Below are 144,179 nucleotides of genomic sequence, written 5' to 3'. Positions count from 1 at the left end.
AGCTGGGAGCAGCTTACATGCCAGAGGCTGTACGTGAACATTCCAGGAGTGGGGGTTCTCACAGCAGAGCAGGGTAAGGCTGGCTCCCAGAGTCAAGGATTAGAGTGACCTAGCGCATCACCAGTCCCGATAACACCAGACGGGAACATCACACAGTCCACTAGCGGGTCACTCCACCCTTCCTCTCCAAGTGGACAGCCAGAGCTTCCTCCTAACCCCATAGAAGAGGAAGAGTATGAGCTGGAACCGTCAATTTCATCAGTACTGGTGAGACTGTTCTCGTCAATCTCCGAATTAAGCAATCACTGCAAAATCTCTACCTCCCCCTCCATCTTGACCATAAGCAGTTCCAGGAACTTTTATGAAAGGTTGCAGAGGAGCTACAGATCTCACTTATGGAAGTTCAGAATCCTTAGCACAAACTCCTGGACATGCTCCATTCACCTGGATCCGGCTGGATAGTGCTTCCTGTTAATAATGCCATTCTGGAACCAGCTAGAACAGTCTAGCGTTCTCCTGCCATTTGTGTCCCTACACCTGAAGTGAGGCGGGAAATTATATTTTGTCACAGACAAGGGGATGGAATTTCTGTTTTCTCATTCTGCTCCTTTATTTTTTGGTTGTCCAGATTGCCATTTAGAGATCTGGACAGCAACACCATAGATCTACTCCGGTTGATAAAGAAGGTAAATGGTTTCAGCTCCAGTGCTCCTCCTGTAACTAAAGCCCCGAGCCCTGACGCACCCTCCCCCGGCTGAAACTGGGAGTGAATCTGTGGGGAGCCCCAGTGCCCTCTGTGCTCCAGCGCTCTGTCCTGGTCTAAAGCCCTGAGCCCTGGTGCTCCCCCAGGGCAGAAGCCCTGAGTCGCCCTCCTGGAGCTCAGGTGCCCCAAAGGTCAGAAGCCCCAATCTCCCTCCCCTGCCCAGAGCCCTGACATCCCCCACACACACCTTGTGGCTGCAGCCCCAACTCTTCTGTGGCTGAAGTCTGTAACGTCTTGTTCAGAGTTACGAACAACCTCCATTCCTGAGGTGTCCTTAACTCTGAGATTCTCCTGTAGATCTATCACATTAATCTGCTAATGCCCTGGTGGGACCAGGATGGCCTCCTCATAGCACCAGCTTCACCTGAACCCGAGCTCGGCCCACAGGCACCCTTAGGCCATAATATTAGACTGATATCCACGGAAGAAGAAGTCCAACCTGAACAAAAACAACAATTACGACAGCTGATGGAAGCCTTCCCCTCAGTATTTTCAGTGCTGCCAAGATGCATCCACCTGGCCTACCATCACATAGATCGTGAACTGGGAAAAAAGGTCTGAGAGAGCCTACGATCCCTGCCACAAAAGATGTGGGAGACAGTCCGCCTAGAACTATAGGCCCCGTTAGATTTAGGGGTGGTTGAGGAATCCTCTAGTGAGCTGTGCAAAGCATTCTTACTAATAGTAGAAAGGATTCCACTGGAAAATGTAACTTAACAAAGTGGAAGCGTTTCTCTATTTGGGCACATCAAAAATGTATATCCTCAGAGAATGTGTGTATTCCCCTTACTCTGGATTATCTTTTTCCACTTAAAACAGTGGGTCTTTCCATTAACTCTTTATGGGTACACTGGCACCAGTCCGTGAATACCACCTTTACATAGTTACTCAGTTTTTGCTCACCCACTAATTAGCAGATTCTGAAGGAGTTTAATCAGAACCTACTCTTCAATGAGACTTAAACCTCTTTCAAGTCTCCCTTCAAACCATTAGCTACATGTTCCATGTGTCTCCTATCCATAAAGATTGCATTCCAAGTTGTAGCCATCGCCTCAGACAGGAGGATAGGTGAGCTCAGAACACTGGTGGGATTCGCTTTACCACATATTCCATAGGATGTGAATGCAATGAGATTTTGTCGAAGATCACCCCCAAAGTAGTTTGAGTTTCAGACTGAACCAGTCTATTCTCTTACTTGCGTTTTTTTCTGAAAACACACACACCTCTGAAGAAGAGGGGAGACTTCATTCCCTCAGTGTGCAATGTGCCTGCAATGGACAAAACAAATCAGAAAATCTCTCAGATTGCAGATTGGAAAGAGTTGGAGGTCAAGCTATATCCTCTCAGAGGATCTCTAAATGAATCTCTGCCTGTATCTTACTGTACTATAAGCTGTTTAATATTCCTTCTCCTTGTGGGATGAGAGCTAATTCTACAAGAGCACAAGCAATGTCAATGGCATTTCTTCAAGAAGTACCTCTACTTGACTTTTGCAAAGCAGCTACATGGAGTTCCATCCACACATTTGGGAGACAATATGGCTATGTGTTAGTATAGGACTCTTTCACTGATGCATCCTTTGAGAAGGCAGTCCTTAAAATGGCCATGCTGCCTGCATCCTCTCACCCTCCTCCTATTTGACTACTGCTTATCACCCACAGGGACCAGCATTCGAAGAAGTGAAAGTTAATTCCCTTTATAGTAACTGGAGGTTCTTTGAGATGTGTGGTCCTGATCTGTATTCCACTGCCCACCCTCTTCCCCTCTGCTTTGGATTGTTCCGGGATTTTTGTTAGAGAAGGGACTGGAGAGGCAGTCAGACCACTCTGCCCTTTATATCCTCAGTTGGAGGCACAAGGAGAGCAAGGGCGCATGTGTGGACCAACGGACGCTGGTTTCAAGAATTCTCTGGCTCTGGGTGCATGGATTGCATGTGTATCCACAGGGGAATACAGACAGGGATCACACATCTCAAAGAACTCCAGTTACTGTAAGGTAAATAACTTTTCTCACATCTGTTGTCCATGTTCTTCAGTAGCCTGTCTCAGACAATGAAACATCTGGCACTAGCCAGAGGAAAGTGCAAGAAACCCCCCTGAGAACAATTATGGAATAACTTGCTGTAACAGGCTAGCAATATTTGTCCCATACACCTACCTTGTTGTCAGCGGCTGATACTGCTGCTGAAGTGCTACATGGATTTTGCTGACTCATTGATGCAGGATTCATATTCCTACCCAGCTATGGGAGAAGTGGAAGTTAATAATCAAAGCAGAGAGTGCCAAAGGAAAGAGCTGGGACAGACGGTTCTGAGGGAAGGAACCACAGGAACAGCCAAGCCTTAGGAGAAGGCGTAGGCTAGGGTAAAGCAACCACAGGGGCAGGAAGCTTGAGGAGAAGACCTTGGCTGGGTTTTGTCTTGTCTTGTTTGGATTTACCCTAAGATAGGTGAGCTCTTTAATTTTATGGAATGTGTATATTTGTTTGGAGTGGACAGGGAGCCCCACACACTTACACCTGCCCTGAAGGAAAGTTCCTCCTTAACCCTTGTCAATCAATCGTTTGTTTATGCCCTGAAACATGAGACTTTAATCTATAAATTGTTTCCAGAAAGCCATTGCCTCGCTGCAGAATGATCTGGACTAGATCTCTCGGTTGTTGACATAGCACATGGCTGAAGTGTTGTCTGTGACCACTTGAACTACTCATCCCTGAATGCAGGAGAGGATTGGAATTGCTATCAGCTCCAGAACACTGATATGTAGTCTCATCTCCCAGATGTTCCAGTGGCCACAGACCCTGAGGCCTTGACAGTGAGCACCCAATGATGGGAGGAAAATGAAACAATGATTGCCAAGGGAACTGGAGGGGTGAATAGCTTTCCCCTGAAAATTCTGTCCAATTTTACCAGAGGAGAGAATGAAGCACTTCTCTGGGCAGTGTTAGGAATGGGGACATGTCCATGTTTGGAATATAGAATCTTGGCAACCAATGGTGGAGATGTTTCACTATCAGTCATGCAAATGGAGTCAGATAAAGCCATTAAACTCATTAGCCCTAAGAAGAATATCACTGGTTGACATGAGTGCTTCTTCAGGGTCCTGTAGCTGTGCACATCTGGTGACACCTGTCTCCTGGCAGAAATGCCTTTCCATACATTGAATCCAGGACTGCCCCAATTAAAGTAATTTGTTTGGCATGAGTAGTGTGAGGAGTTTAATGAGAGCCAGCTCCTGAATGCAAGTCTTTTGCATAGCTGCAGTGGCAGCTACCTGGGATGATTCAGTTGCAGCCAGTCATTGAGATAAGAGTAGACATGGAAAACCTCGTCTTTGAAGATCAGCAGCCACAGCTCAGAGCCACTTTGTGAAAACTCAGGGTGAGGAAGGGAGTGGTCTTTTCCAGTGGTAAACTTCAGATATTGCATTCTGGTACTACCATGACAATATGCCACACCAGTGTGATCACCAATGCTGCGCCAGCCGCCTGGCCTTTCAACAGGAATAGCCATGGTAGCAGTAGCACAAGAATGAGCATGCTACCATTGAGCAGCTACACCAAAGAGAGAGAATGAGAACCCACCTCTGTTTATTTTCCTAATGTATACCTATTGCATGGAACTGGAAGGGACCCTGAAAGGTCATTGAGTCCAGCCCCCTGCCTTCACTAGCAGGACCAAGTACTGATTTTGCCCCAGATCCCTAAGTGGTCCCCTCAAGGATTGAACTCACAACCCTGGATTTAGCAGGCTAATGCTCAAACCACTGAGCTATCCCTCCCCCCTGTGTAGATGTAAGGCCCTGTATAGATATCTGCAAATATGGTGAAAAGAAATTTTCAGTATTTTTGGACCCTAAAAGCTCCCATGTTTTTCTATTAGTGCCACAGAAACATTAAGACTGAGGGATAAACATAAACTGAACATAAAAGCTATGAAATTCAAAAAGTTTGTTTCTTAGTCTATGTAGTGCATTAATGCAAAAGTTCATGAAAAATCTGATTTACATTACTTATGTTTTTGATGCTCAAAAAAAGTGTGAGAATCTATTTTTTTTTCTACATTTTGGCCATACTTTTCTTCATAAAGAGGCATCTGTTACAATTATGCTGTTTGTGTGTTAGCGTGAGTTGATCTGTGCAAAAATAAAAAGGAACACTATATCAGTGCTGGTTTTATCAGGGCAATATCCCACATTCCCAGTCATGTTTGGTTCTGTAAGACAGTGCTGTCTATCCAACATAGATTTAGAAACTAGTGTGACACTCAGTATGTCATGGGCAGAAGGTCTAGAGACTCACTCAATATTTACTTTCTCTGTCATTTATCTTATGTATAGTTCAATTCCTATGATAGTTCAACTTCCTAAGAGTCCAACTCTTCCAAGAATAGACCAAGGAGGGGAGCAAGTTCCAAAGTCCTGCCAATAGTCTTCAATCCTTTGACTTCCTCTGTGGACTACTTGACCCGGAGGTCTCTCAGGTAACTAGTTCTCAAACCAATTAAGGCTTTGAGGGTTAAACCCAACATGTTAAATTCTACACAAATATATTGGCAACCAGGGCAGATCCCAGAGCATTGTATGATATGCTTTCTGCCTAGTTAATAGCTTAATGTTGTACCCTAATTTTTTTCCCCTTGAGACCAAGAAAGGGTTCTTGTAAAAGAATCTAAAACTACATAACAAAGCACTGCTAAGTTATTTGAGGCTACTTTGGACCCCCTGGCATAAAATGTTACTTTAAAGGAACATTAGCCCCTCCCCATTCTTAGACTACTTTACCTCTCACTGGCCTAAGCGCATATCTTAGACCTGGATTCTGCTACAACTCGCAGAAAGCAGCACAGCTTGATATCTATTTAAGGTATTTAGAGTGCCAATCAGCACAGTATCTAGGCACTAAACTAAGAGTGGCATAACAATATAAAAAGTAAGCTGACAGATGCTTCACCGCTGTATTCGTCTGTGGATTTTGTGATGAGGTGTAAAGATGTTCTGGTATGTAAGAAATTACAAGGTTCTGGCCTATCACATAACTGATCTGTGCAGGGTTATAAAAGGAAATGGGAAACTGGTGCAAAGGAATCTGCTGCAGGGAACGCATATATCCTCTCTCATCCCTACAAGCTGAAGCTGAAAGGCCTTGGACAGTTATTACCCAATAGATGTTCTGGTTTTTAGTTAATTTTTGGAAATAAAAAGTCCTGAAGAAAGGGATGCAAACAGATTAGTAATTGCGACTTTATTTCTGTCTCTCTGGCTGGTGAGTCTGCACACTGTGTTAAATCTTACCTGTAACGTGGAAGCAGCACACAAATAATAAAAGTAGCAAATTGACTTGGCCAGCAATTGTCCCCTTACCAAGTGTGATTGGTGCAGATATGCGCCTTCCAACAAACTCTGTTGCTCTAAACCATCTGTCCTCTTTCACTGCAACATTATCTAGCCTGTTCTGAAGATGGCTAGTTAGCTACTGAATCCCCAGCTCACCTCTTCCAAGGTAGCTGATTTGTTCTAGTGAATGGCTTTCTGAGATTCCTCTAAACCTCAGTTGTTTCCTCTGATGACACCAGCTGGCTGGGATCTTCCATTACCTTCCTGACTATAGCTATCTTCTAGTTTTGGCCCTCAAAAAGTCATACAGGTTCTTCTTTGAGTGATTGCACATGTCCATTTTACTGTATGTGTGTGCACACCCAGCGCACAGTTGTCAGATTTTTCCCTCAGTGGTACCCAATGTAGCAGCACATGCACCCTCTGCTGCCTCATTCTGCTGTGTAATGGTATAAAGGGTGGAGCCAACCACTGCTTCGCCAATTCCTTCTTACTGCCTGTGACAGTTGTTGGAGTATGTGTTCTTGCCATTAGACACCCTTCCCTACTTCTTGTATATAGTATCCATTTTCTATTTAGAGTAGTTTATACATTTTTAGATAGTTCTGAGATAGAGATAGTGTTAAGTTTTAGTTCTTAAGTGTTTGGACACACACTGGTTCTGGCTGGGGTAGCAGTACCGGGGCATAACTTGGTCACTTGGCTTCAAGTCCTGTCACCCCTGTAATAAGCTGATTGCTAGTGAATGACCTGCACCCTATCTGTCTTAACTGCTTTGGAGAAATGCATGTTAGTAACAGGTGACATATTTATAGGGGTTTTAAGCTTCAGTCCAAAAACGGTAGAGCAGTGTGATAGGGTGTTCAGCCTAGAAGGGGATAATGAGGGTGAAGAGAGGCCATTTAACCGATAGCTGAGGGGAATTAGTTGGCCTAAGTAACCCTTGAATAATGATGGAACCAAGCTGAGAAGGAGCAGGTGGGGCTAGTATAAACCCAGGAAGCTGGCCGCAGAATGGGGCTGCAGTGAGGGCGCCTGTCCCCACTCTCTGCACAGTAGAGAGGGAAAGAAGGGATGTAGGAAAAGGCTCAGGGAAAAGGCAACAAGATGTAAGATGGTGCAGAACTTGGCTGCTAAACTATATAAGGCAGGGAGTGACATCATCTGTTCTTCACTCCCCACACAAGAAGACTCCTGGAAACACTTGAGGAACAAAGACTGAACTGGGGGACATGCTGGACCCAGGCTAAGGGGATTTCTAGCCTGTGTATGAAAGACCTGGGGATTCCAAGCTGTAAAGCAAGTGCAGCTTGTCCCTTAAGAATCTGCAGCCTGCTTGTATCATCAGCCAGGGTGAGAATTTGCTAATTCATATAATTTCTACTATCTTAGACTTAGTTTGCATTTTTGTTTATTTACTAGGTAATCTACTTTGATCTATTTGTTATCACTTATAATCATTTAAAATCTATCCCTGTAGTTAATAAACTTGTTTTTGCTTTACTTAAACCAGTGAGTTTGGAGTGAAGTGTGTGGGAATCTTAGTTCACAGGACTGTTGCATATTCCTCTCCACATTGGGGGGGTGGGGAGGGGGATACTCCTATGACCTTATGCTGTACAGTTCCCTGTGCAGTGCAAGATGGTATAATTTTGGGTTTATGCTCTAGATGGGCGCTGTGCCTGGGGAGCTGAGAGTTACCTTGGCTGTTGGTTCATGCAGTAGCTAGTCAGAGAGCCTTCATGTAACTGCAGCTGGTTGTGTCCCTACCTGTGTGAATGCTGGTGGAAGTGTAAGACCAAGAGCGGGTCTACAGCTTGTCACAGCAGCAGAGTGTGAGAGGGAGCCCAGGATAGTGGGTCAGAGGTTTCAGTGTTACCACAGTTCCAGGTGACACCCCGGGGGGGAACCTGTCACAGGTATCAGAGTACTTCTGACCCACCTAATGATTACACAGCCCATCAAGACTTGTTGAGGAGGATAGCCACAGCTCTGGATATCCAGCCAGAAGAGGTCCAAGAAAAGTCATAGACTTGTGGACATCTTAGCCTTAGCAGGGCCCTCGTGAATAGCTCTCCCAAGTAATGATCCTAGACCTACCAAGGTACTATGGGAGACCCCATCTTTCCACCCGCCTGTGGCAAAAAGGACAGAGAGGAAGTACTATGTCCCCTTGCAGAGATTTGAGCATTTGTACACCCATTCCTGTCTACGATTCCTTGTCGGCTCCATTGCCAATGACAGAGAGAGACAGGGGCACAAGGCTTTGATGCCAGAAGAAAAAGAGGAGAAAAAGCTAGACCACTTACATAGGAAGCTTTATTCTACAGAAGGTATAAATCAAAATTGCAAACCAGCAATCACTCTTGGGTCATGATGACTTTAGCCTGTGGGACAATATTTTAAAGTTTAAGAACAGAGTATCAGACAAGGTGAGACAAGAATTCACCGCAATCGTGGACAAAGGCATATTCGTGGCCAGAATGGCTCTCAAGGCCAATTTAGCTGTGGCTGACTCTGCAACTCAGGCCATGGCTTCAGCCATTACTATGGAGCAGTGTTCATGGCTGCCACTGTCTGGTCTTTCTCCCAACAGACCATTTAAAACCTCCCATTAGACTGTCCTTCATTTTTTTCCAGAGAAAACAGATGAGAGACTGCATAGTCTCAAAGGTTCCAGGGTGACCCTTAAGCCAATGGGTATTTATACCCCGATGGCCAAAATAAAGCTGTTTCATCAGCAGAAGTTCTGCTGCAGTGAGTCATATCTGAGCCTGATGAATGCTTTCTGAGACTAAGAAGTGCTGATAAGCAACCGTGAGCCTGATTACCTGAGAACTCAATGTCAATCAACCAGAGCTTAGCCAATCCTGAGGCAAAGGTCTAACTAAGTGACCCTGAGGCCCAGGAATATAGGCTCACAATGAGAGCAGCCACTCCAGTCTGCCCAACCTTAGTGGTTCTGACAGACTGCTCCTGCTCCTGTTCCAGCCTCTGCTTGCACCATTCCAGCTCCAGCCCATTCCTGTCCCTGCTCTACCCTTGTTCTAACCCCACTCTTGATTCTTGCTCTCACCTCTGGCTCCAGTCCTCAACTACTAGGCATGACTGCTGCTGCTTCAACCACTAAGCCTGACCATCCACTTCTCATTATCTGACACCCACTGGTATCCAGTTTTTATGCCTCATATCTAGGACCTGCCCAGAAAGAAGGGCAGAAGTTACAAGAGAAGTCTGCCACTTCCCTCCACTTCTGAAGCTGCCAGTTCATCTGGACAAGCTGTGTCCTCCAAAGAAGCATTCTGGCATGTTGTTTCCCAGAGTGCCAAACTCCCCTATCACTTTATTTGCCAAACATCTATCCCATTCCTAAGTGCTTAGTCCTGCATCATCACAGATTAGTGGGTCTTAAACACAGTGGAAATGGGATACATCCTTCAGTTTGTTTCTGGTCCTCCTCCTCACCCATTTTCCCATCCCTCTTCAGGAACTACTCTCATAAGGTCATTCTACTGCAGGAGGTGCAATCTCTCCTTCACATGGGGGCCATAGAGGAAGTTCTCCTATTAGTCAGAGGAAAGGTGTTTTATTCCCACTATTTCCTAATCATGAAAGCAAAAGGGGGTCTCAGAGACCTATTTTAGATCTAAGGGAGCTCAACAAATTCCTGAAAGAAAAAAAAAATTCCAGATGGTAACTGTAGTTTCCATTATTCCTTCCCTGGACCCAGGGGATCAGTATGCTGCCCTAGACTTAAAAGACATGTGGCAATTCATCAGAGCCACAGAAAATTCCTCAGGTTTGTGGTAAACTGATCCCGCTACCAATTCACAGTGCTACCCTTTGGCGTATCAGCAGCTCCTCATGTATTCACAAAATGCATAGTTGTGGTAGCAGCATTCCTGTGAAGGTCAGGAGTTCACGTGTTCCCTTACCTAGCTGACTGGTTGGTGAGATGCTGGTCCAGATCTCAGGTGCTGTCTAGCATGGTCCTTATCCAGTCCACTTTCAATGTGCTAGGACAATTAATCAACATGGAGAAATCGGTCCTGATGCCTGAACAGAGAATAGAATACATTGGTGCAGTCCTGATCTCTATGAAGGCCAAGGTCTTCCTTCTACAGCTGAGATTCCAAAAGATGCAGGCCTTTGCTTTAGACTTAAAGGCACATCCTGTCACCACAGTATGAGACTGCCTCAAGCTTCTAGGGCACATAGCAGCATGCAGTTATGTGGTGCAACATGCCAGATTGGACTTCAGAAAGCTACAAGTACATTTAGGTTTGGTGTATTCACCAGTCTATCATCATATAAACATGTTCAGTGCCAATGCAGGGTCTTGTCCTCCTTGCACTGGTAGACAGACCCCTTGAAAGTTTGGATGGGGCCCCTTTTGCTGTTCCACAACTGGTACTCATCTTAGTTATAGAATAAACGTTATAGGTTGGATAGCTCACCTGGTCTATGCAAGATCTGAAAATACACATAAATGTCAGGGAATTGCGAGCTATTTGGTTATCTTGCTTGGCCTTCCTTCCATATATTGAGGGGAAGAGTTTTCTGGTGCTAGTGGACAACAGAGTGGCTATGTTCTGTGTGAATAGACAAGGAAAACCTGGTCAATGCGATTGTGCCAAGAGGCAATACTGCTTTGGAATTTCTGTATCTCCAACTCCATCCACCTGACAGCTGCTTACCCTCAGGGTGGTCCTTTCATCCAAATCTCGCCACATCCATTTTCTAGCTGTGGGAGACTCCTAAGTGGACCTGTTTGCAACCAGGACCAACAGAAAATGCCATCAATTTTCTTCCTGAGCAGGTCACAGCCCAGTTTCTTTGCCAGATGCCTTCCTGCTACCCTGGATAAACAGCCTGCTGTATGCCTTCCCTCCAGTTCCGCTCTTGCCCAGAGTCTTGTCGAAAATCAAAGAAGACCATTCTCACCTCATACTTAGAGCCCCAGTTTGGCCCTGACAATACTGGTTCTTGGCTTTACTAGCTCTACTGTCACTCCCACTGGATTCAGATGTGATCTCCCAGGACCACAGGTGCCTCCTCCATGCCAGCCTGCAGGTTCTCCACCTGATGGCCTGGTTGCTTCATGGAAGGGAGATGTTCTAAGGAGGTACAGGAAGTGCTTCTAAATAGTAGAAAGCCTTTGACTAGGAGTACTTACCTGGCCAAATAGAAAAGATCCATTGGGTCCCAACAGAAAGATGTTTTCCCCCATCTGGGCTCCCATCCATCATGTATTGGACTATCTCCACTTCTTGAAACAACAAGGGTTGGTGTTAATTCCATCAACATCCACCTAGCAGCTGTCTCGGCTTTGCACTCTCCTGTACCCACTAGTAGAAGACCCTATTCCCCCATGGAACTTGAACCTAGTACTAGGCAAGCTGATGGGTCTCCCTTTTGAGCTACCGGTCACCTGTTTGCTGCTACACCTTTCAATGCAAGTGGCCTTTTCAATCGCTATTACCTCTGCTGGGAGAGTAGGGGAACTGTGAGCTCTGGTACCATGTAGTGAGGCGGTGTGGCTCCCCGCCGCCCCGGAAGGGGAAGAGCCCATCCGGAGGCCGGAGTGGGCGGAGCTAGGGAGCTCTGAGCCCGCCCCTCAGAGGGTCAGGCGGCGACCCGGAAGTATAAAGGCTCGCCCTCAGAGCTCAGTCAGGCCCCAGCCCCCGGAGAGACCAGACGTCTCCAGCCTAGCTCGTGACTGGGAAGACCCCGCGGCCCAAGGTGGCCGCCAGGACTGGCCGGGGCTTCCCTGCGCCCGCTACCCAGAGGAGCTGCCGGGCCTGCCCACTACCCAGAGGAACCCATGGTACTGGACCCCCCGGAGGACAACACGCAGATCCAGGTACTACCTGAGGGGAAGTCTGGAAGTAGCCCGGGGGCAGCCGACCTTAGTCTGGCTGCAGCACTGCCAGAGCCCATGTCAGTGTGTGGCGGCCAGGATCCCCACTGACTAAGCAGCGGGTCTTCTGCCGCTGCTAGGGCCCCGGGCTGGGACGCAGTGGAGTGGGAGGGTCTGCGTCCCCCCTGCCACCCAACTCGTGGGTGGCAGTCTCCCCCTCTCCCAGGCCTTTGGAGGCTTGGAGCCTACTGTTTGTTGCCCCGCCCTGACCCTGGACTTAATACTTGCACCTATTTGTTGCTCAGCCCTGACTGAGGGCCTGAGCTCCTGACTCAGCGTTTGTTGCCCCGCCTTGACCTAGGGCCTGGGCTTACCGTGTTTCTTCCGGTTACAGCAAGAGGTGCCGAGGGAGACCCCACGGCTGGACGAATCCCCCCCCAAGCTCAACGGTGTGTAGTGAGCCAGTGTGGCTCCCTGCCGCCCTGGAGAGGGTCGAGCCCTGGCAGACTCTTGTACATACCAGAACCTCCCTATACAGTCTTTTATGGAGACAAAGTTTACCTTCACCCTCATGCAATGGTCCTGACTAAAATGTTTTCCAGTTTTCACATAAGTCAAGCAATCTATTTACCAACGTTCTTTCCAAAACATCATATGAATAAAGATGAGGAAAAGCGCCACATTCTGGACATTAGAAGAAGTTTGGCTTTTTATCTAGATCAGACAATGCCATTTAGGTCATCGTCCCAGTTGTTCATTGTGATTACAAACAAAATGAAAGGCCTCCTAGTATCCTCCCAAAGAATCTCTCCTTGGATATCTGCTTATGTTTATTTATGTTATTAGTTGGCTAATGTGATGCCCTACAAATAGAGTATTGGCCCATTCAACCAGGTCTCAGCTTCTGCAGTCTTTCTGGCTCATGTGCCCATCTTAGACATTTGTAAGGCAGAAACTTGGTCATCAGTCCATCCTTTTCCCTCTCACTATGCCATTTCTAACAATCCAGAGACAATGCCAGATTTGGACATATGGTCCTCCAATCCTTGTTCAAATAGACTCCGAGCCCACCTCCAGTTCAAACTGCTTGTGAGTCACCAAGCGCGGAATGGACATGTGCAATCACTTGAAGAAGAAGAAATGGTTATTAACCTTTTCTGTAATTGTTGTTCTTTGAGATATGTTGCACGTGTTCATTCCACGACCCACCCTCCTTCCCCTCTCTATCAGAGTTTATCAGGTAAGAAGGAACTGAGGAAGGTCAGTGGTGGCTCTGCCATTTATACCATTGTGCAGCAGCACAAGGCAACAGAGGTCACATGTACCTACGGGTACCACTGAGGGAAAAATCTCTGACAACTGTCTGTTGGCTGTGCAAAAATCTATGGTGGAATGAACATGTGCAACACATGTCAAGGAACAACTTCTTGTTGTGGAAAAGGTTAGTAACCATTTCTTTTCCTGCACTCTGGAATAACTGCTGTCTAATGTCCCAATACTACAAGGTGATCCACTTCATTTTTTTTAATTATATCCTTTAAACCATTATGCAAAGTTTTGACTGTACATAATATAAATATTTAACAATGATAATGATTCTCATATCAGCAATATAAATATATTAATGTAGCAACTACAGGACCTCATCAGGATTAGGGATCCATTGTAATATGTGCTGTACCAAAGAGAGTCATGGTCCCTGCATTAAAGAACTCTAAACTGGATGCAATTTGAGAAACCAATCAAGCCTTATTTGTCTTCCACGTTTATGCACACAGAGCACATATTCCCATTAGCAGATAAGCATGCTTTGCTCCTTTACAGCACAACTATTTAAACTGAAATAGCAGTGCCAAATACAGCCTCCAGAGAATTTCCGGCAGGGCAAAGAAGAAAAGATGAAGAATTCCCACTCTACTCATATTTTGGAACTCTCCTTTAAAAGATCTTTAAAGAAAAATGTCTTAATCCTTGATATAGAAATAAGGGGGAGAAAGTAAAAAACAAACAAACTTCTCGGTATATTTCTAGAGAGCCTTTTCTCTAACTATAAATAAAAAAAGAGCAATCTGCAGAAAGAATTAGAAATTGTACTGGTCTCTAGCAAATCACAATTGCATTCACATTTGCTTAATGTTAAGAGAGTTGGGCTTTTTGGAGCAATGATAAATGATTTGCTGACTATTTACTGTTTGGGATCTTCCAAAAGTTCTGATAAGACTTATTCAGTAATGATTTGAGGTGAATTAAAATTGACTCCTATGAAGTAATATTTATTAAAATTTGAAAGAACACAGCACACGCTTTCCCCGGCACATACAGTGCAGCTTAATTCAGTTCCTTTGAAATTTTTTGCCACATATCTTTATATTGCTGATCTCATGAGTTCTTTATTATAAATATTAAATATGTACACACACAGCCCCTGCTTACAATGAGTAAAGAAGAAAAATAAGAGAAAATGACAGAAGGAAGGAAGGAATCAGATGAGATGATATTTTGCAATTTAATCTTAACAGTTTTGTTAAAAAATAAAAAAAAATTCTGAGATAGGGATGAGGGAAGGAGCAGGTACCATAGGAGTGGAAGTCAGCTGTAGAAAGCAAGCCTCAAGAATTGGGTTTTGAGGAGGAATTTGAAGGAGGAGGGGAAGGATGCTTGACCACAGAAAAAGAGACACTGCCTTGTGACGGCTGATGCTATCTTGTGTGTGCAGCACATGTTAGCAAGCTCTTTCAGTTTCTCCCTGCTTATCTCCTGCCTACAATCAATCACAGGAAAATGTTTGCACTGTACGTTGTACTAAAAGGCATATGAACTTCAAAGTATCCCTTCTTTTGAAAAACTCTTAAGTAGTCTGCACACTTGGCAGCAATGACACAAATCTGTCAACTCAAAATGTTGCTGCTATGCAGACTCAACTGAATTTCCTTTAGTGATAGTTTAATATTATTTAATATATATTTAATATATATTTATAATATATAAATATTATATTTATTATTTTTTAATAAAAATATTTAATATTTTTAAAAGAACAAAACTATACAGAGTGAATTGACACTAAAATATGGGATAAGATTTAAATGAAAATGCTTCATGTGTAGCATTTAAAAAAAAACTAGAATAAAAAAATAGTAGGATGCCTGTTGTTGATAGTGGAAGTTACCGTATATACTTGATCATAAGCCGGTTCGTTTATAAGCCGACCCCCCCAAGATGGATAAGTAAAAATGGAAAATTTTTATAACCTGTTCATAAGCCGACCCTATAATTCAGGGGTCAGCAAACTTTGGCTCCCAGGCCATCAGGATAAGCCGCTGGTGGGCTGAGATGGTTTGTTTACCTCAAGCATCTGCAGGCACGGAGGTAAAACTAAGTAAACAAAGTGTCCTAGCGCGCCAGCTGCTTACCCTGACGGGCCGGGACAGCAACTGGTGGGGAAATTTTTTTGGGAGGAGAAGCTGGGCGTCAGGGGAGTAACCCCTGTGACCACCTCCCACATGACTCCACCCCTAGCCTGGGACACTCTCCCCATCCCATCCCTTCCCACCTTATCTGGGGAGGGCCAGGGGAGGATGTCTCTGACCTGGCTGGAGCTGCTCCGGCAGGCTGGGCGGCGCAGCTGCAGCCTGCTCCGGCAGGCCAGACCGGGCAGTGCGGCCGCAGCCTGTTCCAGCAGGCTGGGCCGGGTGGCGCAGCCCCAGCCTGCTCCGGCGAGCCAGACCGGGTGGCGCACTGCAGCATGTTCCAGCGGGTTGGGCTGGGTGGCACGGCCGCAGCGTGCTCCAGCGGCGTGGCCACAGCCTGCTCTGGGGAGCGGGGCCAAGCGGCATGGCTGCAGCCTGCCAGCCCCGGATCTGCAGCTGCGTCGGAGGCCGGCGGGAGAGCAGCGTGGCCAGAAGCAGATAGACTCTGGCCCCACCTCTTCCCTTCTGGCTGTGCTGCCTCTCCTTGCTCCCTCTGTTGGGGGAAGGGGCTGCGTCCCACCTTTCCCTCTCTATACCCGTTCATAAGCTGACCCCCTTCTCTGGTGCTTCCCTTTTTTACTAAAAAAATTCAGCTTATGAACGAGTATATACGGTACTTTCTCTTTTTATTCAGTAGGAGCAGAATTATTTTCCTCTTCCACTATTCATAATGAAATCCCTGGGGTAATAATGCTTCGTGGTAAATCCATCATGCAAATGATGCACACACAATGCTACCAGCTCTGCATGGTTTTTTTTTTCTTATAACCCAGAATGAGATTTATATTATTTTAAAATACTAATATATTAGAAACAAATAGCAATAGAAATTCAGTTTTCATTATGTCTCATACATTAATAACATTAATGTAGCTTTCAAACATACTGTAATAATATTTAAAATTTCTCAATTGTCTTAGATAGATACATAAGATTTGCAGTTGACTAACCTTAGTTTTTTCCATATTCAAGGTATTTTCTATAGTACTGTATGTAGAAAGGAATCCTAAATATACAGAGATTACTGTATCTATTTATTTTTTGACAAATAAGCATATTTTTGAATGTCACTACTGTAACTCTTTCAAGATAGAGATTTAAATTTGGCAACAAATAGAAATAATTCCATATTTGACTATGCTCCTGCACAATTCATATTTCCCGGAAGGGCAATTATGCAAGGAAATATCACATCTCCTCGTTCAGCATAAAATATTAAAGTATCAGAAATTACATCAAAATATCAATTATGACAAATCTAGATTATGCTGTCATATTTTAAAACTTTGGGAAGAAAAGGTCTAATTAGGTTAACGGATACCTTTGATAAGGAAATATTAATGTATTATAATGCAAGGGTAATGAAGCGGCAGACTACAATAGAGGCCTGCAGGTCCTTATCCTGATATTCAGTCATCAAATACTCCCATCTCCGCTGAATCTCTCCTGTGTGACTAAAGTATTGCTACTACCCTACCCTTAAAAAAAAAACAAAACCTAAACAACCGTTAAAAAAACAACCGTTACTTGTTAACCACTCTCTTGTCTCCAACTTTTCTTAATCAAGTCTGTGGAACTAGTAGTGATCTTCTCTCTGCTCGCTCCCCCAGCATAACCTTCTTGATCTCTTCTATCAATCACCAAAGTTGTCCTGAGCACTAAGGGTATGTCTATACTACAAGCGATACAGTGGCACAGTTCCATTGCTATAGTAAGTTCATCCCTTAAAAAGGAGTCAAATAGATTGACAGAAGAATCTGCATCCACAGTAGGGGATAGGTTGACCTAACAATGCTCCACAGGGCATGAAACTTTTCATAGCCCTTTGTGTCGTAGCAAGGCCAACCTAAGATTTAGGTGTAGATGAGGCCTTAGAGCAAGAAGTCAGTGTTTCCTGCTCTCTTTAGCCTTGTCTATCTCTGCCATTTTGACTTCATTGTGCACCCAGATGAACATGAAATAGGACAGTGACAGAATTTATGACATGGAGGTCAAAACAAATGTTCAGGGACAGCAAACTAAACCACTTTTTGAGCACCAAAACAAATTTAGGGAAGAAGAGAGTGTGGTGGAGTATACCCATCATGACTGAGAAATGAATTTTGAGGTTCCAGATGGAATGCTTAACAGTACATGCAGAGCTAACAGCAGACTGCAGTTTCTTCCTTGATAGCCCCCTGCATGTTTGTAAGTGGTGCCAGTGTCTTCCAAGATGTGTGACAACTGGTGGTGCTTAGTACAGCAACAACCCACCCTCCCCTCCAACTTCCCCATTAATTTAGTACTTACCCTTTCTAAATAGGAAGTGAATTTTCCTTCTCTCCCTCATCAGTTCTATCTTTCAAAGTTCATTATCTTTCCTCCCTTATCTTTGGGCCCTCAGTTCCCACCTCTTTCCCCAGTCTATTAGGTCTTATCTACACTACACAGTTTTGTCAACAAAAGTCAGCTTTCATCAGCAAAACGGGAGGTATTCACACTGAAATGCTCCTTCCAACAATGTAACTCCCCTGCTATACCGACATAATCCCTTGACACCTTTGAGGAGCAGTGGGCGCTGTCTGGGGTTCTCTGCTCGGTGTCCCCGTCAGGTTCCCTTCTTTTGACCCTTTGACCGCACTCCTGTCCCTGTTTTTACATTAGTTGTCCCCCGTAATCATTTGGGTTTTAGGCCCTGTGGGTCCTCCTCTTAGGCTGGGGGGGGGGATCCTTTAGCACCGCCCACTTCCCGGAACCCAATATGTACACCGACATAATAAAACCACCTCAACAAGCAGCAGAGCTCTTTGTGATATAGTTAGAGTGACGCAGAATCAGTGTAGACACTGCGCTTGATTATGTCGCCCTAATTGGCCTCCAGGAAGTATCCCACAATGCCCATCCTGACTGCTCTGGTCAGCAGTTTGAACTCCACTGCCCTGAAGGTACACAGGTATGCACCCCTCACCCCTTCCTGTTTGCTCAGTGTGCACAGTTCACACAGCATCTTCCTAGCCGACCACGCCAGCTTTCCACAGCAGACGCTCTCCCACGTAAAATACACCGGAGCTGTTGGATCTGCTGAGTCTATGGGGAGAGGAGGCTTTGATACTATGGGCTGATTGCTAGTGGCATGCAGGAGAAGGGGCCTGAAACACAGCACTGCCATGCTAAAATCAAGGAGCTGAGGCAGGCATGCCAGAAGGGATGCTCTGGTGTCGCACCGAAGACATGCCACTTCTACAAGGAGCTGCACGCCATCCTTGGCAGTGATCCCTGTGACGGGTTGGATCACAGAAACCCTCTTGGGAGCTGCCACCGGATGTGCCAAGACTACTTCTATCCCTGCCTGCTGAGCCAAACACTTCCGTCTGCTCCAACACAGACCCAGGGTCTGAATTACTTGCCCCAAAGCTGCAGGTTTACCTGAAAGCAGCTAACAGAAGTGTTCCTGTCTTTAACACTCAGATGCCCAACTCCCAATGGGGTCTAAACCCAAATAAATCTGTTTTACCCTGTATAAAGCTTATACCCTGTATAAAGCTTATACAGGGTAAACTCATAAATTGTTCGCCCTCTATAACACTGATAGAGAGATATGCACAGTTGTTTGCTCCCCCAGGTATTAATACATACTCTGAGTTAATTAATAAGTAAAAAGTGATTTTATTAAATACAGAACGTAGGATTTAAGAGGTTCCAAGTAGTAACAGACAGAACAAAGTAAGTCACCAAGCAAAATAAAATAAAATGCGCAAATCTATGTCTAATCAAACTGAATACAGATAATCTCACTCTCAGAGATGCTTCAGTAAGTTTTTTCCTCAGACTGGACCCCTTCCAGGCCTGGGCACAATTCTTTCCCCTGGTACAGCTCTTGTTCCAGCTCAGGTGGTAGCTAGGGGATTCTTCATGATGGCTCCTCTCTCCACTTTGTTCTCTTCTACCCCTTTATATATTTTTTGCATAAGGCGGGAATCCTTTGTCCCTCTCTGGGTTCCCACCCCCTCCTTCTCAATGGAAAGACATCAGGTTAAAGATGGATTCCAGTTCAGGTGACATGATCACATGTCACTGCAAGACTTCATTGCCCACTTGCCAGCACACACATACACAGGAAAACTTACAGGTAAAACACACCTATCTGCAGATGATTGTCCTGGTTAATGGGAGTCATCAAGATTTCAAATCACCATTAATGGTCCACACTTTCCATAATTACAATAGACCCTCAGAGTTATATTTCAAGTTTCAGATACAAAAGTGGTACATTTATACAAATAGGATGATCACACTCAGTAGATTATAAGCTTTGTAATGATACCTTACAAGAAACCTTTTGCATGAAGCATATTCCAGTTACATTCTATTTACTTATTAGCATATTTTTATAAAACCATATAGACTGCAACGTCACAATCCCACCTTCACTTACAGGAGCCCCGTGGATACTTCAGGGGGACTGAAGGCTCAACTCCAAGGATGAAGTTGTGGATGAGGAAGTGGAGCTGGAGGACGATGTGGCGCACACAACAGGGTCATCTGTGGTGCAGTGAGTCAGGACCTCTTTTCAACTCTAGAAGGGTCTAGCTCAGGGGTAGGCAACCTATGGCACGCGTGGCAAAGGCAGCACGCAAGATGATTTTCAGTGGCACTCACACTGCCCGGGTCCTGGCCACCAGTCCAGGAGGCTCTGCATTTTAATTTAATTTCAAATGAAGCTTCTTAAACATTTTAAAAACCTTATTTACATTACATACAACAATAGTTTAGTTATATATTATAGACTTATAGAAAGAGACCTTCTACAAACATTAAAATGTATTACTGGCACATGAAACCTTAAATTAGAGTGAATAAATGAAGACTCGGCACACCACTTCTGAAAGGTTGCTGACCCCTGGTCTAGCCAGTCCCAGCACTCTGGCTCTGGTGCACATGATGCAGGAACGGGGAGCTCTGGTGAGTGCTCATTTTGCTTTGATACTGCACAGTGAGAGGAGATTGAGCTCTCAAGTGCTTAGTTATATGGTAGAGGAGGAATAAGGGACAGAAATTAACAACAGAGCCTGTGCAACTGCGCAGTGGGGGCCCGGTGGAAAAGTTTGTTAATGTACACCAGGATGTCCTGGGAATCCTCCATTGAAATCTCTAAGAAACTTTCCTGTAGATATTCTGCAATCCTCTGCTGAAGGTTCCTTGGGAGAGCTGCCTTGTTTCTCCCACCGAAACTTTGCCATGCCACCCGGCAGTTATTTCTGCAGAGACCAGAACGGCACACTGGCAAGCAGCACAGGGGACCAGTCTGAAACCACACACACACACAAGAAATTCATAGATTCATAGATTCTAGGACTGGAAGGGACCTCAAGAGGTCATCGAGTCCAGTCCCCTGCCCTCATGGCAGGACCAAATACTGTCTAAACCATCCCTGATAGACATTTATCTAACCTACTCTTAAATATCTCCAGAGATGGAGATTCCACAACCTCCCTAGGCAATTTATTCCAGTGTTTAACCATCCTGACAGTTAGGAACTTTTTCCTAATGTCCAACCTAAACCTCCCTTGCTGCAGTTTAAGCCCATTGCTTCTTGTTCTATCCTTAGAGGCTAAGGTGAACAAGTTTTCTCCCTCCTCCTTATGACACTCTTTTAGATACCTGAAAACTGCTATCATGTCCCCTCTGTCTTCTCTTTTCCAAACTAAACAAACTCAATTCTTTCAGCCTTCCTTCATAGGTCATGTTCTCAAGACCTTTAATCATTCTTCTTGTTGTTCTCTGGACCCTCTCCAATTTCTCCACATCTTTCTTGAAATGCGGTGCCCAAAACTGGACACAATACTCCAGTTGAGGCCTAACCAGCGCAGAGTAGAGCAGAAGAATGACTTCTCGTGTCTTGCTCACAACACACCTGTTAATACATCCCAGAGTCATGTTTGCTTTTTTTGCAACAGCATCACACTGTTGACTCATATTTAGCTTGTGGTCCACTATAACCCCTAGATCCCTTTCTGCCGTACTCCTTCCTAGACAGTCTCTTCCCATTCTGTATGTGTGAAACTGATTTTTCCTTCCTAAGTGGAGCACTTTACATTTGTCTTTGTTAAACTTCATCCTGTTTACCTCAGACCATTTCTCCAATTTGTCCAGATCATTTTGAATTATGACCCTGTCCTCCAAAGCAGTTGCAATCCTTCCCAGTTTGGTATCATCTGCAAACTTAATAAGCGTACTTTCTATGCCAATATCTAAGTCGTTAATGAAGATATTGAACAGAGCCGGTCCCAAAACAGACCCCTGCAGAACCCCACTTGTTATGCCTTTCCAGCAGGATTGGGAACCATTAATAACAACTCTCTGAGTACGGTTATCCAGCCAGTTATGCACCCACCTTATAGTAGCTCCATCTAAATTGTATTTGCCTAGTTTATTGATAAGAATAACATGCGAGACCATATCAAATGCCTTACTAAAGTCTAGGTATACCACATCCACAGCTTCTCCCTTATCCACAAGACTCGTTATCCTATCAAAGAAAGCTATCAGATTGGTTTGACACCCTTGCACCCTGGGTTACCCTTAGGAGTGAGATATCGGTTCAATTACCCTACTCTGTGGAAAAGGGTACCAATATTCAGAATAGTCTCCCTAGCCACTAGTAGTAACCCCCTTCGCAAACTATCCTTTGTCCCTTCTTGCCCATTCCCGCTTGCTACCCCTCCTCCCCCGGCAAACTCACCGTATTTGGTTCTCATGCCTAGCTGTGTGCTAGCCAAGGGACAGTGAGAAAGAGGTATGTGTAACTTTTGTGATTCACATGTGTGAGCACACTCACCATGCTATCTCTGTTCACTGTTTTTTTGGCTTCTGCAGATGTGCCCGTGTGGACCCACTCCTCCACACCAGCAGAGTGCCTCAGTCATAGAAGACACTGAATGAGGAAGAGTAAGGACTCTGAGGATATGTTTTGAGAAGTGATGCAGTCTACAAATGCAACACATAGCGAAACAAGAGCATGGAGGGAGACAATTAATGAAAGACTCAGGCTGGATAGCCTGGAAAGGAGACAGGGACAGGAGTAGATGATAGATAGACAGGAGTGGATGATAAAGCCACTGGAGGGCCAAACAGAGATGCTGAAGTCCTTCATTATGCTGCAGTTTGAGCAAATCTGCATGATTGCCCTTGTAGCCAATACAGAACTCTCTTCCATGCCCTCTCCAAAGTCCCCCACCACATTCCTTGCATGTTCTCTGTCCCTCACAGTACCCCATGCATTCCACGCCTACGCACTGGTTTCACAACGAAAGCTGGAGATGCACACAGCTGTGAGAACCCTAACTGCAAGACTGTTCCTCATTGCCATGTCCCCCGTTTGACCAAAAAATTGTGTTTTGTCCTTTTATTAAACTTGAGTCTTTGAAATAAAATGAGTTTTTGTGTCATACATGTGTAGGGTGACCAGATGTCCTGATTTTATCAGGACTGTCCCGATATTTCCTTGTTTGTCCCACCTCCCGACCAATGTGCGGGCGGGACACTGGACAAACAAGCAATTTTGCCCTCCCGGAAGGGCTCTGCCCCCCCCCCTGACTCCACCCCCTCCTTCCCCCATTGGCTCCCTCCCCAAATCCTCACCCTGGCCCCGCCTCTTCCCCAAGCATGTGGCATTCCTCCTCCCTCCTAGGCTTGCTGCTGTAATGGCGGCGCAAGCCTGGAGGGAGGGGATGGTGGCCGGCTTCTAGTTCCTGGAGCTGGTGAGTACGGGCACCGGGCGGGCAAGGGGGACTGGCAAGGGGGCTGCTCCCCCAGGAGGGAGACGGGGGGGCTCCAGACCCCGGCAGTGGCAGGGGAGAGCGGCTCGGGGCTGCACGAGTGGCCATGTAAAGTTTATCAGCTTGGGGGGGACCCCAGCCAGCTCCTCGCTCCTGTAGGGGGGTAGCGTCTCCGCCCCACGCCAGCATGTTGCGCCGGCTGCTGCAGGCCAGGTAAGGAGCCGAGTCCCCCTCTCCCCCCTCTTCCTGGCTCCTCAGCTGAGCCCCCCCATCGCCCTCCTGGGGGAGCAGCCCCCTTGCCAGCCCCCCGTGCCTGCCCGGTGCCGGAGCTCGTACTCACCAGCTCCAGGAACTGGAAGCCAGCCACCACTCCCTCCCTCCAGGCTTGCGCCGGCATTACAGCTGCAAGCCTGGGAGGGAGGGGGAATGCCGCTCAGCTGAGGAGCCAGGATGAGGGGGGAGGGAGGGACTCGGCTCCTTATCTGGCTTGCGGCGGCCAGCGAGACATGCTGGCGCGGGGTGGGGACGCTACCCCCCTACAGGGCAGGGCGAGGAGCCGGCCGGGGTCCCTCCCCCAGCCGATAAACTGTACGTGCCCACTCGCGCGGCCCTGAGCCGCTCTCCCCCGCCGCTGCCGGGGTCCGGAGCCCCGTGCCTCTTGCTCCAGTGGCTCCTTGCCCGCAGGGCGGCGGGACGTGCCGCATGTGGCCGGGGCCTGCTAATTCCCCCAGCACCTGCAAAACGGCTTTCTTTTTTGCTCCGCCCCACCCCCTCCCCCCTGCGTCCCGCTATTTCCTGTCAGTGATCTGGTCACCCTATACACGTGTTGGTCAGTGCTAACATACAAACACAGTAGCTATAGGTAGAAATATTTGTTTAGTACAATTAAGGCTCAGGAAGCAAGCACTACAGGGGTAATTCAAAGCAGCAAGTAAACATTGCCTGGCCAAATGCTTCACATAAAGACACATTACTGGGAATCACTGTCAAAATGCTCTTTCAAAGCCTCTCTGATTTCAATAGCCTCCTGCTGTGTCCCTCTAATTGCCATGATATCTGGCTGCTCAAAATCAGCAGCCAGCCAATCAGCCTCAGTAGTCCACCCCTGGGGAAACTTTCTCCCCTTCACTTAGCAAATATTATGCAGAGTACGGCAGACCGCAATGATCATTAGAATATTTTCCTCAGTGAGGTCTAAGCAGCCAAAAAGACACCACCAGCAACCTTTTAGTCTCCCACAGGCACATTCAACAGTCATTCGGCATCTGCTGAGCCTGTTATTGAAGCATTCCTTGCTGCTGTCTAGGTTCATGGTGTAAGGTTTCATGAGCCACAGGAGCAAGGGGTAGGCGGGGTCTCCAAGGATCACTATGGGCATTTGCACATCCCCCATTGGAATCTTGTGGCTTGGAAAGAAAATCCCAGAGTGCAGCTTTCTATTCAGTCCAGTGTTCCAAAAGATGCATGCATCATGCACCTTCCCTGACCACCCCACAGTGAAATCAGTGAAATGGCCCCGGTGATCCACCAGCACCTGCAAGACCATGGAGAAGTAGCCCTTTTGGTTGATATATTCCATTGCAAGATGGTCTGGGGCCAAAATTGGGATATGCGTTCCATGTATCACCCCGCTGCAGCAGGGCCGGCTTTAGGCCGATTCAGGCGATTCCCTGAATCGGGCCCCGCGCCCTTGCCGCCACCGGTACACCGTACCGGGGCAGCCGGCTTCCCCGGGGCCAATTTAAAGGGCCTGGGGCTCCTAGCAGGGGCTGGAGCCCCAGGCCCTTTAAATTGCCACCAGAGCCCCACTTCTGGAGCCCTGGGGTAGGGCTGCGGGGCTCTGGGGGCTATTTAAAAAGTCCGGGGCTCCCCTTGCTTCTACCGCCCCGGCCCTTTAAAATAGCCACGGGAGCCCCGCCGCTTCCCCAGGGCTCCGGCAGCTATTTAAAGGGCCGGGGCTCCAGCTGCCTCTGCTGCCCCGGTCCTTTAAATAGCTGCGGGAGCCCCGCTGCTGCTTCCCCAGGGCTCCCGCAGCTATTTAAAGGGCCGCGGCAGTAGAAGCAGGGGAGCCCCGGGCCCTTTAAATAGCCCCCAGAGCCCTGGGATAGTGGAGGGCTCCGGGGGCTATTTAAAGGGCCGGGGCTCCAACTGCTACTGCCACCCTGGTCCTTTAAATAGCCGCGGGAGCCCCGCTGATTCCCCAGGGCTCCGGCAGCTATTTAAAGGGCCGGGGCGGTAGAAGCAGGGGAGCCCCTGCCCTGCCCGCAGCCAGCCCCTGCTGCATCCCCTGCCCGCAGCCAGCCCGTCTCCAGCCAGCCCCGCACCCCCTGACCGCCCCTGCTGCACCCCCTGCCTTGCCCGCAGCCAGCCCCTGTCTCCAGCCAGCCCTGCACCCCCTGCCCTGCCTGCAGCCAGCCCCACACTCCCTGCCCGCAGCCAGACCCTGCTGCACCCCCTGCCCTGCCCGCAACCAGCCCCTTTCTCCAGCCAGCCCCACACCCGGTGCCCTGCCCGCCTGCCTGCAGCCAGCCCCTGCTGCACCCCCTGCCCTGCCTCCAGCCCCGCACCCCCTGCCCTGCCCGCACCAGCCCCTATCTCCAGCCAGCCCCGCACCCCCTGCCCTGCCTCCAGCCAGACCCTACCGCCAGTCAGCCCCTGCCCCGCCTCTAGCCAGCAATGTATGTAATATATAATTTTGTTATTATTTATATAGTTATGGAAAGTAAATAATACATGGAAGAAATGAAAGGGTTTTTTTAATGTTTTATTTTTTTTAGTCATCCCTGCCGGGGCCCCGCCGAAAATGTTCGAATTGGGCCCCGCACTTCCTAAAGCCGGCCCTGCGCTGCAGTTAGGGAATCCCATTGCCTGAAAGCCATCAATTATTTCCTGCACATTACCAAGAGTCACAATCCTTTGTAGCAGGAGGCGATTAAGGGTCCTGCACACTTGCATCACCACAACCCCCATGGTGGACTTTCCAACTCCAAACTGATTTGTGACTGATTAGTACTAGTCTGGAGTTGCCAGCTTCCACATAGCGATTGCCAGTCGCTTTTTCACAGTAAGGGCAGCTCTCATTCTGGTGTCCTTGCAGAGCTGGGGTGAGCTCTGCACACAGTTTCACAAAGATGGATTTGTACATCTGAAAGTTCTGCAGTTACTGCCCATCGTCCCATACATGTATCACGATGTGATCCCACAACTCAGTGCTTGTTTCCCGAGCCCAGTACTGATGGTCCACTATGTGCAGCTGTTCCATGAATTCCAGCAGTAATCTTGAATTATTTGTTTCCATGGCAGACAGCATGGCAGGCATCACTGATTCACTCTCTGTTTCACAGCTCATGAAATACTTCAGGACTACCTGCACTGTGTTCATAATGCTCATCACTAGACTGGTCAGCAGTTCAGGATCCATCCATGCTGTCAGGCAGAGATGACGGGCGCTCAGCTTACAAGGGCTGTTGAAAAATGGTGCGAAACGAAGTCGGAAGCCCATAGAATGATGGGACAGAAAGAACTGCATTGTGGGATGGCGAGCACGCCCGCATGATGCACCATGATCTGTTTCCAGAGCTGTCAGTGTCAAAGGGTGACACAGGGTGGCGAGTTGCCTAGTGGGATGGCTATCCACAATGCAACACTCTCTCTGTCGATGCAAGAGCACCAACTCTGGATGTGCTATGCGGACACAAGGAACATTGTGTGGATTTGCACAACTGATGTAATTAAAGCAGCTTTCAACATAAGTCGACTTAACTATGTAGCGTAGATATGGCCTTTGTCTTCACAATTCCTCATTTCCCCTCAGCCTCCTCCACAATCCCTCAGCTTCTCTACACAGGTTTCTTATACCTCCTTCTCTTCCCCCAGTTCTCCTCCTAATACTTCGTTCCCAGATCTGTCTAACCTCCAGCTTCTAGTTAGGGACTCTAGCTTTCTAGCCTCACCTCTGATTACATTTTTGGGAACTGGTCAAGATGGGCAGGGCATCTTGCTGAAACTCCCTCACTGCTGCTGTCTCCTTGACTTTGACTCTTACTCCTCCTTCAATGAGAGTGCCAAAGGGAGCACTGATCAGCAGGGGAAGAGGAAGCAGGTTAAGAAGCAGCAGCAATAACAGAAGCAAAGGATGAGATCTATGAAAGGACTCAGGCATTGCAATGCTGAGCATCATGGTGCTTACTTTCAGGGACCTAGAAAATCACAGGAACAACATTCCAATCCACAAAGCCTAGGCTCCTATACACTGAATAGGGAGAGATAGATGCATTAGATTAGGATCCACAAAACCAGCACATTAAGCAGGGAGCTGCCTAAACTAGTCAATGGGTGCTGCTGACAATAAGGGTGTGTCCTAAGCCCCGCCTCTCTCTCCTGGAGATAGGTGCCTAAATCCAGGCTGCAAGAAGATGCCTATCTCTGCTTGCAATCCACAAATGGGGGGAAATATAGACACTCCTCAGCCTAACTCGCATGTGGGGCCCAATACAAAACAGCAGAGGAAGTCACAGGTTGATACAGCCTCAAGCTGGGGGACTCTAGAATTGGAAGGATATATTCATAACTGGAATCTCTAGAAACATGTTTTGATTAGGCAATGTTCATGGGATAAGGTTGTTGCCTATTTAAGGAAATTAATCTTTGGAGGATCACTGGGCAACTTGCTTACATGGGTGGAGTGGAGGCAGGTGGATTGAACAGCAAAGCTTCTGAACTGATTGTGACGTTGTGCAGTCTATATGGTTTTATAAAAACATGATAATAAGTGAATATAATGTAACTGGAATAGTTTTATAAAAACATGATAAGTGAATATAATGTAACTGAAATATGCTTCATGCAAAAGGTTTCTTGTAAGGTATCATTACAAAGCTTATAATCTATTGAGTGTGATCATCCTATTTGTATAAATGGACCACTCTTGTATCTGAAACTAGAAATATGAAATATAACTCTGAGGTCTATTGTAATTATGCAAAGTGTGGGCCATTAATGGTGGTTTGGAATCTTGATGACTCCCATTGTCTGCAGATGGCTGTTTACCTGTAAGTCTTCCTGTATATGTGTGTGCTGGCAAGTGGGCAATGAAGTCTTGCAGTGACATGTGATCATGTCACCTGACCTAGAATCCATCTTTAACCTGGTGCTTTTCCAGTGAGGGGGGGTGGAAACCCAGAGGGACAAAGGGTTCCCGCCTTATGCAAAAGATATATAAAGGGGTGGAAGAGAACAGAGGGGGAGAGGAGCCATCATGAAGAATCCCCTAGCTATCACCTGAGCTGCAACAAGAGCTGTACCAGGGGAAAGAATTGTGCCCAGGCCTGGAAGGTGTCCAGTCTGAGAAAAAGCTTACTGAAGCATCTCTGAGGGTGAGATTATCTGTATTCAGTTTGATTAGACATAGATTTGCGCATTTTATTTTATTTTGCTTGGTAACTTACTTTGTTCTTTCTGTTACTACTTGAAACCACTTAAATCCTACTTTCTGTATTTAATAAAACCACTTTCTACTTAGTAATTAACTTAGAGTATGTATTAATACCTGGGGGAGCAAACAACTGTGCATATCTCTCTATCAGTGTTATAGAGGGCGAACAATTTATAAGTTTACTCTGCATAAGGTTTATACAGGGTAAAATGAATTTATTTGGGTTTAGACCCCATTGGGAGTTGGGCATCTAAGTGCTATAGACAAGCATGCTTCTGTGAGTTGTTTTCAGGTAAACTTGCAGCTTTGGGGCAAGTAATTCAGACCCTGGGTCTGTGTTGGAGCAGACCACCATTAATGGCCCACACTTTGCATAATTACAATAGACCTCAGAGTTATATTTCATATTTCTAGTTTCAGATACAAGAGTGGTCCATTTATACAAATAGGATGATCACACTCAATAGATTATAAGCTTTGTAATGATACCTTACAAGAAACCTTTTGCATGAAGCATATTTCAGTTACATTATATTCACTTATCATGTTTTTATAAAACTATTCCAGTTACATTATATTCACTTATTATCATGTTTTTATAAAACCATATAGACTGCACAACGTCACAATCAGTTCAGAAGCTTTGCTGTTCAATCCACCTGCCTCCACTCCACCCATGTAAGCAAGTGTCTGGCTCAGCAAGACAGGGTGCTAACGTCCTAAGCTGGCAGGAAAAACAGAAGCAGAGGTAGTCTTGGTACATTAGGTGGCAGATCCCAAGGGGGTTTCTGTGATCCAACCCATCACACTGATCACCATAGGTCAGTGAGCTACAACCATCATGGCTCACACACACACATACGCACACCAAATGTATTGCAAATTTTATATTTGGTGTTTTTTTCTTAAATCCCAGTTCACGGAGTCATGTGATTATGTGGGAATCCAAGCTTTCATTTAAAAAAACCCTGAGTTTATAATTGTTATTGTTGCAGAGGAAAGCTTGTGACCTGAGTGCACCCTAAAGGATCAAAAACCAAAAGGCAGAGAAAAAGAACTAAAAATGTATTATTTTCAAAAATTTCAAGCCAATATCATTATTTTGGGTGGCCTGTTTGATTTTTGAATGCTTGAGATTGGCAATATTGTATCAAATGGGTGCATCACAGCCTTTGCTGTTCTGAGCATGAAAGATATCCTGAGCAGACTGAACCAGAGGGAGGAAACCAGATGACATTACCTTTATTGGATTGTGCTGAAACTTGAACACACTTCAAATGTGCACCTGCCTGGTATTACCCACTTCATAGTGTGCCACTTCTCACCTTTTCTTCTGTCCTCTCTTCCTCTTTTTTGCCTTCTGTCAAATACAAGTCTGTCTGAGCAAGCCACCTTTTGTAACACTTTACCTGACAAACTGTGAAAAGCAAGCTGAAAGTAATCCCTTAGTCCAACATTAATAAAAGGTTGTCAGGTTTCAGGGAGAATATTCACTAGGAAAAAGGATGTCTTCTTAACCCAAGTTAGCTAATACCCAGTAAAATCTAGTGAAGCCAAGGCAGTTTGTAGTTTTAACACGTGTTAGCAGGTTGAGTTAAAGAATAGAGGCCGGGGCACCTAGGGTTTACTTAGATGACCTGCTAACTCCCGTAAAAACTAAAAATCTACTTTGTCTTCACTAGGATTTTACTATGCATTGAGTTAAGTCCACACTTTCCCCCCCTAATGAAGGTTGAATGGCTGTTCAGGTTTGTGTGCTGCGTCTGTAATTTCCTAGCAGCTACTTTGCAAGACAAAAGCTGTGATCTTTTTGCCTTAAAGGGAACAGGATCAGCCTTTCACCACAACAGCAGCAATGAAAGCAACCACTTAAGGAAACTTCTGTTTCCCCCCCCAAAAGGACAGATCATCTCCTACAAGTCAGGGAGAGGGGAGAAGAGAATTTTTTTGTTTTACTTTGTATGTTGTAAGCGCGGCCACTGTTTTCCGACTCTGGTAGACTGGAAACCAGCCACTATTTAATGCTGCAGCAATTAACAAGGCTTTTGAACGCACCACGTTGGGTGCTGAGACACACACTCTGAACGCCGTGCAAACGCCCCCGTGTCTTACTGCCCCTGCCACGGCTCCCTTTCTTCCAATGCCCCCCTTGTACCGCAGCTCCTCCTGCCACCCCCGCCGACCCGCCATCACCTCGCCCTGGCTGGCGCCATCGTGGGGCGCCCTCGCTTTCCCCCTTTTGCCCCCTCCCCCGGCACCTGGCTCCTCCCAGCCCCGCCCCCTCCCACACGGAGGACGCTGCTACCTCAGCGTTGCAGTGACCCCAACGCGGGGCTCGCGCTGCCGCTGTGTCTGTTGGGGCTCGCGCTGCCGGTCGGGCCCCGGCCGCCGGGGCAGGATGCGGCGCTACGTGCGGGTGGCGCTGCTGTGCCTGGGCTGTGGCTTGTGCTCGCTGCTCTACGGCTCCAGCCAGCTGGCCCTGGAGCAGGAGCCTGCCTGGGGGAAGCCGCAGGCCCGAGACCCCGCCGCTCCCGTCCGGAGACAGCGCGCCGGCGGCGGGAGGGTGGCGGCGGCGGCGGCGGGAAGCACAGGCCGCGGGGAGCCCGAGCTGCCAGACAGGTACGGATTGGTCCCTTCCTCTCCGCCCGGGAGGGGCCGGGCTCAAGGGCTGGTGCTGCCGGGGCTCGTGTGGAAGAGCCCCCGGGTGTGCGGGGCTCCGTGCGGACAGGCTTGCGCCTTCCCTTACGCCGTAGCGATGTTAAAGGACCCGCGCTGGGACCGCTCCAGGGTCTCTCCAAAGCTGTGTGGCTCCAGCCCCGCATGAGCGGCGCTCTCCTGCCTGGCGGGGCCCGCTGGGAGCCCGAGCGCGGTGTTTAGGGGACGCCGCCAGCTGAGGTCGAGCCGCCTTTCAACAGGACAGTTTTGAACGCACTTTTCCGGCCCTGTCCCCCGCCAGCCGGGAGATGCAACAATCCCGCCGTGCCGCGGCTTGGCTTGTCTCCTCGTGGCAGGGCGGAAAAGCCCCCCAGAGTGAGGGGAGCGATTAGCCAAGGTCTCTGCCCCGCACGGGACTGGGACCCAGCTGGACACCCAGGAGAAACGGCGGCGTCTCTGTACAAACTGCTGTCACATCCCCAAAGGAACAGTGAAGGGGGGGGGGGGAGTATCTTCTCTCCCATCACAGTTATAGCAGCAGTTCTCAAACTGTGGGTTGGGACCCCAGGGCTGGTGTTAGTCTTGCTGGGGCCCGAGGCTGAAGCCTAATCCCCACTGCTGGAGGCCTGGATGACAGAGCTCAGGTTACAGGCTCCCCCGCCCGTGGGGCTGAAGGCCTTGGGCTTCAGCTTCCCCACCCAGGATGGTGGGGCTCACACTTTGGCTCGTGTCCCCTCAACCTGTGGTGGCAGGGCTCAGGCTTCGGTCCCTTCTCTTGGGGCCATATAGTAATTTTTATTGTCCGAAGGGGTTTGTGGCGTAATGAAGTTTGAGAACCGCCGAGTTATAGTAATTTTATAGGGTGTAGGATGGAAGAGGTAAGGTTAGTTTAGCTTGGATAGGAAAATACATGTGCTTCGTAGCTTGTGTAGGTGGTTAAACAAATTAATAAGGCCTTGAAATATAGCAGGCTCATGAGGTAAGAGGAAGGTGGCATCTAGTAAGACAAGTTTTCAGAGGATGCTAAGCTTGTTATATGGCTAATAAAACAAAAAGGAGGCTTCTGGGTAAAGGGTCTATAAATTATAGAAGACTGTTTATAAACTGATTCTAACAGACAAAGAGAAGTGTTTTTTAAATGTGATAAATGTTTAGTGTCTTCTCACAGACCTCTGTTATCTTAAAATATGGGCCTTTGTGGGAAGATAAAATGCTGGGTGCAGCTAGTTTTAAGATCCATACATTTAAGAGAGAGTCCCAGCTACCATATGTTATTTTAGCCAAGGCGAAGAAAGGGGTCATACCCAAACAGGCCAAAACCTGTTTTTGTTTTGTTTTGTGTGTTTTTTTTTTTTTTTTTTTTTTTTAAGCTAAGCTAATAATGGTCAATATGGCATCAGTTGTTTTAGCACGGTATAAAGGAGCAAGGCTTGATGGGGTATTTATCCGATCCTATCCGAACATGTTGGAGCAAGCCAGGATGAGAGAGTTATCCCCGGGACTGATCCTTTCATGAGTATTCTGATCAAATGCTTATGCATGTTTGTTACTGTATGAATGTAGTAATTCCTTATTATTTAGACATTTAGAGCAATTGTATAAATACTATTTGTCCTTTTTATTTAATAAAGGAATTCATGGTTAAATTACTCTCTGGTGGTACCCATATTAATAAAATTAATAATAATTTCAACATTTTGGTGACCACAAAAGAATACCACTGACATTAATTTCAGTTGCTCTAAACGCTGCCCCGCTTCTCCCCCAACAGAGTAGTGACCTATCTTCTGGGGCCACTATAGAGTTCTCTCCTAGAGCAATTTAGTAACATTAAGGGAAATAAGGATGTACTTGTACCTCTGTAGAAGGATTCTTGGCAAAGCACAGTGCAGGTGCATTGAATGCCGTAAGTAAATTCCTGGCACAGAGGTGAAGGTCTGTTGAATGACATTGATGTTTTAAATGAATTTGATTGAAATGGTTTAGGTGGTGTACATCCATGGTGTGATGAATCATTGTCACAGACTTAAAGTCAGCTGAAAAGTGGGGAAGAAGTGCAGTGATGACCTGAGTGATGTCTGGCACTGGCTGTTTGCTGGCATGGTAAGCTTCCCAGGAAATAGCTTGATCTCCACTGAAGGTATCCAGGCTTGTGGGTGGCTTGAATAAGTAAGGCAAGAAGCATTCTTCTCTTGCAGGGTTTGGGTAATCAGTTGGCAGTCTTGATTTCAGCATTTGCAGCAAGGATGGGAGCACTGGTTTTCTTCAAGGTCAGTTGAGGCACAATAGTGTAAGACTCAGAAAATGATATAGTCTTCTTCACTGGTGCTGCAGTCTGTCTGGGGTGGGAATTCCATGGACAACTCCCTCCACTTGAGTACTGCAATGCTGAAAAAGTAATATCCCAATTCCATGGAAGGAGTCTGTTGCTGTGTGGAGCTGGAATTATGGACTATGTTGTCTATGCCACAGTAACGAACAGGCCACCACAAAGCTTTAAAGGACAGACTACATTCTCCTCTTCAGTGTTGGCATGCACTGTTTGCCATGCTGGTAGAAATGGCTAACACTTTGTCATAGGACATGGACAATCAAAGTTTTAAAAAGGTATCTACTAGCTCGCTTTTTCATGTCTCTGCATGAAGCGTCAAACGAATGTAGATTGTAAAGTGGTGGTCCCCACATTTTTGAGGGTCATCCCCCCATCTCCCTGGGGCCAGGAGTGGGGCCACGGCTTCAGGGGGGAGGGGGCGATGCGGACAAGGGTAAGGCCCCTGGCTGCAGCCCCAGACCCACCACCAGTTGCGGCCTGGGCCTGGGGCCAGGTGCGGCTCCACCTCCAGCCTTGGCCCCAGGCTGGGAATGGAGCAGGGGCTGAGGGTTGGCATGGGCTCAGGAGCAGAGCTGTGTTGAGGCTGGCGATAGGGCCAGGCGCGGGGCTGGGATCCGGGGACGGGGCTGGGGGCAGGACTGGAGCAGAGCTGGTTGGTACTCCCTCCCCGCCCCTGTGGGGGCTGGCCTGGGCCCCACCATGGCCCCCGGATGTTCCTCCATGCACCCTTAGGGGGTGCGCCCCACACTTTGGGGACCTCTGTTGTAAAGGCATTTCTTGAGCTTAGTTGTGGTACAAACTTTTTGTTCCTTCGCAGCGATGGATGTTGCTATTGTACTGTAACTGTTGTGCCAAAGTAAGGGTAGCTGGATGAATGGAAACTTGTTCTGAGTTCTAATGTTTTTGGACTATCCAATACCTTGGACATCAGCGCCAGCAGTGACTTGGGCATAGCTTTTGCTTAGTATCCTGTGTCAGATGATTCAGTAAACTGTTTTCATTTCAATCATGTCTCTTTGAATAATTTTAGCTGTTCGGGACAGGTGAAGTGCTTCTTTGTCACAGTCTTTCTCATATGCTTTTTGGAGGGCATGTCCAATATCCTGTTTGAAGGCCTTCTTTGCATGCTTGAGAATCTGGAATGTGTGAAAGAATATGGGATTTTAGTTCAGTGCTGTGAATGTGCCCAGCCAGTATCATCCCCAGCTGTTCTAATCTAGCTATGTAGAGCCTTATGAGATCTGCTAGTTTAAATACTGAAGCCATGCCTTTATTCAGTCTTGTCTCTTCAGTGTATGTGGTCAGTCAGTTCACCAAAGGGAATCAAATGCAACATCATCTGTTTTTTCTCTGTCAGTGTTCTTCTTTGTGACTTTGTTTGTAGAGAGATACCAAACATCTTGCATGATACTTTGCCTCTTGGGCTACTATGTCCCCTGCACTTAGTTTTGCAAGCAAGTGCTGGTCTTTCAGCTGAAATGCACACTGGCAGACTTGACTCTTAATGCCAAGGGTAGAAACTTAATGGAGGTCTTCTGATGGTATCCACAAAAACAACGTTAAAGACTAGCAGATTTATTTGGGCATAAGCTTTCATGGGTAAAAAACCGTATGCCCAAATAAATTTGTTAGTCTTTAAGGTGCCACCAGACTCCTCGTTGTTTTTGTGGATACAGACTAACACGGCTACCCCTCTGATACTTCTGATGGTATGTTCATTTCACAAATAAAACAGGCTTCTTTTTCTGGAGGGCCTTTGTGTTGGGCACTTAAATGTGTGTATTTGCTCTGCTATTTGTCAGCTTTCAGACTTTTTTTTTCCCCTTCAGCCTTTTTAGGTTTGGTCCTGTTAAACTTGATGTAGCAGGATTTGTGCCAACATCCATTGTTCTTGTTTAGTCTTTTCAATACCATAACTATAATCTAATTGGCATATGTCCATGGATATAGAAAGTGCATTCAGCTTATGAAAATGTCTGAGATTTTCTACTAGAGTTTGATAGCCAAATCCAACATGCTCTTTTTGATTCTACTGGATTAATCAACTCTGGACCTGTGTCTTCTTGACAGAGTACACTCTTGCTACAGTCAGTAGAGGAATGGGGTTTCTCTATTGATGGTACTGGCTCTTGAACAAGCTCTTATCTTTTTGACATGTTTGAAGCATTTACTCATCTCTTTTCTAAGATGAACAGTCCCAGTCTCTTTAATCTCTCCTCATATGGAAGCTGTTCTATACCTGTAATAATTTTTGTGGCCTTTCTCTTTACTTTTTCCAGTTCTAATATCTTTTTTGAGATGGGGTGACCAGACCTGCGTGCAGTATTCAAGGTGTTGGTGTACCATGGATTTAGATAGTGACATGATATTTTCTGTCTTTTTAACTAGCCTTTTCCCAATATTCTGTTAGCTTTTTTTGGCTGCTGCTGCACATTGAACAGATATTTTCAGAGAACTATCCATGATGACTCCAAGATCTCATTCTTGAGTGGCAACAGCTAATTTAGACCCCATCATTTTGCACATATAGTTGGGATTATGTTTTTCAATGTGCAGCCTCAAAGAGGCTGATAAAGGAGTTGCTGATGTCATCATGAACAGGTCTGACTACCAGAAGGAGGCTGCCAGACAACTCTCCAATACCAAATTCTACAGGCCACTTTCCTCAGATCCCACTGAGGAATACACTAAGAAACTGCACCATCTACTCAGGACACTCCCTACACTAACACAGGAACAAATCAACATACCCTTAGAGCCCCGACCGGGGTTATTCTATCTACTACCCAAGATCCACAAACCTGGAAATCCTGGACAGCCCATCATCTCGGGCATTGGCACTCTCACTGAAGGACTGTCTGGATATGTGGACTTCCTACTCAGACCCTATGCCACCAGCACTCCCAGCTATCTCCGTGACACTACTGATTTCCTGAGAAAACTACAATGCATTGGTGACCTCCCAGAAAACACCATCCTAGCCACCATGGATGTAGAGGCTCTCTACACAAACATCCCACACACAGATGGAATACAAGCTGTCAGGAACAGTATCCCTGATGATGACACAGCACAACTTGTTGCTGAGCTCTGTGACTTTATCCTCACGCACAATTATTTCAAATTTGGTGACAATATATACCTCCAGACCAGTGGCACCGCCATGGGCACCCGCATGGCCCCACAATATGCCAACATTTTTATGGCTGACCTGGAACAACGCTTCCTCAGCTCTCGTCCACTCACGCCCCTTCTTTGCCTACTCTACATTGATGACATCTTCATCATCTGGACCCATGGGAAGGAGACCCTGGAAGAATTCCACCATGATTTCAACAGCTTCCACCCCACCATCAACCTCAGCCTGGACCAATCTACACGGGAGGTCCACTTCCTAGACACCACAGTACAAATAAGCGATGGCCACGTTAACACCACCCTATACCGAAAACCCACCGACCGCTACGCCTACCTTCATGCCTCCAGCTTCCACCCCGGACACACCACACGATCCATCGTCTACAGCCAAGCGCTGAGGTACAACCACATCTGCTCCAACCCCTCAGACAGAGACCAACACCTACAAGATCTTCACCAAGCATTCTCAAAACTACGATACCCACACAAGGAAATAAAGAAACAAATCAACAGAGCCAGACGTGTACCCAGAAGCCTCCTGCTACAAGACAGGCCCAAAAAAGAAATCAACAGAACTCCACTGGCCATCACCTACAGTCCTCAGCTTAAACCTCTCCAACGCATCATCAGTGATCTACAACCCATCCTGGACAATGATCCCTCACTTTCACAGACCTTGGGAGGCACGCCTGTCCTCGCCCACAGACAACCCACCAACCTTAAGCATATTCTCATCAGCAACCACGCATCGCACCATAGCAACTAACTCAGGAACCAGCCCATGCAACAAACCTTGATGCCAACTCTGCCCACATATCTACACCAGCAACACTATCACAGGACCTAACCAGATCAGCTACAACATCACCGGCTCATTCACCTGCACGTCCACCAATGTTATATATGCCATCATGTGCCAGCAATGCCCCTCTACTATGTACATTGGCCAAACTGGACAGTCACTATGCAAGAGGATAAATGGACACAAGTCAGATATCAGGAATGGCAATATACAAAAACCTGTAGGAGAACACTTCAACCTCCCTGGCCACACAATAGCAGATGTAAAGGTAGCCATCTTACAGCAAAAAAACTTCAGGACCAGACTCCAAAGAGAAACAGCTGAGCGCCAGTTCATTTGCAAATTTGACACCATCAGATCAGGATTAAACAAAGACTCTGAATGGCTATCCAACTACAGAAGCAGTTTCTCCTCTCTTGGTGTTCACACCTCAACTGCTAGCAGAGCACCTCACCCTCCCTGATTGAACTAACCTAGTTATCTCCATACTGATTTATACCTGCCTCTGGAAATTTCCATTACTTGCGTCTGATGAAGTGGGCATTCACCCACGAAAGCTTATGCTCCAATACTTCTGTTTGTCTTAAAGGTGCCACGGGACCCTCTGTTGCTCATTACTTTGCGTTTATCAGCAGTGAATTTCATCTGCCATTTTGTTGTCCAGTCACTCAGTTTAGTGAGATTCCATTGTAACTCTTCACAGTCAGCTTTGGACTTAACTATCTTAAGTAATTTTGTATTGTCTACAGACTTTGCCACCTCACTGTTTACCCCTTTTCCCAGTTCATTTATGAATATGATGAATAGCACAGGTCCCGTACAGGTCCTTGGCAGACCCCGCTATTTACCTCTCTCCACTGTGAAAACTGTTTATTTCTACTCTTTGTTTCCTATCTTTCAACCAGTTACTGATCCAGGAGAGGACCTTCCCTCTTATCCGGTGATTGCTTAGTTTGCTTAAGAGCCTTTGGTGAGGGACCTTGTCAAAGTCCAATTACACTGTATTCCCTGGGTCACCTTTGTCCACATGTTTGTTGACCCCCTCAGAGAATTCTAACAGATTGGTGAGGCATGATTTCCCTTTACAAAAGCTGTGCTCACTCTTCCCCAATATGTGTCCGATAATTCTGTTCTTTACTAGAGTTTCAACCAGTTTGCCTGTTACTGAAGTTAAGCTTATTGGCCTGTAATTGCCAAGATCATCTCTGGAGTCTTTTTAAAAAAAAATCAGTGTTGCATTAGGTATCTGCCTGTCATCTGGTAAGCAAGCTGATTTAAGCAATAGGTTACATACCACAGTTAGTAGAGCTGCAGTTTCATATCTGAGTTCCTTCAGAACTCTTGGGTGAATACCCTCCGGTCCTGGTGACTTATTACTGTTTAATTTATCAATTTGTTTTGAAACTTTCTCTATTGACTTCAAAGGAATTGCCCCAGATTTAGATTTGTCACCTAAGAAGAATGGCTCAGATGTGGGAATCTCCCTCACATCCTCTGCAGTGAAGACCAATGCAAAGAATTCATTTAGCTTCTTGTCTTTCTTGAGTGCTCCTTTAATCTTGATCGTGTCTGGTGGCTCCACTGATGTTTGGAAGAATTCCTGCTTCTGATATTAAAAATGTTTTGTGCTGTTAGTTTTTGTGTCCTTTTCTAGTTGCTCTTCATATTCTTTTTTGGCTTGCCTAAATTATACTTTTACATTTGACTTGCCAGTTTGTCCTTTTCTCTTTTCCTTAGTATGTGGTGACTTCCAATCTTTAAAAGATGTCTTTGTCTCTAACCACCTCTTTTACTCTGTTGCTTTAGCCATGGTGGCATTTTTTGGACCTCTTACGGTTTTTAATTTGAGGTATACCTATAGTTTGAGCCTCTATTATGGCGTTTTAAAAAAGGTTCGGGGTGCCAGCTTGTGGATTCTGAAAACACGTGAGTAGTATTATACCTGAAAAAGTAAGGAGGTACCAGAGGCAATGATCTCCTCCAAATTATGCAACTGTCCAGTTGGGCAGACTATTTAGCTTCAATTTAGAACTCATGAAAGAGAAACTCAGGCCTTGTCAACAAAAAGTCAGGTTTTGTCGACAAAACAGTGGAGGTGTACATATTGCAATGCTCCTTCTGCCACAAAACTCTCCTGGTTTGGTGACAAAATGTGGCAAAGTTATATCGACCAAGTGGTAGTGTAGACACCACGCTTGGTTATGTTGCTGTAAATGGCCTCCAGGAGGTGTCTCACAATGCCCATCCTGACCACTCCAGTCAGCAGTTTGAACTTCGCTGCCCTGCATCCAGATATACAGGCATCCGGCCCTCCCCCTTTGAAGGCCCGGGAATTTTTGAAATTCCACTTCCTGTTTGCTCGGTGCGGAGAGCTCACATCACATCTTCTTGGCTGACCATAGCGTCTCCATACAGCAAACGCTTTTCCGCTTGAGTTGTTGGATCTGTTAGCATTGTGGGGAGAGGAGGATGAGTTGTTGGATCTGTTGGCATTGTGGGGATAGGGGGCTCCGCTCCAGTCGTAGGAATTTTGATACCTACAGTCTGATTTCTCGTGGCATATTGGATAAGAGCTATGAACGGGACATGCATCAGTGCCATGCAAAGATAAAGGAGCTGAGGCAAGCATACCAGAAGATAAGGGAGGCAAACTGTCGCTCTGGTGCTGGGCCAAAGACCTGCCACTTCTCTAAGGAGCTGGACATCATCCTCATTGGTGACCCCACCTCCACCGCCAAGAGCCTGGTGGATACTTTGGCGTGACTGGAGATAGCGGACAGTGGATGAGGAGCTCAAGTTGGAGGATGAGGTGGAGCACATGGCAGAGTCGTCCAGTGGCGTGGCGAGTCAGGACATCTTTTCCACTCTGGAGGGATCTAGCTAGTCCCAGCAGGCTGTCTCTGGCACGCATGATGCAGAGAGGAGAGCTCTGGTAAGTGATCTGTTTGAGTTGATGCTGCTCGGTTATATGAGGTAGAGCTGTCCCTAGCTCTGTGTATTCTAGAAGTGGGTGAAGGGATAGAAATGTACAAGCATCCTTGCCCTCAGGAATGAGATATTGGCTTCAGTGACACCCCGCCCCCCCCGGGCCTATGGAAAATGGTGGCAGAATTTACAATATTGTCCCTAGTCACCTGCAGCAATCCCCTTAAAAAGCCACCTAGAACCTTTGCCCCATCTTGTGCCCCCACCCCGGGCCAAACTCACCATGTTTAGGGTGTTCGCCGAGATGTGTGCTTGCCAAGGGACAGTGAGAAACTGATTCATATGTAAAAAGAGGGGTATTTTACAATAGTGATTTGATGCTGTGCGTGAACTAACAATCATGCTTCTGTTTATTGTTACTTGTGCTTTTGCAGACGTGGCCTTCTGGGGAACCCCTTACACACCGGCAGAATGCCTCTGCCAAATAAGGAAGAGCCCAAGGAGGACATGTTCTGAGAGGTGCTCGAATCCTCAGAGGCCAAAAAACAAGAACACAGGGAGTGGAGAAAGACTTTGAAGGAGAAAATTAATATAGACAGGCAGTACAGAAAGGAGAGCGAGGAGTGAATTGTAATGGGCCAGGAGTGGATGATAAATGTTGGAGGAGTAAACAGAGATTTTGAAGTCCCTAAATCATGCTCCAGGCAAACACGTGCTTGCTTCCCCCACCTCCCTTTGCAGCCAATTCAGAACTACTTTCTGTGCCCTCCCCAAACTCCTCCCACACATTCCTTGCAACTTCCTGGAACATCTCGGTACCCTGTTCAATCCACCCCTTCGAACAGCTTTCAAAATGATAGCTAGCTTACACGCAGCTATGAGAGCCTACATTGCCCTGCACTGTTATCTCCCTTCCCACCAAGCCTTTTATGTGTGTTGTTAATTGGTATTTAATAAAAACAAACTCTCTGAAAGATAAGCAATCTCTATTTGTCTTCTATATGTGGTTGTTGCTGCTGGAATTAATACTCAGTGGCAATATGATCATTTGCTGACTTCAAATCACAGTCAGGAATCATCACAATTTTCATGCAAGGTGGCAAATTAAAACATGGCAGAGTGCTGTATAGAAAGACACATTACTGGTGCTCATTGTCAAAATGTTGCCTCAAAGCCTCCTTGATTCTGATAGCTCCCTGTTGTGCCCCTCTATAATAGCCCTGGCATCTGGCTGCTCAAAATCAGCCGCCAGGCTATTGGTGTCCGCGCTCCACCCCGGAGGAAACTTTTCACCCTTAGCCTCACAAATATTATGGAGTGTGCAGGAGGCTGCTATGACCATGTGAATATTTTCCTCATTTAGGTCTAAACTGCAATAAAGGACGCGCCAGTGTGCTTTTAATCTGCCAAAGGCATATTCTTGGTCATTCTGCACCTGTTCAGTCTACTGTTGAAACGCTCCTTGCTGCTGTCCAGGTTTCCTGTGTAAGACTCTCACGGCACATGAAGCAAGGGGTACACTGGGTCTCCCAGGATCCCTATGGGCATTTCAACATCCTCCACTGGAATCTTCTGATCTGGAAAGAAAGTCCATGCTTGGAGCTTTCTGTACACACCAGTGTTCTGAAGATGCGTGTGTCATGCACCTTCCTGGACCACCCACGTTGATGTCAGTGAAACGCCCACAGTGATCCACAAGTGCCTGCAATATAGAGAAATAGCCCTTTCTGTTGATGTCGCAGGATAGTCGGGGACAAAATTCGGATATGCGTGCCATCTATCGCCCCACCGCAGTTAGGAAATCCCATTGCTGCAAAGCCATCCACTGTTTCACGCACATTGTCAAGAGTCAATCCTTCGTAGCAGGATGCGATTAATGGGCTCTGCACACTTGCTTTAATGCAGCCCCAACGGTGGACTTCTCGATTCCAAACTGCTTCGCAACTGACTGGTTGCAGTCTGGAGTTGACAGCTTCCACACACCAATTGCCATGTGCTTCTCCACTGAGAGGGCAGCTCTCATTTCGGTGTACTTGCGCTGCAGTGCTGGGTCGAGCTCCATGCACGGTTCCAGAAAGGTGGCTTTCTGCATCCAAAAGTTCTCCAGTCACTGTTTGTCATCCCAGAACTGCATAACAATGCGATCCCTCCACTCAGTGCTTGTTTCCTGAGCCCCAAACGATGGTCCACTGTGTGCAGCTGCTGCGTGAATGCCAAAAGTAATCTGGTGGGTTTTTTTCCATGGGACACAGCAGGTCAGGCAATTCTGATTGATTGCTGTTTAGATTGGGAGTTCATGATATACTGCGTGACCATCCGCAATGGGTCATAACAGTGACCACAACATTAGAGAGCAGTGCGGGATCCATCCTTTCAGACAGATGACCGGCACACAGTAAACAGGAGTAATTGAAAAATCTCATGAAATGCAGTTGGAAGCCCATGGAATGATAGGATGGAAAAAAACTGCATCATGGGATGTTGAATCTGCACCCATGATGCATTGAGATTCACTCTGTCTTCCCACAACTTGTAGCTGCAGAAAGTAGTGAGTAGCACAGTGGGATAGCTACCCACAGTGCATTGTTCTCGCTGTCGGTGCTAGAGCACCAACTTTATACACGCTCTGCCGACAGAAGGAGCGTTGTATGAACGTGCACAAGCAACATAATTATACTGGTTTTTGATTGTTTGTATAACTTGCTTCTACAAAACTGTGTGGTGTAGATAAGGCCTCAGTGTAACAATGGCCTGATTTTGCAGCAGGATTGCTCATCAGAGGAGTGAAATCTGAGCCGAGATGTATTTAACAGGGTTGTCAAATGATTAAAACAATTGTGATTAATCACAAGATTTTAAAAAGTCGCAATTAATCACCATTTTAAGTCCACTGTTAAACAATAGAATACCATTTATTTAAACATTGTTGGATGTTTTCTACATTTTCAAATATATTGATTTAAATTATAAGACAGAATAGAAAGTGTACAGTGCTCACTTTGCAAATATTTAGTCAAAAATAATATACTGTAAAAAATAAATATACTATTTTTCTATTCACCTCATACAAGTATTGTGTAGTGCAATCTCTTGATTGTGAAAGTGCAACTTACAAATGTAGAATTATTTTTTTTGCATAACTGCATTCAAAAAATAAAACAATGTAAAACTTTAGAGCCTACTTGGTCCTACTTGTTCAGCCAATCACTAAGACAAACAAGTTTGTTTACATTTATGGGAGATAATGTTGCCTGCTTTTTATTTACAATGGCACCTGAAAGTGAGAACAGGCATTTGAGTGACACTGTTGTAGCTGGCGTTGCAAGGTATTTACATACCAGGTATGCTAAACATTCATATGCCCCTTCATGATTCGACCACCATTCCAGAGGACATGCTTCTAAGCTGATGATGGGTTCTGCTCGATAATGATGCAAAGCAGTGTGGACGAGTGCACGCTCATTTTCATCCTCTGAGTTAGATGTCACCAACAGAACGTGTGGGTGTTTTTGTTTTTGTTTTCTTTGGGTGGGTAACGTACTGTAGTTTCCACATCGGGGTGTTGCTCTTTTAAGATTTTGGAAGGCACTTCAGATGCTTAAACCTTGGGTTGAGTGCTGTATCTATCTTTACAAATCTCATATTAGTATCATCTTTGCATTTTGTCAAATGTGCAGTGAAAGTGTTCTTAAATCGAGCAACACATGCTGGGTCATCATCCGAGACTGCCATAACACGAAATATATGGCAGAATGCGAGTAAAACCACGGAGCAGGAGACAATATTCTCCCCCAAGGAGTTCAGTTACAAATCTGCAGGGCTCAAGTAGTGTTTCTAGCTTTTGACAGTTTTTCAAAATCCTTGTTGGTACTGATTGTGCTTTTGAAGAGCTAAGGTGGCTGTGTTAGTGACTTTATTGCAAAGCAAGCGCTGAACCATACCCAATGTGGAGTTCCATCTGGTTGAAATACCTTGTAGAGGAGGTTCTTGTTTCTGTCCATTTGCAGCTTGTTGTATTCCTAGCTCTGTACTGTTAGCTGCACTGTGTTTGAAATGGCCCACAAGTTTTCTGTATTTTGTCAACACATTTTCAAAACCACCATCACCGAGCACCACTGTAATGCATCACTGCAGACTGTGAGCGATGCATGTCTTGTGTTCAAAAGGCAAATGACTGTCTGCTGCTATCATATTACGTGCCCTGTCTGTCAGTACTAAGTGTTACTTTTATTTGAATATTCCATTCTTTTGCAATATCCAAGAAACGCTTGGCACATGCTTCAGCATAATGTCTCTCTTCAGTATGTATTACTCATAAAGCAAATGACTGCAGTGTCCATGCAGTAATCAATCAACTCCAACATAGCTGTGATTGATCAAGGATGTCCCGTGATCACCAGTCAAAGCAACAGCTAGTTTATTTTTCAGAAACTCCAACTTTATAGTATTCTCGTTGTGATACAGGTCATGTATTCCTCTGGAGGGCAAAGTATATGACTGATTGGAAGATGCAATTTGAATAACATCTCTTAGCCCTCTGTCGTTTACGATGTTGAGTGGGCTGGAGTCCACAGCTATCCACTTTGCAATAGCATTGGTTAAGCTGTTGTACTTTGATCCATGGGCTTATAGCGATTCTGGAACTCTGTAAGCATACTCTGTTGCGGCTGGCGGGGTTTATTTGCTGTCGGTGGGTTTTCTGTAGCACAAAACCTGGAGATGAAAGCATGTTTAGTGCATAGGTGGTACTGCAGACTTGAAGTACTGCGATGGTATTGGAACTCAGCATTGCAATAGCTACAGATAAGTCTCTTTTTTTTTTTTTTTTTTTTTATCCAGAGAACCATCCGGAAGTTTTTTAAAAATTAAACTTCCCCTTCAAAAGACCTGAACTCTTACTACATTGCTCCATTAATTTTTTCTGATATTTAATCACTCCAGATCATGAGAACACAGTAGAACTGTGCCAATGGTCACCAAGCGATGAAATACAGTAAGTGAAGTGGGTCAAAAGAGAGGTGTGCGATTTAATGCTTGTTGAAAAAAGTGTTAATTTGTTTTGTGTTAATTGCTTGAGTTATCTGCGATTAATTGACAGCCCTAGTATTTAACCATCTGATAAGTCGGGGATCGGCAACCTTTGGCACGCGGCCCGCCAGTTTACCTGCCGCGTCCGCAGGTTCGGCCGATCGTGGCTCCCACTGGCCACGGTTTGCCGTCCCAGGCCAATGGGGGCTGCGGGAAGTGGCGCGGGCCGAGGGATGTGCTGGCCACCGCTTCCTGCCGCCCCCATTGGCCTGGAGCGGTAAACCGCGGCCATTGGGAGCCATGATCGGCCGAACCTGCGGATGTGGCAGGTAACAAACTGGCCCGGCCTGCCAAGGTACTTACCCTGGCGGGCCACGTGCCAAAGGTTGCCGATCCCTGTGATAAGTAAATGGAGACATCACCTAGTAGACGCACTTTTCTTTTGGCAAATGACAGGGCATCCATATGATCCTCTCATGTTGTTTTCAGCAACCTATCCACAAATGCCTCTTGTTGAGGAGATGATGATGATGATATATGTGTAATACTAATTGCTCCATGTTGAGTGAAGAAGCAAAGCTATTCCAATAGTATAGAGATTTTGATACCAGCACCACTGTCTCTCCTGATTAAGGAAGAACCTATTATACTGGGACCCAGTTCTACTTCAAGAGCCATCTGTCAAACTGGTTGAAATAAATTGTATAGATTCTTGCTTTAATCTTCAGGAAGGTGTTGCTTTAATCTTCAGGAAGGACTCAAAATCAAAGATGCAGTACTGCAGAAAATATAGTATTGCTGGTGCATGAAGGGGGGAATCTTAGTTTTTGAAGCATAACATCTTACAAAGCGCCTTTTTATAACAAAGTATATCTATCTGCACAAGCATTTTAGACAGTGAAACAGTATCCTGGAAGAAACTGAATACTGGACTTACATGAGTACTAAACCATACTGGAAATATTCTGTCCTCTTTGTGTTTCACCCAAGGTTCAAAGACAACAAGATTGCTGGAGTCAGATGTGTTAAGAAATGTTCTTGTCTTTCAAGACAAATGATTCATCACTTCTCCAGGGAACTAAAGCCAATTCCATGAAGGCTTTGATGGTCATAGCACAGAGCATCAGTGGAAGAAATGTGTAAAATAAGTACTTCATAGCAGTACAGAAAAAGCTTTTAAAATGCCTATTCAAAAGTCTTAGTGCAAGTACAGCTTGAATATACTGGTCTGGTCTCCTCTGGCTTTCTGAAGACCATATCTGCAAGCTTTAGGCAATGGTCAACAATAAAAAGCAAAAATATAGGACTATTTAATTTGTCTAAATGCTGTCTGCCTCCAAGTTGTTTTACTTTCAGTAACTTCCCTATGGTGATGATTGGACATTCTTTTGGTATGACACGAGATTATTTCTTATCTGTTCCCTTTTTCTAATTAATGCATGTCTGCCAATTTGGTACAATCATTATAGTAGGTACATGTGTGTTTAAAAAAAAGATTTTGCTATCCTTCAGACCTGAGAGCTCATGCTTACATTAGCCTAATTTTTGATTGTCATGGTTACACACTTTATATGGTATGTCAATTGAATAAACTTTGAAATCATTCTGTCAGGAACATTGGATGAACCGGCCTTCCTGTATCTCTTCTGAGATTTACAGTTTTGTTGCAATTTCTGTTGGTATACATGAGAAGGGGAGGTGGAATTATTGGTCTGATTGTCAGACACTTTTTATCTGAGAAAAGAAATTAACAGGTAAGACACGTTCTCCTGCATATTGTATATAGCTTCTTTATATTTGAATATGTGCAGTAATTGACTAAGGTACAAAGATGATTTTGTAGTATTTAACTTTGCACTAACAATTTTAAGGCATTTAAAGTACAGTTTATAGTCAGAAAAGTGACCACTTAATAAAAAGCCACCTTAATCAAAATCTGGTCTTTGTATGCATTAGGAGTCATCTGCTTACTACTTTGACAAAAGCTTCTACTACAAATACTATAAGAAGCTTAATGGTGATAGCAAGATGATTTTTGGCCCCTGCCTTCGGTATCAACAGAATTTGTTTTAGTCCAATTGCAAAATCTGTAGTGCTTATAAAATACAAGCAGGAAAGAACTCAACTTAATTTTCATGTTCCAGGTTGAGTCTGTATAAGTCCTTGAGTCTATAAGCAAAAAAACTCCAAATCACTGTAGTAATCAAAATAATGCAAGAAGTATTAGTACTATAACACTATGTGGTTTTCTTCTTTTATACTTACACAAAAACATACTTTCTCTCCCCCCGTCCCTTCTCCCAAAGTGCTCTTCATCCATAGAGCTCAAAGGAGGGTAGGTATTATCACCACCACATTCCAGTTAGGAAAACTTAGGGCCGTAGCTAAGCATTTTAGCACCTGGGGTGAGCAATCATATTTGCGCCCTCTAGAGGCAATGTGTTTGTGTGTGGGGGATGACATGGTGTCATGTGCCCTCTCCCCAGATTTCTGCCTCCCATTTAGCTCAGAGGTTTTTAAACTGCAGGATGTGCCTCCCTAGGGGGATGCACCCCCCCCCCCCCAGTTAGAAAACAGTCACCTCCTTCCACGAGCCAGCAGCTGGGAAACTGGTGGGAGCCGCTTGGGCCCGTGGTTCTCTGTGCTCTTCTGCACGGCCGGCCACTCCCCAGGCAGGGTGGGCAGCACAGCTCCAAGCTGTGCCCCTGACACACTCTTGCCTCCGCCATGAAGGAGCTTGGTGCTGACTTGTGACACCTCCTGGAGCCAGCCCCTGCCCGTGGAGTCTGGCTGCCATGAGATGCTCCCCAAGGTTCTCGCTGCAGTACTCATGCCCCTTGGGCACCTGCCTCTCAGCAGCCTGGTCCCACCCCGGTTGCCATCTGGGGACCTGCCATTGCAGCCGGGTCACTCTCCCCTACTCCCTGTGCATAGAGCCGAACAGCCCCTTGCTCTCCTTTGCTGCCCTGCCCCAGCCCCATGGCTGCTGGGCTCGCAGTCACACAGCCTGAGCTCTGAACTCAGCCATCTGAGCCCAGTGCCCAGCCCAGGAACTGGGGACCGGTGACTGCTGGAAGCGTGGACTCATTCCTGCCAGCTCCGGAAAGCAAGACTGAGAATATTGCAACCCCTAGGGTTACACCCTGCCTCCCTTGCCCTGCTTCCTCCCCCTGTGGGCACTCACGGCTGTACAGAAAACAGGATGGAGGCCAAATAGGGGGCTCAGCACATGTAGAAGGCACTAGGATTCAGGAGATGGCATCCAGCTGCAGCGGTACCATTGCCAGGAGAAGCAGCTTCATGCCATCCACTCCTGGCCCAGGTCTCTATTTAGGGGGAGGGGCAATGCCACACCACACCCCACCTCAAACTATGCCCTTGGACTCCAGCCAGTGGTGTTGAGCCCAATCCTGGGGGGGGGGGGGGAAGGGAGGGCCTGATGCCGCTGGGCTCAATCCTGCACTGCCCCATTTTTGTGCCCCTGCCAGCTCTGTGTCCTAGGCAGCTGCTCATCTTGCCCCATCCTAGTTGTGGCCCTGAGAAAATGGGGCATAGGAGGTCACTTCAGAGTATATCTGCACTTTAGAATCCTCAAATTTATCATTTTTAAATGTGTTTAAGTGAAATTTTGAGGTTGGTTTGCTCACATAGGCCTTTGAACATGCATTTAAAAAGCTTTCCCTAGTCATTACTTGTCTAATACTGTGTAAAAGTGGGTAGGGCAGCAATAGAACCTGCTATTTCAGTTCTTAATCTAGTAGAGGTCATTATTGCACATGTCATTAATATGAAGGAGGAAAACTTGCCAAGGATGGTTATTATGACACTGCACATCAGTGTAAATGTGACTACAAAGAAATAAGGTTCTGCCACATCATATCTTACCATCGTCTATGAAAATAACTTTGTGTAGACATGTTAGTCCAATATTAAATGAAGGTTTTTGGGTGGACGGGAATGACATTTAAACAGACAAAATGTCATTTAAAAAAGATTACATTTAAAAAGCTATTCTAATTTAGGACTGATTTAGGCTGTCTAGAGGAAAAAACACTTATATGCTAGCTCTTCAACCTGTTAAAAAATGTTATGGTGAAATACTAGTGGCCCCATCTACACTAGGGCTTTGAAGCCTGTTAGTTTAGCGAACAGGTTTTTTGTATAGAAAGCATTTATTTTTCTAGACTAGATGAGGCCTTAGAAAAAGAAAATTCCTGAGAATACTTAAATGGAAGTTCACCTTGCTCCTTGGGTCACAAGAGAACCAGTATTTACAAGGTACCCTCTGATTCTAATAAAAATATCCCTGTAATGTAGATAGTAGTTTGCCACTTGCCCATGGCAAATTAAAAGCTTGCTCTGGACCGTGAGGGGACCTATATCATCAATTTCTGCAACATTTAAGTTTTCATTAAAAAAAAAAAAATCTAGTTCTTGGGGTTGCAAAAACTACTATTAAACCTATGTATTATATTCCTCACTTATCCATAGCAAACAATTCTGCTGGTCACAGCTTTGGTAAGCAGAATGAAATTAGACTGGTCAGTTTCACTGCTGTTACTGAAAACTCTGTGGGCAGCAATGAAAATGTCAATTTCATGCTTTTTTTGCTTTAAAAAGAACTGAGGAACAGTAGAAGCAAGCACTGGAAATAGTACCAGGGAGAAAAATTCAGTAAATAGTATGTGCATGTGGAGAGGACATATGCAGTCATAGAAATCCTCCCTCTTCACAAAAGTAGGAAATATTAAAGGTGGGGTGAAAAGACAGACAGCTCCTCCTTGCCAGCCTTTAGAGGTGAAGCATTTCAAAAGTATGATGCCTATTAACTACAGGCTAATATCCAAAGAGAGACCCAAGAAGAGTCTAGGGCAGAAGCCTGGTAAAAAGCCCAGCCTTCTTTCCCTTCCTGGCATTTGGAGGTAATGGTGGGGTGGGGGAAAGGGAGAGCAAGAGTGAGGACGGGGCTTCTCATAATAGAATTGCTCTTGGACATTGCTGATGGTGCCCAATACTCTTATAGATGTACCTCTATGGGGTCCCCAATGTGTGGGGTGTGCCCCCTTAGGGGGGAACAAAGGAATATTCGGGGCGGGGCATGGCTGGGCTTGGGACAGCCCCCACGGGGGGCAGGGAGAGAGTTCCACCGTGCTCCACTCCTGGTCCTGGTCCCAGCTGCAGCCCTGCACCTGAGGCTCTGCTCCCAGCTGCCGGCCCAGTGCCTGGAGCTCTGCACCTGCCCCCAGCTGAAGCCCCAGCATTGACCCCCTTACCCCTGTCTGCGTCCCCCGCTCCGGGGGGCGGTGGGCGGTGGAGGGGCACAGACAGGGATAAGAGGGGTGCAAGGTAAAAAGCTTGGGGACCACTGCTCTAGCTAGTATGTTTAGTGTTTGGGCTAGTAGGTATCTGGTTTATTATCTAAGCCTTGATACAATATAAGCTAGTGTTCTTTATGGAACTGCTATGCCACGGAATAACAGTTCTGATGTTTGAGCTGAAAATAATACATTTCATTTTGATGTAAAACCAGTAACTTTCTTATAGGATTGTTATTTCTGTCTTATCCTGTTAGGTGTAAGAATTTGTCTATATCTTACTGGAATTCCTATTGGATGCTGCCCTCTGATGTTTGTGGAATGAACTGCTTTTGGGAAGCTGCTTTTAGGTAGGCTCTAATATTAAATAGAAACTTATTACTGGCAGCTAGTATCAGTTATATAAAAACTGGCAAATTAAGCACACTTTAAAAATTACTTCAGATGTGTTTTCTTGTGCTCATAGTGCAATTGTCTTCATAAACTGGACTTGTATGCCCCCTTAATGACACTTTGTGCATTATCTTTTATCCTGAGAAATTAAACATCAAGAAGAAATCCAGAGAATATTTAACAAATTTTCTTTATTGCATTATTTCTTTTCTTTTTATTACTACTTATTTAGGAATTATTAACAGGCTTACAAATCCTTGCCATGTAAATATAAAAAACAAAAGAATAATTTTTAAAACAGTGAGCTTTTGTTTCAAGAGACATGTAGGAATATAGTCATTAGCTCTCTGTTTAACCGGGTGCTATGATATTACTGAATGAGTTTCATTAGAACACTGACATCATTTCTAGTGATTTTATTAAATTGAGTGAAATCTCTATTTACTCATATTTAACAGACCAGGCATGTCTATCAAATGCTAATATTCAACATTATTTTTTTCTAACTGAGACACTTACCATTCTTCTAGCCTAACATAATGAAAAACTATTTGTGGGTCACCATTTTTAACAAGCTGATAAGATTTGTTGCAGTGAGCTGTAAACCTGCAGATTAATTCAGTATAGATAGAACAAGTACACATTTTGCAATTGCTCATTTCCAGTGCTCAGATTTATTATTTGAAACTAGGAGTTTCTTATTAACTTTTTTCCCCTAGGATCTCATGACTAGCTGAGAGCACTAGCCAAACAATTCTGAGCTTACTACTTTATAGCATGCCACAAGTAACCTGAAACAATAGTTGTACAGTACATTGAAGTGTTAGCATGACCTCAAAGTTTCATCTTTAATGAGTAGTTTACACATATTACAGTAGTTTACACATCAAATGATGCAAATAGTTTGTCGGAAAACTAACATTGCACGTCTGGCATGCTTCAGAACTATTCGACACAGACATGGTCCCCAAGCAACACAGTGCTTTTATGTGTACATTTAATATGGCAAGTTACTTGTCTTCTGTTAAAATCTGATTAGGTCGTCTTATAGATACACTGCACAAAGATATCTGACTATCTCTGAGAAAATAAAACAAAAGTATATTAATGGTCTTCATTTTCAGTAACTTTACATTTTTTGGTAGGTTTAATATTTGTAAAAAGAAAATATTTTATGTAAGCATGGCAAGATAATGGGTTATGAAACCATGAAGAGGAACCAATAAATAAGCAGACCATTTCTGGGCAAACCTTGTGGGCTTCGAGGAGTGTCCCTATAGATGCTCCACTTCAGGTGTTGGTGTGTCCCAGCACCTTTGATCGGAGAATTTCAGCAGCAGTGTTTGGGTGCGCATCCGCTCTCCCCGTCTTGCACCCTTGTCGGCGCCTATCTAGTGCCGTGCGACCAGACCCCCCTTAGTTCTTTCTCAACCGTCCTTGACCTGAGACGGCACTCCCAGCAGTGTTAGGACTGATAGCTATACTTAGTGTTTAAAATAAGTTAGAGAAGTCTTTAGTACCTTAGTTGGGCTTACTTTTCCCTTTCTCCCTGTGTATTTTCTTTTTTCTCCATATGACTACCCCTTAGCTTAGTTAGTGTTCACCGTTAGGGTTGAACTGCTATATCTTGAGCCATGCCTTGTTCACTGGGCTTCAAGCACTGCCTTTCCTGCTGAGAGGCAATCCCCGTCTCTGACGAGCACTCTGTGTGTCCGGTGCCTAGTGGGGGAGACGTTCCTCAGAGTGCTCTCGCTGCACTAAAGCCTCGCACCAGAAAGGACAGAGACCTATGTCTCAAACTTCTATTAATGGAAAAGTCTGCACCCAGCATCCTATCCAGATCTGAAAACCTGCCCTGGACAACGGCTTCCGGTGACTTCGCCCCCTTCACCAAAAGGGTAGTGACGAAAAGGGCTTTGACTTCTCCTCTCCGGCCCGCTCCTCATTCTCAGTACCAACCACACCATGCCTGAGTACTTCCGAGGCAGTGGGATCTTCCGGTACCACATGTACCGTTAAAGCCAGTGACCCTTAGCAGGCAGGTTCGGAGTTGAGGAGCAAACAGAAACCTATTTCCTCCATTATGGCACCGACAGAGCCTCCTAAAGGTTACGGCACTGAGAGGTTATGATGCCACCTTCTGACCTAGTAGCGCAGAGTGCTCCAATGCAGGCACCAAAAGCCATGACTACAACAGCGTCATCTGCATCGATTACCTCGGTACCGAAACCATCGGCACCGCACCTTTTCCTACATCATGTGGACCTGCATGTCTCAATGCCGGAATCACCTCTCATTGGCAACAGTGTTTCTCTGGCACACACAGCACCATGTCAGCCCACTTCACCTTTGGCCCCTCCATTCTCTAGCAAGGAAGAAGATACTGAGGGGGAGGGTGCATTCTCATCTCACCATTCCTCTCCCATTCAATCTACTGAAGTGTTGGGTCTTCCTGTGCAGCCTAAAGCTCATCACAGGGCTGACACCGAGACCTGGTATAGCCCCCCATGGATGCCACCGCCTATGCCATTCTACACTCAGTGGCCCTACTGGGACCCCTGGGGAGCATACAGGAAACAGTACCCCAGAACCCATACAGGGATAGACTTAGATCTCCCCCACCATCCTCAGTTACTGCACTTTCAGAGCTCCCTGAGGAAATCTTTGAAGAACAGGAGGCGGCCTGGGATCAGGACACAACACCACTAGCAAACATTCTTCCTTGTCCCCAGACGAGGCCATAATGCCACTGCCACCCACAGCGGCAGACTATTTTAAACTTTTTCAAGAACTCTTTAAAAGAATGGCTGATACCCTAGAGATCTCTTGAGAGGAGGTCCCAGTGTTCCAGCACAAATTGCTGGACATTCTCCTCATCAAAAATTGTGCTTCCTATAAATGATGTACTCATGGAGCCGGTCAAAAACATACCTCAGATCCTGGCTACGATACTGCCCACCCCCAAGAGGGTAGTACTACATTCCCTCTGAAGGACTGGACTTCTTATTTTCTCACCCACACCAAACTCCCTAATGGTTGATGCTGTCAACCAATGAGGCAGACAACAACCCAGATCCACCCCGTACGACAGAGTGGAAACACTTAGATCTCTTTGGCCACAAGGCTTATTAATCCGCCACTCTTCAATTCCGGATTGTCAATTACGCTGTTCTAATGGAGAAATACAGCCACACAAATTATTCCAAGCTTGCAGAATTTATTGACATCCTACCGGAAGACAAAAGAGACCAATTTAAGTCCATCATTTTGGAGGGCCAGCTCCTATCTGGAACTGCCTTACAGGCATCTTTAGATGTGGCTGATACAGCGGCATGCTCCAAGGCCACTGCCATAGTTTTATGCCGGGCTTTGTGGCTCCACCTGTCCAGCTTCCCAAAGGAGGTACAGTCCACCATGGAGGACCACCCGTTTTATGGCCAGAAGCTGTTTGCGGCAAAAACCAATGAGTCTTTTCATACCATGAAAGACTCAAGGGTGACGCTTTGCTCCCTGGGTGTATACACACCTGCGTCAAAAAGAAAATGGTAAATTTTATCCCACTCAACGTACAAGGTCTGTCCTGTACACCTCACAAAAGAGGCACGATGACATACAAAGGCAAAGATAGAGGCCTCCAAAGCATCGCCAATCTCCCAACTTAGTCATCAACATCCCACCAGCCCTCTGCAAAACAACAATTTTGAGGGTCTAGTTGAGGGCCCGAAAGATCTCCCACATTCTTCAGTGGTGACCCCATCACTAACCATCCCCCGTGTTGGATACCGGTTGACCCCTTTATAACCAGCGTGGCAATCCATCACCACAGACAACTGGGTTCTGGAAATAATCCATTCAGGCTATATGATACCATTCATCTCTCCGTCCCTCTTCGGGGACCCCTTTCACAAACACCTTGTACGGAAAGAAGTAAACCACCTCCTACATTTGGGCACCATGGAACAGGTACTATCACAGCACAGAGGGAATGGTTTTTACTCCCACTACTTCTTAGCCCAGAAAAAGAACAGAGGATGAAGGCCTATTTTATATCTCAGAGAACTCAACAACTTCATAAGGGTCCAGTGGTTTAGGATGGACACATTAGCAACAATAATACCAGCACTGGAAGGGGGGGGGGGGACTGGTTTTCAGCCCTTGACCCCCAAGATGCCTTTTTTTCATGGAACCATACATTCTGTGCACAGGAGATTCCTCACGTTTATTCTGGGGACAGAACATTATTAATACAAGGTTCTGCTCTTTGGCCTTTCGACAGCGGCTCAGGTGTTTTCCAAAGTGCTCACGCAGTGGTGGCACACCTCCACAAATAGGGAGTGGCAATTTTTCCCTATCTGGACGATTGCCTTTTAGAAGCACCCACCTGAGCAGATGCCATAGACACTATACACATGACAAGCATCCTCTTTTTGCAGCTGGGACTACAACTCGATGTACAAAAATCAACGCTGACACCCGTGCAGAAACTGGACTTCATCAGGAAGAATCTCGATGCAAAAGAGGCCGAAGCGTCATTACCACTGACCAGATTCCTCCCTATAGTCAATCGGATACCGTACTGAACAGCCCACAGATATCGGCACAGATCTGCCTCCAACTATTAGGCCAGATGGCAGCAAGCACATTCATGGTATGACCAGTGTTCCCTCTAATTTTTCCCACCCATGTGTGGAATGAATTTTGTTATATGCACCAATATGGAAGTGATGTGTGACACATCACCTGGATATCGGTGCACATAACAAAATTCATGTGGTGGGGGTGGGGCAGAGGGGTTCGTAGTGTGGGAGGGGGCTCAGGGCTGGGGCAGAGGGTTGGGGTGCAGGGGTGTGAGAACTCTGGATGGGGGTGTGGGCTCTGGGGTGGGTCTGGGAATGAGGGGCTCAGGGCTGGGAAAGAGGGTTGGGGTGGGGGAGGGCTCCAGCTGTGGGTGTGGGTTTAGATTCATAGATTCTAGGACTGGAAGGGACCTCGAGAGGTCATCGAGTCCAGTCCCCTGCCCTCATGGCAGGACCAAATACTGTCTAGACCATCCTGGATAGACAATTATCTAACCTACTGTTAAATATCTCCAGAGATGGAGATTCCACAACCTCCCTAGGCAATTTATTCCAGTGTTTAACCACCCTGACAGTTAGGAACTTTTTCCTAATGTTCAACCTAAACCCCCCTTGCTGCAGTTTAAGCCCATTGCTTCTTGTTCTATCCTTAGAGGCTAAGGTGAACAAGTTTTCTCCCTCCTCCTCCTGACACCCTTTTAGATACCTGAAAACTGCTATCATGTCCCCTCTCAGTCTTCTCTTTTCCAAACTAAACAAACCCAATTCTTTCAGCCTTCCTTCATAGGTCATGTTCGCAAGACCTTTAATCATTCTTGTTGTTGTTCTCTGGACCCTCTCCAATTTCTCCACATCTTTCTTGAAATGTGGTGCCCAGAACTGGACACGATACTCCAGTTGAGGCCTAACCAGCGCAGAGTAGAGCGGAAGAATGACTTCTCGTGTCTTGCTCACAACACACCTGTTAATACATCCCAGAATCATGTTTGCTTTTTTTGCAACAGCATCACACTGTTGACTCATATTTAGCTTGTGGTCCACTATAACCCCTAGATCCCTTTCTGCCGTACTCCTTCCTAGACAGTCTCTTCCCATTCTGTATGTGTGAAACTGATTTTTCCTTCCTAAGTGGAGCACTTTGCATTTGTCTTTATTAAACTTCATCCTGTTTACCTCAGACCATTTCTCCAATTTGTCCAGATCATTTTGAATTATGACCCTGTCCTCCAAAGCAGTTGCAATCCTTCCCAGTTTGGTATCATCTGCAAACTTAATAAGCGTACTTTCTATGCCAATATCTAAGTCGTTAATGAAGATATTGAACAGAGCCGGTCCCAAAACAGACCCCTGCGGAACCCCACTTGTTATGCCTTTCCAGCAGGATTGGGAACCATTAATAACAACTCTCTGAGTACGGTTATCCAGCCAGTTATGCACCCACCTTATAGTAGCTCCATCTAAATTGTATTTGCCTAGTTTATCGATAAGAATATCATGCGAGACCATATCAAATGCCTTACTAAAGTCTAGGTATACCACATCCACAGCTTCTCCCTTATCCACAAGACTCGTTATCCTATCAAAGAAAGCTGTCAGATGGGTTTGACACGATTTGTTCTTTACAAATCCATGCTGTCTATTCCCTATCACCTTACCACCTTCCAATGTACATAGCCCCTCTGCTATGTACATTGGCCAAACTGGACAGTCACTACGCAAGAGGATAAATGGACACAAGTCAGATATCAGGAATGGCAATATACAAAAACCTGTAGGAGAACACTTCAACCTCCCTGGACACACAATAGCAGATGTAAAGGTAGCCATCTTACAGCAAAAAAACTTCAGGACCAGACTCCAAAGAGAAACTGCTGAGCTCCAGTTCATTTGCAAATTTGACACCATCAGATCAGGATTAAACAAAGACTGTGAATGGCTATCCAATTACAGAAGCAGTTTCTCCTCCCTTGGTGTTCACACCTCAACTGCTAGCAGAGCACCTCACCCTCCCTGACTGAACTAACCTCGTTATCTCCATACTGATTTATACCTGCCTCTGGAGATTTCCATTACTTGCATCTGAAGAAGTGAGGTTCTTACCCACGAAAGCTTATGCTCCCAATACTTCTGTTAGTCTTAAAGGTGCCACAGGACCCTCTGTTGCTTTTTACAGATTCAGACTAACACGGCTACCCCTCTGATACTTGACACCTTCCAAGTGTTTGCAGATGATTTCCTTAATTACTTGCTCCATTATCTTCCCTGGCACAGAAGTTAAACTAACTGGTCTGTAGTTTCCTGGGTTGTTTTTATTTCCCTTTTTATAGATGGGCACTATATTTACCCTTTTCCAGTCTTCTGGAATCTCTCCCGTCTCCCATGATTTTCCAAAGATAATAGCTAGAGGCTCAGATACCTCCTCTATTAGCTCCTTGAGTATTCTAGGATGCATTTCATCAGGCCCTGTTGACTTGCAGGCATCTAACTTTTCTAAGTGATTTTTAACTTGTTCTTTTTTTATTTTATCTGCTAAACCTACCCTCTTCCCATTAGCATTCACTATGTTAGGCATTCCTTCAGACTTCTTGGTGAAGACCGAAACAAAGAAGTCATTAAGCATCTCTGCCATTTCCAAGTTTCCTGTTACTGTTTCTCCCTCTTCACTGAGCAGTGGGCCTACCCTGTCTTTGATCTTCCTCTTGCTTCTAATGTATTGATAAAAAGTCTTCTTGTTTCCCTTTATTCCTGTAGCTAGTTTGAGCTCATTTTGTGCCTTTGCCTTTCTAATCTTGCCCCTGCATTCCTGTGTTGTTTGCCTATATTCATCCTTTGTAATCTGTCCTAGTTTCCATTTTTAAATGACTCCTTCTTATTTTTTAGATCATGCAAGATCTTGTGGTTAAGCCAAGGTGGTCTTTTGCCACATTTTCTATCTTTCCTACTCAGCGGAATAGCTTGCTTTTGGGCTCTTAATAGTGTCCCTCTGAAAAACTGCCAACTCTCCTCAGTTGTTTTTCACCTCAGTCTTGATTCCCATGGGTTCTGAAGTGGGGCCGGGGATGAGGGGTTTGGGGTGGAGCAGGGTGCTCCGGGGCTACGGCAGGGCATGAGGACTCCCCCCAACAGCATCTGGGCTGCGGGGGAGAGGCACCTCTCCCCACCGCGGCAGCTCCGGGGCTGGGGCCACAGGTCCGTTGCCCCTCCTCTGACTTCCGCAGGTCCGGCCAGGGCTGGGTTCAGGAAGGGGCACCCCGCGACAGGTCTGGGCCGCCCCAGCCACGGCTGGGTTCTGGCCGGGATAGGGGTGCCCTGGCCACGGCAGGTCTGGGCTGTGGCATAGTCGGGGCTGCCCCGGCCATGGCAGGTTGAAGGCCGGGCTAGGTTGGGGCTGGGGGAGGGGCGTTCCTGGGCAGGTTCCCTGAGCACCTGCACGATGCTAAATCGGCTGCTGCAAGGCCGTGCAGCTTACAGGGAACTTAGAGTACGTCACACGCATCTTCACATATGCTGCCTTCAGGACTGGCGAAGAACCGTCTACATACCATACAAACACAGCCTAAACAAATGCCTCGTAATGCCGCTCAAAGTCAAAGACTTGCTACATTGGTGAACAGAGCCCAACAATGTGTGCGTGGGAGTCCCTTTCATACAGACTCCACCTTCAATGATTCTCACAACGGATGCCTCCTTGATAGGCTGGGGAGCCTATATACAGCACCACACAATTCAGGGTAGGTGGTCTCCCACCAAGATACTGTTGCACATAAATCTCCTGGAACTGTGCGCAATTTTCAATGCATGCTTGCACTTCCTGCCATTGATCAGGAACGAGACTATATGAGTAATGATGGACAACACTGCCTGCATGATTTATATAAACTGAAAGGGAGGGGAAAAGTCACATTCCCTATGCACTGAAGTCATGAAACTATGGAACTGGTCAAAATGTCAGCCTCGTATCTTCCAGGACGTCAAAACACCACAGCGGATACATTGAGCAGGGAATTCTGTCAGGACCAGAAGTGAGAGCTAAACAACACGGTCGTGCAGAGCATATTGAAACATTGGTGTCACCCATCCATAGACCTCTTTGCGACCTCCCAGAATTGCAAATGTCTGCAATTCTGCTCAAGAGCAGGGTTGGATTCCCTTTCTCTTCAACTGGGATACGTTTCTGCTGTACGTGTTTCCACCAATCCCACTGCTATTGTGGGTACTACACAAAATAAGAGACAAGTCCAAAGTCATCCTGATAGCCCTCACGTGGCCCAGACAAACTTGGAAAGCGTACCTATTGAGGATGGCGGTATGTGCACTGCACACTCTTGCTGAATCTTCTCTTGCAAGATGCCGGACAGGTTTACCATCTAAACCTGGAGAGACTTCACCTGAGAGCATGGCTCCAGCATCACAAACTGACCTGCTCTGCACAGGTGAAAGACATATTAGGAAACAGTAGGAGGACAACCACACGGAATACTTACCTGCATAAATGGAAGAGATTTGCCATCTGATGTCAAAACAAATGAACCCGACCTATTACTGCTCCCTTGCCAATGATTTTAGAATACATGCTAGAACTAAAGAACTCCAGCCTGTTCCGTAGCTTGCTTGGAATACACCTCACCACTATTACTGCTTTTTGCCACAAGGTGGACAGGATATTGATATTTGCTCATTCTACCACCAAACACTTTCTTAGGGGTATCAGAAATGTCTACCCTGAAATACAAGTACCTAGCCCATCTTGGGACTTGAACTTGGTGCTACGACTGCCTTACCTGGCCCCATTCAAACCATTAGCAACATGCTCTCTAACACATCTGTCAACGAAGGTGGCATTCTTAGTGGCTATCACGTCCGCGTGACGAGTGGGAGAGTTAGGAGCCCTCATGGCGCACCCACCATATGCCATCTTTTTCAAAGATAAGGTCACCTTAAGATTTCACCCTGAATTTTTACCTAAAGTACCCTCCTCTTTCCACTTGAACCAACCAATCCATCTTCTCTCATTCTTCCCCAAACCTCATAGGAGCAAACAGGACTGAATATTACATACCTTGGACATCAGACACACACTAGCATTCTACCTTGAGATAACCAAGACCTTCAGAAAGTCAGAGACTTTTTATTTCAACTTCAGTATGATCTAAAGGTTTCACTATTTACAAGCAGAGACTGTCCAAATGGATTTCTGGATGCATCAGAACCCAATCTACCAGGTCATTATCAACCGCAGTAGCTTTTCTCAACAATATACCTATCATGAACCTATGTAAAGTAGCCACCCCGGCATCCACATACATGTTTACAAAACACTATGTGATAGATCAAGATCAGATGCATTGGTAAAACTTACTGTACTATCATCAGTTACCATGCAACTCCGAAGCCCCTTCCATCTACTGAGGGGCACTGCTCAACAATCACCTGAAATGGGGCACCCTACAGAGACACTCTTTTTTGAAGAAGAGAAGGTTACTCACCCTGTGCAGTAACTGAAGTTCTTCAAGATGGTGTCCTGTGGGTGCTCTATTACCCACTCTTTCCCCCCTTTATTTCAGAGTTTAATCTATGGACTTGGTGATGGAGTAGGAACTGACGGGGGTCTGAGACATGGAGAGTGCATGCGTGATCTAGACAAGCACTGCTACTGAAATTCTCTGATCAAAGCCACAGTGATGCACCAAAACTGGAAGCGGAGCACCCACAGAGACACCATCTCGGAGAATCTGCTACCTCACAGGGTGAGTAACCTTTTTTTTTGGTTTTAGTTCCAACACTTTTAAGCTTTGAATACCCTTCTGCAGTTGTCAGCAACCTTAGAGCATATATTACTGTCTGCCTCTTCCCTTCCCTCTGTCAAGACCCCTGTCACAGCAATCGTTCTTGGCCACAGAGGGCTGGACAGGACTTTGCTCAAATCCTGTTAACGTAATGTGTATATCATAGAGCTTATTCTAGAGCAGGGGTCGGCAACCTTTCAGAAGTGGTGTGCCGAGTCTTCATTTATTCACTCTAATTTAAGGTTTCATGTGCCAGTAATACATTTTAATGTTTTTAGAAGGTCTCTTTCTATAAAACTATTGTTGTATGTAAAGTAAATAAGGATTTTAAAATGTTTAAGAAGTTTCATTTAAAATTAAATTAAAATGCAGAGGCCCCCGGACCAGTGGCCGGACCGGGCAGTGTGAGTGCTACTGAAAATCAGCTCACGTGCCGCAGGTTGCCTACCCCTGTTCTAGAGCAACACAATGCATTTTCCCCCAAAACCTGCTGTCTTGAAGTGTGCAAGACTGGACACAGGTTTTTATTTATATTTGATCGAAAAATTTCCCCCCAAATAAGGGGAGAACAATAGACCCGAGATCAAAAGATAAGGGAATGAGAGGGAGGAGGGAAAGGAGACAAAGTGGGGGTAGGAAGGGAAAAGGAGAGAACATCTCTTCTGTCTGGTAGGAATTAATGAAAGGTTTCTAAAAAAATTAGATTCAATCTTTTCAAATTTGTCTGTGGTGTCGTCTCTGAAACATTACCTGTTCTTTAGTTGCTAGATTAGGTGAGTTGCTGTGACAAACTTCCATCCCTGGGGGCAATGTGCTCTTTTATCTAAGCAAGTCGTTTGGTTATAAGCAATACTCTAGAGAACCAAGCTTTCTGGGAACTGGAGAGTTTCCAGGATGATGGGATATATCCCAAAATACAGGTCTGGGAAGTAATTTTTAATCCTATTAATCCTCCTATCTACTTTTAATCAAACGGATTATGTCTTGGGATAGTCCCAAAACATGTGACCCAGTGTGGCTGGATCCAAGTTTTGTAGCTGTGTCAAGCTCATTTACATGGGCACTGGGCCAATCCAGTTTTCTTTTATTAGCTTTTCAAGTGATAATCAAGATAGCTCAGTACAGACAGTTTGATAAGACAGTTACTCGTCTGGCTCTGTCAATCTGTTTTTTCATGGGTCCAGATGATCATGGAAAAGAAGCCCTTGAGGAATTCCACCATGATTTCAATAATTTCCATCCCACCATCAACCTCAGCCTAGATCAGTCCACACAAGCGGTCCATTTCCTGGACACTACTGTGCTAATAAGCGATGGTCACATAAATACCACCCTATACCGGAAACCTACTGACCGCTACACTTACCTACATGCCTCCAGCTTCCATCCAGGACACACCACACGATCCATTGTCTACAGCCAAGCTCTAAGATATAACCGCATTTGCTCTAGTCCCTCAGATAGAGACAAGCACCTACAAGATCTCTATCAAGCATTTTTAAAACTACAATACCCACCTGCTGAAGTGAAAAAACAGATTGACAGAGCCAGACGAGTACCCAGAAGTCACCTCCTACAAGACAGGCCCAACAAAGAAAGTAACCGAACACCACTAGCTGTCACCTTCAGCCCCCAACTAAAACCTCTCCAGCGCATCATCCGAGATCTACAACCTATCCTGAAAGATGATCCCTCACTCTCACAGATCTTGGGAGACAGACCTGTCCTCGCTTACAGACAACCCCCCAACCTAAAGCAAATACTCACCAGCAACCACACATCACTGAACAAAAACACTGACCCAGGAACCTATCCTTGTAACAAAGCCCGATGCCAACTCTGTCCACATATCTATTCAAGTGACATCATCATAGGGCCTAATCACATCAGGGGCTCGTTCACCTGCACATCTACCAATGTGATACATGCCATCATGTGCCAGCAATGCCCCTCTGCCATGTACATTGGCCAAACCGGACAGTCTCTACGCAAAAGAATTAATGGACACAAATCTGACATCAGGAATCATAATACTCAAAAACCAGTGGGAGAACACTTTAACCTGTCTGGCCATTCAATGACAGACCTGCGGGTGGCTATCTTACAACAGAAAAACTTCAAAAACAGACTCCGAGAGACTGCTGAGCTGGAATTGATATGCAAACTAGACACAATCAACTCAGGATTGAATAAGGACTGGGAATGGCTGAGCCATTACAAACATTGAATCTATCTCCCCTTGTAAGTATTCTCACACTTCTTATCAAACTGTCTGTACTGAGCTATCTTGATTATCACTTCAAAAGTTTTTTTCTCTTACTTAATTGGCCTCTCAGAGTTGGTAAGACAACTCCCACCTGTTCATGCTCTCTGTATGTGTGTGTGTATATATATCTCCTCAATATATGTTTCACTCTATATACATCCGAAGAAGTGGGCTGTAGCCCACGAAAGCTTATGCTCTAATAAATTTGTTAGTCTGTAAGGTGCCACAAGTACTCCTGTTCTTTTTGCGGATACAGACTAACACGGCTGCTACTCTGAAACCATTTATAATAGTGAAACCTTGCTGTACTTGATTAATTGAACATTAAAACTTATAACCATAGAGACACTCTCCATCTCTGAACCATAAATATTATGCAAACATGTAAAACTTATGTACTGAGCAGGTTCCTGATTTGTTGCCACTTAGATCTGTATAGCGCAAAGCCATTATACGAGACTGTGTTCTCTTGTGGGAGAGGGTAGGAAGTCGGAGAAAAGAATATAGACTTTGAGGAACATTACAATTTTAGATTTGTGAAACAATATTTTTAGAGCATATCTATTGATTAAAAGGGTAGCCAGTTGCTTGACAATCCTTGTGTTTCATTATTAAGAATGTTTGAGGCCAGTTAACTAAGTTTAGCCAAACTTTTTACCTAAAGACAAAACAGTACAATACAAAGAGGAGACGTACATACCCTCCTTCTGGGAAACAATTCTTCTCACTGTGTATTCACCTTACTCAGAAGGTGTGCTTCAAAGATACGTCCTCAAACCCATATTGTGGGTTGTTCATATTGTGGTTGTTTACAAGCTAAAAGCCCCATATGTTACTTAAAGTTTTAAATTTAACTCACTAGTTTGTGCCCGCTTTGTCCTTCGTATCTACCTATATTTTCTCTATCTTGTTTTAAAACTACATTCCAAGTGTTGATGAACCATGAAAGTACTCGCTAATTGTTGCAGGTGCTGGTCCAGGAAGGTGGTTCTCCAACTTGTATCGGGGCAGAACATTAATATATTTTTGGTTTGATACATTTCTTATTTTCTAATGCCAAAGCTGACTTAGCATAAGTGACCAGAATTATAGAAAGACATAGGCCAATTCAGGCCATGTAACTCCTAGAAATATGTATGCAATATAATATTATATTAAGACTGCGTGTCGAATGCATATTAACATATGTGGTGTGAATAATACATATTGATGTATACAATAGCCAAGCATATATTGGTCAACATTGTACTTGGTACAAAGTATTCATGCATCTTTGCTTAGACAAATTTCCTATTTTCAAATGGCAAAGCTGACTTCAGCTTTTCAAAGTGTTGTGGGATACTTGACATGGATGAAAAGACTTGTGGAAAGAGCATATGTATTCAATTAACATAACATCCCAACATCCCTATATATAATGTACATCCGTCTTTGCTCTGTCCATGCAGGTCATTGTGGTTCTTTGGCAGACAACTAGAGTGTCTGTGGTACAGAACTTGCTAAATGACAACCCAAGCCATCTATATCTACCCTTATCCATCAAGGAAATAGTGTCGTTCTTACTCTCTCTGGACCAGTGACCATTCAAGTATTTGATACAAAGTGGTACAGTTTCAACAGGACAGGATAAAAGAGACCCATACCAGAATATACCTGGTGGTTAGGTAGGTCACTCGCCTGGGAGAGGGGAGGCCTGGGTTTAAGTCCCTGAACTAAAGCAGGGATTCAAATCTGGGTCTCTCACATTCCAGGTAAGTGCCCTGGATATTGGGTATAAAAGAGTGGGTAAAGGGAATGGCACCACTGGTTATGTGAATAGTGCCTAAATCCCCTTTTGAATGTAGCTCGAAAACAATGTTTTGTTTTGATGATGTCAAAATGGTTCAGTTTGATATTTTGGAAATGCTTTCTTTTTGCATTTCGACTGAAACAATTTGCAAAATTGACAGACATTCATGGAAATGTTTCTCTCTCCAAATCTGCAGATTTCAGGGAAAAGTTTCATCTGAAATATTTCATCCAGCTCTATTCCAGAGTTGCTGGATGTTATCATCCCTTGAATCTTATAATAAGAACTCTCTTTTCTTGAGAAAAAGCATGGTCCACACCTAGTTATTAAGCTTAATTAACTTTAAAGCTTTATTGGTGAAAATTTTAGGATTTAGAAGATTTTAGGATTTAGAAGTTTTTATCACCACTTTAATTAAGCAAAAAGCATGATTTAAATCGGAGCAGGACAGGGTAGTGATCAGTTGTTTTAAAGGCTAGAAGTTCACCAGTTCTTTTAGTATGAATTCTTTTTATTATGAGTAACATTTTATTTCATTTTATAGGACTTGGAACTGTACATATTAATGTGTTTTGGCCTGATTGTAAAAAGTTAACATGTTTGCAAAGCAGCTTTTGATAACTTTGTGCGTAACTGTCTTTAATTAAATACATGTCTTAATGGCATAGACTGGATTAAAGATTAAGCACTAAATAGCATATTATTTTTCATTTTGAAATGTAGCTCTCATTTTTGGAGGATTGGTGAGAATGGATAATACTGTAGACCGATTCTTTGTGTTTTCCTCTATTTATTGCTGACAAACTTCATAAAAACAATTGAATTTATGCATCTAAAATATATTTCTATTGCTATTTTCCCATGTATGTAATTTCTGTAGCAGCTACAGCTAATTATGTGCTGGGGCAGGGGGATGGATAGGAGGTGGAGCTAGGGGAGCAACTGACACTTGTGGTGGTGGGGCGGGAGCAGGCTCCAAGCTGGGAAGGGGCATCCTGGCAGTTCCTGTTTCTGTTCCTCATTGGCTGGTGCTTGATGCCCTGTGCTCCCCAGAGGCTGGTGCACATGCTCCTGACCCTCTGGTGGGCTGGGTGATTCTGCCAGAACCCACAATTGCTGGAAGGCAGGGAGAGGAGATCTGTTCATACCTTCTTTCCAGGGGGCTGGCCTGATCTTGTGCACTGTGGTGGCTGCTTAAGCCCCTTCTCCAGGTCCTGTTCTGGCCTCTGCAAGATATGGTGGTGGAAGAAACATATATCAGCTCCCCCAATAGGCATTTGTCCTGTCCCTCCAGTTCTGAGATCACAAATGGGAAGGGACCAGGTCTGTATGGTGGAATGAGGGTGGCAGGGGGTGCTCAGTCATGAATGGGAGATGCTTTACAAATGTCTAATGAAATATGGCTTTTAAATAAAGTTTGAGAACCCCTGAGAGATCCTTTAATCAGATGTTATGTATGGTGTCAAACACTATGGTGAGATTATATACAGTGAATTTTGATTTGCTCTAGTGGAATCAGTAGTTTAGTTGTCTTCACAGGGCCTCTAGATACTTTTCACCTCAGTTCACATTTAATGTTGCATACTGTCCTCTGTTGGTTAGCTAGTAAGAATAGGTTTGGAAGCATTCTAAGTCAAAAGTTTAAAATTTAAAAAAATAGTTCCTTTGTCAAATAATTATTTGTGAATGGTTAAATTTTATTCCTGAGCAGTGTTTTGGGTTTTTCTTTTGTTACCCTGGGGGGAGGGAGGGAAACTTGGGAGGGGGAATAAGAACTGCGATAGACCCAGGCCAGTGGGGTACAGCAGAGTAGTAGAAGGCAGATATACTGGCCACTGGATAAGCAGTTTTCTGTTCCTTGACTGACCAGAGCAGGGGCTGCTCCAGGCTAGGGTGGACACATGACTCCAATTAGCCTGCAAAGAGTCAGTTGAAGCCGTTAAGCCAATGTGAACACGTGACTCTAATTAAGGCCTCTCTGATACTATAAAAAGGCTCACTCCAGTCAGGCTGAGGGAAGCCAGGAAGCCAGAGGAGAGGAAGTGTGGCTGAAGGGCTGGGTAATGAAGACACCCTCAACCATTGGAAAGGGAGCCCTGAGGTAAAGGTGAAGAAAGCGTTGAGAGAGAGAGAGAAGCGGGAGAGCTGTGGGGAAGTGGCCCAGGGAAATGTAGCAACTCTGGCAGTGAAAGGTTGGCTGCCAACAGCTGCTACCATTAGGGTCCCTGGGCCGGAATCCGGAGTAGAGGGCGGGCCCGGGTTCCCCCCAACTCGCCACTACAGAAACACCTCCTGGGTGGGGAAGACAGGCCCCTGACAGGACAGGAGGCTAAACTGTTTGGGAATAAACCCGTAGGGACAACAGAGACTGTGGGAGTTCTCTCACCAACCTCCTTGCTGGCTTATAATGAAAAGGGCTACGTAGAGGGTCACAGTGAGCCTCTGAGGCTAGCGTAATCTGACAGGAAGCGCGGGACCCACTGAGACAAGGTCAGAGCTCTGCCACAGAACTTAAATTTGAGTTAAGGTTTCTGGGCTACATATCCCACTAATGCAAACCATAAAGAGCATTCAGTTAAGCAGCTACGTCTTTCAACACCCCATCTACATTCTACTCAGCAGTTCTTTCATAATATCAACTACCTCCCTTCCACCACCCATAATTCATATGCTTCCTCTCTCTTCTTAAACAGCATGCAGCCTTAACTCTGGCCAGAAATGTAATACATGAGTGCGCTTGCTTATAATTATGTAATTGCTATGAAAAAAAATTACTACAAAATTCAGATAATCCATTCACAAAACGTTATTAAGCATTGCAGAAAAACATCTCACAGCCACCATTTGCAATATAACATATCTAATTTACTTAGTTCTTCATCTGGTTTTGTACTGATCTATGCTGAACGTTGTTTATGAAAGTCTTCCACCAGCCCTCTATTATGGGGGCACTTGTGGCTCCATAGTTAAGGTTGAATTGAGGGGTTTTTTTGCACTTCGTGCAGGATTCAACTACTTGATTATATATGAAAAATAGTCTTTTCCTGCAAATACACCACTTTTTGTCCGGAGAATGAATTTTCTGAGGTTTTGTATGTGAATTAATTTGAATTAATTGTAAAAAAGGGCATTTGAAGAAATCTAGTATTGTGTCAGAATTTTTGTTGCTGTTCTGAATGATCTCAACAATGGAATAAGTCACTCTTCAAATTTCCTGTGTAGTTAAAACTCATGGAAATCTTATGCACAGGTTAAATTTTGAAGAAATTTGTGTGTAAGATTAATAGTAATTCTTTGCTATTGATTCATAACTGAAAGTTTCTTTTCTAGAATGGTGTGACACAGATACCCTTCGCAAAGGATCCTCGGTTCTTTGCAAACAGCTCTCACCTCAGACCTGACAAACTCACTCCACCAAACATGTCTTACTTTTTATGGATAAATATCCTTTAACATGTAAGATATCAATAGAAAACTAATAACTTGTCAAAACTCATAATCATTGTGAGATGTATGTACAGATAATATTTAAGGGATAATGTATTTATATTGAAAGTATGTTTTATGCAGTTGGAGTAGAAATTAGTAACCAGGAGGTAATGTGTCTTTATGATGACCCATTCAAGTGAAATGGAGTTGTCACCCCTCCCAGGTCAGTCGGTGAGGTAATGAATGCATGGTTCTATTGTTTACCCTTGTCACAGTCCCTGGAAAACTATCAGAGACCGAGACAACAACAGTTGAAACCATTTAAAGGTAGAAAAGAAATGCTACCACAAGGCAGGGGTTCACCTTTTTGAATAGAAACAAAAGACTGTTTTCAGTATAACAGAGACTGGGGGAGGCACTCTGGATCCATTCACTGAGGAAAATCCCAGGCACAAAGGGATTCTTGTGTGTTTGGATCCTGGTTCTTGAGAAACCAGTGAGCTTGGAACTTTGGCGTGGGGGAGGTGGAAATCTACTAAGATAGGAAAGGTAATTGTTAAGTGTAGAGCCAGCTTTGCATTTTTATGATTTTGTTTTGTATTGCAACCATTTGTTTCCACCACTATCTTTTTTTCCAGTTAAATTTCTGTGTGGCTTACAGGAGCAGTGGTTTAAGGTAAGATTGGTAAACAGGGTATAACGTACTTTTGGGTGCAGAAGATCTGGAATCTCTGAGAGTAGCCAGTGTCGGGGGCTGGATGTCACATGGGAACAATTCAAAGGGATTTGGAGGTTGGGGTGCACCTTACTGTTAGCCTGCAAGGTGAAGGAAAGGCTGGCATAAGCCCAGAGGAGAGCTCTTGAGTGACTGAAGGGCTGACAGGTCAGAGAGCTGATACCCAGCTACCATAAGAGAGACTTCCTCTCACTAGAGGCAGGGAGTAACAAGGTGACTCTCAGTTCTGGATATCCCAAGAACCATCACACATAGGTTGAATAATGCTCTTCAGAGTTCTATAAAACTGGCTTGTAGTGATGTCAAGTGGGGGTGGTGGTAAAATCTAATTTGTCATTAAATTAAATTGATTAATTTGGCACCATAAACACTGTTTATGCATTAATCATATGGTTATTGCATTGCTTCACTACATAGTGGTAATAAGGTTTAGGTGCTCTAACTACATTTCCCTAAGGTAATCCAAACACATTAAAGTAAATTTAAGCTTAATTCTGAATTTCCTTCATTGCGGGATAACTACAACATCCATGTAATTTTTTTAACCTTACTTATACATATTCCCAACTTTAACTCCATCTAAACAGTTAATTATTAAAACACATGACCTCTAATGACCAATAAATATAGTCAGAGCTGCATATTGGTTATGCAGGATGTGGATGGAGATGCACAGGCTATGGATGATGGATGGGAGGTAGCTGAAATTGAGAAAAAGATCTGCTGAGTGGGGAATAGGTGGACTGTTGAATGACTTAACTTGAAGTTGACCAGATTTTTTTATATATTAGTTTTCCAGTTTATGTAAATAAGAATATATCTCTTATCTATCTCCTTTATTGCCAACCTCTCCCCCCCCCCCCCCAAATCCAAGTCCGTACAACCCGGCTTCTTGTCCTGGTCTGTGGGGAGATGCATTCTTTCCCCCATGTCCCGTACTTCCCTGCCATCTGCCATATTCAGCTTTTAAACTCATATATATATATATATATATATATATATATATATATATATATATATATATATATATATATATATATATATATATATATATATATATATATATATATATATATATAACAGTCAAATGGTGTAGGGGAGCATGGTGAAGAATAAAGATTTGGATGGAGGGAAACACATTGAGGAGCAGGGCTGTAGGGTCATGGGTTCAACATGGAAGCAAGTTGGGGTTAGGGAGAACCTGAGGGGGCATGGAAGTGGGTGCATGGGCGGGCGATAGTAGTTGCTCAGTAAGATGTGGAGTGCTGAGTGGAAGTTGGGGGAGAGAGAGCTGGAAGAGGTCTGGTTGGAGAGGATCTGTGCTCTGAACCACTTGTGGCCAGTCAGGGTTTCTCTCTGCTTCCACCACTTCTCTCCTGCAATATCACTTCAGTTAAAGCCCGTTCTCCCTATAATTCTGCTTCTCTTGCATTTCACCCCCATATGCTCTTTCTGTCTAGTTTCATATTATGGAATCTTCTCTAGAGATGTAGATGTCATTTCTTTTATTATAAAAATACTATTTTTAGGCACTTCCTAAATCAAGGTTACCAGGTTAGGAAATGCCAATGTTAATTCTATCTGCTTGTATATATGCATTATGTTATGGTTTATTATATGCTTGCTTTTCTGCTAGAATCTTGTTTAATCCAGCGCACAGTGAATGAGGCAGGTGTGAAGCATTTATTTCAAAGTAACTTCTTAAAACAGAAAAAAGCTGTACCCTGTATAACTGCTTAAGTCATCCAGCAATTTTCCTCTGTGGAAAATTAATGTTTTTAAATGACTTATAAATATTTACCCTCGTTCAGTCTTTGGAGTCCTTCCTCATTTACTGCAGATTATCCAGCCTCTGCATTAAATTAGGTAGGATCCCACGAGAAAGGAATATAATGAGCATATGACTAAGAACTTTGTTGTAAAATATATACATAAGATATAAGGTTGCACTCTCAACCTTAATCGTGGCATTTTGACTTCATGACACTTGTAACTCTGTAATCATATTCTGTTAATGTAATTATTTTGATGGAATTACTCAGTAGGTGAATTTAAATGAAGGATAGTAATGTAAAGTTTCCAATAACGTGGATATTTCCTTTTGTGAGTGTTGCTAACATTTTGTATCTGTATTGCAGTGTAATTTTGTGGATATGAGGCTAGGTCAGACTAAACTTTAATCTAGACAAAATGTAACTCAGTACTATCTTTTCTGTCCTGTTCCAAGTTATCTTTTGTTAAAGAAATACCATTTTTTACTTCCTAACTTCAATTTAGAGCAAGAATGTTTTGTTAATCAGATTATGCACTTAAGAAGACATAACTTTTTATATCTGTTCTTGGAAAATGCCAATTTAATTTTTACTATTTTTCATTAGATATGATTTTATGAAAACTCAGCCTGCTGAGAAGATGCATCTAGCAGTGGTTGCCTGTGGTGGAAGGCTGGAGGAGACTGTTACTATGTTGAAATCAGCCATTATTTTCAGCATCCAACCTCTACAGTTTCATATTTTTGCAGAGGGCCAACTGCATAACAGCTTCAAAGGCATAGTAAGTATCCAAGTCACGCACTGAACCAATTTGTAGCTTAGTGGAGGTATGTGTGGCTTTCTCTTAGACATCTACTGCTGGGTATTGTTCTGTTAGATGTAGTTGCAATGATTCAGGTTTGTGTGTGTGTAACATTAGGAAGTCCTTATATTCTCTGTTGGTCAGACCATTGCACGATACTTCAGGCCCATTTCACTGTCTCCATCAGTGAGCACACTTGGTCACTTTTTCTTTTTCTTTTTTTCCAGCTGCAGTGTGTGTCTCCTGCCCACTTCACCCCAGGGGTGAGGTGGGAAAGGCAGCACGGGTAGTGTTCCAGAGCCCAGTCTTGAATGTGGGACTTGGGGATCCTTCCTTGCCTAGTATTAATCCAGATATGCCTTTAGCACTGGGGAAAGAAACTGTAAAAACTGTCATGCAGCATACTGCATTATTGTGATCTGACAGACTTCCTTTTTAGTGTTACTCAACAAGCTTTGCACAGAAACAGTAGTGCTGTTCAAACTTTTATTACTGGTTCTGTTCCCTGTTTCCATTGTAGGGCTACTGAAGGATGGCTATCAGAGCTTATGTAAAAGTTAGTAGAATAAGTAAAAAGTGTCCTCAGAGTGGGAGGGGATCCACAACAGGTACTACGGCAGATTATTTCTTTGCAACAGTGCTGTCTCCTCAACCTCAGGCCAAGGGTTACCCTCTGTTTCACTGGGGTTGCTTATGGCTCCTCTCTAAGCCTAATCATCATTGTGGCTCCAAGCTCAAGTTTCATTCATCTGACCTATTAGTCTCTGATTCAATCTCTGGTTCCCTCCTTCAGTGATACATTTTCAACTGTCTTGGACTTGAAGTCCAGTTCCCCTCTGGGACCCACACTTTTCCTCCTGGCAGGCGTTTGTTCTTCTAAACTTATTCTGTTTTCATAGCGACACACAACCCCATTTAAGATGTCTGTGGTACATAATTACTGGTCTTTCTAAGACACTTTTCCCTATTCCCCAATTTCCTCCAAATTTATTTCCCTTAACCCCTCCGCATCTTCATCTGCCAGGTCTTTTTTTTTGGCAGTGTAGGCATCTCCTTAGTGCCCTGTCAACCTCTGAATCCTGGTCACAGATCATCATGGGAGAAGAGCGTGGAAGGCTCCAAAGAGGAGGAGGTTTAGATCTCCTAACAGAGCCTCCTTCAAAGAGAAATTGGTCACTTCAGAGACAGACTGTTCTGGAGAGCTCAGTTCCCAGGGGGAGTACCTTTGAGGCTCCAAGCTTCTCTAGTACCAAGAGTTCTTCAAGACTTTAATTCTTCAAAAAAATAGTGCCAGACATACCTTGGTACCAGGGCCCGGCCCACAACATTTTGGTACCTGAGGCGGGGAGCTCAAATGGCACCCCCATGCCCCCTCGCTTGGGTCAAAACTTTGAAAGGTCTCAATTCTGCCTTCTTCCTGTTCTACTCCTCTCTTGGTACTGTTCTGCTACCTACCCCAATAAAGGAGAACTAACAACTTAAAATGCCTTGTTCAAAAATTTTAAGTAACACTTAACTTTCAAATGCCCGAACAGCAAATGTAACTTTTCTTGTCTGCATAGCAAACACTGGCATTTTTATCTGTTTGAATAATCAAAGTGGTGCTTTCCGTGCCTTCTTGGTTGCAAAGATTTGAACTGCTTCCTGAAGGTCCACAATCTGGGCCAGCTCATGCTCTATTGAGATGGTTGCAAGGCCGACCAGCCTCTCCTGTGTCATTGTGGAGCGTAGATGTGTGTTTTTTATTAACTTCAGCTTGGAGAAGCTGCGTTCTCCACTGGCAACTGTTACAGGAAGTTAGAAGTATGTGCAGAGCAACAAAAGCATTTGAAAAGAGGGTGGTCAACTTATTTGTGCACATATATTCCAGAACAGCCTTTGGAGTTGATCCTGCTGAAATGTATCTTGAAAGGGCTTTCAGTTCATCGCCTAAATCACTCGCATCAATATCGCGCATGTCATCTTGTGACAACACTGTCTCTAGTGCCCTGAATTGCTGGTGTAGGTCTTCTTCAGGTATAGTGAGGAGTTTTGGAATATCATATAACATCCCAACTATACTGCTGTGTTCCTTGAGCTGCATGAAACGTTCTTCAACTGTATTGCACAATCTAGCAGCTGGTTAAAGAATTCAACCTTGAATTGTTGTTTGGGGTCTCTTATGGGATTATCCCGTGCCTCGTAATCAAAATGTCGTCTTCTTCGGTGACACTTGTATTCTTGAATGGGTGGGAAAATAGCTTCAGTGTGAAGTTCCTCTGCCAACTTCTGTGCACTCTTCAGAACGTTTTGAAATCCCTCATCTGACCGGTAAGACTGTAGGTATGACTTTGCTTTGTCCAGTTGTTCCATTACTCCAGATATATCAAGGTCAACACCTTGGAGTCTCTTGCTTACAACATTTATTGTATGTCATGTTACAACACTAAGCCACACAGAAATTTGAAGTTATGTATGTATCTGGTGATTCCATTTCCCTCTGCCACTGTTCTCCCACGAACAGTTCCTGTCCTAGCATTATTCTCCATAATGGCAACTATGGCATCATCTGTCTTCCCAAGTTGGTGTTTGATAGGGTTTATCGCCTCCACTCGACTTTCCCATCGTGTGGCACCCTCAGTGCTTTCAGTGTCAGAGAGGATGTTCCCAGATGTTGCTTCAAAATTTGCCATCAATGAGTTGATGCAGAGAAAAATACATAGATGCTTTGAATTACATTAAAATTCAGCAGCCTCACTAGAAGCTGATGCTGCATCACTGACCACCAAGTTCAATGAAAGAGAACTGCATGGGACAAAAAAAGCTCAAGGGTTTAACTCTCGGATCTGTGTCTGCACTCCTCTGTTCTTTCCTCTCATGTTGGCACCATTATCGTAGCCCTGATCTCTCATGTCAGCTATCGCAATTCCCGTATCTTCCAGCCTTTTAAGAAGAACATTTGTCATACCAGCTTCTGTAGTATCATCAATGTCAATAAATTCTAGAAAATGCTCTCTGACAGTCACCATTGCAGGGACATTTTCACTAGGTTCTGTTGTTGTTACAAAACGCACCATTAAAGTCATTTGTTCCATATGGCTGATGTCAGGTGTGCAGTCCAGAATAACAGAGTAATATCTTGCTGACTTCAGATCTGCCACAATCTTCTGTTTGACTTTTGTTGCCAGTAACTGTATGATCTCATTTTGAATTGTTTTTCCAAGGTAGTGGTGTGTGTACATTTCTTGGGTGGTGACTCTTCTTAGATGCTCCTGGAGTACAGCATCAAACTCAGCCATCAGCTCCACAGTTTTAAGGAAGTTTCCATTGTTTGGCATATACAGCTGATCTGAAGTGCCACACAGTGCCCCTCTGGGTTTTGGGTAGCTAGGTTTTGGGTAACAAGCATTCTCACAATGGCAGTGAGCCTTTTCAGAACATTTTGCCAGTAAAGAGACACCATCATCTGTGGTGGCCTTTTACCTTAGTCTCATCTCAAGCTCTTTCCACCTATGGAATGCTCTCTGGTGATTTGCTGCCTTCTCATGGCATGCCAGATTTCAAGCCAGATTTTTCCAGTCCTTTGTTCCTGTAGAACCCAATGTGGCAGGAACACTAGACTGGAAGAGTTTGCAACAAAAACAGTATGCAGCATTCTGGGTTTTTGAGTACATAAGCCATGGCCTCTCCACTTTGTCACCATTGGGGATTTCACGCCAGTAATGTGTTGGATGGAAACGTCTATTGTCATTGTCTTTGGGGAACATGAAGTTTTTCACTTGCTGTGGCCCATGCTGTACAAGGAAGTCCCTCAGGCTACTGCTCAAGTGGGTCCACGGTCCTGGATCATCTAGACATAAGGAACTAAACTCAGCAGCAGTTTAAACTCACACTCTTCTCTGATCTACACTTTTCTTCAGGAATGTGCATGGTTACATCCATTTGAAATGGAGATATGGATGCTGCAATAGCTGCCAGGTCACCTGCACTCTGTCTAACTGGAAGATCAGACATCTTCTCACCACTCTCATCCTCACTGGGGCCGGAAGGCTCATTGTGAACATTTGTGACTTAAGGGCCTAACTGACTCCTACTACTTCAGTTGACTGCCTGTTCTCCTCAAGTGGGTTCAGGGAAGCAGCAGGAAAAAGGAAGCTCCCTGAGAAGCTGGTGTTAATCAGTCCAGGCTCCTGGGGGTGCTAGAGAGGTACATAAGAGGCTCTACCTCCTCTCTCTCCCTGCAGCTCCTGCTGCTTTTTGTTATTCCCTCTCACCTTTTCTCCTGCCTGTCTGTTATGTCTCTTGTGCCCTCCTTCCTCCAGCACAGCACTCCACCATATCTGTGCATCTAGAGCAGAGAGAATATTTATGCACTAGCAGCAGACACAATTTTCTACATTCTGGGTCCTAGTGGCGCACCCCCACAGTCTGGCACTTGAGACGGCCGCCTCAGTTCACCTCATGGTAAGGCCAGCCCTGCTTGGTACCGAAACCGACCAAGGTACTGCCTAAGCAGGATTGTGCTTCAGGAAGATCAGTGCTACCTACTGATTCCACAATGTTGGTACCCAAACCGGTATCCCAGAAGTCAATGTCCTCAGTACCAGTGTCATCCAAGAGATGTGTACCACTGAAACAGTCAGTGTTGGTACCAGGGATACTGTCTTCTAAAATGGGACCACTGAAGCAGTCAGCTCTCTCTCATTACCGATGCCGCACACAGCAGAGCCTCGACTTTCTTCAGTTCATGTACACCTGATACCACAGGAATTTAGCTACTCCAGAGACTTTCAAATTTCAGACAATGCAGAGTCTCCTTTGTTAATGGGTACCAAATGACTATCAACACCAAAATCTATTGGGTCACCGAAGCCTTATCTTCCCCTTATATTTCCTGAGTTTCTGGAACCAATCGGGCCGGACAGACAGCTGTCTTCACCTTCACTGTCCACCTCACCACTGGACTAGGTTGAAGATAATTCCTCAGTTCTCTCATCTCAGTACAGGGATTTGCTGTCTGCCATGAACGGGATATTTCCCAAACCACCTTCCTTGAGCGAGAAATTCCAAGAAAAAATAATTTTGTGCCCCTTTTTACTGGCATAACCAATGCTGGATGTGCCCCCTACCCCGCCTTATAGCCCACATCAGTCTCTGTACTGGGTCTCATGGGCTGCCTGTCTCCAACAGTTCTCAAGACCTCCTAGCTCTTCCTAAGGAGATCATGGATGGGACATTCTCCTGTTCCATCACTCCCTCTTCAACAGCCCCAAACTGAGGAGGAGTCTGTCGAGGCGGAAGAGGCTACAGCGGATAAGGGCGTGACACCACAAACTAATATTTCATTGTCATCATATGAAGCTGTAATGTCTCTTCCACCTTCTATTGCTGATGATTTCAAGCAGTTTCTGGAACTGATTAAACGGATTGCTGACTCATTATGCACTCTGTTAGAGGAGGTCCAGAAGACACAACATAAACTTGTGGACATTCTACATACTACAGCCTCTAAGTAGCTCTACCACTGAATAAAGTCTTACTGGATTCTCCCACCACATCACCTACTTGCAAATTGGCTGATAAGAAGTACTACATCCTGTTGAAAAATTCTGAATTTTTTTTTCTGCTACCCTCCACCAAATTCTTTAGTTGTGAGGCTATCAGTGAGTGTGGAAGACAACATCATATGAAGTCTACACCCTATGTTAAAGACCAAACTACTCTTCCACACTCCTGCAATTTTGGATTGCAAATTACCACGCCCTAATGGCAAAGTACAACTACACCAACTATGATTAAATTCAAGAATTTTATTGAACACCTTCCTGTGGAATGTCATGAGCAGTTCAAGGCTGTCATAGCTGATGGTCAGCTCTTAGCAAGAACCTCGCTGCAAGCCTCCCTAGATGCATTCGACACTGTGGCCCATTCCATCTCTACTGCTGTTGTCATGCATAGATTATGGCTACAGCTGTCTGGTTTTTCTAGGGAGACCCAAAATACTGTTGAAGGCCTCCCTTTTGATGGACTTAAGCTATTCATCATGTTCATGGATGAATCTCTCTTGTAGTTTGTAAGATTCCACGGTCACACTCACGTCCCTTGGCATATATATGCCTGAAAACAAAAGAAAATTTAGCAGGTTGCAAACAGCATAGAGATCTCACCCGGTTCAGTTCCCCAGTTACCACAGGCTTTCTGAACCACCTAAAAAGTGACAGAGTTATGAGAAGAAGAGACTGCCTATCATGACTGCTACCACCATCCGGCTGACCTCTATATCAAATATCAATTTTGATGGTTTGGTTGAGGGTCTGGAGCAGCCCCACCTCAGGAATCTTCAGCTGCACCATACCACCCACCTCCCTCCCTTTGGGGACCATCTCTCCCACTTTTGACCTGCATGGGAACAAATTACAACTGACAAAGGGGTTTTGTAGGCTATAACATTTGGTTGTTCCATTCATTTTACCTCCACCCCTTTAACCTCCTTCCCCATACCTTTACAGGGACCCCCTCTCATGAACGCTTACTAAGACAGGAAGTCATCTCTCTTCTATCCATGGGGGCCATAGAAACAGTTCCAGTCCAGCACAGGGGGGAAGGGATTATATTCTAAGTATTTTCTGGCCCCCAAAAGAGCAGGAGATGGGAACCAATATAAGAGCTCAGATCCTAAACACCTTTGTGAAATCACAGAAATTCAGGATAGTGACACTTACAGCTATAATTCCATCGTTGTGTTCCAAGGATTGGTTCACTGCCCTCAACCTTCAGGGCACATATTTTCACATCACAGTCCATCCCCCTCACAAGAAATTGCTGTGTTTTACGACCAGGATCGTTTCCAGAGTAGAGTGCTTCCCTTCAGCCTCTCCTCTGCCCCAAATGTATTCTCAAAGACCATGGCAGTGGTAGGCAAAGTCTGACCTATGTTGACTTTGAATAATCATCTTCTCCTGCCTCAACCCCTGGTCATGTGACAAAGTTATCTCTGCAGTACTGGCAGCAACGTCCCCATTCCACAGGTTAGGACTTCAACTCAATATCGAAAAGTGCACTTTGGTAGACTTCATAGGGGATTCTCTGGATGCCATAACAATCAGAGCTTATCTTCCTGTGGACAGATTTGCATCTCCTAGCAAACCTAATTTCCAATGTTCAAATAAGCAGCTAGATGTTAGCAAGAAGTTGTCTTCAACTGCTAGGATGTATGGCATACGTCCTATGGCATAGGACATATGACAGCTTGTATTTTCATAATACAACATGTCATGCTCCAGGCGTGGCTCAGAACAGTTTATATCCAAACAAGCACAGTCTAGACAAGCTAGTGTCTGTCCCTTGCTGAGTACTGTACTCACTTAATTGGTGGACGGATCCCTCCAAAGTCTATGCAGAAGTCCCTTTCACTCAACCTACTCCTACCATCACTATAATGTTGAATTCATCTCTTGTGGGAAGAGGGACACACCATTAAGGGCAAATGGTCTACACATCAACCTTCTGGAATGGAAAGCAGTCAAACACCTGCATCTGCTTCCTTCCATTAGTCAGGAAAATCCGGCAAAGTTATGATAGACAACGTAGCCTGCATGCTCTACATCGATTGTCAGGATGGGGTGAGATCTTCCTCTCTTTGTGCTGAAGCAATGAAGCTATGAAACTGGTGCATAGCCAGTCACATAGTCATCTCAGCCTCTTACCTTCCAGGCATACAAAGCACCATGGCTGATGATGTCACCAGGCACTTCTTCCAAGATTATGAATGTGAGCTAGACTTGTGGATTCTCAGAACATTTTTTCTAATCTGGAGCTTTCCACAAGTGGTGCTCTCTGCCACCATTGCCAACAGGAAGTGCATAAAATTCTGTTTGAGAGGAAGACTGGGTCCTCATTCCCTAGGGCATGCCTTCCTCACTCCTTAGATGAAGGTCCTTCTCTGTGCATACCGTCTGACACCATTGATCTTGAGCACGTTGAACAAGAGCAAATAAGAAAAAGCCAGTGTCATTTTAGTTGTAGTGAACTGGCAGAGACAAGTCTAGTACCTTTAATTGATCCACCTTGCTTCCTGTCCTATGTGAAGGACATAGGTTTTAGCCTGGTTCTTTGACTAGGAGTTTGGCTCCTCAATGGCTCTCAGAGATAGAAACTTCCTGTTTGGCAGAAGTACATGTGGTGTTAAACAGAATGCAAAACGTTTACCTTCAAAAATTGATGAGATTTCACCACCAGTGTGTTTGGCAACAGTTTTTGCCTTTTCGCTCTCCCTCTCTGCTAATCTCAATTTGTATGTTGGAATTAAAAAAAAAGTCAGGTCTTTCCATGTGTTCCATCAGGGTTCAGTTGGCAGCTATCACAGCCTTTTATTCACAGATAGAGGGATTCTGAATGTTTACCCACTCCACAACAGCAAGATTCATCAAGTGGTTGATTAATCTTTTTCCACAGATTCGACAGCCCACTCCTCTATTAGATTTAAATCTCGTCTTTAATTACCTTATGAAGCCTTCTTTTCAACCATTGACTACTTGTTCTCTACTTCACTTGTCTGTGAAGATGGCTTTCTTGGTGGCCACCATCTCTGCCTGAAGTATCAGATAAATGGGGACTTTAATGGCTGATGCTCCCTTTAAAATATTTTTTAGGGAAAAGTTCATTTTGACCCACACCCTAAATTTCTACCTAAAGTATCTTTTGAATTCAATATTAACCTGGTTATTCATTTTCTGTTTTGTTTTTTTTCTCCCTAAAGCCACACCAGAACAGGGAGGACGCTGCACTACATACCTTAGATGTCAGAAAGGTGCTGTCATCCTCTCAGGACAGAACCAAACCATTTAGAATGTCTCCCAGACTTTTTTATTTGAAGGCATATCAAAAGGATACACAGTCTTCACTCAAAGACTCTCAAAGTGGATCTCTGGGTGTACTATCTCTTGTTATGAGGCTGCCAACATTCAAACTCCTCCTAGAGTACTACTCCATTCTACAAGGTTCCAATCTACTTCTATGGCATTATTGAAAAATGTTTCCAGTTGTTGAAATTTGCAAAACTGCAACCCTGGACCTCAATACATATTTTTCTCCAAACACTATGTGTTGGTTCACGCTTCCAGATCAGATGTTGCAGTTGAAAATGATGTCCTGTCTTCCATGTTGGATCTGATTCTGAAGCTCCCTCCTCCCTCTGGGGATACTGCTTGCAAGTCACCTGAAGTGGAGCACCCATAGCAATGCTACTTGAAGAAGAAGAGGTTATGCACCTTGTGCAGTAACCAGAGTTCTTCAAGGTGTGTCCCCCTATGGTTGCTCCTTTACCCCTAAATTCCTTCTACTCTGCTTTGAGTTTCGTCTCATGGGACTTTAGGTACAGAAGGAACTGAGGGAGGTTCATCTGTGCAGCCTTTATGTCCTCGGTAAAGGGCATGAGAGCGTCTGGAGCACATGCACAGGCCGAATGGTTATTGCTACCCATAACTCTTCAATCATAGTTGCATGTGCACATGAAGTGGAGCACCCGTAGGGGGACACATCTCAACTGCAGTTACTGCACAAAGTGAGTAACCTCTTCTTCACTACATAAACTGTAGTGACCCAGTTCTGCCAATGTGAGTTCATTTTAAATCCAAACCAGCTTCCTGCTCAGAACATCATCCAGCTGAGAGCTTCTTTCAAAACAGCCAAGGAATAGTTTGTCTTCAGGAGAAAATCTGGACCTGCTCCTTCTGACCAGGCACTCCCACCAGCTGTCTGCATGGTAGTGTCTTTGCAGATTGGAATGACAGTAGTGGTGAAAATAATCAATTGGGTTATGTCTCTTCTTGGCAAACTCCAGCTGCTGAATAGAAAATTATGACCAGATCGATAATCTAAGGCAGGAATTGGGTTCATTGATGCATAGTTATGGTGGGTTTGGTTATTTTTGCATTAAAAAGTGGATACTTTAAATTACCAAGGTTACTTGAGACCTATGTGACTCTATTTACATACCAGTTTTGTTTTTAATTTTAATGACCCCCCCTACAAAATCAGCAGTTTGCTTAACGTGTTTACGGTCTCCTTTACTTTTGTATCCCATCTTTGATTTGCTCTCATTTTAAAGACCTTTGCTGAATCACTTTTTGCTTGACATTAAGCATACTTGAACAATATTCTAGCTGATTTTTGTAGTTAAAAAAATGTTTCCAGTTTTGGGGAGGGAGGAGAAGATTAATAAAATCAATTCGATCAATACATACTTCTGCATGTCTTCAATTAAATTATCAATCTAATTGATCAGTTCTTCCTATGATACATTATTCTCTGATAAAATTAAGCTTAAAAAGTTTTGTGTCCTTTCTTTACCTAGCTCAATGGTTTGCCATATCAAGGAAAATTTAATTATACCGTATACCCAATAACATTTCCGACTGAGAGTGCAGCAGAATGGAAGAAACTGTTTAAACCCTGTGCTTCACAAAGGCTATTCTTGCCAGTAAGTTAGCTTATTTCATAATAGTACAGTGTTTACAGGTTTTCTATTAATTCATCAAGAATTGTTTTTGAATTTAACTTTTGGCTGAAATTGTGCAGGGAACTGTTTCCACTAAAAATAATTTTTGTCACATTTTACAAAAACACTTACTCCCATTTTTTCCCCCTTAGTAGCAATATGCTAAAGAAAAAAAGTTGCATTTTCAATTGCATGGTACACCAATGTCTTAAACTGCTCTACATGAGGTTTAAGTTTCTTTCTGTTCTTATTATGGGTAATAAAAGGATTTGTACATTTGTAAACTATCTGTCTGAAGTGAATTCATTGGCTCATGAAAATATATAAACTAAGCTACTCTGTAAGGGCAAGGGGTGCATGGAAGTGAATGGTTTCCAAATAACTTTTTTTTGTCAAAGTAAGCTATAAAAAGTAAAACAGTTACTTCATGGATCACCTACAGTTTGATTTTAACATTTTCTTCACAGTTAATCCTCAAAGATGTGGATTCGTTACTGTATGTTGATACTGACATCCTGTTTTTGAGACCTGTTGATGATATTTGGTCTTTTCTGAAAAAATTTAATTCCACACAAATTGCTGCAATGGCACCAGAACATGAGGAACCTCGTATTGGATGGTATAATCGCTTTGCTAGACACCCATATTATGGAATAACTGGAATAAATTCTGGAGTAATGCTAATGAATATGACACGTATAAGAAGAAAGTATTTCAAGGTAGGTATGCTGCTTTGGTTGATTTGTCAGCATTCACCTTTTTTCATTCAAATTGTGAAGAAAAATAGTTTCAAATAATGAACATCAATTTTGAAAAATAATGCTCTTTTCCAGTACATTTTTCTCTTGTTCTGGGATCAGAATATTGCATAAAAATACGTTTTATTTAAGAAGCGCACAAGTTCACATTTAGTTGCAGGGATGTTTTAAAAAAACTGAATTTGTGACTTTTACTAAAAACTGGTTTGCTCAGTTTCCTGAATTCTGGCAAAATGTTTGCTTGTTAATAATTCCCAGTCTTTTGCAGCAAGTTATATTTGTCAGCAGATATTTTAATTTACCTTTATTTCTCAATATACTCATATCTCTTTGAGAAAATGATTTATGCAATTTTTGTTGTATATGGCAAAATTAACAGCAAGTAGAATGTTTTCAGCCTTTGAGTATGTGTGCATGGTAATATGACCAGGAGGTGGTGCTACTGGATTACTTATTAGGACATTGTGACTCCTTTAGTGCCATATGCTACATTATTTCTTAATTTTAATCTTTATTTTCAAAAGATCATTCAGTTAAATTAAGTAATGGTGATTTGAGTTGTTTCATCAACATCTAAATCATTAAAATGACTTATTTCTCTTTTCAACTTCGCTTTTGTATTGTAACCAGTTGTATCACTACAGAAATTGAATTTTTTATTAAAGCAAAGTATACAATAGCTGAAAGTATACATAGGAAAACTTCCAAATCAGTGATATTATATGCTTGAAAAGCAGTATTACAGAAGTGGTGCCATATGTAGTTACAGTTGAAGAGAGGGCACTTGTCCTGAAAACAATTTTTTACAATAAATTATAACTTCAGCCCAGTTGTTAATTTCTGGTGGACATTCTTTGTCCCAGAATTTTGTTTCACTTTATTTTAAGGGGGAGGGTGGGGCAAGGGGGAGTCCATTCTGCTAGCCCTAAGTTATCAAAGAGTTAAAAATACTGGTGATGTACAATTTTTTTAGTATGTTTTTCAAGTTATTTTGTTGCCTACGGACTAGAACGTGGGGCTGGAGATGAAATTTTTAATTTTGCCATTAAAGTGCAGTGTTACCATGGGCAAGTCGCTTAGTCTTTCGGTACCTAAACTAGCCACTCTGTCTGACAATAATCACATGTAGAGAAAATTCTTACCCACCTTTATAAAGTGCTCTGAAGCTTTCAGATTAAAAGCTCTATATCAAGTGCTACAAATGAAAGCATATTCTGATTTTAATATTCTCCTTACTAAGTAGGAACAGAAAGCCAAATCTTGAAGTCCTTATTCAAGCAAAACTCTCATAGATGCTCAAGTCAAACTATAGATGCCTAATACAGATGATTTATTTGTGTACGTTTCTTGAGCATTGAAATTTTGTATCCTTGTCCATGAAGGACAGCTAAGTGCATGAAAAATCCCAAATTGGAACTCTGACGTTTTTCTTCAATAGTTACCAAAAAGTTAATCTGTTTTATTAGATTTAACCATTCAAATATCCTTTTAAAGTGCAATCTAAAATTTGGGTTGCATATTCAGTGTTGGCCATTGTCACATCTCCCTTTAAAACACCTAACTGCTTAATCAGCAAGGAAGAGAGTGAGGATATGTCTTCTGTTAAATGAAGAGTGCATTTGTGAGTTTGCCAGATGCAATATGGGGGCCAGGGAAGGACATGTAGCAGTTGAAACGTTAATTGCAATGAGGAGGGAAGACTCCTGAGATGGAAAAAGATGGAGGAGAGTTTGAGGAGGCCAGTTCTGTTTTGCTGGTATTAGCCAAGTAAATGGCCAAAACAAATTTTTCAAAATCATCAGTGGGAATTCTGATACTGTGAGGCTTCAGGGCCCAGAAGTATAGCTATCCATATGCAATATAATATTACACATCTAAATGTCATGGGCAGTACTGGTCCTCACTTGGGGTTTGGTTGGGAAGCATGGCCTAGTGGTCAAGGCCGCAATCCGTGACTAGCAGTGGGATTGTGGGGAGGGGAGCCTGGGCCCTCCCACTCCACTGGGCTCCGACCCAAGGCCCTTTGGGTCTGGCAACTGAGGCTGCTTAAGGCTGTCCTCCCTGGGCCACTTCCTCTTGTCTCCCCCCTTTCCCCCTGAGTCAGTTTAGTCCAAGGCTTTCCCCCTGTTGGGGAGTTCAAATCAAATAAGTAAGAGGGGGTTGTGATGGGTTACCCCTGGGGTGCCACCTGGAACTGGGGTACCACTGAGCCCCCCGACCCACCAGCCTGGGCTCCCTTTACACTGTACTGCTGTGACCAGCCTGCCAAGCCCTCCCAGGGTCCAGCCTGCACTTCTACCAGCACACATACAGGTAGGGAAACACCCAGCTGCAGTTACATGCACACAGGTTCTTTAACCAGCCCCTGCATAGGAAGGCACAGCTAGGGCACCTCCCAGTTCCAAAGGCACATACCCTCCTCTGAAGTGTAAACTCAGTTATACTGTCTTGCGCTGCACAGAAAACTGTACAGCTAAGATAATCAAATACACACACACACACACACACACACACACACACACACACACACACACACACACACACACACACCAGCTTTCTGCGTTATGATTTCCACACACACTGGTTTTAGACAAACAAAAACAAGTTTATTAATTACAAAAGATAGATTTTAAGTGATTATAAGGATTTGCAAACAAATCAAAGCAGACTACCTAGCAAATGAACAAAACACACAAATTAAGCTTAATATACTAAAGAGATTGGATATGAATAGCAAATTCTCACTCTAGATGATCCAAGCAGGCAGCAGATACTTAATGGGCAAGCTGCACTAACTTACAGCTTGGAATCCCCAGGTGTTTCATTCACAGGCTAAAAATCCTTTTAGCCCTGGATCCAGCACTTCTCCCAGTTCAGTCTCTCTCTGTTCCTTAGATGTTTTCCAAGAGTCTCTTTGGGTGGGGAGTCAGTGAAGAACCAGGATAATGTCACTGTCCTGCCTTAAATAGCTTTTGCATATGGCGGGAACCCTTTGTTTCAAAGCTTGGTTCCCATGCCAGTCAGTGGAAAAACACTGGTATCTCAAGATGGAGTCCAGCACCAGGTGACCTGGTCACATGTGCCTGTAGTGTCATAGCAGCCATGAGTCAGAGGCTGTTTGTAGAATCCTCAGGAAGCACCCCCCCCCCCCCAGTGGGAGATGAACTTCGAAGGCATATTTTTTTCTCCTAATGGCCCTTTAACCTGAATGGGTCCTTCCCAGCCAGCCATCTAGCGCATTCTGCCTAGTGGGCATTCCCCAGGTGTAAACACATTTGTAATACAGATATAGAATCAATATTCCTAACTTCATATACAAAAATGATACATGCATACAAATAGGATAACCGTATTCAGTAAATCATAACCTTTTCAATGATACCTCATGTGACTTATCGTGTATAAGATACATTATGATTCTTCTTCGAGTGATTGTTCACGTCCATTACACATTAGGCGTGCGCGCCATGTGCACGGACGTCGGAAACTTTTTCCCTTAGCGGCTCCCGTCGGGCTGGCAGGGGAGCCTCGCCAGAGTGGCGCCTCATGCTGGTGCATATATACCCCTGCCGACCCGACCCGACCCCCCCTTCAGTTCCTTACCATCCGTGGCGGCATTGGAACAGCTTTTTATCTCTCGCTTGCGAGTGTCCCTTAGCATAGTTATCAGCAAGTTAACAGTTATCAGTAGTTAGTAGTTAGCACATCTTCATAGTAGATAGTTAAGCTTTCTTTATTTTAGGTGTTGGAAGTTGTCTCCAGCACCAGCCCTGGGCTGCGGGGCATGCCACAGGCCCAAGGCTTTAAGGCTTGTGCCACGTGCCGCAAGCCTATGCCGATTAGCGACCCCCACGACTCGTGTCTCCGTTGCCTGGGGGAATCGCATCAGACAGAACGCTGCAAGATCTGTAAGGCTTTTAAGCCAAGGACTAGGAAAGAAAGACTTTCGCCTCCAGCATCTACTCATGGAGGCCACGCTGCAACCTTCGGCCTCGGCGCCGACGTCCTCGGTGCGGAGTGCCCTGGCGTCAGTTCGCAATCTGGCACCGGTGGGGCACTGCAAGCATGCCGCACTGAGGCAACAAGAAAAACACCGGCACCGTTTGACCTCACCAGCACGGTCAAAGGGCCAGCCTACAAGCCGAGGGCGCTCCCTGCATAAGAAGCCGGCACCGCCCAAGCAAATGAGCGCTCAAAAGGGCAGCGCTGCCCCAGGACATGCTCCAGCTCTGGCGCCGAAGAGCCCATTGAGCTGGAGCTAAGCGCCGTGAGTGCGGAGGAAGGGCTGGAGGAGCTCCTAGAACAGCACTCCACACCAGACACCTTTGAGGCGGCAAAGGACCTCATCCAGTTGTCGGCAGCAAGCCCCCTCCCTGCCAAAGAGAAGCCTCCGGCACCATCTCCTAGAGTGCCGTCAAGATGCAAGCCAGCAGTGGTGCACCGATCGAGGTCACCATCCCGGCACTGCTCCCAGCGTCGGTCCCGGTCGAGCTCGGCCTCTGCGAATTCCCAGTTGCCTCATTCCCAGCAGGACTCGAGGGCACTGGATCCCAGCCAGCATACAGCCGGGCTGGCATTGAGACGACACAAGATCAGTCTCCAGGCCTGAGCAGAAGCCAATGATCCCGGTCCCAGTCGGCGAGGAGCTGTTCTCCAGCCCCCCCAGCGGCACCGTTCTATGGCACCGCCTTGGCCTTCCAGGTCGGCGTCCTCGGAATCCGAGGTGGACTCAGGCCGCTCCAGCTATGCTTTCAGGGCACCGGCGAGCAGGGAGCCCCAAGCCCCATGGCATCCCCAATGGGGCCCCCCAGGGCAGTGGCCCTTTTGGACACCATGGGTCTATCACCAACAGCAGGGGACCTCCTCCAGAGCCTTGAGATCCGGCTATTCGGTGCATCGGTCCCGGTCCCTGCACAGGCACCTCTCTGCGCCCAAGGAGGTCACGGTATCCAGGCCACCAGACGCTCCTTCGGAACACAGGAGAAGGGAAGCCGCACCGAGCCCGGTGCTGTCCTGGAGGCAGTCAGGCAGGCAGGACCCGGAGGAGCCCCCAGCATGCGAGGAGGGACAAGAAGGGCTGGAAGACGAGATGCAGAAGGCCCTCACCTCTTCGTCATCCCCAGATGAAGCCGTGGCGGGCGCCGCGGTGTCGGGGCCTCCTCCGATTGACCACAGATTGCACCAGGAGCTGCTCCGCAGGGTAGCCCAGAGCTTGGGCCTGCAGGCGGAGGAAGCATTAGAGCAGGAGGATCCTGTGGTGGACATCTTAAGCCCCGAGGGCCCCTCCAGAATTGCGCTCCCGCTCATAAAGACAATCCAGTCCAACTACAAGACGGTCTGCCAAACCCCGGCCTCTAGCACGCCAACAGCAAAGGGCGTAGAGCGGAAGTACTTTGCCCCTTCTAAGGGATACAACTTCCTCTTTTGTCACCCGGCCCCCTGTTCGCTGGTCGTCTCAGTGGTCAATGAACGGGAACGACATGGTCGGCAAGCCCCGGCTCCTAAGGCCAAGGAGGCTAAACGTCTAGACCTATTGGGCAGGAAGGTCTATTCCTCTGGGGGCCTCCATTTGAGGATCGCGAACCAGCAGGCGATCGTGAACAGACACAATTTTAATTCCTGGACGGCAGTTTCCAAATTTAAAGACTCCTTTCCCCAGGGCTCTCAGCCTGAGTTTGCGGCCCTCGTGGATGAGGGAAAGGCAGTAGCCAAGACCTCTCTGCAGGCCTCTCTCGACTCGGCGGATGCAGCAGACAGAACAATCGCCTCAGGAGTGGTGATGAGGCACTTGGTGTGGCTTCAGGCCTTCCACCAGAGGTCCAGAATACCCTTCAGGACCTCCTTCGAAGGGTCTGGTCTCTTTTCGGACCAAACGGATGCCAGGCTGCATAGCCTCAAAGACTCCCAGGCAACCCTCAAGTAGTTGGGAATGCACACCCTGGTGATGCAGAGGAAGCCTTTCAAGCCCCAGCCGCCTCAGCAAAGACAATACCAGCCCCGCCCTAGGCAGGAGCCGTATCGTAGGAGAGGCGGAGACAACAGGCGCAGGCGGAACAACACGCCTAGCCAAGGCCAGGGCAAGCCGCAAGCCGTCAACAAGCAAGGGTTTTGAAGGTGTGCTCAAGGACAGCGTACCAAGCCAGTTACCTGATCGTTCCCTATGTTTCCTGAACCGCTTGCCCCACTTCTACCGTGCGTGGTCCCGTATAACATTGGACCGTTGAGTCTTACTCACGGTACAAGTGGGAATACATGCTTCAGTTCTCCTTCTTCCCTCCCTCCTACCCCCCTTCCCCATCCCTCTTCAGGGACCCCTCTCATGAGCAACTCCTTATGCAGGAGATACAGATGCTCCTCGAGGCGGGGGCAGTGGAAGAGGTCCCTCGGGATCTAAGGGGGAAGGAGTTTTACTCCCGTTACTTTCTTATCCCCAAAGCAAAGGGGGGTCTTAGACCCATTTTAGACCTGCGCGGACTCAACGAATTCTTAGTCAAGGTCCGCTTCCGCATGTTCTCCCTAGGCACTATTATTCCATCCCTGGATCCGGGGGATTGGTACGCTGCCCTCGACATGAAAGATGCGTACTTTCACGTTGCTATTCATCCCGCTCACCGGCGGTTCCTGCGGTTCACCATAAACCAGCACCACTACCAGTTTATGGACCTACTCTTCAGCCTGGCAGCAGCACCCCACATGTTCACGAAATGCATGTCGGTAGTGGCAGCCTTTCTACGAAAAAGGAGAATTTGAGTATACCCTTACCTAGACGACTGGCTTCTCATGGGTCGGTCCGAGGAGGAAGTCCGTTCCCATGTGGCGGTGGCACTGGACGTATTCCGCAGGCTAGGCCTTCTAGTCAACGTGCCCAAGTCCTCCTTGATACCTACACAAAGGCTGGAGTTCATTGGGGCAGTCCTGGATTCGGTACAGGCACGAGCGAGCCTCCCATAATCCAGATTTCTGGCCATCCAGCGTGCCATAGACTCAATGCTGAGGTTCCCCACAACCACTGCCAGATGCTGCCTGCAGCTCCTAGGACACATGGCGGCGTGCACCCATGTAGTCAAACACACTCGACTGCGGCTCAGGACTTTGCAATTGTGGCTAGCCCAGTCGTATTGCCCAGGCAGAGACCCCTTAGACTTTGTAGTGACAATCCCTGCCCAGGTATTGGACTCCCTGCACGGGTGGCTCAACCAGCAGGTAGTTTGCGAAGGGATCCCCTTCACCACACCGCAACCCACGCTGATGCTGGTAACAGACGCGTCAGACCTCTGCTGGGGAGTGCACTTGCGGGACCTACGGACGCAAGGCTTGTGGTCCAAAGACGAAATGTTGCTCCACATCAAAGTGAAGGCGCTCAGGGCGGTTCGCCTAGCCTGCCAAACCTTTCATGCTGCTTTAGAAGGTCACAGTGTGACAGTTCTGACAGACAACACTACCGCCATGTTCTACATAAACAAGCAGGGCGGAGCCCGATCCTCTCCCCTCTGCCAAGAGGCCCTTCTCCTATGGGACTTTTGTATAGCCCGCTCAGTATACCTCGTAGCGTCATACCTCCCGGGGGAGCAGAACGAGCTGGCGGACCGCCTCAGCAGGTCGTACCGCATGCATGAATGGTCAATGAGACCGGATGTCTTGCAATCGATCTTCCAGAAGTGGGGATTTCCCCAAATGGACCTCTTTGCCACCAGGGACAACAGTCAATGCCCGCAGTTTTGCTCTTTCCAAAACCACAGTCTGGGCTCGGTCACAGATGCCTTCACGATCCCTTGGAGTGGGAGCCTGAAGTATGCCTTTCCACCGCTCCCGCTCATCCACAGAGTTCTCCTCAAAGTTCACAGAGACAAGGCGGTACTGATTCTCATCGCCCCAGCTTGGCCCCGCCAACATTGGTTTACGACTTTGCTGGAGCTGTCAGTGGCCGACCCAATTGCCCTGCCCCTGTACGAAGATCTCATCACGCAGGACTGCGGGCTCCTGCTCCACCCAAACCTGCAGTCTCTGCCTCTCATGGCATGGAAACTCTGTGGTTGAACGCTATGGAGACCCAGTGCTCTCTTCAGGTGCGACAAATTCTCCTCGGCAGTAGGAAACCTTCCACTAGGGCGACATACCTCGCTAAGTGGAAGAGGTTCTCCTGCTGGTGTGAACCAAAGCATATACAGCCACTTCAGGCCTCCGTTCCAGTTATCCTGGAATATCTGCTGCACCTTTAAACATCAAGGTCTTGCCCCCTCCTCAATTAGAGTGCATCTGGCTGCCATTTCAGCATTCCACCCAGGGGAATTGGGGTATTCTGTGTTTTCCAACCTCATGGTAGCCCGGTTCCTCAAGGGACTGGAGAGGGTGTTTCCCTACTCATGCCCACTGGTCCCTTCCTGAAACCTTAACCTGGTCCTGACCAAGCTCACGGGACCCCCTTTCAAGCCCCTAGCCTCTTGCTCTTTCACTCACCTCTCTCAGAAGGTGGTGTTTTTGGTGGCCATTATGTCCACAAGGAGGGTGTCCGAGTTGAGGGCCCTCACCTCGCAGCCCCCTTATACAGTTTTTTATAAGGACAGGCCACACCCTAAATTCCTCCCTAAAGTAGTCTCGCAATTTCATATGGGACAGGACATTTGTTTGCCAGTGTTCTTTCCCAGACCACACATGGACCCGAGTCACCGTAGCCTACATACTCTGGATGTCCGTAGGGCCCTGGCGTTCTATCTGGAGCGAACTAGACCTTTCTGCAAGTCGACACAGTTGTTTGTCGCCATTGCGGAGAGAATGAAAGGACTCCACGATCCATGACGATATCTGCTGCGCCGAGACGGGGATTGCATCCGCACGTGCTATGAGCTCGCCAAGGTGCTGGCCCCGGCGATCACAGCTCACTCGACTAGGGCTCAAGCGTCCTGAGCAGCTTTCCTGGCGCAGGTTCCACTCCAGGAGATCTGTAAAGCAGCCACCTGGTCGTCGGTGCACACATTCACAGCCCACTACGCAGTCCATCAACAGGCCAGAGAGGACGCGGCGGTCAGCAGGGCTGTGCTTTAATCAATTGTTCCATGACTCCTACCCTCCTCCTATGGTAAGCTTGTGAGTCACCTAATGTGTAATGGATGTGAACAATCACTCGAAGAAGAAAAAACGGTTACCTACCTTTTCGTAACTGTTCTTCGAGATGTGTTGTTCACATCCATTACACTTCCCACCCTCCTTCCCCTCTGTCGGAGTCTCCGGCAAGAAGGAACCGAAGTGGGGTCGGGTCGGCAGGGGTATATATGCACCAGCATGAGGCGCCACTCGTGTGGGGCTCCCCTGCCAGCCCGACGGGAGCCGCTAAGGGGAAAAGTTTCCAACATCCGTGCATGCAGCGCGCACACACCTAATGTGTAATGGACGTGAACAACACATCTCGAAGAACAACAGTTACGAAAAGGTAGGTAACTGGTTTTTTTTGCCCCCTCCCACCAATGTAAGTGCCTCTTTACGCCGATTTAGTAGCACCACCTTCCTCAGTCACAGTCAATGTAATTAGGTCAATGCAGTGTCAGTGTATACACTGCGTTGCTTATGTTGACTGCTAATGGCTTTCAGGAACTCCCACAATGCCCCATGCTGACAAGACAATCGATACAAGTGCTCCTGGTGAGGATGCGCACCACCAACTAAAGGAGCCAAGTGTGCAAAAACAAGCAATTTAATAACTCTGGTGGCTGTATGCTGATGTAAATTTGGTTGACGTACTTTTGTAGTGTAGACATGGCCTCCAAGAACTACAGTTACCAGTAAAGTATCAGAGGGTTAGCCGTGTTAGTCTGAATCTGTAAAAAGCAACAGAGGGTCCTGTGGCACCTTTAAGACTAACAGAAGTATTGGGAGCATAAGCTTTCGTGGGTAAGAACCTCACTTCTTCACACTTGCATCTGAAGAAGTGAGGTTCTTACCCACGAAAGCTTATGCTCCCAATACTTCTGTTAGTCTTAAAGGTGCCACAGGACCCTCCGTTGCTAGTTACCAGTAAATAACCTTTCTTTCCTTTTCTCTTCATCCTCACCACCCTTCTTCATGTGTTGGTTGGGCAGTACTACTTAAATCCCATCTGTTAAGATTAGAGAGACTGTTGGTGAAAAAAGAAGGCTTTCTGTTCTTTTTGCAGTAACTGGAACGCTCCCAGACTTGTTAGTCTATCCTTTCATATAGACCCTAAATTCCTTAATAGCCTGTATATGGTATAATTCCAGTAATCCGAATTCCCATTACAAGAAAATCATAGTTATTGAAATCCACAGTTTCCCCCAGGTAACCCTGTGTTAGTTAATCATCTGCTAATAACTTCTCAACTAGCCTCTTAGTGCTATCAACAGCTTTGTACTTTTAATGCTTAATATTTTGTACTTTAATACAGAGTAACAAAAATTAATGTTTACTGAAACACCAAAATTGTATTAAAACCACTGTAGACCTAATTGTAATACAATGTTGGTGTGTTAATACATTTGCTAAAAGTACAAAGTATTAGTAAACATCTGCATTACTCCCTTGGTTCCCCATATTTCTGTCAGTGAAACTGCTGCTCAAATTAACACTTCCATTTATCTGAATGCCCATTACCCAGAAGTTTTGGATATTAGGCCACTTGAGTAAACAGGATTGTACTATAAATGCTGAAGATTACTGTTGCAATACAAACAAATAACAATGTAAATCTATTAAACAGGTTTTTAAAGCTTTTTGTACTGCATTGTTTGACTGTGCAAATGTGTGATGTAACTGTGAAACATGTATGTTAATTTATTTTGACTTTGCATCACACACTCACACTTCCAATATTAGCAGCATTCAACTATATTAAATAGTATCTAACTTTTCAAATTAGAAGTGATCTTAAAGAAGATACAGTAACTCCTCACTTAAAGTCGTTCCTGTTAATGTTGTTTTGTTGTTACGTTGCTGATCAATTAGAGAACATGCTTGTTTAAAGCTGCACAGTGCTCCCTTATAACGTTGTTTGGCAGCCGCCTGCTTTGTCCACTGCTTGCAGAAAGAGCAGCCCATTGGAGCTAGCTGGTGGGGGCTTGGAACTAGGGTGGACCAGCAACCCCCCATCAGCTCCCCGCTCCCCTAAGTTCCCTGTGCGGCAGCTGCCCATCTGTCCCTCCCCCTACTGCCATGTGCTGCTCCTGCCCTCTGCCTTGGAGCTGCTCCTGGGAGCCTCCTGCTTGCTGCGTGGGGGGGGGGGGTTGGGTTACCATACGTCCGGATTTTCCCGGACATGTCCGGCTTTTTGGGACTCAAATCCCCGTCCGGGGGGAAATCCCAAAAAGCCGAACATGTCCGGGAAAATCCGGCGCTGCTGGGCCGGGGCCGGGGGCCGGCGGCGCTGCCGGGCCGGGGGCCGCCGGGCGGTGCCGGGGGCCGGGGCCGGGGCCGGGGGCCGGCAGTGCTGGGCCTGGGCCGGGGCCGCGCTGGGCCGCGGGCTGGGGCCGGCGGTGCTGGCCCGGGGGTGCTCGGCTGGGGGCCGGCACCCCAGGGCCCGAGCCAAGCCAGGCTGGAGACGCTGGGGCCGGGGCCGGCCGCCGGAGGGGGCCAGACTGGGCCGCGCCTCCTCCCCCCACCCCCCCCAGCTTACCTGCTGCCTGCTTCAGGCTTCCCGCGAATCAAATGTTCATGGGAAGCAGGGGAGGGGGCGGAGTTGGGGCGGGGACTTTGGGGAAGGGGTGGAGTTGGGGCGTGGGCGGGGCTGGGGGCGGGGCCGGGGCCCCGTGGAGTGTCCTCTTTTTGGACACTCAAAATATGGTAACCCTGGGGGGGGGAGGGGTGCTAATGTCAAGGTGTCCCCCTCCCCTCTGCTCCTGCCCCCAGCTTACCCCATCTCCATGGGGGGGGGGGGAAAGAAGGACATGGGAGGGAGCTTTCTGGCAACAGGGGCTGTCTCAACTTGCTGATCTACTTTAAAAGGCAATGTACTTAGAGTGGGGTCAGCGTACGTAAAGGGGCAATGCACATCTCTCTCTCTCTCTCTCATACAGGGTGTGTGTCTCTGTCTCTGTCTGCCATGCTGTCTGCCCTCCCTCCATTTGTGCTGCCTTGTAGAGTGTGAGGCTACATTAACAACAATGTGTTAACCCTTGAGGGCTCAGCAGAGTGCTAGTTCATCATTTAGCCAGTAAGGCATTCCCTGGGAAATATCCCACCTTCTGACTTCAGCACCTCAACCAAGCTTATAGATTCATAGATTCTAGGACTGGAAGGGACCTCGAGAAGTCATCGAGTCCAGTCCCCTGCCCGCATGGCAGGACCAAATACTGTCTAGATCATCCCTGATAGACATTTATCTAACCTACTCTTAAATATCTCCAGAGATGGAGATTCCACAACCTCCCTAGGCAATTTATTCCAGTGTTTAACCACCCTGACAGTTAGGAACTTTTTCCTAATGTCCAACCTAGACCTCCCTTGCTGCAGTTTAAGCATTGCTTCTTGTTCTATCCTTAGAGGCTAAGGTGAACAAGTTTTCTCCCTCCTCCTTATGACACCCTTTTAGATACCTGAAAACTGCTATCATGTCCCCTCTCAGTCTTCTCTTTTCCAAACTAAACAAACCCAATTATTTCAGTCTTCCTTCATAGGTCATGTTCTCAAGACCTTTAATCATTCTTGTTGCTCTTCTCTGGACCCTTTCCAATTTCTCCACATCTTTCTTGAAATGCGGTGCCCAAAACTGGACACAATACTCCAGCTGAGGCCTAACCAGAGCAGAGTAGAGCGGAAGAATGACTTCTCGTGTCTTGCTCACAACACACCTGTTAATGCATCCCAGAATCATGTTTGCTTTTTTTGCAACAGCATCACACTGTTGACTCATATTTAGCTTGTGGTCCACTATAACCCCTAGATCCCTTTCTGCCGTACTCCTTCCTAGACAGTCTCTTCCCATTCTGTATGTGTGAAACTGATTTTTTCTTCCTAAGTGGAGCACTTTGCATTTGTCTTTGTTAAACTTCATCCTGTTTAACTCAGACCATTTCTCCAATTTGTCCAGATCATTTTGAATTATGACCCTGTCCTCCAAAGCAGTTGCAATCCCTCCCACTTTGGTATCATCTGCAAACTTAATAAGCGTACTTTCTATGCCAATATCTAAGTCGTTAATGAAGATATTGAACAGAGCCGGTCCCCCAACAGACCCCTGCGGAACCCCACTCGTTATGCCTTTCCAGCAGGATTGGGAACCATTAATAACAACTCTCTGAGTACGGTTATCCAGCCAGTTATGCACCCACCTTATAGTAGCCCCATCTAAATTGTATTTGCCTAGTTTGTCGATAAGAATATCATGCGAGACCGTATCAAATGCCTTACTAAAGTCTAGGTATACCACATCCGCAGCTTCTCCCTTATCCACAAGACTCGTTATCCTATCGAAGAAAGCTATCAGATTGGTTTGACATGATTTGTTCTTTACAAATCCATGCTGGCTGTTCCCTATCACCTTACCACCTTCCAAGTGTTTGCAGATGATTTCCTTAATTACTTGCTCCATTATCTTCCCTGGCACAGAAGTTAAACTAACTGGTCTGTAGTTTCCTGGGTTGTTTTTATTTCCCTTTTTATAGATGGGCACTATATTTGCCCTTTTCCAGTCTTCTGGAATCTCTCCCGTCTCCCATGATTTTCCAAAGATAATAGCTAGAGGCTCAGATACCTCCTCTATTAGCTCCTTGAGTATTCTAGGATGCATTTCATCAGGCCCTGGTGACTTGCAGGCATCTAACTTTTCTAAGTGATTTTTAACTTGTTCTTTTTTTATTTTATCTGCTAAACCTACCCCCTTCCCATTAGCATTCACTATGTTAGGCATTCCTTCAGACTTCTCGGTGAAGACCGAAACAAAGAAGTCATTAAGCATCTCTGCCATTTCCAAGTTTCCTGTTACTGTTTCTCCCTCTTCACCAAGCTTCACAATCATCATTGCTGTGCACAGTATTAAATTGTATATATAAATGTATATATAGTCTTTTGTCTGGTGAAAAAAATTTCCCTGGAACCTAACCCCTCCTATTTACATTAATTCTTATGGGGAAATTGGATTCGCTTAAAGTCACATTTTTCAGGGGCATAACAACAACGTTAAGCAAGGAGTTACTGTACTGAGTTTGCAGAAAGGTGTCTAGTGACTGCCATTAATTCTGTTTTTAGACCGTTATCAGAAAATGTGGGGTAAACCTAGAATATTAAAGAAACTTGTGGGGAGATACTAAATTGGGGGTGCAGCAAACACCACTGAAGATGGAAAATAAAACAAAATTACCTAAAGAGATTAGAAACATGGACAGAAAATAGTTACTTGGTTTGGAAAATTGCAAGCAGATATAATTGAGGAAAAAAACCTGAATGTGACAGTAAATGGAACATTAGATGAATTTGCAATGCAGTATTGCAAATAGTTTAATTTTTTTTGGATACACAGAGTTATCCTGGCAAAAAGAATGGAGATAAATCTGAGGCTGTACTTGGAAGATTCTGTTCATTTCTATAAAGCTCTGTACTAGAAAAATTAAATAAATTGGAAGGATTTAGAGAAAACTAACGAATTATTAGAGAATTGGATCATGTAATATGCTATTAACCTATTCCCCCGATCAGTTTTTTCCATCCAAGGTTTTTTCTTGTTTCCCACACCTTTGCCCTTCAACTCCATTTCTTGTCAAAGGAAGGAGAGAATGGATGGCAGGTTTCTCCACTTTGTTCCTAATAATTTTCTCCCCCAAGCATTTCTAGCATTTAGACACCATCAGTAATTCTAATAACCAGGGCTGTCAAGCGATTTAAAAAAAATAATCGCGATTAATCACGCTGTTAAACAATAATAGAATACCATTTATTTAAATATTTGTGGATGTTTTCTACATTTTCAAATATATTGATTTCAAGTACAACACAGAATACAAAGTGTACAGTGTTCACTTTATATTTATTTTTTATTACAAATATTTGCACTGTAAAAACAAAAGAAATAGTATTTTTCAATTCACCTAATACAAGTGCAATCTTTTTCATGAAAGTTGAACTTATAAATGTAGAATTATGTACAAAAAAAACCCTGCATTCAAAAATAAAACAATGTAAAACTTTAGAGCCTACAAGTCCAATCAGTCCTACTTCTTGTTCACACAATTGCTCAGGCAAACAAGTTTGTTTATATATGCATACAATAATGCTGCCTGCTTCTTGTTTACAATGTCACCTAAAAGTGAGAACAGGCGTTTGCATGGCACTGTTGTAGCCAGCATCGCAAGATATTTACATGCCAGATGCGCTAAAGATTCATATGTCCCTTGATGCTTCAACCACCATTCCAGGGGACATTCATCCATGCTGATGATGGGTTCTGCTCGATAACGATCCAAAGCAGTGCAGCCTGGCGCATGTTCATTTTCATCATCTGAGTCAGATGCCACCAGCAGAAGGTTGATTTTCTTTTTTGGTGGTTTGGGTTCTGTAGGTTCCGCATCTGAGTGTTGCTCTTTTAAGACGTCTGAAAGCATGCTCCACACTTCATCCCTCTTAGATTTTGGAAGGCACTTCAGATTCTTAAATCTTGAGTTGAGTGCTATAGCTATCTTTAGAAATTTCACATTGGTATCTTCTTTGTATTTTGTCAAATTTACAGTGAAAGTATTCTTAAAATGAACAACATGTTCTGGGTCATCATCCGAGACTGCTATAACATGAAATATATGGTGGGGCCAGCAGGCTTCCTACCTGGCTCGCGCTTCTCCCCCCTCTCCCTCCGCAGCAGAGTTTGGGTGTGGGAGGGGGCAGGGGATTGGGGCACGGGACAGGATGAGGCAGGCTCTGGGTGGCGCTTACCTGGGTGGCTCCCCGGAAGCGGTGACATCCGCCTTGCTCAGTTGCTAAGTGGAGGCGTGGCCAGGTAGCTCTGCGTGCTGCCTCTGCCTGCAGGCACTGCCCCCGCAGCTCCCGTTGGCCGTCTCCCAGCCAATAGGAGCTGTGGGGGCGGTGCCCTGGGCAGCTGCAATGCGCAGAGCTGCCTGGCCACACCTCCACCTAGCAGCTGAGTGAGGGGGATGTCGCTGCTTCCAGGGAGCCCCCCAGGTAAGCACCTCCCAGAACCCGCCTCACCCCGTCCCGTGCCCCCACCCCCTGCCTCCTCCCACACCCAGTCTCTTCTGCTGGGGGGAGGGAGGGCGCGGAGGCCCAAGACTGCCCCAGCAGCGGCCGGTACCCCTGGCGCAGGGGCGGCCTGAGCCGCCCCTGAGCCAGGCGCACCAGCCACTGCAAAAGTCACAGAGGTCATGGAAAGTCACACAATCCATGACCTCCGTGACAAACTCGCAGACTTAACTATCATCCATAGATATTGTTTCAATGTAGTCCTGTCTCTGTTTCTCCCTTCTATTGAGCATGTTTCAAATTACTTTTCTGTGTTGAATCTTATTTTTTTCCTGCCCATATGTGTCTAGGTAACTTTCCAAATCTCTGTCCTTGTGGATGTTGGCAAGACCTCTAAATTAGTATAATTTGTGTAAACATGCTGTTTGCCTGCCTTCATGGACAAATAATGAGAATGTTCGGTCCCTAAAGATCCCACTCCCCACCCTTTTTCTCTGTCCAAATTGGTATATTATTATTCTTTGTTTAGGATTCCATCTATTTTTTTTTTTAATGGTGCTCATATCCAAAGTAGCTTGATCTTCTTACAGCTAGTCCTCCCCTTTATTTTATTAAATTTATTTTCCTTTATTAATCCTCCCAGTTCCTCTTGACCTCTTACTATTTACTTATTCCTTATCTACCTTTTTAACACTTAGCCTAAAACAACTGAACAATACACTAAAAATATACCATTGGGAAGAATTTTGCATTGGCAGGAAGGTGAATTGGTGAGTCAACAAGTCTCTTTTCATTCTTACCATATTATGTTTTTTCCTACCACTTCTGTATGTGTTCTTTTTTGGGGGGGTTTTGAGACCTGTTCTTGTAATTTGCCCACAGTTCAATCTGCTATCTGTTCAGAAGTAGCCTGTTTCACCTGTTTTGAATAGTTCACAACTATTTGAGAAAAGGACTTGTTGCTATACAAGCACCATCTTCTCACACACCAGCCTTTTCCACCATACCTTTAGGTACCCTCTCTGCAACTATGTTTTTGGACTTAAGAATGCAGTAGTCTTTGAGGTTCTGTTCTTTAGTTTGCTTCACAGTTTCTTAAACGTAGTCCCCAGAACCTCATTTGCTGAACTGGGATCCCTATTTAGCAGTATGATGAAAGATACAAGATCTTGAAGTTTTGCAGGAATGGTCAATATCCTATTTAGAGAACAGGAACCCACTAGTATAGGCAAAAAGGCGGTAGGTCAATATCTCCCAAGTTGGAGGTTGGGCCAAAGTGTGCCTGAGGAAAGTCACCACCTCTGTTCTTACTATGGTTCAGGACTGTGGGAGCATCTTAGAAGTACAGGTCTGCAGATTCAGTTGGCAAGCAGCCTGTAATCCAAGCTTCTCTTTTCTGTTCCCATGTCCTTCAGCTCATCTGGGGGGTGGCATCAACGAGTGCCCTTACCGTCAGTGTCATATAATCTGATGAGTAGGACCCCAGGATGGAGTAATAGAGCTGCTGGAAGTGAGTGGGGAAGGAAAACTCAGGAAAATAAATGAAAGCACACCAGAAACAATGGGAAGAAGAAAAAGGAAAAAAATAAATACACGGGAAAAAATGGACAGACCCAAAAGGGAGAATCAGAGTAAATGAACAGGAAAAAAAGGAAAGGCTGTGGCAACTGTATGAGTGGAACAGAAGGCAACACATTCATTCACTAATCCATCCCCAATGGGTGGCTGAAACAGAAAAATTTGGAAACTACTGCAGTAGCTAATTATTGAGTATGTTTGACACTACCCATCATTTGTTCGTGTATTCATATGCATGGTATCAGATTTGGTATTCATATTCTTGTTCTGAAGTTTGTTTAACTGGCAGGAATTCAACTATCTCTTTCTCCATCTAGATTCAGTTCTAGGTGTGTAATCAAAGATTACTTTAACCTTGAAATCAACATACCAGTAGAAAGGCTATTGTAGCTCGATCATATAACGTAAGGGTGCTCATCACCCTTGCTGATTTATTTCCCCATCTCTCTCCAGCCCCTCTCTGTTCACTTGCTCGCAGTCCCTGCCTTAACCTGACCCCACCTCATCCAGAATCTATCTGAGCAGCATTATTCAACTAAACACCTCTGAGCTAGGAGAATTCTCCTCTAGCATACACTGGAAATTTGAGGTTCAAGAGTGTGATTTTTTTTTTTTTTTTTATTAAATTACACTTTCAGAGAAGGTGAATTACAGCAAAGTAATTTTCCAATTTGTAGGCACAAATGACACTATGGAACACACAAATGACAAAATTTAGACATCTTATTTGAAGTATCACAATTAGGTACAAAATTGTGACCCAGTTTGAGCTCTGACAATTGGGATTTACACTAGTGTCGTGAAATCTGACATGTGGGGCCATCACCCCTGGTTCCATATTGATTTATGTTGTAATTAGCCTTCCATTATTTGTATTTGTTCTGTAATTAGCATTTAGTAATTTTGAGAAGGATATTTGTTCTTCATATATAACAAGTTGTCAAAACCGCCTCTGGTTTAAATCCAAAATTCATCTCAACTTTAACTGCAGAACCACGACTGCTTCTTGCACTCTCCAACGTCGTCAGCATAATTCTTTGAAGTATTCATTTGAATCTACAGGTGAAGAGTTTGTGTAGTTACTTTTCTAGATCAAGTTATGGTGCCATAATTAAGAGTTAGTTATAAGTTAATATTTAATAAGATTGATTCAGTGAAAAACCTTGATTTTATACATTTGTGCAATTGTTTTATAAATAATCTTTCACAGCAGTTTTTATGTGGGAAATTTAGCCAATTTAAAGTTAATCAAGACTTTTGTTTTGAAATCAATTTTAAAAAAATTATCTTTTCATTCTGTAACACAGCCCCAGTTCAATACTCTCTCTTATTAATGTTAAAAAAACTGCTTGAGGTATGGGTTTTGAGGAGAGACTGGGAAATCTGAAGTTCAATTTAAAATATCTTGCACAGCCTTTTGCAGAATTTTCTATTAGAATAGATTTTGTATTTGATTCCATTAATCCATAGCAAAGGGTACTTTTTGTTTCTTGGTATTGTTTGTATACCAAGGCGCTTTCTATGGGAAATAATTCATGATCACAAATGAAAAATTACTACTTTATTTTATATGGTAATTAAGAGGAGGAGATGAACAAAGTTGCAAAAGACTAACCTAATATTTTCAAGAGAAACAAGGCATAATTTAAGACATATTGGACTTGGATGTAATTTAATTTTCATGAAGTATGAAAAACATGTTTAAAAGAAAAATCCTATCCAATTTCAGAGATTCCAGTTTTGAAAAGCAGATTACTGGGATTCTTTGATTTCTCTTGTGACTTAGTTCTAATGTTTTCTCTGTTTATTTTTTTTTTAATAGAATGATATGACAACTGCTCGGCTACAGTGGGGAGAAATTCTTATGCCATTGCTTAAAAAATATAAACTAAACATAACATGGGGTGATCAAGATCTGTTGAATATTATGTTTTTTCATAATCCAGGTATGTCCTTTTCTCTGTTTAACTTTGATATTGTTTCACACTACAACTGTAAAATATTAATCTTGTATTTAGTTTCTAAATGCAGAAAATGTTGCCCCTTTTCAGAATTTTCAATGGATATGTTCCAGATAGCATTTTGTTTATTCCTTTTAAAAATGTTCTTTGTTGATTTTGAGATAATTTAGTCCAAAATAGATTTAAGTTGTATTGATGCCACCTAATTATTTTAAATATAATTGTAGACAAATATTTTAACACAATCTCTGAAAGATGTTATCTTACCAAGAAAAACTATTGATCAAAGTTTTGTTCTCTCCCGAAGAGTTTTGTTGTGAACAACTGTGTACTGTGTATTTTTCTGAACAGAGAGCCTTTTTGTCTTTCCCTGTCAATGGAATTATCGTCCTGACCACTGCATTTATGGAAGCAATTGTAAGGAAGCTGAAGAAAAAGGAATATTTATTCTTCATGGAAACAGAGGTGTTTACCATGATGATAAACAACCAACTTTTAGGGCTATTTATGAAGCAATAAAAAAAGTAAGTAACTGTATAAACTACAATCATCCATAACTTGTGTAGAATTATTTATAAAATGTATCATCTGTTAAAGTTTAACATGTTTAGGACATGGGCACTTTTTCTTGTATTATAATAATACCTCACCTTTATCAATTCTAGATAATTAACACAGTAACACTTTTTAAATGATTTGCAGTTCAGCTGGACTTCAAGTTTGGTTTTATGACAAAATAGAAACAGAATTGTTCATTGTTCTTTGAAACTAACATTTTAGGTTATTCAAGGATTATGATCAGTTTGGAATCTAAGATATACTGCAGTTACAGAATACATTTATTAAAAGACCGTATGTTGAGTCTTATAACAGTTAAACACAAATATGTAAAGAACCATATAATATTTATTTGTATTAGGATAGTTCCCTCAAACCAACAGAGATTGGGGTTCCATTGTGCTAAGCATTATACAAACAGAGTAGGAGACATTCCCGGCCCCAAAGACTTTACAATGTTCTTAGTACCATACAATTGTTAAAATTTTATTGTAGGCATATTTGCCCACTGGAAGACAAATATTTTTGTATCATATTGTGATCTGTTTTGTATGCTAGGCACATTAATATATAGTTATCACTTTAAATGCATGCAAGTTTCTCTTCTAAGCACAATGGATTCTTTTTTATTCTGCAAATAAGGCTTCCAATAAAGTATTTATCACTACATCAGTATATTCACTGAAGAGCTGTAAAAAGTAGCGTTGATACACATTTTAATGTAACACACTATCTTGTATATGACCGAAAATCAGTACTGTATTTTAATGGCGTTTTATTGCAGGTTGTCATATGGATATAAAAATGAAGAAAAGTACTTTCGGGGGTCTGAAAACACACTGCACAGAAAGAAAATTTGTTCCCATAAAAATAAGATTCTTTGTTTCCTTTGAGCATTGTCAAAAAGAAAAAAAAGTATCTCCTTTTTATTTATGACACCATTTGGTTTATGAATATTCCACAAAAAGTATATAAAACAATGCTGATCTGATGGTTTTAAGATTAGCAAAATTATTCTACTATGAAATGTTGGTTTTGCAAATGATTTGTTTCATATCTCTTATGAAAAAATATTATAACACTGAATTAATGATTGTATTTTTACTTTACGTTCATGTTAAACACAATATATGCTTGACATTCATTCAATTTAATGAAATTGTTCTGTCTTTATTGGTACTATAGATTATCCGTTGTGCTGTTGATTCACTGTAACTCAGTAAGAATTGTAATTTTTTAAAGAAGTGCATTTAGACTGGGATAATTGTACATTTTTTAAGCTAAAGCTGAGATGCAATAGGCATGTGATCGTGTGAACAACCCATGAATTATGTTAGATCGTTAAAGCTTATTTTGAATTTGCTTGTATGGCTTAGTATGTTGATTTTGTATTTTGTCTAAGCAATATTTGGGTGATGACTTTTTCATATTGTATTAAAAACAAGCTGAGCAAAGTTTTTACTAGCCTTAGAGCATCAAGTAACCATATTTATGGAGTTACTTTTGTGTTTCACAATAATGATGAAAGGCATTTTCATAACACTCTTGCTTCTTTGAAAAAAAAGGAATATTGTTCTTACACATGACCTTAATGTCACTTCTCATTTTTTTCCCCTCTAGTATTCCTTTGGTGATGACCTGGTTAATTTCCTGTTACAGCCCCTAGAACTGGAACTGCAGAAGACAATGCATACATACTGCGGAAGAATATACAAAGTGTTCATAAAGCAGCTAACAAAAAGCATAAGAGATATTTATGATAGAAGATCAAAGGGAAGTTGATTCTTACTACAAACTCACAAAACTATTGAATTCAAACAAAGACGGAATATATAAAATGTATGAAGGATGTTCATGCAAGAAATATAATAATGCTTGAATCACCTATTCCTAGCGTGCCTAGGTAAATGTTTACCAGTGTAGATAAAATGAAGAAACTGTTCATATTATGAAGAATACACTTTCCTGCAAAGAAGATATTTCTGATTTTTTAATCACTGCTAATTTTCATTCCAGTTCTAGTGAATATGGGAGTTACTGGCTGTTCTAGTCGGGTTTTTTTATTCTGCATAATTCAGTTGTCTGTTATACTCAAATGGGTAAAACAGAAATGAAGATAGATCTATTGGTAGAATGTACCTCATACATTATCTAGGATTCTGCTAAACTGTGAATGTAGCAATAATTGAGTCAGCACTAACCTCACTTTAAAAGTGTGAGAACAAAGTTGTTTACAAGGGCAGAAGTTATTCTGTTTTCAAAGAAATCTGATGTAACCATTGACAATCTGTATGTGCCTTTAGATGTGTTCATCTCCTACATGTTAAAATATTGTTTTGACAATCATGTTTCATATTTTAGATGTAAACTGCACATTATAAACAAGATTTTCAAAGCAATTAAGCACTAGTGTAAGAGGAACTAGTTTCCCGTCTGTAGTTACTGATATCTTGTTGTGATACAACCTCATAATAGATGCTGTGTTCAGCCATCTTGCCAAAATACTCCAGCTGAATTTTTTACAAAGATACAATATGAGATTTTTTTAGAAATAGTTTTTATCACTTTTACTGATACTTTTTTGCAACTTCACTGAGCTTTCTGGAAGCAAAAATATATAATGGAATGTTTCCTCTGTTATATTTAATTACTAAGAATGATTACATGATATGGTAGAGAGCTGTGAGTGGGGCTCTTAATTGTTCCCAAAATGCATATAGGACATGTTTCCTCTGAGAACTATTAATCATGAGGAAATATTACACACGTTACCACTTCACCTCATAACCCTCCCCCCCCCCCCAATAGATTTGCATATGTGCTTAATAACAAAGCTTAAAAATCTTGGACAGATCCTCAGATGAATGATTCCATTGACGCCAATAGAGCTATGCTGATTTACAAGAGTATTAGGCCCCTGTGTTTTTGTTTATAGGAAACCTGTTCCATTGTTTTCAGGATATAAATTATTTCCTTTTGAAAAACGAAACAAAATAAGAAAAAATCTATTGGTTCTAATAGTAATAAAATATTCTTCTTCAAGTGATTGTTCACGTCCATTCCAATTAGGTGTGCGCACACCGTGTGCACAGACGTCGGAGACTTTTTCCCTTAGCAGCTCCCATCAGGACGGCAGGGGAGCCCCCTAGAGTGGTGCCCTTATGGCAGTGTATATATTACCCTGACTGCCCCACCCCCCTTCAGTTCTGTCTTACCGTCCATGGAGGCGTTGGAACATTCTCTCTCTCTCTCGCTTGCAAGTGATCCCTTAGCCTTTCAATCTTCTAGTGAGAGTTGTTCTTAGATAGTTATCAGTTAGTTAAATACCATTGTATTCAGGTGTCTGGAAGCTAGTTCCAGCACCAGCCTTGGTCTGTGGGGAATGCCGCAAGCCTAGAGTTTCAAAGCTTGCGCCACGTGCCACAAGTTTATGCCTAACAGCGACCCCCACGACTCCTGTCTCCGGTGTCTGGGAGTGTCTCATCAGGCAGAGTGCTGCAAAATCTGCAAGGCCTTCAAGCCGTGCACTAAGAAAGAAAAGAGACTTTCGCCTTAAGAGGTTGCTCATGGAGGCCGCTTTACAACCACCGGCCCCTGACCGACCGGCCCCGGCCCCAGCTTCCTCGTTGCAAAGTGCCCGGGCATCCATGTGCGACCCAGCACTGCCCAGGCACCGTAAATCGCTGGCACAGAGATGGGACGACCAACCTTGGCACCGGTTGAACTCTCCAGCCCCAACAAAGCGTCACAAGAAAGGAGAAAGAGGGCGCTCTCCCCAAAGAGCTACTAAGCTGCTCAGAGAAGCTCCTGGCACGCAAAGACAGATTGCGGGACTGAGCCAAGAACTGGCACCATCGACTCTGGCGCCACAGGCCCCATTGAGTCCAGTACCCAGTGGATTCAGTGCCGACGAATGTCTGAAGGAGGTCCTCGAACACCCCTCCACACCTGACTCTTTCAAGGCAGCGAAAGACCTCATTGAGTTGTCGGCGCCAAACCCCCTCCCATGCAGGGAGAAGCCTCCGGCACCAACCAAGAGGGTGCTGTCCAGAGGGAAGCCAGCAATGATGCACCTCTCAAGGTCACCGTCTCAGCACCGCTCTTGGCACTGCTCCCATTCAAGCTCGGCATCCTGCTATTTCCCGGCCCCCGCGACCCAGTATGAGATTACAGCACCGGAGGTGAACCCGCCCGCGGCGACTGCACACCGGTCCACAACGCCATCGGTCACCCAGCACCGGAGTACGGCACCGATAATCTCACCGGCACCAAGTGAGAAGCACCAGTCCCGGTCCCGAGACTCCCGGTACCATTCGCGGTCCCAGTCAGCCAGGCACTGCTCCCCAGCCGCTCAACATTCGGTACCGCCCTGGTCCTCTCCGTCGGTATCCTCCGGCTCCGAGGCCAACTCCGGTCACTCTAGCTATAGCAGACATCGAACTGTAGCCAGCAGAGAATCCCAATCAGCATAGCAGCCACAATGACTTCCTCTGGGTCAGTGGCCTTTCTGGACCCCATGGGCCTACCACCAGCAGCAGGGCATCACCTCCAGGGCCTCTAGGTCTGCGCAATCTGCGACGCCATTCCAAGTTGCCACACAGGCATGCATCAAGGACAAGGGAGGCCACTCTCTCTAGGCGGCCCCCGTCCCCCAAGAGCAACCGGCGCTTCCAGGCCCAATGCCCGAGGCGGTGCCAAGCACTGCTACACTTCGAGAGGTGTCAGCCCCGCCGGGCTCTGAAGTGTCCCAGGCATATGGGGACACACAGGAGGGTCTAGATGAGGGCAACTGGCAGCACCTCACTTCCTCCTCTTCCCCAGATGAGGCAGTGGCGGGCACATCAGTCTCAGGACTGCAACCGATCGACCACAGGGCTCACCAGGAACTACTCCGCAGGATCGCCCTCAGTATGGGGCTCCAGGCGGAAGAAAGGGTCGAGCAGGAGGATCCGATGGTGGACATCCTGACACCTGAGGGTCCCTCCAGAGTCACGCTCCCTCTCATAAAGACCATACAGACGAATTACAACGCTATATGGCAGACCCCGTCCTCCATCACGCCGATGGCCGGTGGGTAGAAAGGAAATACTTTGCCCCTTCCGAGGGCTATGAGTTCCTGTTCTGCCATCCAACTCCCTGTTCCCTAGTCGTTTCAGCAGTCAATGAGAAGGAACGACAGGGCCAACAGCCTTAGCCCCAAAGGCCAAGGAGGCCAAGCATTTGGACCTCTTAGGTAGGATGGTCTACTCCTCCAGGGGCCTCCAGCTATGCATAGCCAGCCAGCAGGCGATCCTTAATAGACATAACTTCAACTCTTGGACAGCCGAGTCCAAGTTTAAGGATCGCCTGCCCCAGGACTCACATTCTGAGTTTGCGGCATTAATCAAGGAAGGAAAGGCAGTAGCTAAGACTTCCCTACAAGCCTTCCTCGATTCAGCTGACTCTGCGGCCAGAACCATTGCCTCGGAGGTAGTCATGCGATACTCAGCATGGCTCCAGGCATCGGGTCTCCCTCCAGAGGTCCAGAATACCCTCCAAGACCTTCCCTTCGAGGGCTCGGGCCTTTTCTTGAAGCAAACAGACTCCAGGCTGCACAGCCTTAAGGATTCTAGGACCACCCTGAAATCGCTAGGGATATATATGCCAGCAACCCAGAGAAAGCCTTTCAGGCCTCAGCCTCCGCAGCAGAGGCAGTATCAACCCCGCCCTAGGTAGGAGCCGTATCGCAGGCGGGGCAGAAATAACAGGCGTAGACAGCAGAATAATGCGCCTAACCAAGGCCAGAATAAACCCTGGCCCAGAAACAAGCTAGGGGTTGAAGGCGTTCCCGAGGACAGTGTACCAACCCAGTTCCCGGATCCATCCCCACGGTTTTAAAACCAGCTATCCCACTTCTACCGTGCGAGGTCCCATATAACATCAGACTGCTGGGTCCTGCGCATGGTACAGTTACTCCCTCCAGTTCTCCTCCTTCCCTCCCTCCCACCCACCTTCCCCGTCCCTCTTCAAGGACCCCTCTCACAAGCAACTCCTTATGCAGGAGGTTCGTTCGCTCCTCAAGATAGGTGCGGTGGAGGAGGTTCCACAGGAGCTAAGGGGAAAGGGGTTTTACTTCTGTTACTTTCTAATCCCCAATGCAAAGGGGGGGTCTTCGACCCATTTTAGACCTTTGCGGACTCAACAAATTTATGGTCAAAGACCAGTTCCGCATGGTCCCCTAAACACATTCCATTGTTGGATCCAGGGGATTGGGACGCTGCCCTCGACATGAAAGATGCATACTTCCATATTGCCATTCATCCGGCGCACTGACGCTTCCTCCGGTTTGTCGTAAACCAATATCGCTACCAGTTCAGTTTTCCCATTTTCAGCCTGACCACAGCCCCCTGAGTGTTCACAAAATGCATGGCAGTGGTGGCAGAAAAGGCACGTTCCAGTGTACCCGTACCTCAACGACTGGCTACTGACAGATTGTTCAAAGGACGAGGTTCAGTCCCACATGACAGTGGTCTTGGACATGTTTCATAGACTGGGGCTCCTCCTCAATGTACCCAAATCATCACTCATACCTACCCAAAGGATAGAGTTTATAGGGGAAGTCCTGGACTCGATACGGGCAAAAGCGAGCCTTCCAGAGCCCAGGTTCCAAGCCATAGAGCAGATTGTCAAATCAGTGCTTCAGTGTCCCACCATCACAGTCAGGTGTTGCTGCAGCTAATAGGGCATATGGCAGCATGCACGTACGTGGTCAAGCATGCCCAATTGAGACTCAGACGCATGCAAGCGTGGCTCGCACTGTCTTACTGTCTGTACCGAGACCCCCTGGACCTTGTGGTGACAATTCCGGGACAGGTTCTAGAATCCCTGCATTGGTGGCTGGTCTGTGCAGGGGTCCCCTTTTCCAAGCCCCAACCTTCTCTGACGTTAATAACAGACGTGTCAGATCTGGGCTGGGGCGCATACTTAGGGGATCTGAGGACACAAGGCTTGTGGTCGAGGGACAAGATACCTCATGTCAACCTGAAGGAGCTCAGGGCAGTTTGACTGGCCTGCCAAACCTTTCACACCACTTTGCAGGGTCACAGCATGACCGTCCTGACAGACAACACCACCGCCAGGTTCTATAAACAAGCAAGGTGGAGACCGCTCCTCACCTCTCTGCCGCAAGGCTCTTCTTCTCTGGGACTTCTGTATAGCCCAATCCATTCAGCTCGAAGCATCTTGCCTTCCAGGGGTATGGAATGAGCTGGCAGATCGCCTCAGCAGGTCATACCACATGCACGAGTGGTCAATCAGATCGGACATCATACAGTCAGTCTTCCAAAAGTGGGGTTATCCCCAAGTAGACCTCTTCGCCACCAAGAGCAACAGACAGTGCCCTCAGCTCTGCTCATTCCAAAACCACAGTCCGGGCTCGATTGCTGATGCGTTCCTAATACCGTGGGGCAAGAGTCTGAAGTATGCCTTCCCTCCTAACCGGCTCGTCCACTGGGTCCTCCTCAAAATTCGCAGGGACAGGGCGATGGTAATCATGATCGCCCTGTCTTGGCCCCGGCAACATTGGTACACAATCCTCCTAGAGCTGTCCGTAGACGCCCCAATAGCCCTGCCCCTTCACCCGGATCTGATCACGCAGGACCATGGGTGCCTCCTTCACCCAAACCTGCAATCTCTACATCTCATGGCTTGGAAACTCCATGGCTAAATCCCATGGAGAGCCAGTGCTCTCAGTCGGTGAGACAAATTCTCCTCGGCAGTAGGAAGCCCTCCACTAAGGCTACCTACCTGGTGAAATGGAAAAGGTTTTCCTGTTGGTGTGAACCCAAGCGCCTTCAACCGCTCCAGGCTCCTATCCCAGTTATTTTAGACTACCTCCTACACCTTAAGCAACAGGGTCTATCCCTTTCCTCCATCAGAGTACACCTGGCGACCATTTCAGCTTTCCATCCAGGGGAGTCTGGGCGCTCGGTGTTTTCAAATCCCATCCTGAGGCAATTCCTCAAAGGGCTGGAGAGGGTGTTCCCGTATTTTCACCCACCAGTCCCAACCTGGAACCTGAACTTGGTCCTCTCCAAACTCATGAGCCCACTGTTTGAGCCCCTGACCACTTGTTCCCTCCTCTACCTTTCTTGGAAGGTGGCGTTCCTGGTGGCCTTTACATCGGCAAGGAGGGTGTCCGAGCTGAGAGCCCTCACCTCCGAACCACCTTACACGGTGTTTCATAAGGACAAGGTGCAGCTTAGACCACACCCCAAATTTCTCCCCAAGGTGATCTCACAATTCCACATGGGTCAGGACATTTGCTTACCAGTGTTCTTTCCAAAACCCCACACAAGCTCGAGACACCGCAGCCTACACACGCTGGATGTCCGGAGAGCCTTGGAGTTCTACATAGAGCGCACAAAACCTTTTTGCAAGTTGACCCAGTTGTTCATCGCCATAGCCAACAGAATGAAGGGCCTTCCTGTCTCTGTGCAACGCATATTGTCCTGGATCACAGACTGCATTCACAAGTGCTATGAGCTGGCCAAGGTCCCAGCCCCAGCCATTATGGCCCATTCAACCAGAGCGCATGCATCTTCGACAGCCTTTCTGGTTCAGTTCCCTATCCAGGAGATCTGTAAAGCAGCCACCTGGTCTTCAGTGCACACGTTTACAGCCCACTATGCTGTTAACCAACAGGCCAGAGATGATGCGGCGGTCGGCAGAGCTGTTCTTCACTCAATCGTTCCATGACTCCTACCCTCCTCCAATGGTAAGCTTGGAAGTCACCTAATTGGAAAGGACGTGAACAATCACTCGAAGAAGAAAAGACGGTTACTTACCTCTCGTAACTGTTGTTCTTCGAGATGTGTTGTTCACGTCCATTACAATACCCACCCCCCTTCCCCTCTGTCGGAGTCAACGGCAAGAAGGAATCGAAGGGGGGTCGGGCCGGCAGGGTAATATATACACCTCCATAAGGGCGCCACTCTAGGGAGCTCCCCTGCCGTACTGACGGGAGCTGCTAAGGGAAAAAGTTTCCAACGTCCGTGCATACGACGCACGCGCACACCTAATTGTAATGGACGTGAACAACATATCTTGAAGAACAACAGTTACGAGAGGTAAGTAACTGTCTTTTATATCTTAATGGCATGAATGCTGTTTTAGGTAATACTTGAGCTGAATTTAGATAATAGTTCTAATTGGAATGAAGTAATTATACAGTGGCTTTTTCTGGGAGTTCCTTTGTAATCTGAGCTTGAAAGATCCCGCCACTGTCTAGTCATCCCCCACCTTCCATGAGGCCCCATATAATGGCCATCTTTCTGTCTGAGGATGACTGGCTCTTATGTCTGTCAGATCCAGCTGGATCTAAGGAGTCGCTGAGCAATACAAAAGCACACCCTCTATTGTGAGCAGTGCTTCTGTTGTACTCCCAACCCCTGCTGGCCCAGGGAGCAAGAGACTGGATGGGAAGTAGAAGCCAGAATCTCTTGCATGTTGTGCAGTGCACAACCACTAGTCTTATTAGACAAATCTGAAGCTGTTTTTAATAGGTATAATACATTGGAAACTGTTTATGGGTTTTGATTATAGTTCTAGCACATAAATTCAGATGCCAGAAGCTAATCTGCCCCGACTTCACTCAGTGCATTTTTTGTGCATACATATGTTGCATATCAAATAAAAAGTATTAGTGAGCCAGATAAATCATGTTAATTCTACTTAACCATCTATTGGAAGTCACCAAATGGTCACCACACCGTATATTCTTATTTTTAGAATAATGTGGAAATCAAATAATTCTCTTAATGTTTGTGTATTTACTTATATTTTGCACACTAAAACACCATAGAAGATTTACTTTACTATTGAAACTAGTTCATACTTATGGTTTTCATACTTATGAAGTGAAAGATGTTTATCTCCTTAAAAACTCTTTCTAGATTTAAAATCTATATGACCATGAATGCAATTGTAAAGTTGAGTGACTTGCAGCATGCAAAGCATTATTTTTTTACATAAACTGTTTTGCATCAGTTTTTGTCTTCAATTTTTTACTTCTATTAATAGTACTGTGTGATTATGTTTATGCACACTTTCCTTTGTAACACCCTGCTTTTGCACATTTATAACTTGTTGAAATATTCACTCTTGGGACTGATGTTTCATGATTGATCTTTATACAGATGCTGGGTGTTTGGGTTTTTTTTTGAAAGTTTTGGTGAATCCTTTGAGCCATTTTTTAAACAAAATGATGGAGTGCAAAAAGCAGCAGTAACTTTTTCATTTAAAAAAATCCACTTGTACTCTTTTTGAACAGAACTGAAACAAAAATGTCTGAATTTGAAGTTAGCTTGTCATAGAATAGACAGTCTACAGTGAAGTATCAGAGGGGTAGCCGTGTTAGTCTGAATCTGTAAAAAGCAACAGAGGGTCCTGTGGCACCTTTAAGACTAACAGAAGTATTGGGAGCATAAGCTTTCGTGGGTAAGAACCTCACTTCTTCAGATGAAGAAGTGAGGTTCTTACCCACGAAAGCTTATGCTCCCAATACTTCTGTTAGTCTTAAAGGTGCCACAGGACCCTCTGTTGCAGTCTACAGTGAGTTGTGCTTTAATTAAACAGATTTTGCTTTAACATTTTTGAAAATTGCATTCTGTGCAATAGACTTTAACACTGTATAAACTTAAGACAACCTGAGTGAACCTCTGGGCTTCTTGGAAAGTGTAAACTTTTCAAAAGTGGTTAAAAGGGAGCATGTGCTGCTGGTGAACCTTCCCAGTGTCTGATTAGCCTTCCAGCATAATTGTCTGTCTCCTAAATTGTTTGGGATTTTTTCAGTTTCAAGTTCTCTAGGGTCTACGAATCATAAATTTTTCTACTTGCAAAAAACAAACCTAACTTACAAAACAGACATCCTGGGGACAATAAGGAAAATGATAGGTTGGTCATGTGATGTGAGGATCTTGCACTTCCTTAAGAATTTCTGAAACTGCATGTTGGTAAGGTTATACACATAGAGATGTAGAAATATGTATTTAGCCTGAAACTTGGCTGACTTGTGCTTTCTAATTTTAGAAGTGTGCTGTTTACTACTGACATTGACAGGTGCTGTTTGCCTGATTGCCTATAATTATAAAACTAGAGACTTCCCCTTTTTCCTATTTAAAAAAAAAAAATCTAAGAAATTAAATGAAACCTGCACTTAGGACGGAAGAATCCCATGCACTGCTAAAGACTAGGGACCGAGTGGCTAGGCAGCAGTTCTGCAGAAAAGGACCTAGGGGTTACAGTGGACGAGAAGCTGGATATGAGTCTTGGTTGTTGCCAAGAAGGCTGATGGCATTTTGGGCTGTATAAGTAGGGAGCATTGACAGCAGATCGAGGGATGTGATCATTCCCCTCTATTTGGCATTGGTGAGGCCTCATCTGGAATACTGTGTCCAGTTTTGGGCCCCACACTACAAGAAGGATGTGGAAAAATTGGAAAGAGTCCAGCAGAGGGCAACAAAAATGATTAGGGGTCTGGAGCACATGACTTATGAGGAGAGGCTGAGGGAACTGGGATTGTTTAGTCTGCAGAAGAGAAGAATGAGAGGGGATTTGATAGTTGCTTTCAACTACCTGAAAGGGGATTCCAAAGAGGATGGATCTAGATTGTTCTCAGTGGTACCAGATGACAGAACAAGGAGTAACAGTCTCAAGTTGCAGTGGGGGAGGTTTAGGTTGGATATTAGGAAAAACTTTTTCACTAGGAGGGTGGTGAAGTACTGGAATGGGTTACCTAGGGAGGTGGTGGAATCTCCTTCCTTAGAGGTTTTTAAGGTCAGGCTTGATGAAGCCCTGGCTGGGATGATTTATTTGGGGATTGGTCCTGCTTTGAGCAGGGGATTGGACTAGATGACCTCCTGAGGTCCCTTCCAACCCTGATATTCTATGATCTTTTGGATGAGTAACCACTTGTGAAAAGGGACTGAAAGGGGATGGGTAGCTAGAGTGTGGAACTCGATTGTATGAGAGACATAATAATGCTATGACGACTTGTCTGATGGTATGATGTTCCAAGAATGACAATAAATGAAGAGGCAGTTTCCAAATGATGCATGGGTATAAGATGAAGGAGCAATAGCCATAAGAATGATCACTTTGCAGTTCTTGACAACTTGTCAAAAAAAGTTGCTTACTTGAAGATGCTAACTGCAAGGACACTGTATGACAGTCAGAGGGTCTTCCCCTCTGTGGCTGCTACCTCTTTTTAGGAGACTCCTATGGTCTCTGATGATAAAACCCCATCTGAAGTAGCCTCTGACCTGAGTGAGACTAAGGTTTGGCATACTTTGTCTTTAGAACAAGTATATATACTCCAAAGAAGAGCACTACAGACCAGAAAATCTTCAAGTGCATTGAGAGCTTCATCTATTTTTTCACTAAACAGGTTGGGGCCCTGAAACGGCAAGTCTTCCATGACAGATAGAACCTCTCCTGGTATGCTTGATGTTTGTAACCAGGAAGAGTGTCTCATGACAACTGATGTAGCCATGGATCATGATGCCATATTTCCAGCATCAAGCACCACTTGGAGAGAAGTTCTGGCTGCCAACTGCCCCTTTATTATAAGTGACAAACTGTTCTGAGTTCCTGTGGAATTTTACCAATAAATTCCGCAAACTTGTTATAGTTCACGTAATCATAATGTGTCAGAAGTGCTCGATAACTGGGTACCTCCAGCATTAGTGAAATCCTAGCATTATTCTCCCTTGCCTTTACCAAGGAAGTAGTACAAGGCTTCTAGACAGACACCTGCCAGGGAAAGATTTCCAGCCTCTTAAGTCTGGTAAGAGGATTGAGAAGGAGTCAGTAGAGTATGCCTCAAACCAAAGCACTCCTCGTCCAAATTGGTGCCTAAGTTGACACAGTCAGATGGTCTCAGCTACAGAGGAGCCCCCTCCCAAGGAACTCAAGACAACAAGCCAGGAGCAACACCATGTCCTGGATGGCTTGCTCTGTGTGAAGGGCCGCCTGTATATTCTTCTGGGACCTCCCCAGTTAGAGGTACTGTAGTTCTGTTATGACACAGCATTAGCAGGCCATCTGGGGTGCCTCAAGACCCTCATTTGGCCACCTGCTCCTTCTGGTGGCCCTGAATGTGCATGATATTCCACTCGTATTTTGATTCCTGTGAGACATTCACCTGCACCAAAACTCCGCACTCAAAACCCCTCAGCAATCTAATGACCTCCAAGACCCCATCTAGACCCTTAGTGGCCATTACTTTTGACTTCATAGTCAAGCGCCCCATGTCTCACTGGCACACTGTAGTCTTCACTGGGGTTGACCAGTTGACAAAAATAACCCACTTTGTCGTCATTATGCACCTGCCTTCTGCAGAAGAAATGGCTCAGCTCCTGCTGACTCATGTCATCTGTCTCCATGGACTCCCAGAATGAGTCACAACTGATCAGGATCTGCAGTTTGTGTTAAGGTTTTGGCCTGAAACCCTATGATTGTTTGCAAATCCTATCACCCACAAACTGATGGTGAGTCCAAATAAGCAAATCAAGTGTTAAAACAATACTTATACGCTGCTTCACGAATTTCCACCAGGACAGCTGGTCAAGCCTCCTATGCCCAAGCAGAGTTTGCTTACAATAATGCTATGTCTCCACCAGGCAGTCCATTCTATGCAAATTGTGGTGTCCACCCCTGTCTCCCTCTGGCTATACCTGTCAACTCCATCAACCCTGCGGCCGCTGATTGGGTGTGGCAGATCCATGAGGTCCAAGAAGTACTCCAGGCCAATCTGGACATGGACAAGGCCAAGGAAGACTACAAGTGGGACGCTGACTGCAGGTGCCAAGAAGGCATGACATTCATCGTTGGGCAAAAAGTGTGGCTTTCAGCCCCAAACTTTAGCACCCATGTCATAAACTGGACCACCAATACCTTGGTTCATATTCTATTAGCCAGGTAATCAGCCCAGTGATCATGAAGCTTCAGTTACCCAGATCTCTGTGTTCCATGTATCCTTGCTAAACCCCTATATCGACAACCTTTTCACTCATGGGTTCAGCCACCATCAAGGACACGATGAGTAGTAGGTCCACGAGATACTGGACCCAAAAATCAGATGCAGCTGCCTCTGGTATGTCAGACTGAGAGGGCTATGTCCCAGAAGAGCAATCCTGGGAGTCTGAGTCCTCAAATTCATGCCTCTGACCTTGTGGTGGCCTTCCCTGCAGCCCATCCAGACGAACCTGGGTGGGTGCCTGGGGGAGAGGGGGCAGTAATTCAAGGCCCCGTGGGTCTAGAACCCTGGGTGTGCAGAGCTGCCTGGCAACTGCCATCTCTGTGCTGTCACCCAGCAGCAAGTGTAGCTACCTTGTACTCCACTCCCCATGACCCGCTATGGACACAGACCATGGAAAATTCCACCTCAAAGGGTCTGACAGGCAGCAGTCTCATGGCTACTGATTGGCTCTCCACTCTATATAAACCCCAGGGGTGTTCCAGGGAATAACACAGATCTCCTGTAGCTGCCACAACCATTTCTGCTTGCTGCTCCTGAACTCTTGGCTTCGACCTTGGCTTGATTTGGATTTTGCCTCCTAACTTGGACTCTGACCCTTGGTATCAGTCCTGGTGTGGAACCTGACTACGAACTCCTCTGGTACTCCCAGCCTCAGGTTTGACCCAGATCTGACCTTTGGTCCTTCCTGGCCTTGTTAAGATACTGACAGTAGGCTGGTGCCAGCCAGCCCTGCAAAGTTCTGAGTTGCCATCTGCCATGTTGAACCATGTAAATGCAAGAGGCCATGTGACCCAGAAGCTTCAAACAGTTTCATGCTGTTTTGATCAGATAAGCCTTCAAACCTATGACAATTGATTCAATTGCCTGGAACCTGGAGTCCAGAAGAAAGACCCTGGCTTGAGATGAGTCCAGTACAGGCCCTATAAAATCTGTCCTCTGGACAGGGGAGAGGAGAGGTTTTTCTGTGTTGATTAACAGTCATCAGGATAACACTGTTCTGCACTTTCTGTTTTGGACTGGCCTTTAACAAGCCAGTCATCTAGGTAGGAATAAACCTGCACTACTGATCTTCAAAGAAATGCAGCTGCTACTTCCATGACCTTTGTAAAAACCCTGGGAGTTGATGATGTCCAAAGAATCTCAGCTCCACATAAATATCCTAGAGCTCTGGGAAATTCAGAATGCCTGCAAGGAGTTCCTCCCATTCATAGACTGTCGTTCCACCTAGATCAGGGACAATACAACTGCTATGTTCTAGTTAAATGGGCACGGGGTGTAGTGAGGCAGAGTGGCCTCCCTCCAGACTGGAGAGCGAGGGATCACTACACTTCCCCTGGTTGGCGTAGCCGAACCTGCCCTGACCCCCTCTCCGGAAGTACCGGGGTGGGACAGAAAGTATAAAGGAAGGGCTCTGCAGCTCAGTTGAGCGGGAGCCAGGGAAGGAGACACCCGGGAGCTGAATCTGCGCTCTGCAACACCTTGCCCCCAGAAGAGATGGACCCAGAAGGGGAGTTGCCATGACTACCATCCACTGTGTACCCAGAGGACCTGTGGATTCCAGAGGTATCAAATCCCGGGGAGGTAGGAAGTAGGCCAGGAGCAGCCGACTACTGTCTGGCTATGTGGCTGACTGCTTCTAGGTCAGCGTGTTGTGGCTGGATCCCCGCTGACCCAGTGGCGGACCACTCCACCACTGTTAGGGCCCTGGGCTGGGACATGATGGAGTCGGGCGGGCCCGCATCCTCCTACCCCACCTGCCACCCCACCACTGGGGTGGCCGACTCCCCACCGTAGGAGGCCTGTGTCAATCTACCTCTGTCAAGCTATGACGCTAGACTCGGTTGGTGCTGACTTCCGGAGCCCCTAGACTGTGTGAGTGCTCATCCCTACTTGAACCCTGAACTGAGTGTTTGCTGGCTGCCTTAGCCCACAGGCTGAGGCTAAAGCTTGCTCCCTGCTCTGCCCCGCCCAAAGGGTTAGAGCCCCAGACTGTCTGTGTGTTAACTGGCTGTCTTGGCCCGGAGGCTTAGACTACCGCCTGCTCTGCTCAGCCCCACCCAAAGGGCTAGAGCTCCAAACTGTTAAGTGCTGCCAGCCCTAGATGAAGGGCTGTGAGCTAAAGACTCCTCGGTTAGATGGGCCCCGACCTATAGACTACTTATGATTCGGCCCCACCAGTGCGACCCAAGCCTGAGGGTTACTGCCCAATACAAGAGGCAGAGTGGCCTCCCTCCCCACTGGAGAGTGAGGGATCACTACAGGGTGGCTCTAGTATCTCCCCTGTGCAGAGCAGCAGTGTAGCTTTGGATTTGGTGCATTCAGCACTACGTTATACTCACAACTTACCAGAGCACACTGGCAGACGATTGGAGCAGGAACTTCTCCACATACCATGAATAGGAGATAAAGGACTCAGTTATTCAAACCCTCTTCAAGAAATGGAGTCTCCCCACAGTGGACTTGTTTGCCACACACAGTAACAGGAAATGTCCAGCTTTCTGTTCCAGAGGGGGATTCAGTCCTGGGACCATCGTCAGGTACTCAAATGTATGCAGTTCCACCAATTCTAAGGTACTTAGAAAAATCAGGCAGGATGCGGTAAAGATTATCTTAATAACGTTAGTGTGGCCCAGGCAGGTGTCTTTCAAATATCATAGTCAAAATACTGAGTCTGCCATGAGTGCAGGGAACTGGACTAGATGACCTCTCGAGGTCCCTTCCAGTCCTATGATTCTATGAAACCATTGATCTACCTAGTTTTGTTTCTAAAACCACATAATTCTAAAAAAGTCTTCTTTTCATACTCTACATGTTAAAAGGACTTTGGCCTTCTACCTGGACAGGATTAAACCATTCCAGAAGTCTCCTAAAGTGTCTGTTTCCATCTAAAGGAGCCACAGTTTCTACGCAAAGGCTTTCTAGGTGGATCTCTGGGTGTATTCTTGCATGTTATGGTGCTGCCAGCATGCAACCTTCTGCTACAAGATCAGTCAGCATCTGGGTCTTAAAGACTTTCTAGTATCCAAAATCTGCAAAGCTGCTACATGGTTTTCAGTATATACCTTCTCCAGGCATTGTACCCTGGACCATGCCTCTAGATGTGCTGCGGCAGTTGACAATGCAGTTCTGTCTTTAGTTCTGGACTCCATTCTGAAGCTACCTCCTCCCTGTGGGGATGCTGCTCAGGAGTCACCTGAAGTGGAGCACTTGTAGGGACACTACTCAAAGAGGGAGAGGTTACTCACCCTGTGCTGTAACTGCAAGTCTTCAAGATGTATGTCCCTATAGGTGCTCCACTACCCAGGTGCACCCTCCTTCCCCTCTGCTTCAGTGTTCCTCCTGTAAGGCTTTGTGGTAGAGGACAAACTGAGGGCGGTTTGCCCACATAGCCCTATATAGCCTTAGTGCGGGGCAGGAGGAAGTGAAAGGCACATGCACAGGCCTAATGGACACTGCTAATGTGCTAATCTCTGATCAAAGTTGCATGGGGATCACACACACCTGAAGTGGAGGACCCATAGGGTCACATGTCTCAAAGATCTAGTTTCTGCACAGGGTGAGTATCCTGTCCTTCTGGTTTTCTCTGCTTGTATGTCTTGAGTTGCCCATCAATACTGCTTCCGCCAGATCCAGACCTGTTATCCTAGAACAATAGTCCAGCATCTCAACCTCTACACCCTCTATCTAACTATGTGGCCTTTGTATGAATATCAAAAGTAGAAAGGGAATGTTCATCTGAAGTACAGAATGTATTAATAACAGAAGAGTCTCCACTAGAAAGATTTATAAAATGAAGAGAAGATTTATGGCCTGGTGCGAACACCATCACCTCATGCCTTTGGACTCTAAAATTCGTATTGATTCTGAAGTATATACTCTCCCTTAAGAACTTGGGTGTCTCAGTCAGTTCTCTCGTGGTACATTTTGCTGTATTTGTGCTCACCATCCAGCTATAAAAGCATTCGTGGTTTCTCTCCTTTCCTCCACCCCATCCTACTACTACCAGATATCTGTTGTTGGTATTTCCACCAATTAGGAAAGTGACCCCTACTTGTGATTAAAACATAGTTTTGTCAGGCCTCATGGGTCATCCTTTTTGAACTGTTGGCTACGTGTTAATAACAACCTGAATGTGAAAACTTCCTCCCTTGTCATTATAACATCTGCAAGGAGGGTGGGTGAATTAGGGGTTCTTGTGGCTGACCCCCTTACATGATTACTTTTACCCTGATTAAGATGTCCCTCAAACCACTCCCCTCAGTTGACACAGCTGACCATCATTCCACATCCATTTGGCCACCAATTGACAGCGTTCTGCAGTGCCTGGGAACGCATAAATTGAACTGATGGGTCCTGGAGATCGTTTGAACTGGGTACTCAAGCCATTTTACCTCCCTATCCCCTCTACAAAACCCTTCCCCATCCCTCTTCAGGGACTTTTCTCATGAGAGTTTACTACAACAGGAGATAGATCACCTACTCCAATAAGGAGTCATGGAACTAGTATCTCAACATCTATGAGGCAAAGAGTTCTACTCTCGTTATTTCCCAATATCCAAAAAGATATGTTGGAGACACGTACTAGACCTCAGAGCTCTCAACAAATTTGTCAAGGCTCAAAAATTCAAGATGGTCACCTTATCAATGATCATTCTAGCGTTGGAACAGGGAGACTAGTTTTCGGCTCTTGGCCTTCAGAATGGCTATTTTCATATCTCAATCCTACCTCTTCACAGACGATTTCTCAGATTCACTCTGTGACACGACCACTACCAATACAGAGTGCTCCCCTTTGAGCTATTATTGGCCCTGAGAGTATTTTCCAAGGTTCTCTCAGTGGTGGCCGCTCATTTACATTTTCAAGGGATAATGATCTATCTTTACCTGGACGATTGCCTCCTCAGAGCTCGTTCTCTCTGAGAGGCTCACCAAGTCACTGAAGCTACAATTCACATGTTTACGGAACTGGGTCTACAGATTAACACCCAGAAGTCAACCATCACTCCAGTGCAACACCTGGAATTCATAGGGGCCAACCTTGATTTGTAACAGGCCAAAGCTCTCTTACTTCATCACATGTTCCTATCCTTAGTCACACTCATAGACACTGTTCAAAACAGACCACAAATACCAGCTAGGCTCTGCCTCCAACTCTTGGAGCATATGGTAATGGTATGGTAATACCACATGCCAGGCTTCAAATGTGATGTACCCAAATGTGGTTCATCTCAGTTTACGGACCAAACAAGGATGGACCTGACAAATCCCTGTCACCACCCACCAGGATCAGAAACTCCTTAGACTTGTGGAAGGACCCAGCCAATGTTTGCAAAGCGGTTTCTTTCTCACAAACATCTGTCATTTCTCCTCACTACCAACATATCACTCATAGAGTGGGGTGCACATCTAAACAGCCTCATAACACAAGGCAAATGGTCACCCATGGAGATATCCCTTCACATCAATCTCGAGTTAAGAGAGGTCAAGAATGCCTGCATCCATTTCCTCCCGCTGATCACAGGATCACACACAAAGATCCTAACAGACAACATAGCCTGTATGTACTACATCAATCAGCAAGTGGGGGCAGGTCACCCTCCCTATGTGCAGAAATGATGAGGCTGTGGAATTGGTGTATCTCCCACAACATTACACTGTCCACAGCTTACCTCCCGGGCACACAAAACTCAATAGCGAACAGTCTCAGTCACAAATTCCCACACGACCATGAGTCAGAGATACACCCCACAGTGTGTCATAACCTATTCAGACAATGGGAGACAATGTCCACAGATCTCTTCACCACTCACCTGAACAAGAAATTTCCATGCTGCTGCTCCAGAGCAGAGATGGAACAACACTCCCTGGGCGATGCTCTCCTCCTCCCCTGGGACAAGGACCTTCTCTATGCCTTTCCTCCATTTCCCCTACTGTCGAAGGTCCTGCTGAAAATAAAAAGGGATAGAGCTCACGTCATTCTAATTGCTCCTACTTGACCAAGACAGACCTGGTACCCTTACCTTGCACAGCTCGTGATGTGCCCACCGATCCCTCTCCTGGCCATCCCACACCACCTCTCGCAGAACAGAGGATGTACCCTACATCCCAACTTGGGGATTCTCCTCCTCAAGGCATGGCTTCTGCTTGGTTCGAACACCTAGAAAGCTCTTGTTCAAGGGAGGAACAAAAGGTACGACTACACAGTAGAAAGTCCTCAACATGATGTGCTTACCTGCAGAAATAGTCCAGGTTTCAGATTTGGTGCACGTCCCAGTGAATCTCCTCAACATCTGCAACTCTTCTGCATATCCTAGACTATTCTTTGACCCTAAAACGGTTGGGACTATCTGTAAGTTCTCTGAGGGTTCACCTAGCTAGTGGCTATAACAGCTTTCCACCAACCTGCAGAAGGGTACTCAGTGCTGTGACACCCAACTACTCAAAGATTCCTCAAGGGTATAGTAAACCTTTTCTCAATCTCTACTTCCTACCCCCACATGGAACCTAAATCTGGTACTGAAAGGACTGACTAGGCCCACCTTCGAACCCATGACCACCTGTTCGCTGGCTTACCTGTCAGTAAAAACAGCCTTCCTGATAGCAATTACCTCGGCCAGGAGAACAGGAGAGAGAGCGGCGCATCCCCACTACACTGTATTTTTTCCAGACAAGGTTATGCTCAGGCTGTATCCAAAATTCATCCCTAAATTAACCTTTCCATTTCACATGAATCATTTGATTCACCTTCCAATCTTCTACTCCAAGCTTCACCAAGACAACAAGGAGGCTATATTACATACCCTGGATGTCAGGAGAGCCCTGGCCTTCTACCTGGACAGGACAAAGGCCTTCAGGAAGTCCCCTAGGCTTTTCATCTCCATTGCGGAAAGATCCAAGGGCTCAGCAATATCACCCCAAAGGCTTTCCAAATGGGTCCCAAATTGCATCAGACAATGTTACCAAGTTCTCAACATGATCCCTCCAGACTCAATTCGTACACTTGCCACAAGATCAATCACTTCTTCTGTCGCCTTCTTCAAGCATGTCCCTATCTCCGAGATCTGTAGAGCGGCAACAGCCCACACTTTCACAGAACACTGATCACTGGGGATTCCGCCTCCGATGCCATCTTCGGCTCCACAGTACTGTCATCTGTAATTGACCCAACTCTGAAGTCCCTGCCCTCCAGAAGGGTTACTGCTCGGGAGTCACCTACAGTAGTGCACCCATAGGGAAACTACTTGAAGAAGAAGTTACTCACCTTGTGCAGTAATGATGGCTCTTCAAGATGTGTCCCCCTCTGGATGCTCCACAATCCACTCTCCTCCCCTCTACTTCTGACTTCTTGTCTATAACTCTGTGGTAGAGAAGGAACTAAGGGGGGTTAGCCTGCGTGCTCTAGCTAGCCTCGTGACACAGCATGAGGAGAGACTGCACATGTGTGGGCTTAATGGACACTGCTACTGAAGTTCTCCAGTCAGCAGCGCAGGGACGCAAGTGCACCTACAATAGAGCACCCATAGGGACACGCATCTCGAAAAACCATCATTACTGCACAAGGTGAGTAACTTTGTGTGAAAGTTAATTCCATGTTTATAACATGGGTCGTGAACTGTTTTTTCCATTTGAATGATGTATATTTAGAGCAGTCTGTGCATAGCTTTAACTTTTTTATGAAGAGTATTGGTGATTCTACGTTTGTTCCTTTTTGTAATCGCCATCCTGGAAGTAGATAAATAGGTTCCTTACCACGACAGTATAAAAAGGAATGGGTCATTTTTACCTTTTAAAACTGAGTTTGAAATTAGGCCTATTTACTTGAACACCACCTAAAATCAGTGCCTAGTGGTGCATGAACACATGCTAAAATTGAGCATACATCAGAAATTGCAGCCCGACCATCCCGTTTCCTGTCATTGTATATGAGGAGTTGGAGAATTGCCTGTATTTTCTCCCCGCTTTTAGAAAGTTTCCTTTGCTTGTTATTTTTTAATCATGGTGGTAAAATGTTTTTTTCTCTATATTTTAATGGCAGTGTAGAGGAGCGGACTCACCCCTGCGGCGCCTCCTGCTGGTCGTCTCGGGAATTAGCTCTTCCAGCGTCCTGGAGCGCCCCCTGCAGGCCGGTGATCCGCCTGTCCTCTGGCCCCCATGTCCCTCCCGGACCCCGGTACCCTTGTATCTGGGGTGCTGCCCCCTGGCAGTACACCCCTCAGTACTAGGGTCTCCCCTCCCTGGGGAACCCCCACCCACTATCCCTACCTCACCTCAGAATAAGGCCACTGCCAGTCTCCAACTAGCCCCCGTTCCCTGGGGCAGACAGCAGTATAGGCCACTCATCACAGGCAAGGTTGGGTTTGGACCTGCTGCCTTGGCCTAGCCCTGGGCTGCCCTCTGCAACCCCCAGTACCCCTTGGCCTCCTACTAGGCCGCAGCCTGGGGCTATCCAGGCTGGAGCTCCCCAGCTCCTCAGCCTTTCCCCAGCCCTGCTCCACTACAGGTACCCTATGTCTAGCTCCCTGCAGCCAGGCCCTTCTCTCCCTGAACGCAGAGAGAGACTCCTTGGGCTCCTGGCTCACAGCCTTTTTATATAGGCCAGCTGTGGCCTGATTGGGGCGTGGCCCAGCTGCAGCCACTTCCCCCAATCAGCCAGGGTTTTACCTTGCCCAGCCCCAGCCCTCCGCAGGGCTTTTCCAACCCTTCCAGGGCCGGAGCAGGTGTTCACCCCACTACAGGCAGTTATATTCATTCTGCACCTCTGATGCAGTTGTGCCATTCCAGTAAGCCAAGGTAGAGCAAACCCACCCAGTGATTGCAATTGCTAGAACTGTTTTCATAGTGTTTGTTCTAGCTGCAATTAATTAAATGCAGTCTTGTATTGAGTATGGCTCCGGTTGTGGTAATAATCCAGTTGGCTTATTCACAAATGTTCGATGAGGGAGAGTTCCTGGAGAAGGTGTTTTGTGTGGCTTTTAATCCTCTAGCCTTCCTTCAGTGGGAAGGGACTTTCTTATCCCAAGTTTGTCAGTTTATTCTGTGCTGAGGGCTGTGAAGGATTCACCTTTCTCTTCAAAAAAAATCTAATCAGTATGTCTGATCCAAGGGACCTTTCAATTCCAGTGAATTGTTGAATTAGTGAGTTTCAAAGAGCAGAGATATTGAACAGCAGTTAAGGATTACAGGGAATTGTCTGCTATACTATTTATGTAGCACACAAGTGGTAGGCACTTCGCAGATATGTAGGAACGTAGATCTCTGCTCTAAAACCTCACATTCTAAGTAGACAACTGATAGTCAAACGGTGGATGAGGCAGCATAAACAGGATAAAATGCAACATAAGATTTTAATTTCTGATTTTATTTATTTTTAATTTTCATCACCTTTCCTCTGTCAGCCCTCTCTGCGTGGAGCACTCCTCTCTTACTGTTTTGACAATCGCTGCCAACTCCAGTCATCGTCCTTTCCCGTCATGACTCCTGTGCTATTATAATAGTCACCTTGATTGATCAGTCCTTCAGCCCTCATTTAGATTGTGCCAATCACAACCACATCTTCCATTCTCCTTTTATCCTGGCCTCTCTGTGACAGACAGTTGTTGCTCCTCTGTCTTCGTCAGTGCCCATGTTTCACTGCCGTACAACATTGCCGGCAGTACCGTTGAAGAGGTTGGTGCATGTTGCCTTGTTGATTTTTTCCTTGGAGGACATCCTTGATAGAATTGAATGCGCGCCAACCAGCTTTCTGTCTTCTCAAGAGTTTGCCTTCCTGATCGTGGTCCATGTTAATTTCTTGGCTCAAATAGACGTATTGTTAAACTTCATCTATTTGTTCTCCCTTGACTATTATTTGGGCTTTTGGCAAGGCATCAGACAGCATAAATTTCATTTTAGAGCGGTTCATTTTCAGTCCAACTTAGCTGCTTTTTGTGTTGAGTTTCACAGCATTTTCTGTAGTTTGATAGTGTTTCCGGCAATCAACACGATATCGTCTCCAAATCTGAGGTGGTTTAACTGCTCTCCGTTGACACTGATTCCACCCTTCCAGTTCATCCACCTCATTACCATTTTGAGGCAGGCTGTGAAGAGTTTTGGTGAAACCGTGTCTCCTTGTTTCACACCTTCACACATAATAGTCACAAAATTAAGAAAACCAATGTGTTATATTTGAACCCAGGAGAGAAGGACATAGAGATACAGCTATCTGCTGTGGAGATTCTATTCTATTCTTGTGGCAGCAAAACTGAAACCAACATGAAAGTGAGTCTTTGCACTGGAGGGGAGTTGCTCAAACATTTAAAGGGACAGGACATCACATTCCTCCATTCTACTTTATGTATATTTGGAAATTTTTATATATATGTGCGTGTGTGTGTGTGTGTGTGTGTATGCATTTCCAAATTATTTATAATTTATAATTTATAAATAAATAATTTGGAAATGCGCATACACACACATGCACATATATATAAAAAAAATTGGAAATACATACACACACACACATTATTGTTTACATAGGCTATATAGTGTTTATTGTTAGCTAACTAAAAGTTGCAGCTGGACTACCACAGACTCCCAAATTGCAAGGGATTATTCTGCCCTAGAATAGCAACTCACTGACTAAGCAGTTTATAAATTCAGGTGCACCATTGGTTTTCACATTCTTGAGATAACATGGTAATGGTGGTGCAGCAGTATCCTGGACAAAAGGAACAGTCAACGGAAAGGAATCAACGGGATCTGGTATCAACATTCTTCTACCAACTCCTTAAAATTGAGTTGTAATGGAAGGAGGCTCAGTTGGAGGAACAGAAAGTCGTACTGGAATATCCCCAAACTCCAGTACTTGTTCAGGCTGCAACTGGTCCATATGTAGCTTCCATAAAATACTGTTGGATAGTTTTACAATGTACGAAATAGGTCCTGTGCATTGTATAGTTTCTCCAGATATCCATTTCAGTCCACAGCCATGGCTGTGAGTCCACAATAGCTCTCCCACTTGAACAGAACAATGACAAAGTCTCACGTTGTCAATCAACTTGCATAGATTTGGATTTGGCTACAAGTCAGGCAATATCCGGTCCCAACAAGTACACAAAGCTCGTGCCAAGAAAAGAGTTGTAGGTGACTCCTGGGTAGTAGCATGTGATGTTTTCCTGTAGACAAGCAAGAAATTGTCCAATTTCTGCTGATGGATCAAAATACACTTGTTAGCCCTGAAAGTATGACTAACTGTACAAAGTGTTCTGCTAATCCTTTTGTAGTGGGATGGTATGGAGAAGAAAACATGTGCTGAATTCCATTTGAAGCTAGGAATCTCTGAAATTCTTCTGAAAGGAATTGAGGACCGTTGTCACTCACCAACTGTAATGGTAAGCCTAACTGGCTAAACAAGGTATGAAGATGTGCAATGGTCTTGATAGCTGTAGTAGATGTCATTCTGAAAACATCTGGTCATTTTGAATATGCGTCATCTATGACCAAAACCACACAACTTTCTAATGTTCCAGCAAATTCCACATGCATATGTGTCCAAGGAGTCTGAGGCAATGATCAAGCATGTAATGAGCTGGGCCAGGATCATTCTGAATTTGCTTACACATTGCTGAAGTAATTGCAGTGTACATTGTAATGCTGGGCACAAGTAGGTCATGTAGCAGTCCGTATGTCTCTGGACTCATGACTGTCAGTAAGGCTGAAGCTCTTTTTCCATCTGGAATGGTGTTGCAAGCTTCAAATTGCTCAAAACATCTGCTTTGTCTCTGCAACAGTTAGGCAGTAATGGCAGAAAACTCCTTCTGTGTTCTGACTGTATTTGCCAACCTCCCCTTCTCTAGCTGGCTTGTTCCAGCTGTACCTGAAGCGAAATGTCGCAACAGTCTGCCAGCCCTGTTTCTAGATGAACTTTTTTCCTCTTTTTTTTTTTTTTTTTTAATAGTATCTATTTTCTTACTCTTGTTCAGGCAGTGGGAGCACTGGACACCCATGGGATAGAAGATTTTCGTTGCTGATATCTCACATATGAACCCAGCAGTGAAGGATAGCTACATGGGTAGCTAACAACACAGCTGTCTGCTGTAGAGACTTTGTTTTTGTGGCAGCAAAACTGAAGCCATCACGACGACAAGGCTTTTCACTGGGGAATAGGGCGTGCTCAAACATTGAAAGGGATAGGACATCACACGATAAGTGTCTGCATTTGTGTGATTCACCAGCTGGCTGGCCACACACAGCAGGCTCTTCTCCTTTTGCATCCCCTGCTGACCGCTGCTGCAGCCCTGCAGTGGCCTGCTGCTTCTTGCAATTCTGCCCCACACATACTCCTACACTTTCCTCATTGGGCTTGTAGGGGAACCCAGGCCATTGGGTTCTGGTCCAGAAATTCTTTAATAACCAGTCAAGGCCTGGCTACACAGAACCATCACTGATTCCCTGGACCACTTCTACCTTGCCCTGTCTTGGGCCTTTTCTGCAGTTTCTTCCTGAGTTCACCGTGTATCAGCTCTTCCCTTTCTAAGCCTTTTCCACCGGCTTACTGCAGGGTTCTTAGCACTTTCTACCACCTAGATGATTCTGCTGAAGGAGAATTCTATATTCCCCTAGCAGGTCAGGCCCTGACTCAGCAGGAGTCTTCCTACTCCCTGCAGGCCCTTCCATGAGCACAGAGAATCTGGGTGGCCTCACTTCTTCCCAATTGTTGATCTCCTAGTTGCAGGCCTACCTTCCTTCAGGGAGGCTCTGTCTGCCAGCAGCCCATCTCAGCTCTCTGTGTGCACTGTAGGTAAGGTCTCCAGGAAGTGTACAGATGCCACACTTCCTGAACACACTCTTCAGTCTTCGGTTTTCTATGTGACACTTCCTGCTTGGACAGAAACAAAAAAGTCCAGGACTGGGCAGTTGCAGACTGTAGCTACACAGCAGTAGGAAGTTTTTTTTACCGCATTTCCATAGTTCTGTTCATAGCAATGGTTTATCTTGACACTACTCTGCTCAATAAGATACTATCTGATACCAGCAGTGGAAGGCACAGCATGCTGGAAAACACAGTGAGAGGTCACATTGTAATGGCTGCTACAGAGCCTGTTTAACTGCACATGACTCCTCCACCAGCCCTGAGAATCAGGGGAAATACTGAATATGCCTAGAAATGGTTCATACAGCAATTTGAGCTGTATATGAAAGTCAGAAGGGCAAATAAACAGGGATTCTCAAATTGGGGGTCAGGACCCCTCAAGGGGTCGCGAGGTTATTACATGGGGAGGTCGCGAGCTGTCAACCTCCACCCCAAATCCCGCTTTGCCGCCAGCATTTATAATGGTGTTCAATATATAAAAAAGTGTGTTTTATTTATAAGGGGGGGTCGCACTCAGAGGCTTGCTATGTGAAAGGGGTCACCAGTAAAAAAGTTTGAGAGCCACTGCCCTAGATAGACAGATTGCATTTCGTACAGGTGGTGGTGGGGAAAGTGAATAATAGTAATGTAAAAATAATTAAAAGGTTTGAGGATTGTTATGTATCCAGAAAAAAAAAGTTATGAGATATGCTCAGGATGAGAACACAGAATGAAGGGGAAACAATAGAGGTGTTTGTCACATACTTAAAACTAAAAAGTCAGTCCTGTCATTATGGAATATTAAAAGACTCATTAAGGAACATATTGTTCTGGGATGTAACAATAAGAAAATATGTGAATGGGTTACTAAAGGAGATGGATCTGACACTAGAGGGCAATACGTATACACCAAGCAGCAGAGCGCATGCATGCACAGCCAAGAGAAAGGCACAGAGCATATGACTGTAGGTACCATAACTTAAATCAGCAAGAGAAAAGTTCATCAAAATTAAATTAGCCAGTGATAGAAAATGGAAAGCAGGAAACAATGCCAGTGATGTGGCAACTAGCATGAGTATACGAAATGCCCAGCATTCATAAAAATATGAAGAAACTTAAATAGGACCAACTATTATGCTAAAATGTGCAAAGAGCAGGACAATGCATGTATTGAGTGCAAAAATCAATTCCTCAATGACTAGGAAAATCTGTTCTTAAGCACAATAATGGAGGAGGCTGAAAACTCAAAAGATTGGCTAATTAAAATATGCACAAATTACACAGACACTGGGGCACCAGTAAATGTCATAACCAAGTGAAGAGAGAAATGTAAGGAGTATGTAAGGAGTACGTAAAAGTGTCTGTGAAAGGCTATAATGAAGGAACAATTCTAGTGTTGGGAGAGTGCACACTGACATTTAAATAGAAAGGGAAAATGATAAAACAAGAGTTTGTGGTAGTACATGCAGTCAAGCAATCAGTTTTGGGCTTACACGTGTGAGAAGTGCTTGGTCTCATTAAGAGGATGTATGCCACAGAGAGACAGACAGACAATATAGAACCAAATATGAAAGTATTAATAGCATTATATGAAGAACAGGAGTACTTGTGGCACCTTAGAGACTAACAAATTTATTAGAGCATAAGCTTTCGTGGGCTACAGCCCACTTCTTCGGATGCTGTAGCCCACGAAAGCTTATGCTCTAATAAATTTGTTAGTCTCTAAGGTGCCACAAGTACTCCTGTTCTTTTTGCGGATACAGACTAACATGGCCGCTACTCTGAAACCTGTCATTATATGAAGAGATATTCACAGGGCATGGGTGCCTCCCAGTAATACAGAAAATGCAGAACCTATGGTACCTGCTACAAGAAAAGCTCCATAAATCTAAAGAAAGAGGATAGAAGAAGAGCTGCAAAACATAACAGCAAATTGTGTCATTTGGCGAATGGAAGAACTGACAGGTTGGGTTCACTTCCTAGTAATTGCAGAGAAAAAAGGAGGGGGGACTTCAGCTGAGCATGGACCCTGAAGAGTAGAACAAACACACAAAAAGAGAACATTTGTCCATGAGAAGTGAACTATTTCAGATGGCAGGATCCAAATTCTTCAGCAGATTAGATATCAACAGCATTTTGGCAGATCCTCTTGGACACAGAGCCCCCTAAATTGTACTTTCAATGCACCAGTTGGTAGATACTGTTTCCTAAGAGTGCTGTTTGGAATATGTTCAGTTTCAGAAGTATTTCACCATACCATGAGCCAGATGATAGAGGGTCTAGCAGTAGTGAAAGTGTACATTGATGTAATTTGGGACAGCAAATGGAAATTGAGGATAGCTAATCTTAAAAATTTCAAACAATGGAAACAACATACTTGGAAGAGAGACTGACCTCCCAGGGAATCTTGCCTGATGAATCAAAGATTCAGGCAATACTGAAAATGCTGAGGCCTGAAGATAGAAAGGGAATTCAGAGGCTGCTAGATACGTTGAGTTATGTCAGCAAGTTCATAACAAACTGTAGCTCAGCTAAGACATCTCCATAAAGTCACTGAATGGGCATGGATACCACACCATGAAAAAGAGTTCAATGATTTAAAGTATGTTCTGACATCAGCTACAGTACTGTAATTTTTTGACCCATTGAATGGCAAACTTTCCAAGATGCCTCAAAAGGAGGGCTTGGAGCAGTCATTACAGTGTCATGGAACTGATTGGTTGCTAATCTCATATGCATCTGGCACGATGACAGTCACAGAGATGATATACACACAAATTGAAAAAGAGACACTGGATGTACAAGATTTCACAACTGTATGGTCATAGCTTCAAAGCAGAAACTGATCACAAACCACTGACTGCAATACACAGAAAGGGACTTGGAGAAGAACCACCCAGGATACTAGTGAATATTTTTGAAAATATGGAAGTCTGATGTGACCCTGGAGTTGCAACCTGGATGCCACTTGGTAATAACAGACCCTTTCAAGAGCATATGCTCTGACAGTACAAAGCCTGATGATCTGGAACAAGCAGTAAATATACATGTGAATATGATAAATGTAACATGCTGTATCTCCAGGCATATAGAATGAAATGCAGACAAACAGTAAAGGTGCAATGTCATAAGCAGTGATACAAGCAATAAAGGAGGTGGGGGTGAAATCACTTCCCACCTCCATATTCTCACTATAAAAATGACCTTTCAGTGATCTCAGGAGTGCTCTTGAGGTGGACACAGATCATGATTTCCATAGTGATGAGAAGAGAAATATTGCAACAAATACATAAAGGCACCCGAGAATGACCAACTCAAAAAGGAGAGCCAGAGAAGTTGTAACCTGGCCACAGATAAATAGTGACATTCAAGAAAGGTGAGCAGGTGCGGAATATATCATAAGTATGGAGATTCCCAGCAGAAAAAAACAATGATGCCACACAAACAACTCACAGTTCCATGGGACAAAGTCAGAATTGACATGTTCAATTTGAGAAGACATGATCACCTAATTATAATGGAGTACTTTACCAATTTCCCTGAAAGTCATACTTGAAGATATCACACTAGCAACAGTATTTTGGCCCATTAAATCTGTATTTGCACATCATGGAATTCCAAGAACAGTAATAACATACAGTGGCTCACAGTTCCTGGACTTTGCTAAAATGTACAACTATCATCATGGGACAGCTAGTCCCAGATATCCTCAAATCAATGGATTAGCTGAATGTGGAGTACATACAGTGAAGAATTTTGCTCAAAAAAGAAATCGATGCAAGAAAAGATCCATGTTTAGCACTACTCAATTATAGAGCCTACACTGCTGCAATGTGGAAAGTCAGCTGCTGAACTCCTCTACAACAGATGTGTAAATACTTAATTATTAGATATGGGACAAAAACAAGAGATGACTAAGGAGTCCGATAGAAAGGGAAAGTTTAGTCAGACAAAATAATACAATAAAAGAGCAAGACCTCTTCTGTTAGAAAACAAAGATTTGGTGAGAATTTGGAAAGATGGGCACTGGCCCGTCAAGGCTACAGTGAACAAAAGAGTCACCTCACTCATACTCACTGATCGCAGACAAAGGCAAAATCTTAAGAAGGAATTGTAAGCATCTGCCAAGATACGTGACAAGTTGGCCAAGGAAGTGAGGTGAGAACAGACATAAGTTGAAAAAGATTCACAAACTAACCTAATTTTGATCATGACACTGAATGCTCTGTTACAGACAAGGACTTGCCTAAAGAGGGTTTGCAATACAGTGGATTGGGAAGATTGCTGAAACACCGTAAGAGACTGATCGAGACATATTATTGTGTTAGAGCAATCTGAAGGGCTGTTAAATCAGTTATGGTCTTTGTAAATAGTTTTTCATTTAATTGTGTTTTAGTTCAGTAAAGAAATGTAGAAAGCCTTCCTAAAAAGGGACGATGCCACACTTCCTGTACAATCTAAATGTAGGCTTTGGTTTCACATGACACTTTCTGCTGGGGCAGAAATCAATAAGTCCATAACAGGGCTTGTCACAGGCTGTGCAGCTACACCAAGTAATAGAGGTAACAAACTTTCATTTCTGTACGTAGTTCTTGTTCGTTATAAAATTGTAGTTCCTGATCTTGATGCCAGTCTGCTTGTCATAAAGATAATCCAGCCAGGCTTCACTCACTGAGTGAAATCTAATATCTGCTCTTTCCAGGTCAGCCCCTAGTGGATTCAGCCCTTTTGACTGCCTCCTCCAGGCTTGACACATCCTACAGGTGTAGCCGAGGGAGGCTGTTTGAGCCCACAGGCACTTATTAATGCCTTCTTGCCCAATGTGAGGTTAGTGTCAAACAAAATTTCAGTGTAAAACAAAAAAATAAATCAACCATAAAATGGTTGCTAGGCAGGAAGCAACCTGGGGCAAAGACTTCCTTTTCTGGAAGTCTTTCTTCATGATTCTACTGGCCTTATTCCTGGTATGGGAGAGGGAGCATGGGCTCCTGCTACAGGGCGAAAAGACTGAGGAAATGACTTCTTCCCTGCCAAGAAAGATCTTATCCTCATGGCTTCTCTTATATTTCTCTCTTATACTTCAGTAGAAGTCTATGACTTCGAGTCATAGACACTGGAGATGTAGCTTCCTCGTGTTGGGTCTGAAAATGAATGTGATCTCAGTCCTCCCAACCTTGATGCTGATGTAGCTCTTGAATCTGCTCATGCTTTGACTGCTGCGCTTCGTTTTGATGATTTTAATCAGCTCTTATCTTCTCTTAGACACTGAAACCCACAGATGTACTGTTTTAACGTGCACTTTTTCAAAATGAATCTCATGGTATTTTCTGCCATGTTTCTAATCTCCCTGATGCACCTTGTACTATTCCCTCTCCTTGTTGGCATTTGCAGTATTTTTTCAATTTAACATTATCTGCAGCTTCCCCTATCTGCTGTTAACTCCCTCTTCTAGAAGATATTTAATAAGTCCTTGATTGTAGGAGAAATTCATTGCCACACATCTTTACTCCAGTGCCAGCTGAACGGGCAAAGTATGAGCCCAATAAATCAGAGCTTCATAAGTGAGGCACACACACACAACTCTCTGAAAAAAAATACTAGGCTGGGTCCCAGGTTTAGTGCTATTAGAGAAATGTTTTATAATTTGTTTTCCATATTTAAGTTCACTGCTGAATCCTAAATAATGCATTGGCAATCTTCTGTAAAATATTAACTGCCTCACAATTGTTTTGTAATGTTGGTAGATTGATATACAATATTTGCTCATCTTTAAAGGCTGAATAAATTTGCAGAATTAATAATGGTTGAGTTGTTTACTTCACAAAGTAAAGAGAAATCTCATTTTAAAAGCAGTTTGAAAATCTTTCTTGAAAATGCTTAATGGAGCTACATAAAAACAACTTGTCCTCTAAGACTATAATAAAATTTAAGATTCACAATACTCTGATGCGTATGATGTCTTAAGCCTATAAAATTTTTAAGGTTCTCGAAGGGATATTTAATATCAGAAGGTCTTGGGTTTTTCTGAGAAATTTGCAAAGTCATGTATCTTCAGTTATACTGACAGTTTATACACCACTGCATTAGCTTAATTGGAGAATTACAATCAAAAACTATTTGGAAATGCATCCTCCAGAATAAAACTTGGAGAACTCGTACATGTCTTTTCCCTGTTTTTTAAGCAGATTGTATACTTATTGGCCCAGATCATCTCTAAAGAAGAGTCTTTGAAAGAAGATATCTCTGTGAGGATCTGCTTGCAGAGACACCTTCCTCTGCCCCCCCAAACATTGTCCTTTCAGGGTATGGTCAAGGTTTGCCCTTCTGTGGGAAAGGCAGAAGAACATGTCACCACCTCTGGCAGATACCCTGGGATGGACAGGAAGCTCCCCACCTTGAGACTCTCCAGGGGCGTGCCCCGAGCAGTGTCCCCTGTTTCCCTGGAAAATTGACTTCAGCCAGCTGAAATACCAGGGTCTACATCTAGATACATGGGCTATACAGAATATACAAAATTAGTTCTCTCATGAGTAGAGCTGTAATGATGGGTCATCTCCTCAAGCCCCTCATCCATCACAGATCCTAGATCATGTGCATAAACCTCCATGGGGAACACAGGGACGGGTGGATAGATGCTAAATTGGTGCCTGAGCCCTCATTCTATGCAGAAAGGACAAAATCCCAGTGCAGAGGGCCTTCTCTATTTGCTGAGCTAAGGACCATCATCTGGCCTATTGTGTTTAGCTAAATTCACTTGCATTATTATGTTAACCGGAAGAAAATTACTTTATTTGGGGGAGGGAAGTTTTCACATTGTTTTGGTTTTTGTTTCATATCCATACTAAGGAGCATCAAGTCTTCAGAAATGTTTGATATTAGAGCAGCTTCATTTTGTTTTTAGTTCAGCACAGAGCACATTTAAATTCTTCACAAAACTTCACAGTTGGGGTCATTCCAAAAATATTTTTGGACAGCAATTGTTTTCTTATGTAGCCCCCTTCTGGGACACCCCTGATCGCCAGGGTTGATTCAGACCCTTATTTCTTCCTCCTCAGGCTCAGTGGCTCACGTTAGGAACAGTGATGGGCTCTGGTTTCTTTACACTAGGTTCTTCCTCCTGGCAGCGAGGTGCATAAACTAATAACCCCTGTGACCTCTACAGCTTTACAGTTTATAAGTACAGGAAATCAAGGACCAGCCTGTAAGGATAAATTATGGTTTTATTCCTTGAAAGGTTTAGGATCAATCTAAAAGCCAGGAAAAGAAACAGGGAAGGGAATCAGATACCAAATAAGTGAGTAATCAAGCAATCACACAGAGGTAAACACTAAATGCCCACAAACTAAGTACAATTAACCCCAAAGTTTCCCCACTGTCCTTATCTGGGACTAGAGATTGATGGGAGGGGCTGGTGTCTTCACTAGGAAGCCAACAACCCATGCTTTTGGCTTGGTGGCCCCAAGCCGTGGTTGTCCCCTGGGTCCTGGTGGAGGGTAGTCGCATGTGCACATCTGACAATCAGTCCTCACATGTGCAGTGGAGGTTCAGTCTCTCCATTGTGCAGCTAGGAGTTTCAGGTCAGTCTCAAGGCTGCTACCTAAGAGAAACAAAGTGATGCCTTCCCTTTGGCCAGAGGGAGCAACTCTAGGGTCTATTCTTCTCTGGCTACTGTAACTAAACTGCAGCCAGATCTCTGCCACAAAACTTGGTCCCAGGCATGTGGAGACTCGCTAGTGACTCAGTTGGTCACCTGTAACTCTTCATCCCAATATGGGGTTTGTCTGGGCTCTTTTCACATGTCAAAGCAGTCCCAGTAGATTGACTGCTTGTCAGTTGGTCTTCTGGTCTAGCTCCTACTGGTTCTTGGCATCTCTCAAGCAGGCAGGCAGTCTCTCTTTCAATTCATGTCTCTGTTCAGTTGCACCTCTGAAGACCCACATTGGCAAGGAGGCTACATTTACAGGAACTTAGGCAGCTGCTGTGAGTGATTGTCCACATGGATTCCACTCTTAGTGCACATGCCAGAGACTGCGTTCATTAGGGCCAGGCCTGAGCCCATGCTGAGAGACAAGAGTCAGTAAGTGTCTGGCTTGTCTCAGACTCTGCAGTTGAAGGGTATCCAACAGCCTAGCATAGAACCTTTTGGCACGTTGGTACTGACAACTAAACTTTGTACCTGCAGTACCAACTAAACCTGTGGCCCATCCTTCCTCTGGCACTGATGTCCTCGGTAGCTGTCACCTTGGTAACTTGATCAGTGATACACGGTGCAGCAGTAGTCCCTATCGGCACCTAGAGCATATATCGTACCAAGCGGGCCCAGTATTGGAGTCACCTTTGCTGCATAGGTTGAAAGTGGTGCTGACTTGACCACTGGACACTGATACCTTGATACTGCAGACAAGAGGTATCAACAGCACTGATTCCTTCCCCTATTCAAGTAGAGGGGATGTAGTATTAGGATGATCTACCTGGAATCCTTTTCTCCTTTTCAAACCTCCCTTCCCCATTTAGTGCACAGTAGGGACTCATCTCCTGCCCTCTCCCCCGCCCCCGCCCCCCAGCTCTCCCTCATCTCATGGGGACTCCAGGGACAACTCTCTATGTAGGAAAAAAGGTGTGGATTTCATAGAGAACTGGTCCCTAGGTATCCTTTGTGTCCACCAGTCCAGTACTCATGTGCCCATCAGTCATGGCCCTTCTGCACACTCTGGGGTAAGCACCCCCATACCTGCAAGCCAGTAGCTATTGCCCCCCCTTCCACGGCTTGCTCCCCCTCTCAAGATGTGGTACAGACATTTCCAGTGAGGTCAATTATTCAGACTCAGGCACTAGCAAGACACGAGGAGGAGAAAGGGACCAAAAATCAAGCAGATGAGGGAGAACAATTCCCAGCTGCAATTTTCTCATCCTCCACATATGAGGCAGAATGAACAACTCAACATCTTCTCCAGTCAGTGATTTTAAGGTGTTCCAAAATTTTATTAAACATGCAGCAGATGTTCCCAACATACCATTTGAAGTGGTGGTAGAGAAATCCCAAATTACTGGTCACTCTGCACCCTTCCATGCCAGGAAGGCTAGTTCTACTTAGGCTACATAAGCACTTTTGTCAGCAAAACTTTTGTTGGTCAGGGGGTGTGAAAAAAACACACCCCTGACCTTATTAAGTTTCACAGACAGAAGTGCTGAGGTGGGCAACGCTATGTCAGCGGGAGACGTTCTCCTGCCCACATAGCTACTGCTACTCATTGGGGGTGGTTTAATTCTGCCAGCAGGAGAGCTCTCCCACTGGCATAGCGCAGCTACGCAGGAGATCTTACAGCGGTGCAGCTGTGCTACTGTAAGATCCGTAGTGTAGACATAACCTTAGAAACAAATGGATGTTGGAGCCTGCAAAAGACCTGTGGCAGACTCCAGCATCAATTCTAGCCACATCTAGGCATAGAGATAGAAGGTACCAAGTCCCTTGCAAGGGATTTGAGTACACGTATTCTCACCCAATCCTGGAATATCTCGTGGCAGCAGCTGTCCAAGGGAAGTCAAAACAGCAGTGACTTCCAAATCGGCATGTAGTGGAAAGATTCAAAAGGCTGGACCTATTCGAACATAAAATCTACTTGTCAGCCAACATCCACATGCAAGTAGCTAATTACCAATGACTTCTTGCAAAATATAGTTATTAACACAGGGACAAGCTCTCTATTTATGGATAGGCTTGCTCCTGAAGATAGGGAAGAGTTCAAAATGTATAATAAATGAGGAGCAGCTGCACTTCTCTACAAGCAGCATAGATGTTGCCCACCTCAGAGAACTGGGCAGAATTGCTGTTAAACTGTTCCCATCTCCCCATGTTTTATGTTAGAAGAAAGTTAATGACTCCCCCTCCCCCCCAAAAAACACTTCTGCTTATTCTTAAAGGACCTTTTTTAGTTAGCTTTTGTATTAATAAAATTACTAAACCAGCTGAGATGAACAATTTATTAGGATGGCCTAATGCATTTTTCACTACCCTCATATTCTATTAGGTCAATTTGTCTCACGCTCTTCCTTTGGCTCATTTAACATCATATCCTTATTCACATAATTATAGACTGGGTACAATAGATTCATTTTTTTCTTTTATGTTCCTTTCTTATGAATCTTAATGTTCTGCCAGTCATTCGTATACACATTTTACCAGAACAATTAACATTAAATCAGTTTATAATATTCATATGAATTGTTTTAAAATATAAAATGTGGATGTAGACATTTTTCCTAAATTACAAAGCAATGTGGTTGAATTCACAAGTATTTAAGGCATATTTTAAGCTTTTGAGAAAATGGAAGCTATTTTATCAGTTTTTACTCCTAATTTGGGAACGTAGGAAATTAATTTTTAATTAAGGTGGATGTTTTAGCCTTGTAATGCTAACCTACTGTGTCTCATTGAACAGCTGATGCCTAGAGACTCTCTGCTTGCCTGTGGTAGATATTGAGATACTTCAGAACTACTGTGTAGAGTAGATACTCGTCCTCTGCCTGCATATTTCTTTTGCATTTTTAAAATATGCTCCCTCTGCATTTTTTTTTACTTTTCATTCCAAGGTTAACGTTATAGTGAGAGAGCTATGATTACAGATCTGAAAATCAAGAAGTAGAAATAGCTGTAATCCTATTGCTTACAGAGTTTGATATGTGTTTTATGTACATTTCTAGACATTTTAATGTAAAAGAAGTGATTCTTTTTACTAGACTAAAAAAATTAACAAGGCCATAAAGTTGTGATAATTTGCAACACATCCCGATGGTATGATAATTTGGCCTGTGCAGTAGTGTCTTATTGAGAGTCTATTTTCTCCCTTACAATAACTACCATTGGCCCCCTTCCTTATCTGTTTCCTTCCTTCCTTCCACCCACTTCCCTCATGTGTGCTCTTCCTGGCCTATTCATGACTACTTCCTTTCTCCACTACCCCTCAGCTTTATCCCTGTCACCCATCCCTTCCATGAAGCATTGTGTAACCCTATGTATTCTTCCCCATTAGTTATGCGACTACTCCCACGTGCTCCCTTCTCCATCTGATCCTGCTAGTTGGTAGACACACCAGATAACTCCCCTTGGCTCCTTCTGCTACCAGATAGCCACTTTCAGGACCAGATCTGTGGTGGCATTAGGGCAACTTTGTGCCACTTCTGTCCACAGCAACCCTAAAGCTGGGGCAACCAGTCACAAGAGGATCCACCCTGCATAGATGTATCCTCAGGTAGCACTGAGCTGCCATAGAGGCTTCTATGCCACCTCCTACCTGCTGTTAGTGCAAGGAGCATGGCCTTTCCTAGACCCAGGTGATCCCTATCTCGAAGTTTCAGCTGGCCCAGAGTTGTTCCAAAGTTGTGGTGGGTGCTCCTTGGCTGAAGCTCTGGCAATAAGACCCATTGTTTTCTCCCCAGACAGGAGCCTGAGCTTTATTTTCTTTTTAAATCAGCTAATGCAAGTTTGAAATAAAAACAATCACAATATTTAATTCTTTATGCTTCCCCTAGTCACTGTATGGAGAACAGAATCTCTGCACTGGTGGGTAAATCTGGTTTTAGTTGCTAGAGGCATGCATCAGAGAGGTTGCTGGGCTAGTGGAACAGTAACAGTTTAACAGCCATCTCCTGAGCCATTCTGCTTGCTTAAGGCAGACATGGGCTCAGAGCTCATTGGCTCAGCAGAGATCCTTACAACTGCTCCAAAACGCATCATGGACTAAGGGTAACTCCATTAACCAAGCTACTTAGCGTGCAATGGAGTGCTTGGTTGCCATTCTAGCTGGCTTCACAGGAGTGGGGGGGCTTATGGGAGGAAGCAACCTGCGCCCTCTTCCTCTTCCCCCTACCTCTCTGCACCTATATAAGAGAAGTCAAAATTTTAGGCCTATCTATAAACACTATATTTTTTAATGGATTTGTAGAACACAAAGGAAGTGCTGGGTCTATAAAAATAGCTCTCGCTGAAAGCATCGCAAGAGACCTGCTGTGCTATACAGCTCTCAGGAGCAGGTACACTGTGGAGAAGTACTTTCTTCCCCATTCAATGAAAACAGTGAAGTTGAGCAAGATACATAATGGCAGGATATTACTAAAATGTGGATCAATATCCTGCTTCTGTGGTAATGTATTGCTCTACCCTGCTTTTTCTGTGGCCAGATGAACAGGGTGTACTTGTGGGAAATTTCTTGAAGTTTCACTGTGGATCACAAAGTTTTTTGCAGCTTTACTGATCTAAAAAATAGAGCAAATGTCTAATATGTACCATTTTTGTTATTTTAACACTTGGCTGTCTAAATATGTTGGATGTTCCATTGTTAGTATTAGTGTATCCTGGGATGCACTGAGAAGAGCCTGCATTGAAATGCTTTTATAGTCTATCATTGTTAAAATGAGAAACTGCTGAACTGTAGTAGTTTGCAAACCACGTATAATTCCTTATACTGATAGTAGCAAATTCTAAAGCATACCAACACATAGTAAAAACTACCAGTAAATAGTATAAAACCAAAATATTCTGGAAAATACTCGAGAGTGTATAGACTGGGGTTGCAATCAGGTTTCAGTTTCTGACTAGATTGCAGATATCTGAAATTATTTTTCTTTAAATTATGGTCTTACATTAGATGATGGTTGTCACATTGGACCCAGTGCTATGTTCGTTTGATACCCAAATCGAAAATAGGCAAGGAATACAGGATTGGCTTGTTACATCAACAAATCACTAGACTGATATACTAAGCAATATTGAAAACAGCACAGAAAATAATTGTTTCAACTTATTCATGAATATGTTTGCAATGGTATAAGAAATGCAAGGAACCATTATTGTCTCCAGCTATATTAAACAGAACCATTCTTCCAGTACTCAAGCATGCACAGTCCAAGATTACTAGGTGACTGCTTTCAAACACTACCCAAGCATGAAGAAAAGTTCAGAGACAATGCAATTCGCAACAGGTGAGATAGACAAATCCCTATCCCAAGCAGTAGCGTAGCTAGGGGGGTGCAGGGGAAGCAGCCGCTTCCCCTCAGCACATTTTCCAAAAGCGGCGCCTTAGTTAGGGGTTAACATGGCGTCAGCGGGTGGAGCCCACACTCCGCTCTGAAGCTTGGCCTGCCGGGCCGGCGCTGGGCTCCTGCAGGCAAGGTGGGGGTGGCACGGCCGGAGGAGCCATGGGGAGGGGGTGGCATGGCCGGAGGAGCCATTGGGGGGCGCGGTGGGCATGGCCGGAGGAGCGAGGGGGCCGGCACCTTGGCCATCGCGCCCCACGCTCAGCGTGGCCCCAACATCGCCGCGGCCGCCTGCAGCAGCTCAGGGCTCGGCGGCCGAGCGCTCCCTGCCCCTTGCTAATGCGGCAGCAGCAGCATCTCCTGGCAGCAGCTCGCGGCCCATTATACAGGCGGGGGGGAGGGGGACCGACCGGCTGCTCACGTCACGTCCGAGACTCCAGCTTGCCGCGTGCGGGGCAGGGGTGCGAAGCGGTTACAGC

The 144,179-nt window shown here is 45.0% G+C and overlaps 1 protein-coding gene across 2 annotated transcripts; it reads left to right on the top strand.

Annotated features, from left to right (window-relative positions):
* Positions 1 to 31,015: 31,015 nt before the first annotated feature.
* On the top strand, positions 31,016 to 105,733 carry GXYLT1 (glucoside xylosyltransferase 1). 2 transcript variants are annotated; one of them, XM_065418498.1, is made up of 8 exons: positions 31,016 to 31,218; positions 51,070 to 51,162; positions 72,167 to 72,341; positions 82,696 to 82,821; positions 83,307 to 83,558; positions 103,126 to 103,249; positions 103,616 to 103,788; positions 105,443 to 105,733. In XM_065418498.1, the coding sequence occupies exons 1-8, from the start codon at positions 31,016 to 31,018 to the stop codon at positions 105,602 to 105,604; spliced, it is 1,308 nt and encodes a 435-aa protein (XP_065274570.1). In that variant the 3' UTR covers positions 105,605 to 105,733. The 2 variants fall into 2 exon arrangements, with proteins under 2 accessions (XP_065274570.1, XP_065274562.1); XM_065418490.1 differs by having other exon boundaries at positions 31,016 to 31,236.
* The last annotated feature ends 38,446 nt before the right edge of the window (positions 105,734 to 144,179 follow it).

This window comes from Emys orbicularis, chromosome 1 (assembly GCF_028017835.1).
Source record: "Emys orbicularis isolate rEmyOrb1 chromosome 1, rEmyOrb1.hap1, whole genome shotgun sequence".
NCBI lineage: Eukaryota > Metazoa > Chordata > Testudines > Emydidae > Emys > Emys orbicularis.
Note: the sequence above shows the minus strand (reverse complement) of the source record. Positions and strands in the feature narration are given on the sequence as shown.

What these genes read in the sequence shown, in the direction of transcription:
- GXYLT1 (XM_065418490.1), top strand. Translation starts at nt 31,016, where the DNA reads ATGCGGCGCTACGTGCGGGTGGCGCTGCTGTGCCTGGGCTGTGGCTTG. An exon ending in ATAACAGCTTCAAAGGCATA is followed by an intron (nt 72,342 to 82,695) that starts GTAAGTATCCAA and finishes TTCTTTACCTAG; the next exon opens with CTCAATGGTTTGCCATATCA. An exon ending in CACAAAGGCTATTCTTGCCA is followed by an intron (nt 82,822 to 83,306) that starts GTAAGTTAGCTT and finishes TTTTCTTCACAG; the next exon opens with TTAATCCTCAAAGATGTGGA.